The sequence below is a fragment of the Cupressus sempervirens genome, chromosome 7, assembly GCF_028749045.1.
Source record: "Cupressus sempervirens isolate cs-2001-9-10 chromosome 7, ASM2874904v1, whole genome shotgun sequence".
In the NCBI taxonomy this organism is placed as follows: domain Eukaryota; kingdom Viridiplantae; phylum Streptophyta; class Pinopsida; order Cupressales; family Cupressaceae; genus Cupressus; species Cupressus sempervirens.
Genome location: NC_143124.1, coordinates 465607521 through 465751699, shown reverse-complemented (window position 1 = coordinate 465751699; position 144179 = coordinate 465607521). Strand labels below are relative to the sequence as shown.

The following is a 144179-nucleotide window of genomic DNA, read 5'->3' as shown; positions in this document are numbered from 1 at the left end:
CGAGATCTTTACTCAATCACCAAGAGATAATATAATTTGTAAGTACAAATTTCTACATACTTAGTTTGGTATGAATAATTTCAATTAAATGCAAGGATAATTGCTTGTGTGAATTCAAGACATGAATGATTAATTTAATTTACTACAAGTACTATGCAAGTGTGTGTGTGTATGCATATAAAGCAATTCACATAGTGAACAGATATACAGACATACATGCACATATGCATACAATCATCATAATCAGTTATCCTTTAATCTAACCAAAGCTATTATATATGAATAAGATATACATGTTTAGAAGGGGGAAAAAAAGAACATTTACATAGGTACCTCTTCTCCCCTTGAACAAAATCGCAGAGCAAGGGCATGAAGATCACAAGAGCACAACACAACAACAAAATGAAGCAATCACAAGGGAATGACAACACAATCCTAGATCTTCACTGATCTCCACCAACATTTAGAGCTCTCCACCCTCTTTCACGTGCAGCTCTCCATAATTAATCAAAAAAATGGGGAATGATTAATGTCATGATTTCTTTTATCTTTTGTTTATAATCCATAATCCAAATTCCACAAGATCTCTCTGTATATATACATACATACATGTATATCTATACGTACATACATATATACATACATACATACATGAAAACAATAATACATTTTCTAAGAGTTTATAATTGTTCAATAAAATTAATGTTTTACAAGAAAATGTACCTAAAGAACTATTAGCTCAGAAGAAAGAACATGGTGTTGAAACAATACAAAAAGTGCTTGACATGAGAGGTCCACAAGTGAGGGTGTTGACCAATCTTGAAAACTTGAATGCTAAAATGAAAGCTATCGATGATCAAACACCTATGCCAGAGTTACAACACAATGTGAAGTTGATTTTAGATAAGGTAGAGGCAGATATCCAAATGTTTTATAATCAAAATTTAAGGCATGAGAGCGAAGGAGAAAGAGAGGCTTTAGAAAGAGAAGGAGAAGAGTAGCTTTAGAAAGAGACTGCATGGCAAAAAAAATAGCTAGACAACATAGAGGATATTATGGGAGCTACTGGATAGAATCTAGGAAAGTGTTGTGCTAGGTACTGACAGTGGAATCACTTGCAAGTCTCTTTGAGAATTTAAAGTCCAAATATCAAATGCTTGTAAGAGTGTTTCAAGTATTGGCACAGTCTCCCTACGATGATCCCAAGTATTAAGTGCTTATAAGAGTGTTTCAAGGTTGGGAACCACTTCAACATCCTATGCATGGTTTAGAGGTAATGTCATTGTGACAGAGGTTTCTGCAAGGGAACGAGCTTCATGATTATGGCATTTACACAGAAGCAAAACTTGCTTCTTCAACTCCTTACACTCAAATCTTCACTGAAGTTATTCTTCAAGTCCTTGCATATGCAATTTTATCACCTTGGAAAATTGTATTTGATCCTACTAGCTGGGAACAGCCGATTGTTCATTGTACCTAATCTGATGACAGCTCTACAAGAATTTGTAATCAACCCAGCTAATTAGCAACTAGACCCATTTAACTAGGTTATGGCTAGTTTCTTTCTAAAAATGTCTGCTATGATATGTTTTTATAAAATTTCTTATGAACTCTACCCATTTTTTGTGGTCTGCATTATTTTTGTGGAGGAACTTGAGGTAAGTCACTTAGCACGGGTTGAGTGAGTTTTATTGTTTTATTATTTGGATTCTAGAATATGTGTGTAGTTGGATCAATTTTTTGTTGTGCTAAGATGTAATAAGCACCTTTTAAAAGATCTCTAAATATACATATTTAGAAGGAAATAATAAGAGATACTTGTTTAGAAGGAAAAGAAATGAACATTTACATAGTTCCCTTGAAGAAATTGCAAAGCTAGGGCATGACACAGCAACAAAATCGCATCACAAGGGCACAACATGGCAAAAAAATTGTAAAAAAGGGCACGACAATGAAATCGCAAAGCACAAGCACGAAAATAAAATGCCAAAATCACAAGGGCACAACAACCAAATCATAGAGCAAGGGCACAACAACTAAATGTAGAGATACACAACAATAAAATCGTAGAGCAAGGATGCAAAAATGACATGCAGAGATCATAGCAATGAAATGCACCAATGACAAGGGCATGAAAATGTTCATGATGCTCCACCCTCTTTTGCACATAGCTCTCCACAATCAAAACAAATGGGGAATGATTTATGTTGTGTTTTCCTTTTTTTGTTTATACTCACGCGGGCATCATAATTATGATATTGATATCGATATTGGTATGAAATTGGGGACAACTGCAAAAAAAATATGAAAATCACAACAAATTACACCATCGTCGCAAATTGCCCTCACAATTCAACCCCAAATGTTGTAGTGACATGGATCTTGCACGCCTAGGGCATCAAAATTCTCCTTTCACCCTACACATACAAACTTGAGATCAAATGCATCTTAAAGTACATAATCAGCACTTGGATTTCACTAGATGTCATTCAATTCCCATGGTGAAATCCCCAGATATGACAAATTCTTATTGAAACCCTAGGTATGACAACTTTTTAGAGCAACTTCTACAAAAACTTCAATATCTTGAGTTAGGAGATTGATCAGGACCTCAACCAAAATGCATTGGAAAGGTAATTCATCAACCTATCTAGAAATGTAGATTGATCACCCTGGTACATCTATACATGCTCCTACATGTTGCTACAACATGAAAATGACAAGAAATCTAAGTTGTTTTATTGATTTGAATGCAAAAGTACATCATGTTCTCCTACCACTCGCCTAAATGGGATTATGTAGGCATCCCCAATGGTTACAAAAACTTTTTAAACCATTTCTAGCTGGTGGAAATCAAATTACAAGATTATGCAACTTTTTACTACAAGTTGCTTGAGAACTTTTTAGCAATTTTTGCATTTTGTGCAGCTTTTGTAAATTGTGACTAAAACATGATCAAACCTATTCTAAATGACCCAACTAGGATCAAAACATGCTAAAATCATGAAAACATGAAATATCCTAAGATTTTAATTCATTTGACCACCTTTGAGTAGAGTTGACCAAGGGCTTATAATTATGTCAATCTTGGAATTAGGCCTTACAAATAGGTCCAAATGCTTAGATGTTATTCCTAACCTATCCTTTAGGTTCTTAGGATGTAGAATATGTATTTGAATGAATCAAGACTCTTCATCTGTTGTGGGTGCCCCTACACCAAATACCTCTAACCGAGGGGCCAAGCTAGGTAGATCTGAGGATATAATAGAGAGCATTTGCTGCTATCAAAAATAGGGTAGGAGCAATGGTACAACCTTGTCTTATAGACCTCTAGAGAAAAATACTATTAGTCAATTCGCCATTAATGTCTAAGATAGTGGAGGGGTCTTTTAGAAGGATACTTATCCACTTACAAAAATTGTGAGACTAACCAAAATCACAAAGCATGCCCAAGACAAGGGACCATTCAATTCTGTCATAAGCCTTCTCAAAATCAATCATCACCATAGCAGCATTCTACCCTTCACACTTTGCCCAATGCATTACCTCGCAACTAGTAATAAGGTTTTCTAAAATGAATCTACCTTTAATGAAACCAGTTTGGGTAGGGGAAATAAAATCACCTAGCAAACCTCCAATTCTCCTAGCAAGCATTTTGGCAATGATCTTATAAGACAAATTGAGTAAAGTAATAGGTCTCTAATTTCCCACTTGGGATTTATCACCCACTTTGGGTAGAAGTGTAATAATACCCTAATTAATCTTTGCTCCAAGGGATCTCATATAATTCCAAAAGTTCAGAGCCAACCCAATCCAAATTATGCTTATAGAATTCAGTAGGAATACCATCTGGGCCTCGGGACTTATCATTAGCTAGAGATTTGATGGCACTTTAAATTTCCTCTCGCTTGATAGGGTTATCTAACCAACTTGTTGTACTGGTTGAAATTTTCCTAGGAATGAGCTTAAGACAAGTATCTAGTGTTCAGATGTTCTTATCATTGAATTTTGAAGAAAAGAGGTCTTGGTATAAATTTTTAAAAATGTCTTTGATGAAGATAGGGCCTTCACAAACCTACCCATCAATTTGAATTCCATCAATCCTTTCCCTTTTCTGCTTAGCTCTTATAATATTAAAGAAATATTTGGAGCCTTTATCCCCTTCCTTCATCCAGTTCATTTTAGCCCTAGTCTTCTACCCATTAATTTTAAATTGTTGAAACCTTCTTAATCCCCTTTTGTAAGAATTAATTGCTCCTCCAGAAACGGATCACAACCTTTTCTTTTCAATTATTTTTCAATTTGATTTAACTTATTGTGCAAAAACATTTCCTCTGCAACCTTCATAGAGGCTTGACTCTTACCTATAATTTGACAGGTACTCTTCTAGGTAGAAACCAAAAGGGCCCATCTTTCCTTGGGTTTCCTATCTTGGTTACAGAACTTTCTCAAAGTGGAGACCATTCTAATTGCTTCAACTGTCATCATCTTTCAATAGGGAAACATTTAATTTGAATGGGTTTTCCTTCTTGCCACAACTACTAGAACCATCACCCTCTTCAAAGTACATACCAGTCGAAATAGGATATTGGTTAGACATGGAAATCAGGGAGACACTAATATAAGCATGCCAAACATTGGAAGAACAATTAGAAGTGTGGTTCTCCACATAATTCCTATCCAACCAACAATAAATTCTTTGTTTTCCTTTCTGATTGTTACACCAAGTGTACCAAATATCATTATATGTCTTTTTCTGCCCAGCAAGAGGATCAATGCTATTAAAATTCCTCTTAAAGTTGGCCCAAAATAATTTTTCATTACCCTTCCATGTGTGTCCAATACCTCCACTTTTATCCTCCTTATTCTCTATCATGTTAAAATCACCCACAAAAATCCAATGAGCCTTGGGGACCCCATAGATAAGCCAATTCCACAAACTAACTCTATCCATATAATCAATAGGAGCATAAATATTACAAATACCAAAAACCTCATCCTTGTGCTTGAGGGTGATCCAAAGAGCCCTCTAACAAGGGAAGGCACCATTAGTAGTGATCTTGTCAACCCACTAGGGACCAATGAGAATATATATGCTCCATTTACCTCTAACATGATTGGAATAAAAACTAGTCGATTGATTCCACCAAAACTTTACAATGGTACAAGCTTGGAAGCCAACAACCTTAATTTCTTGAAGATAAAAAAAATCCTTGGATTTAATGTTGTTACACCACCTTCTAACCAAATGCGTCCTATCTGCCATCTCCAAACCTCTCACATTCCAACTATGTATGTACATCATTTATGTAGTTGGGTTTTAGAGTTATTATATAGCCTATTAAAACAAGCTAGGATATCTTTACCATTTTTCTTACTTCCATTCGAGAGAAACTATCTCTCAACAATATTTCTTTTCTTCTTAGTGGACTTGTTAACTACCTCAATAAATGGAGGTTCTATAACTTGATCAGCACTAGTTTAATAACAATCTCATTATTAGATGAACCACTAGGAGCTTTATCATCAATAATCTAGTCATCAAAGGCTACCCTAACACACTCTGCTCTTTCTTTAATAGAGATAAGAGCAAGTTGTTGAGCATTCAATCTCTGAGGAGGTAGGGGCATTTCACCACTATTATTCTCATAACTATGAGTTACTTGTCAATCAGTTGAGGACCTGACAACCCCTTTTCCTAATGCACAAACCATGTCATGAAAATCCTCCTCAAACAAAGGATTATGCAGACTAACAAATTCATTATTGTCCATGGTATCTATGATAGGATCAACACTACCAGCTGCATCCAATTTAGAATCAAGACCATTATTAGCAAAGTCGTCTTTAGTGTTAGATGGCTTACCCTTATCTATTTTCTACATATTAGTGTCAAACTTAGGGTTTTGATTATTCTTTAAAGTTAGGCAATAGTTTTTAGTATGAGCATTCTCCTTACAATGAAAACAAGACCCTAGGTTACCTAGAAGAGAAACTTCCCACAAAAAGCTCTCTTCTTCTAAAACCATTGAGATGGCTTTAGGAAAGTCGATATTTAGAGCAAGAGCAACCATACCCTAACATTAAGATGAGGAAGAGTATGTTTAAACTCTTCAACTTGCAGGATAGAGCCCAAAGGCTACACCATCTGAGGTATGAAGGACCAAAATCCAGGCTACAATCTCTATCCAATGAGGAGAAGAATGCAAAACCACTTGTTTAAAATTTCCACTTGTTGACCATTGAAAAGCCCTAAACAGGTAACGACCCACATTTCAATAGCCTTTCTTAAGACCCTATCTTGCATACCATGATATTTGAAGAAAACAACAAATAAACCTTTTTTGAATCATCCTGCAAAAACTAATTTGAATGCCAAGTTTCCTCCCCCATATGTTAGCAATCCAATTATCAAAAAAGAAAAATCGAGAGGGAAGAGAATCTTTTTCTACACAAACAAAGAAAATGGCAACATCTCTTAACCTTGGTTGTTCCTTATGGATAGCGTTAACCATATCCTCATTAGGAGAAAGAGAAAGAGTTCTAGGTTCATGGGGAGGGGACTTACCATCTCCACCTCCATCGGTTGTTGTTCTCTCCAACCATCTCCACCTTGTCTATGTCCATTGGTTATGGGTCTATCATTGCCCTTCTCTCTACAAAAGACTCCATTAAATTTTGTTGAAGGGGGACAATCTAGCACAGAGTGCTCAGAAACTACAACTTTATACGAGGGTTTACAAGGGTTTACCACCTACAAACCCACTGTTATTGCCAACTTTGGTTTCACCACCCTCACCACCACCCAGTTTCGAGACTTTATCAACCTCCATTTCTTGTAAGGCATCATCATTACTAAGCATGGTTTCTTCCTGCACATGTGAGCCAGGCTAGGATCGAGTCGAGCAAGCCCAGCGCTGAAGACATAATAACAAAGACCCTCAGCCCACCCTAAAGAAAAAATGATGAACACTCGAGGGAAAATAATCAAAAAATAAAAAGGCAATCAACTAAACTCAAAAAGAAGGAGAAAAAGCAAAAAGACACGTTGAGGTCACCGTCAGTCTCTGGTTGTACGAAGGGCTCGAGGGCCACCACGTTACTCCGATTCTTACAGTTGCAAAACCTTTTTCTTTAATGTGTCTCCACTAATAACATATTTGTAAATTTCTATGCAAAATTAGAAAAATGCATAGCTTAGTGTCAACCATGGTCAACACACACACACATATCATTTAAATATAAATTATTTCATTGCAACTTATACTTTCTAATATTTTTTATTTCATTACTTTTTAGTTTTTTCAATCTCATCAATATGTTTAAACTCAACATAAATGTATAAATAATCAAAACATAGATTTTCCATACAAACAATATTTAAATAGAGGTATGCATACTAAAGTTTGTGCTAAAAAGGAATATCATATTTTTTAAAGAAAACTTTTGAGTTCAAACTGAAAATTAGTAAGTTGATTTATGTAGAAAAATTAATAATTTTATTTGAGTAGTTATATGCCTTATCAAAACTTTTTAATATAGTGACATTTAATAAATTTGTAGGAAAACATATAATAATAAGTCCCCATAGAACTTTCATTCATGTTATAAATTACATTTCTTAAAGTTTTTCACATTGAATCAATAAAATATTTATTGATAATTTCTTTGAATTTATGAATACAAAAAATAATAAAACTCCCACCAAAATTATGAAGAACCAATCATAAAAAAGCAATAGTTTTCAAATAAATCAAAATGAAAATAGAACATTAGCCAAACATAAGAAATCATGTAAAAATATTTTACAATCACTATTTCCAAGGGAAACTAATGTCAAAGCTATTCAATTGAAAACTATAGTCTCCGCCTAGAAAGGTCAAACTAAAAATTAAGGAGCAGAAAAACAATTTAAATCTCTCATTCCCTAATAAACTAAAATTTGCATGATTTATACAATGAAATCACCAATGAATAACCACCATTTGAAATAGAAAATTATGTTGAATATAATAATGCAAAGACACTAAGGGCCCATTTGGTTGTGGGGATAGGAATTAAGAAATGAGAATTGTTATTCTCGAATTATTTTTCTTGAATAGGAATTTGTTTTCTCTGTTTGGATAGACAAAATAGAAATTAGAATTTGAAAATAACAACAGCCACCAGTACGACTCAATAGACATTTCCAATGGCATTCAACACTGATATTCATGTACTGTGTTTATCGCTAGAGGAATTTGATATCTACATAATAAATAACAAACAGAAGCTAAAGTTTAAACCAAAATCGCTTGGAACACCTCTGGAGAAAATTCCTTTCAGCCTTGCTAATTGCTGTACAATTATTCTTTGCATAATTGTATCCTACAATTTTCTTCCCCTTGTTAGCTCTTATAAAGAAAAGAGGAAACAATAGACATACAGGGAATATTGCACCTGGGTCGAAATTAGTCTAATATTTTTTGACACTTCTTCTGAAAATGAAGCAATGTGAGATGGAGACGGTAGATCTACTTGTATAGAAGCCAACTTGGCCTTACTAGTTTGTTTCCCCCACAAGCGAAACCTCATCATCAATTTGAAAATGGCCATGATTTTTCATTTTAGGGAGCTCCAACAGAAAGTCATAATGAAACGGATCTGAAAACATTTTTAAATAAGAAAAATTCAAAATGGGAATGGGAATAGCAATTCCAATTACAAGTATTTTGGAGAATATACAAATGCTCATTTTGGAGCAAAATGGGAATTCGTATTCCTATTCCCAATTCTGATTTGGCGTACCAAACAGAGAATTAAAAATGAATTCTAAATTTCTATTCCTATTCTGATTATATTCCAACAACCAAATGAGCCCTAAAGAGTTAACATCAAATCTTGCTCAGCTAGAGTAAATGCATGACTCCGTTCATATTCATTTCTATACTAAAATCAAACACAAACTCTCATCAGTAAATGACGGATTAGATGGAGGTAGATGACTGAATTTAACTGGACTCGTATTGAAATTAACAAGATTGGGAAGTCTCGAGCCAATGCAAGTTCGCATATTACCAACGTCTTCTTTGGCTATGTTAAAAATGAGATATTTGAACCAGCATATATATAAACATCCTTCAACGCGCCAATGATACAAGAAATATGTAAAATGTGATAGTTGCAAGTATACTGATAGAAATGTATGCAAAACATGGTAGCATACTTATGGCGGACACATAAGCAAACCTCTATATTTGATGTGAAAAATATCTCCAATTCATGAAGAAGTTATAGATGCCCTCTCCATTGCAACGGTAAAAGAGGGTGTCAGAGTTATGTTAGATACACATGATGAAAATGCAAACACAATATCATGGATTAAAGATGATTTGTATCAGTTGAAGTATACATTCAATGGAGAAATACAGAGTTATAATTTGAAGGTTAATGATGTTGTGCCTGTGATTCCTCATCGTGATGACTACGATGATTGTCATTTTGGATGTAATAGGAATGCAATAATTCAAAGGTGCAAGTGTGAAAAAATTATGGTTGTCCTTACAAATGGATCATGCATCGATAAATTTTTATTGAGCTTATATTCGAACTTGAAATGCAGTGATACAAATTCCATTGAGATTATATTCTTACTTGCAACTCACAGTGCTTGCGACAAAAAAAACAAGATAGATGCTTCAATATGTGAGGATAGTCTCTAGTGCAAACAAAGAGCCCCAAGATTATCAACTCATTTAATTAATTATGAGATAGTTGATGAAGATCGATAAGAAACTCAATCAGATCATAACTCAAAGTTCAAAATTACCTTAATTACCTTTCTCGAATAGTACCTTATTAGTACTTGTCATAGGCATAGTACTATTGTAATCATTATTTCATAACTAGTGATTAACAATTTCCATTTCTACCAATCAAAATAAATTGTTTCTTAATTTTATTATACAATTAATTTTTTCTATAGTATAGATGCAAATTTCTTATATTTGTAATTGTGAAAAATAATTTAGAGCAATGTTATTGGCTAAAATAATTGACGCCTTATACATGGATGAACCGGTATTTCTTTTCTTTCCAAATTTTTAGAAAATTTTAAGGGTGGGTTGAAGGACATTTATGCATAGTAATATTTTTTTCCACTATATAGAAATGAAATTAAATGTTAGATTATGTTTAAGTTAAAAAATTGTAATTTTTATATAAAAAAAAATTTAAGTCTGTGTATTTATGACTATGTAGATTAAAATTTGGAACTATCATTAGAATTAAATTATATTTTTTAATTTAAAAAATTATATTTATAATTGTACACATTCTAAATAATAATATAACATATATATGGTATCATTTAACATATATCGTTAAAAATGAAACATTGATAATTTATATTGTTCAAGTTTTATTTTTCATTATAATTAACTCATCAATATAATTCTATATTATAACTATTAATTATAAAACTAAAATATGAATATTTGTATTAAATATAATTACATCAAATTTGTATACAAAATTATAATTATAATCAACCATTACTTAAGGCAAGTACTAAGCTACTATGTGACACTTGTTTTACATATTGTGTCTAAATATAGAATTTAAGATTTTTTTTTTAGTTTGATAACTTTTAAATTGTTCTCAAAAATAGTGAGCTAATTTCTTTATGTAATTATTATAATTGATTATTCTAAGTGGCTATTTTAGGTGACTATCTTAGGTAGCTATTCTAAGTAATTATTTAGGTGCTTATGCAAATGGATATAGGTTAGTTATCAAAGAGAGACTATAAATACACTCATTTATAAAGGGATTAATAGAAAGGAATCTCGAGGGAATTTTTCAAGGAAATTTGTTTGGAGAACTTTTATGTTCACACTTTGTATAAAATAGTTGATGAACTTTATATTTTCATAAAGTTAAAAAGTTCATATTTGAATCGTATATGTTGGATGTCCTATATTATCATTACTAATCTCTAATATGTTAAATTAGTAATCCCATTTTCTCATTATGTAAATCATAATGTATCCATTAAAATGGTTATAGTTTGTGAAATTGATGTAATGATACACAACCAGGTCTTGATATATTACTTTGACTATGTGTTTTGGTATATTGCTATGAATATGTTGAAGAAGTATATCTCTTTGTATGTTGAGATTTATCATCCATTCTTCATTGTCATTGCACTTCTAAACATGTTTGTTGATAAACCCTTTTGAAATTGTTGTTCTTTGTGAAATTTTGATTGATCTCAATATGTCTATAGTGAAGGATCTTGTTATCTCTTCTCTTTAGTTTTGTATTTCTTCATACTTTCAAGTCAAAGGTACTTAAAAACCTACAAGTACACATATCATATAAGGGAGTTGATCCTCTCAAATGCAGAGAGAAATCACAAACATCATAGTGGTCTTTCCAACTATTGGCATGGTTGTGACTACTCAAATAAACGAGGCTACTTTTAAAGATGAATTTATGATAACAATTTTTTTTACCAACACATAGGAAAGCTCCAAATAAATGTAAAATACTTGAACTTTAACCCCAAATGCGAAGTTTATGTGTAATGCTATATACATATTTATAATTTTGTGAGAATTGATTGTTGAGTTGAAACTTTTACTATGGGATGGATGTCTTCAACAAATTTTAGGATATCAAATGATGAATGCCCAAGTATAAAGGATGAAGCATGTATGTAAATTACAAGGGATAACCTAGTATGTTCTTTAAATTTAGGTTTATGTGATAAGTTGTAATTTTTGAGGAGAGCCTTTAAACATGATTACTATCTCACTTGCCACATTTGCAACCATAATTGTAGTTAAACTAGATTATTGTATTACAATTATCTGAAAGCTATATAAATTTCTTTGTAATTTTTTTTCATATTACACGTTGAGTAGCGTTCATTTGTAATGAATAATTAAGTATGTTCATATGCGAGTTTCCTCATTCTTTAAATTTATAAATAATCAATCATTATTTTATAGTTAATTTGCAACTAATAATATTGTCCTCCTTGCATGTTACAACATGTTGACCATAGAAATAGGCACCTATCCAATTGGTGAAGACTTTCATTTTCATTTTCAACCTCTCACTTGTTTTTAAATTATATGGGTAAAACAAATTTCAAAGGAGTCCTAAAATTCTTAACAACATGAAGCGTCCAACACCAAACCAAAAAAATAAACAAAAGCAACCAAAATCAATAAAATACCACAAAAAAAAAAACCAAATTGTCACACACCAAAAGAAATGAAAAATATTTGCAACCAAGCAATAAAGCAATCAATCATAGTGAACGACACTACCCTTTGGTGCAGGAGCACCTAGGCTAACTCCTCTCTACATTTTGGGTTTTTAGCTTGTACTAATCTTAGCCAAGTCACTTAGGTGTGTGTGTGTTTGGACCTTAGAAGGTCATGGTTGGGTTTGTTCCTAGGTGGATTTGACTAGGTTCAATCCACTCTAGGTGGTTTGGTTTTACTTGCTTTATGTTGTCTGTGTTTAGTGGTTTAGCTAGAAAGATAGGGTAATGGATCATATGCCCTAAGATTATCAAGGAGGTAAGGATTTGAGGTTACTATGTCCTCCATGATGTTTTAACATCATTTTGCATAGGGTGAAGATCATCACTTATCATTTGGCTCAATATTGCCAAAGTTGTCAATTTAATGCAAAAGTTGTCAACTAGGTTTTGAATGGTAAAAAGTTGTAAATTTATTCTCTGGAGGTTACATCATTACCAGACATCATAAATGGGTCATATTGGACCTACTTGGAAGGTTTCAAGTGATGAATGTCAAAGATGTTCAAAAATGCAAAAGTTGCATGACAACATTTTGAGCAAGACCATGACATGTCATAAATCTGAGGTTGATGGTTAGACTAACTACCTAAAACCTATTGGAGAACCTATAAGACCATGAAGTAAACCCATTCCAAGGATTGGAAGTTGTAAAAAGTGAAATTTTGCAAGTGGATCCACAGAATAAAGCTTAGAACAGTCTTTTGAATTCTTGATTGCATGTACAGATCAATGGATTGAAGGGTTCATTTTTTTGTTTGATTCTTAGTGTTCATGCTATTACAGTACTTTTTGTTTTAGACTTCAAGTGGATTACAATTCACTTGTGCATAGTTAGAAATCTTTTCTTATTACTCTGTTCGTTGGTTCAGTTTTGACAACTTTTGGAAGAATGCCCCCCCATAAATCCTCGCCGTGGAGTCATCATGGTTTTTGTGGATATGGAAGAAGAGCCCTTGTATAGTGTACATAGCAAGGGAGAGGCCTGGAAAAGCATGGTTGTTTTTTTTTAATGTGATCCCTTAGGCGAGCCTTTGGTTCATGGCTAAGTGATCATAGTGCTAGCAAGTTAATTTGGATGGATTGAATGTACTGGGTAATTCAATCTGAGTGTTGGAGAAGGAGGAGGGATATGTAAGGAAGCCACATGTGAGAGGAGAAGTTCCTATGATAGGATTTGCTAGGGTATTCACCAAACCCTTGATGATGCTAACAAGAAGGATTCAAAACACTTGTTTTCAAGCATCTGTATAGGAAGGAGGTGTACTGACAAGTTGGAGACCTAAGACCAAAAAAATCTTCAAGATTTTCCAAAATGTTATTCAGATTGGTGGTTAGTTTTCCAACTTATTAAGGAGAATTAGGAGCAATCATCCAAAAACCTAGTTAGGAGGCCTAATTAGGCCAGTTTGGGCTAGTTTGAAGAAATCGGTAAGAAGACCTTTGGATTTCAAGACCAGGAGCATGGATAATGCCTAGAAACCCTAAAATGAAATTCTCAATCCTTGGAGAAGGAAGGAAGGCTAGGGTTGGTGGAAAAGTGAATTTGGTGAGCAAGTTGTAGAGCCTCAAAAGTGGAAGCAAGCAGGAAACACATTGGTGTAACTAGATAGGGAGGTGTAGGGGATGAGTTAGCAATCCTCTGATATTAGGGTGATAAAGAGGAAACCTATTAGGAAAAGAGTGAAGCCTAGGTAGTCCTTTGGTGAAGATGGGCTAGTAAGCAATCCAACTTATGTCAGATTGGTATGAGAGCCACCAAAGATTTGGGGCTAGTGGCATGTATTTGTACACTAAAGAGTCAATAGGGAAAGAAGACATAATGACTAATGCAGAACTTGCCAAGAAGTTGAAGGAGCAAAAGGAAAGGAATAGGCTCCTCGAGGAAGCATTAGAGGAGATGAAGATCAAATTGGAGGAAGTTGTTGAGGCAACCAAGAAGATAGACCAAGAGGGAGAAACTAGTAGTAGAGGTAAGGAAAAGGTTGATGAGGAAGATATCATACCTGAGCCAAACCCTCCATTGTCTAAAGAACCCTTCCTAAAAGCCATCAAGGCATTGAGTGGAAAGGCCCTAGAAGGAGTTCCTTTACTTAGTGGGAAGATGGATCCTAAACTTGTGATGGAATGGGTTGAAGGAATGGGAAACCACTTTGAGTGTGAGGGGGTCAATGAAGCACAAAAGGTCAAGGTAGCCAAATCTAAGCTAAGAGAATCAACACTAACCTGGTGGAAGTATCTCCAAGAAGAAAGGGAGAAGATAGGAAATAAACCAATTGCAAATTGGAAAGCCATGGTGATTAAGGTAAAGGATCAATACCTACTTGAAGACTAGAAAATTCAAATACACAAGAAGAGGCAAAGCTTAAAGAAAAAATATATGGATGTGGCAACATATACTAAGAAATTTCAGAAGTTATCTTTGAGATCAGGAACTCAAGAAGAAGAACCTATTAAGGTGGATAGGTACCTAGGTGGGTTGAAGTTTAACAAACAAGAAGAGATCAACCTATGAACACCTACAATAGTCCATAGATATTTAATTGGCATTGAAAGTGGAATAAAAGGACAAGAAGAAATCTAACACCAACTTTAGAGGCAGAGGCAAAGGCAGAGATGGTAGGAACCAAAGAGGTTATGGTGGTAGAGGTTCGAGCTCAAGAAGCCAAGGGGAAACTAATTAGACTAAAAAACAAGAAGGGAATTCCAATAGAGGAAGTCTCAGTAGGGGAAGAAGCTCCAACAATGGTGGAAGAGGAAGGAGCAGCAACCAAGATAGAGGATCCTACTTTACAACCATAAAGTGCTATAATTGCAACCAGAAGAGACACCTTGCATATAGATGCCCTAAGAAAGGCTCTACTTCCCAAGGGAGTGTAGAAAGAATCAAACTATGTGCAAGAAGAATCTAGTAGTAGTAACAAACCATCTAAAGTACCCTTAGAATCAAAAGAAAGGGAAAATCTAATGATAAGAAGGACATTGATTAAAGAACCTATCAAGGAAGAACCAAGCCAAAGAAGAGCTCTATTTAGGGTGAAGTGCAAGATGATGGGAAAAGTGGGTAAATTCATCATAGATTTAGGTTCCACAAATAACATTGTATCAAAGGAGGCAAGTAACAAACTAAACATGAAAAGAATTCCACATAATGATCCCTACAAAGTTACATGGCTCAACAAAGGACAATATGTTCTTGTAAGTGAACAAACATGGGTTGAATTCTCAATAGGAAGGTATAAGGACAAGGTGTTATGTGACATTCTACCTACATGCCACCGTCTACTAGGAAGGCCATGGCAATTTGATGGGCAAGCAATGCATTATGGAACGAAACATGCATAATCATTCAAGAAAGATGGTGTGACATTCAAGATTTAGTCCTTAATAGAAGAGGGAGAGGTGAAATCTCCAAGTCATAATGTACTCATGGTGGGTGAGAAGGAGTTCCTAAAGACCTTGGAAGAAGGAGAAGGGGTAGGATTTGTCCTAGTGTTGAAGCTTAAACAATAAGTTGTTGATAAGGCAGGAAAGAAAACAAAGCTACCTAAAGAAATGCAAGAAATGTTTGAAGAGTACAAGGATATTGTTAATGATGTGAAACCTGCTACCCTGCCTCCCAACAGACCCATTAGCCATCAAATTGACTTCATTCTAGGAGCCACCCTTCCTAATAAAGCTGCTTATAAAATGAGCCCTCAACAAAATGAGGAAATTGCCAAGCAAATCCAAGAACTCTTAGACCAAGGCCTAATTAGGAAAATCATAAGCCCTTGTGTTGTACCTACTGTTTTAGCACCCAAAAGGGGGGGATGCAAGGGGGATTTTGCATTGATTCAAGAGTTATCAATAGGATCACCATTAGGTATAGGTTCCCAATATCTAGGATCGAAGACCTAATGGATTCTTTAGCAGAAGAAAAGTACTTTACCAAGATTGACTTTAAAAGTGGATTTCACCAAATTAGAATAAGGGAAGGAGATGAATGGAATGGCTTGTAATTCCTTTTGGCTTGTCAAATGCTCCATCTACCTTTATGAGGCTTATGAATGAGGTATTGAAGGTTTACATTGGTAAGTTTTTTGTTGTCTATTTAGATGACATATTGATTCTCAGTAGAACTAAAGAGGAGCATATTAAACATTTGCAAATTATTTTCAAGAAATTGCATGAGGAAAAGCTAATGATAAATTTGGAGAAGTGTGACTTCATGAAGCAAGAGCTAGCCTACCTTGGGTTTGTTTTGTCTCAAGAATCTCAAGATGGATAAAAGTGAGGTGGATTCCATTCTAAACTGGCCTACCCCAAAGTTGCAACAGAGGTGAGAAGTTTGCATGGTTTGGCGCAATATTATAGGAAATTTATCAAACATTTCAGTGTTATTTGTGCTCATAAGTTAGACATTATCAAAGATGGCATGAAGACAAAGTTTCATTGGACTCCTCAAGAAAATGATGGATTTAAGACACTCAAGAAGAGGATAGCAACTCAACCCATTCTTGTTCTACCTAGTTTTGGCAAGCTCTTCAAAGTGGAGTGTGATGCTAGCAATGTGGCAATTAGGGAGGTCTAAAGCCAAGAAGTGAGCTCAGTGGCTTTTCATAGTGAGAAGTTAAATGATGCAAAGAGGAACTACTCTTCCTATGACCTAGAGTTGTATTCTATAGTCCAAGCTTTAAGGAAGTGGAGGCATTACTTCCTTCCAAAGGAGTTTGTGGTGTATTTTGATAATCGAGCCCTCAACTTCCTCAACTCCCAAGAAAAACTCAACAGCAAGCACATGAAATGGCTAGGATATCTGCAAGCCTAAACTTTTAACATCAAGCACAAGAAATGAGTGCAGAATATGGTAGTCGATGCCCGAGGTAGGAGACTCCTACTAGTGCAAGAGGTATAGTTGTAGAGCATTGGGATTGATAGCTTCAAGGACCTATATGTTGATAATGAAGATTTTGCAGACATTTACAAGGCATGCAAGGAGTATAAGAACAATTTCCATGGTGATTTTTTTGAATACACTTCGCAAAATGATTTGTTGTTTAAGGGCAGTCAACTATGTGTTCCTAGGGGATCAATGAGGAAGAATTTGATTCAAGAAAAGCACAATGGGGCACTTAGTGGTCACTTTGGAGTCAATAAGACACAAGAATTAGTTACTAGGTTCTACTTTTGGCCTAAAATGAATATGGATATCAAACAATATGTGGAGTGTTGTGTGGTATGTCAAAATGCAAAGGGCACATCTTCTAATGCAGGTCTTTATCAGCCCCTTCCAATTCCTACCAGGCCATGGGAATGCTTAAGTATGGACATTTGGGTAGGATAGCCAAGGACTAAGAAAGGGTTTGATAGTATTTATGTTGTAGAGGATAGATTTAGCAAAATGGCACATTTTATCCATTGTAAAACAGTCCATGACACTTGTCAGATTGCTCACTTGTTCTTCAAGGAGGTGGTAAGGATTGGCTTACCCTTAAGTATTGCTTCAGACAGGGAGACTAAGTTCATCAGCAATTGTTGGAAAACCCTGTGGCACAAACTAGGTACAAAGTTGTCTTTTGGATCTGCCTATCATCCTCTAACAGATGGTCAAATTGAGGTCATTAATAGGAGTCTTGGAAACTTGTTGAGGTGTCTTACTAAGGAATATGGATAGGTTTGGGATCAACTCATTGGGCAGGCTAAATATGCATATAATGATACAATCAACATATCAACTGGTAAGAGCCATTTTGAAATTTTTTATGGGTTGCATCCTAGAGGGGTGTTTGAACTAAGAGAGTTGAAGGAAGGTGCCAAAGTAAGTGGCTATGCTAAGGACTTTTCCCACTCCATGAGGGAAGTCCATGAATCAATAAGGAAAACCTTAACTGGCAATGCTGAGAAAATCAAGCAAAAGGTGGATGACTATAAAAGGGATGTGCAATTCCAAGTTGGGGATCGTATGATGGTCCATCTAAAAAAAGCAAGGTTGTAGAAGGGAGTTACTCATAAGCTTCAGATGAGAAGGTTGGGATCTGGCCAAATATAGGCCAAGTATGGTAACAATACCTACAAGGTGGAACTTCCTGCAGACATTGGGTTGTCACCCATTTTCAATGTTCTTGATATGGTTAGGTACAAAGGCCCTACTCTAGATGTTGATTAGATACTTAAGGAGGTCACTCAAAATGTGGAAGACCTGAATTTGACTCCTACACCACCTAAGATAGCTAAAAAGGTACTTGACTCAAAGATCTACTAGAAGACTAGGAATACAACTTATTGGGACTTGAAAAGGTACTTGGGTCAAGGAAGTAGAATTCAAGAAGTTGGACATAGACTCCAGCTTGCTCAATCCAAGGGTGGAATGAACTTTTTGTTTTCAGGGGAGAATGGTGCAGGAGCGCCTAGGCTAACTCCTAGTCCTAGCTCTACATTTTGGGTTTCTGGCTTGTACCAACCCTAGCCAAGTCAATTAGGTGTGTGTGTGGACCTTAAAAGGTCATGGTTGGGTTTGTTCCTAGGTGGATTTGACTAGGTTTAATCCACTCTAGGTGGTTTGGTTTTACTTGCTTTATGTTGTCTACGTTTATTGGTTTAGGTGGCAAGATAGGGTAATGGATCATATACCCTAGGAGTGTCAAGGAGGTAAGGATTTGAGGTTACTATGTCCTCAATGATGTTTTTACATCATTTTGGATAGGGTGAAGGTCATAGTTTATCATTTGGCTCAATACTACCAACGTTGTCAATTTAATGCAAAAGCTATCAACTAGGTTTTGAATGGTAAAAAGTTGTAAACTGATGCTTTGTAGGCTACATCATGCACATACATCATAAATGGGTCATATTGGACCTACAAGGTTCCAAGTGATGAATGTCAAAGATGCTCAAAAATGCAAAAGTTGTCAGCAACTTTGAAAAGTTGCATGACAACGTTTTGAGCAAGATCTTGACATGTCGTAAATCTGAGGTTGATGGTTAGATTAACTGCCTGAAACCTCTTGGAGAACCTATAAAACCACGAAGCAAACCCATTCCAAGGGTTGGAAGTTGTAAGAAGTGAAGTTTTGCAAGTGGATCCATGAAATATAGTGTAGAAGTTGACAATCTTTTGAATTTTCGAATACATGCATGGATCAGTGGATTGAAGGGTTCTCTTTTGTGTTTGATTCTTATTGTTCATGTTGTTACAAATTTTTGTTTTAGACTTCAAGTGGATTAGAGTTCATTTGTGCATAGTTAGAAAACCTTTTGTTATTAGTCTATTTGTTGGTTCAATTTTGACAACTTTTGGAAGAATGGCTCCCCCATGAATCGTCGTCGTGGAATCATCATTAGTTTTGGGGATATGGAAGAGAAGCCCTTGTACAGTCTACATAGCAAGGGAGGGGGCTGGAAAAGCAAGGCTGCTATTTTTAATGTGATGCCTTAGGTGAGCCTTTGGTGGATGGCTAAGTGATCACAGTTCTAGCAAGTTAATTTGGATGGATAGAATGTACTGGGTAGTTCAATCTGAGTGTTGGAGGAGGAGGGATATGTAAGGAAGCCACATGTGAGAGGAGAAGTTCCCATGACAGGATTTGCTAGGGTATTCACCATACCCTTGATGATGTTGACAAGAAGGATTCAAAACCTTTGTTTTTAGGCACCTATACAGGAAGGAGGTGTGCTCACAAGTTGGGGACCTGAGACCAAAAAAATCTTCAAGCTTTTCCAGAAGGGTGTTCAGATTGGTGGTTAGTTTTCTAACTTATTAAGGAGAATTAGGAGCAATCATCAAAAAATCTAGATAGGAGGCCTAATTCAACTAGGCCTAATTAGGCCAATTCGAGCTAGTTTGAAGAAATTGGTAAGAAGGCATTTGAATTTCAAGACCAGGAGCATGGATGAGGCCTAGAAACCCTAAAATGAAACTCTCACTCCTTGTAGAATGCAGAAAGGCCAAGGTTGGTGGAAAAGTGAACATGGTGAGCAAGTTGTAGAGCCTCAAAAGTGGAAGCGAGTAGGAAACCCATTGGTGTAACTGGATAGGGAGGTGTAGGGGATGAGTTAGCAATCCTCTGAGATTGGGGTGACAAAGAGGAACCTGAGTAGGAAAAGAGTGAAGCCTAGGTAGTCCTTTGGTGAAGACAAGGGCTAGTAAGCAATCCAGCTTACATCACCCTTGGTCCCTTCCTAATGCTCTGAGTACCCTTGATCTATATTTTAGATGCACAAGCATGTTTAGAAAGATTGATCTTTATTTCAACAATCTTCCATGAGATATCATCCTCCAAAGTCTCAAAGAAAGGAGAGAGTGGAGGTTATGCCTCCACTACCCCCCAAAGAGATTGAAATAGAGGTTGTATATTTTTTTATACTTCTAATAAAACATGACTTGTAGATTCAACCTTTGGCCTCAAAGGCTCTAAAGATGGATTGGTTGAAACAAAACCCAAAGAAGACAACCCAGACAACACAAAAAGAATAATTGAAGTCATTATAGACCCTGAGGCCAAGCCCTCCAACAATTCATCCTCATAATCAATAAATCAGTAATTGTTAAATGCTTATATTCCACCAAATTATCTCATCTTTCTTGAAATGAGAACTACAAATTTTTTAAGTCAAGTATCCAATAGAAAAACATCTTACAAAAGAAAAGCTCCTACTCAAGTGTTCAAGTCCAAGATCTATTCGAATAAGTAGGACAACATCCAGACAAATACTTAGAGTTATCAATGTGCAAAAGAGTACAAGCATTAGTACTATGAGCATAGTTTAAGTTACACTATGCTTAAATGATCTGATATTGCAAACTAAGGCATATGTGATGCAAAAGGACTAAATTAGAAATAATTGGACACTTCACAACAATGAATCATTGCTTTCAATCCTAGACAAGTCCTAGTTCATCATGGACCAAATCTACCAATCCTTGTGGAATATGCTTTATCAAAATCTAATCAAGAGATCCTTCATTCAAATGGTTGAGTCCTCCAACATTTCCACTTCCAATATGTCCTGATGGTTTACATACATTCATTTCAAAGGGTAGCACAAAAATTGCTCTAACTCTAGGTCTCCATGAAAATTACTAAAAACAAATGTAAAAAAAAACTGAGACCATGTACTTTCTCAATAAATGTGTGCAGGGCCATAGCTAGTACATACAAGTCGCACAAACCAAAAATTTCAGCAACAAAAAGAAAACTAATAAAATCATAATAGCAAAAAGGGCATAACTCATTCAAATCTTAATGAGATTGGACCAAACCAAAAGCATTAGAAAGGTGAGACTTGCTACTTTCATTTCCAACAGGTTTCAAGCCCATTCTACAACATACAAGACCATACCATTCACTTTTGCATAAAAATCCACAAAACAAGTTTCTTCTTTAATTTCTTCCCTTTCCATTCCATCTCCAATTCTTGGTGTGAATGTGTTTTGATTACATCATAATCATTTTCTCCATTCCCAATACATGTCTTTTTATAAACACAAAAGCTCCTATGATATCTAAAAGCACCTAGGCTATAATCCTGACAAAATTTGAAAACAAAAACAACAAAAAACAAAGAGAGACCTAACTAGGTCCAATATGTCTAATAAGACCTTATACAAATCAACATGCTAAACTAAGCCACGACGCTCTAGAAATTCAAATTATCCTTTTGGCAGGAAAACCACTAGTTGAATTCCTAGACTTCCAAACCTATCATAAATTATCAAAATGGATCTCATGGATCCTCCAAGGCCTACACAACTCAAAAACCTAACATCCCACATGAAACATAAAACAGCCTAAAAGTGACGTTCTTGAATCAATATCATGTGTTGCCTTGAAACCACAATATAAGTAGAGGGTCATGCTAGTATGTTGGCCTTCTTGTTCATGTCTATGCAATGTTAGGGGGATCCATCTATTGGGGAGCAATACCCCCAATGCCTTTTGATAAATGGTAAGGGTGAACTTAAAAATCTTTAGGTTAATAGCATTTTGGTCATGGTTGCTTAAGGCCCTTGATTCGAGTTATTTATTTCTCCTTAATTGTCCTAGCATAGAGACATCAAAAAATGTCCCCTTGGTTGTGCATATCCAAACAATGAAGATGAATTTATCCACACACACACACACACTATTCCATTCATGCCATTATTTGAACATAAGTTACACCCATCACCTATCTTGACGCCCCCTGCCCTTGAGGTGTTGGTGCAGGTCTTTAAAATTTGTGGGGTTACATATCTAAGCACCAACATATCCCACAAGAGCATCCTTAATCTAGTCAGCATGGTTCTCAACTTCCTCAAAAAAGATTGATACTGAATTAACATCTCAAGAAGATTAACGTTGCCACCAATTTCAAGGACAAGGGCAATATTAATTTTGACCAACTTATTGATCCTTCGATGCTCATTCTGAGTGATGCCAACATGGAAAGGGGGCTAGATGTTTTGTTAACTACTAGAAATGGTGTGCTTGATTTCAACAGGGCCATCAAGTGGCCTTTCCATGAACTTAAGGATATAAATCTTAATATCAAAGCTATAGAAAGCGAGTTGGGTATCCTTGATGCTGCAGTTGTTGGAAGAGATTTGGTTCATGGGGTCAATTTGCATGTGGGGGACAATGTGGACATAATAGGGAAAGAGAAGGATCCATCTTACTTCAAGGGATTTGATGACAAGATCACCTTGCTAAAAAATATGTTGACGTAGAGAATGCATTGAAGAATATAGCTGACCAAAGCTACAAGATACTCAAGGCCTCAACTGAACATCTTAAGATCCTCTTAGAAAAGTTGGAAAGATCCACTAATGACAAGGCTATCATATAGGGTGTGGATGATAAAGATTCTCCTAGGTATATTCAGTCTGGTCCCAATAAATGGACCAGAACCAATACCAAAATGACGGATACCACTGATGCTAAGGAGGTCCAAGACATCAATAGGACGTCGGATGAAATGGATAGGTTGGGGCTTGAAACTATTGAGCTTTTGAAAGTAGTTGATCTTTGTTTTGTCCTTTGTTTTGTTATGTTGTCTTTTGGTTTGGTTGGCTTTTGTTTCATGTCCATCCTCTCTCTTCTAGTTGTTGGTTTGTTTTGTGGAGCGTTAATGTTTAATCTTTCTGGTGACATGTTGTAAAGGGTTTCAGGGTCCCTCCAAAATATGTTGTCACTTAATGAAAAACATCTCAAGAAAAAGAAACACAAAAAAGTTGAATCAGACAATTTGTTGAAGCATAAAATTCAGCAAACACATGTTAAATGAATAAGCATCAGACCTATAAAAATGTTCCAGACTACACTAGAGGTTTTCTTCCCCGTTCTTTTTCCTCTAGTACCTGTAATTTAAAGGGGATTGCCCCTTTGTAAAAAAAATGTGAATATAATATATAGGGTGCTTTGCCTTTTACCGATCAAAGAAGAGGAGTAAACATCACACCTAGTCTGCATGCTTCTCAACTCGAGAAGATTAATTGAAGCAGAATTATCATCTGAAGGGAACAAAAAAAGAAGAATCGGACTATTTGTTGAAGGAGAAATTCTTCTCCAACGCCTATTTAAAATTTTGCAATACACATGGGAAATGAATAAGCGTCAACAAGTCCTCCGGCAATGCTAATCCCATTTTTTCTGACCATTTTTAATTATCTATTCTACAATTTTAGTTTAAAGTTTCAAACCGTGGATATGCAAAGGAGTGAAATATTTATTATACTTGAATAAGAAATCCACAAATTATCAACTTTAAAAATTAAAATTGTTCTCTGCTTCACAATGTAAATATGAAGCACTGTGTTGGTTTCGTCGCCATTGAAAGACTCTTATCTTTATAAAGAGAGAAATTGGGCAGTTCAGACATTCGAGAGTTGCCATGGTCACCATCTTCCTAATAGATTGAATATGTACGGAAGCTTGATGATAACCAATTGTAGCATCTAAAATGTTACGTATAGACAACACATTGTATTCTAGTTTCCTATATTCTCTAGATAACATGTTTGTTTCAATTAGTACATACCACACAATCACAAAACAATCATGCATGAAATTTGCTTCAAAGTGCTCTCCCTGCCATGATATGCACTCCTTTGTGGAAAATTTGGTTGCTACATAATCCTTGTGCAACTGTGTACATGATCCAATGGATAGTATGTATGACAGAACTTCATATGCCTTCATATGGAATTGCTTGGTATAGATCTTCACTGGCTATCTTGCAGTTACATTCACTGTAAAGTTGTATACCACAAAATCAGTATGTTATCAAAGATTGATAAGGAGATAACGACAATCACAACCCTCAACAGATCTTTAGCAATATAACTACATTGCATTTATCTCAATCACCTTGACAAGATCAAAACGGGATACAATGTGCATCTCCAAAATGAGAAAAGACCTATGCCAAAAGCCTATTCAATGAAGAACTATGTATCTTTGTCTTTCCATCAATTTCATTTTGAAACAAGAGTATTCTCAGATAGAGGCGAGCACAAGTTAAGCATGAGAGGATATACAGGGCTATATTCTTTGTCTCCTCTGGCACTAATCTTCGAACCATAATCATCCAATGTAGCTTTAATTCCTTTCCAAATTTGTTCCTCTCCTTGAGAATCCAACCACAAGGAATACTGATTGGGTGTTAATTTTGTCCTTTGCATGGGAGATTCTAACTCTTCTGGAGCCCGTGAATATAGGTGATGAAGCACAACACTGCGAGGAAGATCTTGCAAGAGAGGACAGCTCTCAATTTTAGATGTTTCCTGAAAGAAAAGGGTTTTTAAAGCTCTAAGAGCTCGATAAGGTGCTCCCAGCTGTTCCACCTGAAACAAATTTTGTCCAACCACCAACTCCAACTCTGCCATATCTTTAGTCAATTGCAGTTTCCTCGGCTCTGAAAGAGGCCTTACTAGAGCAGCATGTCGAACAAAGAAAGTCAGTACACGTGCAGCCATTTTTCTAGTAAGCCTTGCACATATACTCTCTCCAACAACGGAGGTAGAGTGGGATGTGGCAGGATGATGTAACTTAGACAGAAATTCTTTATGGAAGTGAATAATAGAATTTTTAATTTCCTCCATGTATCCAGAACCATTTTCATCCATGCTGGCATTGCTCTCTCCCCCAAATTTCTGATCATGGATCTGTAAAATACAACTTTCAAGTCGATCAAGCATGGCCTGGAAAAGAGGAGTTATTGAATCACATGCAACGCTATATATGGCACCTAGAGATGGTGACATGACTTCCATAGCTACAGTTGGTAAGCTAGAAACCATGGCAGTAATACGTGTGTGAACCTCTTGAAGATGGAGATAAATGGTAAAATTTCTGATTTGTAAGGGTGTCACAGGACCCGTAACTTGACGTGATTCAGGACCTGTCGATATCTGTCACAAAAAAGGCAACTCATCGGTCAACATAAGCCAGGCCAAAATACTATGCATTGTACTCTGTCAATTTCATATATAATAATGCAACTCATATTTATGATAGTAAAATAGTAAGTGCTATTATAAAACTACTTACCGTAAAATGAAACTTGATGTAAGACAAAATTTAAAACTAAAATTATATGAAGCTACATTCTCTCAAGATTACCTAGGCATTCGGAAACAGTGTGGCAAAACCATGAAACAATACTCTTCAGTAACACAGTAAACCATATATGTGCATGCAGTACCTTTAGAGGCTAAGCAGGCTTGATCGGCAAGAATTGCTAGATTGTGCTTAATCTGAAGTGGATATATATCAGCTTCTGTGCCAACAGGGAAAGTTGTTTCATTTCTTCCATTGCTGAACTTTAATTTTTGAGAAATCTATAATGACATTACCCGTGGACTTAATTTTTCATCAACTATAGCACGTTTTCTGCTTTCATCCTTGTGGCAACGTGATATGCAGTCTTCATTTGGCAGAGTAAATATCTAACATTATTTATTAAACTAGTATACCTATATTTTAAAAGGAATCTATTTAGATATAAATTTTAAAATATTTAAATTCAACTTTTCATGTACGATTGAAATATGTCTGTATGTAACTTTGATATTCTAAATTTAGAAACATATTTTTCTTCTGTTTAATATTAGAAACATGAATTTTTGCTCTCATCTTTTTCCATTGAAAATTGAATATTATATATAATCTTAAAATATTTGTATATGCGTGTTTTTGACTTTCTGAATTTATAAACATTACATTGAAAATTGAATATTATATATAATCTTAAAATATTTGTATATGCGTGTTTTTGACTTTCTGAATTTATAAACATTATATTTAAAATTTTAAAACATATAAGATCTTTTTGATCGTTCTACATTGAAAATTAAGATTTTCTTTTTTATTGAGTCTTCCTTTTATTTTAATTATTTTTCTAAATTTCCTCTAAGATTTATATCTTAATTACAATAAATGATATTACCGAGATGAAAAAAACTAAGACAGAATAAACAGGTTACATATTATTTTATTTATATTTACTTACTTTTCTCAAACAATCATTGTTGTTAAGGTTTTCCATAAGTTCGCACAAAACAAATGAATAATTTATTCATAGACAATGTTTTATTTTCTCTTTGTTGACTAAGTCTTACTTTTTGGGTTGTACACATTCATTTTTTTGGTCATCCCATTTTTGGTTACTTATTTTTTGGACACAGATTGGTTGGATGGATAAGATTGAAACTATTTTATAATTAGCAAAAATAGGATGAACAAACTTATAATTTAAATTGAAAATATATATAAAGAGCATAAATTTTCGTATAACCTTTTCTTTTTATCATTTACAAAAGAGATCTATATATTAATACTAATAATTACATAATGGAAAATAAATACAGCCTATCCTCAAAAAGGGGACAGAATTCCATGTCCCAAAGCCACACATATTAGATAGATACCAAGAATCAATGTATAAAGCAGCCCGAAAATGAAAACACAGCTGCTATAAACTTGTCCATAAAAAGGAAAAAGCCAATCACGGAATCATAAAGCATTAATTACACAACATTATATCAAAAAGGACTAAGCAGCTAAGGCTAAAAGTCTGAATTTGGAGGAGGATTCTTATCATCCGACATTAAGTATCATTCTATTTTGGCAAAATGCCATAATCCATGCACAAAATGTTAAAAGTTTGTAGCTGTGATAAATCTTTATCTCTGGGCATTAATTCCATCGTAGTCACCTGAAAAGGACCTTTATGATAATTGTAATATTAAATATAAAGACGTGTCATTCATCATGCATTAAGGCATGGAAATACGAAAAGTTGTGTGTAATAAAGAGTTCTATTGTTCAGAATTTCAAGAGACCTTTTGTTGTAATGTGAAGTGCTCTCTTGTGTTATATATATCACATCTAGCGAAAGGCATTGTAACACTTGAACATTTTATGATCAATAAAATGATGTTTTCTGTTGTGTGGCTCGAAGGGTTTTTCCAAAATAATTTCTAGTGTTTATTGTATGTGTTTTGGCTTTCCCTATTGCTATTTATCATTCATTTCCTTAATTGCCAATTCGCAATCCAATTCGAGCACGTTAATTGGATTTGTGGATTTGTAGTTTTTTTTTTTTCTCAATTATGATTCGTGAAGGATTCATGTATATTTATATATATAAATATCTAAGTTACCACATTTGGTCACCAAGGGTGGAAGTCGGGGTTCGATTCATCAAAATTCTGGTTCGATTCAAATTCGCCTGCAGACTGAGAAATTCTGTCCAAATTCATCATGTAGGACCATAGTCGACTTCCGTGTGAATTTGGTTGATTTGTTTCTTGGCCTATGTGAGCCCTGAATGAATTTCCAGTGACTGCGCAACGACTTGACCAATTTGGACTTCCAAATAACATATTTTATAGTTTTTTTAACCTTTTTCAATTTCAATTTTTGGTTTGAAATACACAAACGGCATTTTAAAACCCAAATATTTACACCCGCAACGCAGCTAAACTCGCACTTACAACAACGATGTGGATAAACACACAAATGGCATTTTTAAAAACACAGTTTTACTGCAGAACGGTGTCGTCGGCCAGCAACACCAGTGACGCATTTTCCAAATCAGCACTACGACTCTACTTGGCTTTGGCTTTGTATTCTGTAAAAAATATACAGTGCAATCAAAGGTTTTCTTTGTTATATTATGTTTTATTTATTAAAAAATAAACAATTCAAAGTTTTAAAATAAACTTTAAATTAATATTTTTAACTTATGCTTTTCTAGATTATATTATTTGAAACAAAATTTGAAGTCATTAACAAAATAAAAGCATTTTTATTTTATTAATAATATTATTAAATTATGTATATATATATATATAGACGAACCCAAAATGAATCTGAACCCAACCTTAAAAAAATTTGGCCGAATTTCAAACCCAAATCTCCAACCCACATCCGTACCAAAATCCGAACCGGCAACTTAGATAAATATATATAGATATATATGCATTATATGTACTAAAAAATGAGAGAAATATACATAATTCTAAAACTAAATCATTTCAAAGTATGAATCTATGATTCTAAATCATTTCATAGTATGAATCTATGATTCTGTTATGAATCTTTGGATCAAATCCATCATGAATGAATAAAGGATTTTAATGACATCCACGAGACCATCGAGCTAAGGGACCACAAATCAAAAGCATCAATCTTGATTCCTTTCTGCATCCAACCTCCTGCTATGAATCTTGACAATCAAACCAGCAATTTGTCGTATCTTATCATCATTGAACAAACTATGTAAGCTTATGCCATCCCCTAAGATGACCCTAGATTGAGCCCGAATATCCTCATATGCCTTGCAATCAGTAAGAAAGTGACATTCCATCTCAACGACCCCTTTTCCACGAAATTTGCAAATCCTCTCCTCCCACTCCTCTTTAGGCTTCTCCCATCTACCAATCTCACATCTGAGATGATGTGATCCAATCCTCAATTGAGCAATTAACATCCTAGCCTAACTATTAATAGCTGGCCCCAAATATGCTTGATGTGAAAACTTTGATAGAATGTGTCTTTTTCCAACCCATGTTAAGAGACCACATGGCAGTTTGAAATTTTCCCCTCATGAACTTCTTTATTTCTGTGTTAGTGATAGGACACTCTTACAACTTGATATTCCATGTGCTCAGCCACTTTATGTTTTGTTTCATCTAAGTCTTCTTTCTACGAGCCAAGTCCTCTTGCATTGCAATTTTGGGCCAACGTTGGCTATCCATGTTGTCAAGTTTCCTTAAATAACTTATTAACCGAGTTCTGGCAGCCACTCCAGCAGGTACATACCAGTTTCTGCTAACAAGATTTCATAAGATACAGATGCCTTGACCTTGATGTTAGTAGTGATTAGATGTTTCAGGATTCTCTCTAGTTGTCTCCACCCACACTTTGTCATGCTGCCCCCCCAAACGTCGCAACCATAAAGAACAACTGGAGTGACCAGCAAACCAATTAGAGTTTTCTTGGGTTTCTAGTCCCATAGCTTGGCGTTCCTACATCTATTTCGAAGCAGATATAGTGCTTTTCATCCCCCCTATATCCTTTTAACTCTACAAGTCTCCCAACTGAGCCTGTGGCTGAAGTCAATCCCTAAATATTTGTGTTCTTTCACCTTTTCTAATGGGTTGCCTTCAAAAAGAAAATCCAAATGATTGTCCTTTCTTTTCAAAGAAAAAATCATGATTTTCATCCCAGATTTGTTCACCTGCATCCCCACTTCTTGACAGAAGTGTTCTAATGCCTTTAAGTGATTATGATTTTTGTCTTGGATTATGATTATAAGAAAATAATCGGAAAAAAAAATCTGGAAGAATCCGGACGAATCCAGCTACAGATCTAGATCCAAATCCAGCCTCCAGGGCATGAATCCAGTAACTAAGTTCATTTTTGGGTTAAAATCCTAACATGGTATCAAAACCTAGTTGATAACAGTAGTTGAGGGTTCAAAATATATTCAATGTTGAGATCTTTTTCGGTGTATCAACTATTCATCTTGTAGTATTGGTTGAAAGTCAATTGATATATCATTCTGCTTTAATATGTTACCTCCCAAAATTTTGACCTAGTTAAAATAAGTTTATAGCCGTTGTGATGATTAGTCAAAACTATCAATGTCACGATCATGTGAAAAGGAAATTATAATTAACCATTTATTTCATGCGAATATGGTTTTTTATAATTATGTATATTAGAAATCGATTAATTGTTTGTCATGTTTACTTGTTTATTGATAATGGTAGTTAGCCGCTGTTACATTTACTAGTTAATGTATCCTAATGTTTGATTTAAATGAACTTGTTATTATTGTGAAATGTTGCATTGGTGGTTGCAGGAGCAGACGAAGGGGAGAAAGCATTGCTAAATGGATTCAAGGAATGGGGCACTATCCTAGTCCATCATTCAATCGTCAAGTATGACCTCTATCTACCTTGATAAGGATTTAGCGACTTCACAATAGAGTACACCATTGGACAGTCATGAGCTACTTGGTCAAATATTTAAAATCAGTAAACATCTAAGTTTCTTGTTTAGAACTATTACTTCTCTGTTGTTCTGAGAAATATTTAAAATCGTTATTCTAGTTATTTTAGTTGATCATTGATACAGTTATTTGAGTTAATTCCAGTTGATCGTTGAAACAATTATTTCAGTTAATCATTATTCTAGTTATTTCAGTTGATCATTGATACAGTTATTTCCAGCTAGTCATTATTATAGTTATTACAGTTGATCATTGTTTCAATTGATATAGTTATCTCAGTTGAACATGGTTATTTCAATAAATCATTGGTAGTTGAAAACATTTAATGTCCTATGAAAAGGAATTCAATTAATTGTTCAATAAATTGTTAGGAAAAACTCTTATAGATCGTCTTTGTTTTGTTATGAAAAACCGTTATTACAGTCTACTCCCTCTGAATCAATATCATTGGATGTCCACAGATATAGATCCTTAGGTTGCTACCTCTGTCACGGAGGCATATGTTATTCATATTCTCCAATCATGGAAAATATCTTGTTCTAAGGGACTCGTCGTTTGTTACATGATTTATTATTTTAATAAGAGCAATTTCCCAAAACACACATGTACTTCTCTGATTCCATAGTAATATGAGTGAATGTAATAAACTATGGATCTATCCTTAGATTTGGCTGCATCAAGCATTCATGCTAATTTGGCTTGCTTCTGAAGCTCCAAGTACATTTGTCAACTTCTTGACCTCCTCATCCAAGGTTGATTCTAATGTAATGCTATTTTCCTCTTCTTTGAAGATGTTTCAACCATCAAATTGGTCCCATGACTATAAGCATTTAAGTATTTGTCTATCCTCAAAGATCAATTGAATTAGATCCTCTAGTTGCTCCCTCTCGTTATAGAATGATAATTTTCTATAATAGACTCACATCTTCTAGTATGATCAACATATGACTAAGATCCAAAACCACCATAGAGTCCTCTACAAACCTCAGTGGATACTTAATGCAACATTCTTCTTTTCATGTAAGAACATCCTTGGAGACAAAGGAAAAGATCAAGGCAAATTACATATAGAAATACAAAAGAGAGACTACAATGATTAAATAAACATAATATTCAAGGATAATAAATACTTATTTGCACATCAATATCTTTAATACAAGTTGCTCCAAGGAAGGTCCTGTTGATGTCAGTTTTGTACCACTACATAACATATAGGAATTGAATACTTAATACGAAATATCAAACACTCAACCCTCTCTTGAAAAGTAAATACTCATGAAGACATGAAAAAAACTCCAGTGTTCCTTACACCTATGGATACTAACTCAATTATATTAATGTGATTTGTTGGTTAATCACGTAGGCAGCCTTACACTGTTCATTCAAAGATTGTCAAACTCTTGTTGTGATGGTGATGATGTCTGGCTTTGTAAAGTATATGAGCGCCAAATAATGTTGATGGTGATGATGGAGGGGGTGTGTTCAAATGACTTATGCCTTCCTAACTTTCTTCTCAATTAAACTCCAACTACTACACTACTCGTTGCCTTACTCCTACTCCTATGAATGGAAAGTTAGCAAATGGGCAGGGATCAAATCTGATGAAAGCTTGCCAACGGCACTACATCCATAGATGCAATGATTCAAGGAAAAAAAAGACTGAATTGCCACGCAAGGCTTCCTAACAAGCTGCTAGGATGCTAGTGGCCTAGTTTATGGGTCCCTATCAAACATCCACTAATATCACCATGCAACTATCCATCTACTCTTACTTACTCTTAACAACTTCCTTGAAATAAAATCTACTTTAACAACTTCAATGGAATTCAACTCTAACTATTGGAAGTAGAAACCATGCAATAACACCAGGTGTTCTTATCACCATACAAGTCACAACAATGATAAGAGAAGCAATTTTGGTATTATCTTAAGCAACAATTTTCTTCAACCCTTTACAGATGAGAGCAAATGGCCTTATATATAAGGCCAAAAATTACAACCAACGATAGAGATTAAGAGGCAAAATCAATGATCCAGATTGAATCCTAGAAACCCTAATTAGGGTTGCCAACCCATCAACCAATGAGAAAATGCCACCTCGTCAATGGACCAATGAAAAAAGGAAAAGTGGCAACCAATGAGAAGGCACCAAAATGGTAGCCAATCAAAATCAAACACCTATTTACCTAAGACGAAAGGAGAATTTTCCACTTGGGCTTATATCAAATGATCCTCTAATATAATTCTAAACTTTTCTTTCATCTTTTTAGCCAAGGCAATGAACTTGGCTAGCCTGTTGTTCACTTCCTTCATGGGAGGGCAAGGTGTGTGCTTCATCTTGAGCTCAACTGAATTTATCATGTTGATTGCCGCTTGAAGTGTCTTTTCATGATCCTTCTTGTACTCTTTTGCATACCCGATAAAGGCACTGAGGTAGGCAAGGGTGCCCAAATGTTTCTTCTTGATGGCAACCTTTCCCAACTCATCCAATCTCGACCCAAACTCTGTTTCATTGACGTTCTCCTCTTTGATATCTTCAAAATCAAGTGCAGCCCCAACATCACTCATCATGGTTGAAATAGAAGTGTCAACGCCCAGGGTGTGTTGTGCAATCTCATTTAGTATCCTCACTCTAATGGTCAAGGCAACAAACCAAGACTCACCGTACTCATTCCTCCATCCACCAACTTGGCTCTCTCCAAATATCTCTCTGGTAGCTCAATAAATGCTTTTAACCTAGGAATGGCTAAGTCCTTGACTAGAAGGAAATCCTTCCACTCACCTTCAAATGTTCTAAATTCGTCTCTAATAGCCACCAATGACCTGAATGTCGAGATAAAGGAAGGCAAGAAATTTCACCCATCTTGAATTATAGCATTGATCCAATCCTTAACTTCGTGCAGCTAAGCTGATATCTCTTCTATATTGCTCCCCTTGTCTTGTAGAAGGGCTGCCTGATGCAATTGTTGATAGGCTGGCAATCTCTCCAATACTTGTTTTTGGCCTCCAACTTTACAATCCTCTTGTTCACCTTCCTTAACTATTCTCTAACTGAAACCATGCCTTCCTGGATCTCCTTACATTCCATGTCATCTGTGATTCTTCCCAAGTTATTCTCAACTATCTCATACTCCTGAGCTATAATCTCATCCACTGCCTTGCTAACCTTTGGTATAGCAATCTGAACTTTTCGGTGACCATCATCATCGCTCCTGATTACCTTTGCCACCGTTTTTGCAATTTTCCTTTGTTTCTCGCTATCTTCCTTTTCCACTAACCCTTTGAATATCTTCAACTATTTGGATAGTCACCACCTCGCCTCTTGGCATAAGCATTTTCCTTAACCATAGTGGTGCAGTGCATCTCCCCAATCTGGATTCGATTCGACTAGCAAAGCATCACAAACGGCCTCATGCATCTGGCTTATTTCCTCAATATCAGTTGGCCTATCCTCTTATTTACTAGTGACTGTCATATCATCTCCATGTTGGTTCTCTAAGAGAGGAGAGTATTTGGTACTGTTACTGTAACCACTTGATTCTAAATCAAAACTCACCTCTACAGAGACCCTTTGTCCGCTTGTATTAACCTCTCGACTCCTAGCCTCAATTATGCTCCCCCCTGATGGTGTTGTATTATGTCTCTTTGCTGGAGGCTCCTGATGTTCTTTACTTTTCTCAACCTCCAAATTTCTCTTCTTGCTCTTAAATGCTCTTTGTTGCTGGCTACTGCCCCCACCTTTCTATCCAACTGACTTCTCTGGACCCACTTCCTTCGGTTTCATCTTCTCATAAGTAAGGCATATCTTCCAACTTTGTAATTGCCTTAACTTCTCATTGTACCATGACTCAGTGTGTAGATCAACTGTCCTTGTAACTACCTCTAAGGAAGGATCCTGATGATCATCCCAATCCACTGGACCCAATTCTGTTCCATCCATTGTATCATAATCTTCTCTTAGTACATTTTCATCATCTTCCAGTTGATTGGGAATATCAAGGCCTCTCCATCTGATTGCCCTCATCATGCCCACTGACGATCTTGAGAAAGCTAGCTTCCTCACATGAAAATCATCCTGTGGATTGGCCTAAAAATCTTCTATAGTAGGAATATGTTTGAATGTGTTTTCATGAGATGCCTTGATAAGACCATTTGGATCGAATCCATATCTTGCTTTATACCATCCTAGATGATTCCACTCTAACTCCTCCGTAGCTACAAAGGTGACAGGATTGGGGCAAGTACCATTTCCTATTGCAAATGAGAAAGTAATCCCTGTCTCACCTTTAAGTTTCATCATTTTGTCATAATGCTGGAGTTGCCTAGGCAACTCCATCAAAAGTATCTTGTCGAGTGGGTACCTTGGAAGCCTCTTGGGACAAACTGTACTTCCTGCTACTCTAATATATGTGAATTGCGAAAATTGAATGAACCAACTACCATATTTCTTAACTTTTGCTTCCGCCTCCGATGAGAGCCTCCTAAAAGGTATCCCTTGTAATATCCTTTACCATCTTCATGGCAAAGGCATCATAAAACTTTTTATAGTCTTTGGTGTTGTGCAAATGAAGCTATGGATAGCACTCATGCACCAAACATTGCCCTAGCCCATTACCAATCACTCCTAAGGCCTGAGTCTAGGATTTTCATATAGTCTCGCAATCAAATAGAAAAGATAGGACCCCATGTAGAATTGCTTTTGATTTTTCACTATCCTAAGTTACAACTCTAAATTTTCACTTATATTTCTAGCCCAATCGAATTTTCTCTTTCCATTTTCAATTTCATCAATAAATTAGTACATCCAGTTCTCGAATTGCATACCTTGAGCCACGCCCATGATCCGACTGAGAAGCACAATTAGATCACTGTATTCCGGTTTGAAATCTGACTTAGTGAGCTTTAACGACTTGGTAACTCCCTTCTTGCCTTCGTGTAACCAATTCTACTTTAGATGAATGAAGTAGGCCTCTCGGTTACCCTGAAAGAACTTGGTTGTTTGATCTATCGTTACCACTGTCATGACTCTATGCTGGGGAATATTGAATGCTTCTTCGACCAGTTGTCTACTAATGTTAGCCAACACTCTCTTCCCTTCATCAAAAATGGACTTGGTCACAATATCAAACCGGGATGCACACTTCATACCAATTCTAGACAAAGCAAGATAGGAGGGAAAGCCGCCGCATGTACAATTCCGCTCTTGTAGATCTTCTTTGCCATGGGGGATCGTCCTTCCTTCAATTTATCCTTCAACTGCACCATGTTCCCCATGTTGATATTGGTTTCACTTATTCGCCTCACTTTTGAGAAGGTGGTCTAAGACATCATGTCTTCTTTATCTTTTTTGGTATTCGTTCCCTTTGGGCTCTTACTTGCACTAACATCCACCATCTTAAACACTTATTTCTGCCCCTTCGTTCTAAATGATATGGACTACACTTATCAATCTCCAACCTTCTTTCTATTGATGGAATCTAGCTTATTTCTATCTCTCCAAATCCTATATCTACACTTAACAATCTTCAAACTTCAATCCTAGGGCGGTCTAGCTTGTTTCTACCTCTCCAAATGTCCTATCATGAAATCTACACTAATATCTCCCAACTTCAACCTATCAATCAAAATGATGAAGTGGTGGATGAGTAGTGCAAGAAGAAGATAAGGGAAACAAATCAAACAAGAACGAGGAATAGAATCTGTCTTTAAACCAATCTTCACCTTTACAAATGAATAGAATTTTACCTTAAATTTGCCTTTACCAATAACCAGGCCTCTTTACATTCAAATCAGATCTTGGAAATTTCAATCTCTCTCCAAAATGTGATGCCCTAGCAAATGAAATGCTTGCAAAAATCTGCTCATGCCACTGAATTTTGACCTCCTTGCCAAAATCGCCCAATTTGGAGAAAATCGCTGCCCTACGGCAGAAAATCTGCTATAAAATTGAAATTTCGGTTCTCCAAGTTCACCCAAAAGTGCCAAAATTCAGACCTGAAATGACATTGCCTCTTCAACAAATAAAATCACCAAAGCCAAAGACAAAAATTGCAGCCCTTGGAGGAAAAATCAGACTTCAAAATTGTTGCCCATCTCGCAAAAATTAGGCCTCTTCACAAATTCGTCCTAGGCCAGAAATCGCTCAACTAAAGAGAAAGCAATTGCTGCCAAAGAAGGAAAAATCAGGCCCCAAAAAATCGCCTTAGCTAGAAATTCGCTCCCTAGAAGAAAATTGCACATCCAAGGAGGAGGAAAAAAGGAATGAGGAAATAAGAGGAGGGGAAGCCCATCTTATACCAAACTTTTTGCCTCTAGAGTGGACCGACCTGCCTGGAGGGAAACAAAATTATGTCGCTCGCTCAATTAATGGCCCAAATTTAAATGCAACTTTAAAATTTCTTAGCCTTATAGTGAAAGTGGCCCACTTAATTGCCAGTTTGATCCAAAATTGCAATATAGAAACAAGGTAAGCCTAGGAGATGTCAAAATTTTCATTTAACAATGCTTTGACAATTACAGTATCATTAAAATCAAATCTAGGAAGCCAAATCGATTTTCGTAGCCAAATTACCAATTTCCTTTAACATTTCTAAAATCCTCTAGGCTAAATTTCGACCAATTTAATGAGATTTTGCAATTCAATCCAATTTCAATCTTGCAATACAATTTCAATTTTTTAAACAAAATAAATCCTTTTCCTAGCAACCGAAATTCAAACTCCATTTCAATTTTACTATCAAAAGAGAATTTCCTTTTCAGCAAAAAAATTCAAGATTTTCCAAAATGACTAAATCAAAAAATTCCATTCTAAAAATGCTCAAGCTTATACAATTATATAAAATTTATAATTTTATCCTGCCAAATATTATTTTAAAAATCAAAAAAATGTTGTTATTGAATTCTGTTTGGCCTAAGGATAAAATTTCATATTCCAGAAAATCAAGTTTCACACCAAGTGAAAACAAACCAAACCCTTTACTGGCCCGAAGGCATCCAATATGTAAAATTACCAATTCAAAAACCTCTGGACAACTCCAAATTCGCTAAGGCAACCGAAAAAAGGTGGGTCCCCAAAAATTTTAGGGTGATGGTGTGAAAACCTCACAACAGGTCCATGTGCATCAAATCAGAAAATTGCCTCCATATCAGCATTTGTCAAACAATGGGAATGCAACATTGGTTAATATTCCCCCCACAATGTGATATTCCCATTCATATATCTTTGAACAATTTTGCATCATAGCAATTAAGGAAGACTTCTTTATGTTCTTTTTCTTCTTTGCAAAGAATCGTCCTTATCTCAAGATGCCCATCAACGTCCTTGATGCAATTTGCTTCTTTCTTCCTTCCCAAAAGTTTGCAACTGAAATAACTGCAACATCAATAAAATTCACCAGCCGCAATTAGATTCACAACAAGCCTTGATGCAAAACAAATCATGTTGTTCTAGAGACCACTACAGATCGAGAATCACCTTCCAACTCTTAAATAATATTTGTATTGTGAAAGATGTTGAGAGATTACCAAATCCAGGAGAATAATCTTGACATTACATAATAACCGTCACTGACCCTGGCAGATGAAGGAGGGTCTAATGCGCTTCAAAAAAATCAACACAATTGCAGCCCCAAACACAAAGAGTAGACACAACCCACCAACTGCCTTCTTCAATTCAATGTTGATGGCTTTTTATTAATGCTAGCATTCTCACATGCCTCTATTACTCGAAAGAATCTTTAACCCATATTATATTATCTTGCTATAAACAAAACCTTTATACGGTAGAACATTAGAAGGATATTGTCATAAGAACAAATAGTTTTCACGATGATCTCTTAAGCATCAAGTAGTCACACCAATATAGAAATTCCATGATAGAAATTATGTAAGCGGTGTATGCTATTATTTGGAAGACCCGATGCCTCAATTATTTCACATTTATGCATTTGAATAATATGTCATCTAGAATTATTTTAAGTATCCATCTCCTTTATTGATTTAGAATCTAAGTTCCCCAATGATAAAGAAAATGCTTATGCAAATTCAACATTTAATTTTAAAGCCTCCTTTCTATTATGGTGAACAAACATTAAAGTCTCTTATTCACTAGTGTGATGTTCCACATCCAACCACATGGCTGGGGACCCGCAGCTTTGCGGATGCCCTTTCTAAACTTATTTAATAATGTGATGTCACCAAATCCCTTGTGTGGTGGTTATAACTTTATTCAACATGTATCCATCTTCCTACAGAGCAACCGATCAACTGAATAGTTTGTGACTTCTCATGACAGGTAGTTGTGCTAGTGAAGGACCCAACTCTTATATGCTCAAGGACAATTGTATATCTTTCCATCAACAAACCAATACTCAGCTTGAATATTCGCATTTCCATCTTCTCTGCTTTGACAAAGAGTTCCGTATTTTGGGAATAATAATCAGTGGTCATTGCACCCACAACATCAAGGATAACTCACCATAGAATGGTTTACAATCAATGATGGCACAATTTTATATATTTTCCTTCGATGGTTTCTATTGCACGGGTATGTCATTCATATGTAACCACGGTCATTTCATGCACTGCAGCAATTGGTATATGCAGCAGCACACTTCGATAACTGCTATCAGTTCATGTTTATGGCAGATTTTCAAATTCACCTTCAGATCATACTCTCCTTACGTCTTGTCCATAGTGGTGAGACCTGAGTTAATGTTGCAGGGCTCTATCAACACTTGCTTCCAAAGATAATGCTCGCAATCCAGGGCTAGATTGCCGATTGCAGACCATGGCATCTTCTTATTTGATCACAGTATTATGGGTATCCATAGCAATAACCATCTCATGGCAGTGATAGATGCACTCTCACTTCACATGGTGAGCAACAATACTATTGGCATCATCGTCTGACTTACAAATATGAGAGTTGCAACAACATATTTCTGAGATGCTACCTCCAGATCGCAGCATGTGCGACTACCATAGCATTTCTGTCACTGAATCCTTGATCAACTCATTTTCATTTAATATTCTCTCCACTATAGTTTGCGAACAAATATCTGAAATATTTCTCTGTAGTTTGCAAGAAAATATTTGTTCCCAAATATTACCGTTTGAAACATGAATATCTTTGAATATTACTTCACAGATATCACACTAATCATTATTGCCCAATGTTAATGAAGGCAATAATCAGACCCTACAATGAATGATTCGAGTTTATTTTTGTATCTTTCCATTTCTATCAGTCTACAATTTATCGCCAAAAAATAGTGAAATGGCTTGCTACGATTTGTTGTTTTAGGAAGCCACATAACCAGCATAACTAGTATTTAGTTTCAAGCTTCCACAACTAGAGAAAATGAATAATTCTCCATTGCGTACATATACTCTGACACAAGGCATTGATGCAACATTCCAAAGATCTTATATAAGACTACACCTCTTGACCATATCTCTGCTTCAGAAGCTGTCTGTTATCCTTGTATTCACGTCTTTAGGATCTTCCTTAAGCGGTAAAGCTTTCTTCAAAGGAACCAGGCTCTGATACCGTGTAAATGATTGTTCAACTTATATCAGACTGCAATTTTATAAATTTCCAGAATACTAATTTGATTATCTTAAATGCAGGTGATAACAATCACAACGTATATGTGCTAATTTGAATGTTCAGATTTGAGTTATGAATCCTGAAGATTATATCACTGATTTTGTTCTGGAGTTTGTATTGCAGAGATAGAACTAATTTTGTGTTTCAATGGTTTGTATCTCTTGATTTGATCACATATAAATATGCTAACCATAGTCAATCAGGAGCGGATGTGTCTATTCGATCTGAAGAGACACTATGATAAGTTTAGTTTATAGTCTAATGATCTGGATCCTAATCTGGTGTTATAGATTAAACTAACAAACTACTACAAACATACATCTTAATCTGGATTTGTTAGTTAATCAAAAAACCATAGACGCCGATCTGAATATTGCATGGATCATAATCACGATCTTAATTCATGATCGATTTATGGCAAGTTATAAAGTATGAGTCAAAAGACAAGGTTCAGACTTCAACTTAGTATGATATAGATAGAAGGTAATTACAAGGATGATAATGCTGATGGTAATAATACTGGTTATGTCTGTGTGTATATCAGTTCACCATGTGAACCATGCATACACATACAATTGCCATGTCTATCCTTGAACCCTGACCGACACTACCATACGTTAACAGATATATTTTAACATTTTTGACTTTTATAGTGGTGTATTTTAGGGTTGGGAGTTGGCGGGTTGAATTGACCAAAATAGACAAATAAAACTTTTAAAATGTCAAAAAGTGACTGAAAATCATCGAATTCCTCCCAAGTTCAGCTGCTAATGCACAAATTCACTCAAAATTCTTGTAAATTCTTCCCAGGTCCTTCACTACGAACCCACAACTAGTCTGCTGTTCCTGGGCAAATTTGGGAGGACCACATCAGGACCAGCAATTTTGCATCAGAATCCATGGGACAGGACATGTAGAAATCGTGGGTCATATCAAAGCCATGATTTAGAGCAGATTCATCAGCTGCTTCAACACTCTCACGTGCCCCCCGCAATCTAGGATGATTGAGGCCCTTGCAAATTCAGTTGATGGGAGCCATTGCTTGTTTGGATCCTCTACTTAGGGTTCTCCAGAGGTTGGAAAGGAAACTAAGGGACAAAATAACAAAGTGTTTCCATGCCAATTCTGCGCTATTGTTGACTCCATCCTGGAACGACCCTATTTCTGAGTGATTAGGTAGTTCTGCAAGTTTTTCTAGGGTTCACAAATTTTTGCAATGATTTTTTACCTTATTTTGCAATATTTTAGGGATTTTAACTGGAATTTATTGCATTTTAAAACAAAATGAAAAAGTCCTTGAAAAATTGGGTCAACAATTGGTCAAAGGTTTTTCACAATTTCAAGAAAAATGTAGGCCAGCTCCAAGCTTCGCAATTAATTGGGTATAATTACAATTTTTTGCAGATTATTGTATCTCTTCACTATATAGAGATTCAACTTTAGATAGCAACTGCACTCACTGAGTCATTGAATAGGACCATAAACCATGTTTTTGTACTGTTTCTGGAATTTGGATGCTCTACTTTATTGATTCTTGATAAACCATGAGAACCCTTGGAATGCTACGATTTATTAATTTTAAACAAGGAACAAGATACAAATTTATCTTAAACTCATTGATTTGGGAAGAAACTTTGTGAACACAAGTTACAGAAAAGAAATTAATTTTCATTACAACTGTCTTACAGGAATACATACTGTTAATGCGAAATTTTAATGGACTTCCCATTACAAAACTGATCCTCAATAGTCCAATTGATAACAACTAGCCAAAAAACATAAGCTAGATTTCACAAACGTTCACAATCTTCAACCAGCACATCCAAAACTCTAGCCTTGAACTCCCAACATACAAACAAGCACTTCTCCCACCTTCAAATTGCTTTAAAAAACATATGGAAAGCTAATCAAAACTCATTCTCCTCTCATCTTTGTATAATATCTTTCTCTTGTCCCTATGGAAATCATCTGGTCTAAATATTCCTTTAAAGTTATCATTCCTCTAGGCATCTTGTAGCTGTTCAACAGCATCATCTGGTCTCCATAGGAACCCTCAATCTTGAGAGTCAGTTCTTCAGCAAATTCATCTGGGTGTTTTTTTTTTTTATTGGTGGTAGTAATTTTATTATATTAATAAATAGGATTACAATGTCACTCCAAGATGGTAGATTTAAACTTTACATCCCCAGACCACTGGACTCAAAACAGATTTCCATACAACCCTACACAAAACCAATCAAACGCCCTGCATACATTCAGAACCTTCATAGAACACAGACACCATCACCACCCGGAAACACAATAACCCTTACTACCAGAAATGGGCATGCTGAAAGACTGAAACCAAGGAACTTCATCAAACAAACCATCCTGCCACCTCCTCCCTTGAAAAGTTGGTGTTACACCCCCTATTTTGTTGATTTTGAAAATTTATTTAGCCGTTGATATTTCAAGCTAATCCAAAATGATTGGTCAACTTAGTTACTCATTTTGAGTTCATACGAATGAAAATATTGGTTATTCGTTATGTTTCATGTGGAATGAAAGATGTTGGTTAATAATATGCTATTACATGAATTAGAAATGGTTAGTTAATATGGTTAGTTAATAATATAGATGAATTAGAAATGGTTAGTTAATAATATAGATGTATGCTTTCACCATGTTAATTCTTCTTCCAGGAGCACGGTGATGGGGGGAAGCATTGGCAGACAGAGGCTAGGGCACAAGGGCACCAACCTCCACTGAGTTAATAGGTATGAGTATAAACTACCATGGTCAAGGAAAAGTAGGCTGGACAAACAAGATTATGCCAAGTGTCCACCATGAGCTAACTAGGTCGTCTAATCAGAAAGGATACATAAATATATATTCACATGAACATTAAGCAAAATAAAAACAATTGTTAGCTTTGATTTTGGAATCTGGATGCTCTACATTCTTCTTGTATATGTATATGTATGCATGCATATATTCAAATATAACGTATGTGTAAATATATGTATATTTGAAATATAATGTATATTTATATGTGTATAAATAATGCATACAAACATGCATAAATCATATGAGTATTATTGATATAATAAATTATAGGAAGATTCTATTTTGTCTTCTTTTCTTGCGTCACATTAATTTAATGCATGAAGTCTATCAGCCTCTTATAATTTCCTTATTATTTTGGCCCCTTTGCATTTTTCAAGTTCTATCAAGATTGTAACTCGTGCTCGCCACCTTGCATATCTTTCATGCACATAACTACTTCTTGATTGGGCATTATTCCCTTGCAGTCGAGCATTGCTCTATAAGATGGAAGATTGCAGCCAATCAAGGACTTGCTCTCAAAATACGCTTGCAAATCTACACTTCTGTACGCAATCTTTCATATTAGTAATTTTTCATCTTATTAGTTGTGTTGGTAGAGGCCAGTAAGTCCGACATTGGAGCTCGTAGCCTGGATTCTCTGGATACACATTGTTTGCACCACAATCCCATCAGGTTGTATTCTAAAAATGCTTTTGTTATTCCTAATCGAATCTCAAATTGTCTAGTATTGTATCCAAGCGTACAAGTCATACATTTGATGATAAAGTTTATATTTATATCTTGAAATCTATGTCAATCATTAATCAACCATTGTGTCAAATATTTTACTATTTTCAATTTTTCATGGACCAATCGACATGATAATTCCTACTAGCCAAGCACGAATGAATGAGAAATGATCACATCGGCCTTGCACAGAGTCGTGACATATACTATAGCTTGTCATTTTGAAACAAATGAGGTTCTCGTACTATATTAAAGCTTATAACCTGTACAAGTTGTACGCCCTTATATAGGGGCATTAAAATTCACGTCTCTGAGACAAGGAGGTGTACCCCTTTGCAGTGTAATAATGAATTATCTTGAAAGCCATGCTTTACTCTTGATATCATTTATAAAATCCCTTATAAGGCAAGGAACTTATTGTTGTATAACCATTCTGCAAATTCCATGAAGGATGAACAGTTCCACCAAGGATCATCGAGGCTGGTCGAGGATGGTCAAGATGATCTCAATATATCTTGCAAATTCATTCATGACTTAGTTAATAATATAGTGTCTATACTCATACTTGGGTGGGTGTAAAATATGTACATATGTATACACACACACACATACATATATGTATGCAAACCTCTAATTTAACATATAGATATTGTATATATATATATATGTACATATATATACATATATATGTATATAATACACACACACACACACACACACACACACATATATATGTTAAGACTACTCAAACAAGCATGAATATAAAGGGGCGACACAATTATATTAACGTGTGAATGAAGACATTTGTTGCTACCCTTATTTTTTATTTTGTACCTTGGCAATAGTTTATTTATTGTGCCATGAGCGGTCATCTTTTTCATATCTCTTTTATGTCATCAAGCTATATGTTTTATCCCATTGTATTCAAATTTGATTAGAAGGCTCGTGTGAACACTTTGCCACCTCAGTAATTCTTGTGTATTTGAGCATGCACGTGAGTGTCTCTTTGCATATCTTTGCTCACCTCAACAAGGATACATTAATATATTGCCTCTCACCTTAACGAGCGGTTCTTCCAAAGATCATTGCCTTTCTTCGTAATTAATTTTGCTCGCTCTATTTTCTGCTTTTTCAAGCTAAAGTCTAAGAATCCGAGCTTGTCTAAGATTGCTCAGCGTCCCTTTATACTGGGCGTGAAAATAAGATTTGATTGCACAAGTGGGTGGTCTATTTGATGCCAATTTATTTTTGTTTTCCAAATCGTGCAATACCAATCTCAGGGCATGCATTTTAATCTGGTTACAATCTTATTTTTACAAAAGTCATGCATTTGAAATTGTCAACTTGTCTCTTAAGAAAGGCTTCAATGTTTCTTTTCTTGAAATCAAAATCGGAATGATTTCACCCTGTGTATATTTTCTTCTTGTTAAATTGATATGAGAAAAGAGATCTCACAATCGAAAGAGTGCTAACTCATACAGAGACATGGTCAATATATATATCTTTGAGATGGGAGTTGCACCTTATGATAAAGAATTAATTAGAATGAAAGCATATCTCATTTATGATGACATAGGATAGTTTGGGCATGAAAGATGGCAATGCTATATTCTACAAACCAAATATCAAATGAGAAACCACCCCAGAATTCATCCATGAGGACCAATATGGTCGAGATGAAGGAAGTGAATCAAAATAACCCTTCAATGAAAAGTGAACATAATCAATAACAATACTCAAATCTCAATAATAAGTTAGCTCAAGGAAATCCTTTGTATAATTTCTTGTTGTCAAGTTGAGCAGTGGGTGATCGGGCATCTACATTGCCCATCTGAAATTCTTAGCCAAGGTAGGTTTGGCATGATTGACATTGTGATTACTAGAGGTCAAAGCGCTAGCAGTTAGTAGATAGATTGTTTGTAAAGTGTTCAAAACTTTGTCAGTTGACTAGCCAACACTCTAACACCAGGATGCTCAATGGCAAGACAGTGGTGTCTGAAGCCTACTCCCAAGGTGTGAGGGCCTTTCTCGATAGAGATTGTGTGGGGATACTTAAAGGTCCGCAGTTGGGAGCTTACGCCCATGGCAATGCTTCTCCTCTCTTTCAGATGCCAAAACTCGCACAACACAAGGACATCGTCTACTTTCTCTCAAGTATCTATTTCATCTTTTGTATTTCATTTGATGTACATATTATCATGTATTTTTAATTTTGTTATTTCATGTTTCTAGTTGTCAAGAAATCAGATATATGAACTGCAATGCAATGGTAGTTTTTAACTGAATTTCATGTGAACCTAGTAGTCGAAATGATTGTTAGTTTCTAGTTACTGGAAATATAAGTTATGGTTAACTCGCATTTTTCCCTTTCATGTGAAAGAGTAGAATAACTAATATAACTATCACTCCTTTCATTCGGTTAAGATTGTGATGTTATTTCATTTATTTATTCGTTAAATAGATGTCAGAAATTTAGCATGTTACAATGGTTGAGATGAATGGTGTAGTCTGTGAACAATGGATTGTGGGAATACCCCTACAAATTAAGGGATTGAATCAGCAATAAATTAAATAAAAGAAAGGGAACTAAAGTTTGGAACTGTAAACCAAGTCAGTCCGTGGTGGGCAGTTGGGTGTAGTCTTGTTTGTCAAGTCAAGCAATGGGTGATCGAGCACATAATGTCCATGTAAATCCTTAGGAAGGGTAGGTTTAGAGGCAAATGATGTTGTTGTGGTCACTAGAGGTCAAGATAACTTGCAGTAAGATGGATTGATTGATAGGAGGGTTCCACGGTCTCGGTGGCTGTGTGGTTGTGTAATTGAATTAAACTTCTATTAGACTGTATATCTTTTATTTTATCAGTATATATATAATGATCTGATATGTACCTTTTATTCTGTAGGTATTGATTCAACAATACCTGATCTCCTTCTACAAATGTTTGATCTCTTCTTATAAAGATTCTGATCTGATGTATGATCTTCTATATATTAATTGTCACTGCAAATGTCTTGCTTGATATGATTCGTCTATCTGCAGTTATGAAGAACGATCTAGTATGCAAGTAATATATCTGCTGTAGCAAAAGTATTGTAAGTTTATTCAATCTGAAGGAGAAGTAATTCATTTATTGATTTCGATAATTTATCATTGATCTTGTATATATAATATCTTCAAGGGTTGCATTGTGATCAGTTAAGATCTTTCAACTCCAAGAGGCATGATTTGTAAAAGTTTGTATTCACTAACTATTTCGGTCCTTATGAACTTGATTAGTTAGTGAATACTAACCATCTTTGTCATCAGCGATTAAGATGAATATAAACGTTTAAGATGCCTGACCTGAATATATATATATGCAAGGAATTCACCTCAGTTAGATGTTTGTACTGGTTCAAGATCAGCAAAATGCTTTTCAGGTTTGCTATGATATGCACGTATATGTGAATGTATGGAACATACATTCACATACATGTACAGTTGCAGTCTACAGTGATCTGACCGATGCTACTCATCAATAGGTTGACACTCTAACACCAAGATGCTCAGGTGGCAAGAAAGGATGGTGTTCATGTGTCTTGTCTCGTATATGGTAGGGCCATTCTAAGCTAAGAAACTAGGTCCATGGTTGGGTGGTCAAGCCTCTGACAATGCTCGTCCTCTTCGCCAAAGCCAAGACTTGTACAAGACAGAACGGGTCTGCATCCTCAACCTGATATGATTTATCAGGTATTTATATTTCCATTCATGTTTTGTTTCAAGTTCAGCTAGAAGGTATTTATGTTTGCAGTTACATTTATTTTCTTTCAGTTATATGAAGTGATATTTAAATGTATCAGTTAGTTGACAATCTCTCTTTTGTGCAATTTAATCTTTATTGTAATTAAACAAAGGAAATAAATCTCCAATTGTTAGTGAAGGCATTTCATGAGAAACAATTAATCTATTAGTTACCGATTTGTGAAACAAATCCAATTCGGGCATGTGAATCGGATCCGTAAATTCGTGATTTTTTCCCCCAATTTTGATTCGTGGAGGATTTGTGTATATATATGTGTGTGTATATATATAGATATATGCATTATATATACTCAAAAATGAGAGAAATATACATAATTCTAAAACTATATTATTTCATAGTATGAATTTGTGATTCTGGTATGAATCTAAGTTGCCAATTTGGGTTCGGGGACGCGTTCGGGTTAAGGGTTCAGTTCGTGGGTTCGGGCAATTTTTTTTTTCTCCATTTGGGTTCGTAAGTATATATATATATAGACACACACACAAAAGAGAAACATGCATAGTTGCAAAACAAAATCATTTCACAATATGAACAATTGTTACTTGATCATTGATCAATGCCAAATGCCAAAGGGTTTTGGGTCCTTTCAAAACATGATTTTACCTGAATCTAAAAACATTAAATACTCGCTCATTAATCTATCTTCATGATTGTAAGAAAGTTATACATTGAATTACTAAATTGCAAAACATAGACTAGTTCATCAAATTATACATTGAATTACTAAATTGCAAAACAAAAACTAGTTCATCAAATAATAAAGTTTGAAAGTTTGAAACATGATGATATATGACAAGTGTTTAGTAGATTATCAATAATCATAGTATCAAATGCCCTTCAAGGGGCAATTGGATCATCATAAAATGAGAGATCAATGGCTCCATCCCCAACTGCAACTATATCTAGAGCTTCATCATTGGAACCCAAACTGGTTCCACTAGTCCCATATGCTGCTATATCATCGTCCTCCTCCTTGACATAAGGGATTAGATGAGTGAAATGTTTTTTATTTTCTTTGAGAGTTACAAAAGAAAACAATTTAAAAAACACATTCCTTAAAGTTGTTTTTAGCCCCGGGTTCATTGTGGGTTCGTTTGGGTTCACTCCAGCAAGGACCCGGACGAATCCACAGTCAAAACTAAGGACCCTGCCCGGACCCGTAGCGAACCCGAGGGCGAATCCGGACCCGTGCAGAATTGGACCCGAATCCGGGCAGCAAGGGACGAATCTGGCAACTTAGGTATGAATCTATGGATCAAAGCCATTATGATTATAAGAAAATAATTGGAAAATAAAAATTAAAAAATTGGAAGAATCTGAACGAATCCAAGCATGGATCCAGATCAGATCCGGCCTCTAGGGCATGAATCTGGTAACTAAGGTTAATCAGTTATAACTATTAATCCCATGCATGTGAATATGTAGATAGCTTATTTTGATTGTTAAAATATATGGAAACTAAGGATTAGTAAACATGGTTGTTATAGTTGGGGAATGAAGAATCCCCCACCCTCACCCCTACCATAGCCCTCATCTCCACCATCACTGCCACCAACATTTCCCCAACCATCTCTTTTTGGAAAGATTTGACTTCAAGGAGCCGCAATTTCACTAGCATGTGTTTGACCTTCCTCCTCTTCCCTGCCACTATGATGATTGAGAATTTCCGTGATGTGGTGGAGAGGAATTTTTCTAAGATGTCTGCTCGGTTTGAAGCTAATTTGGTTGATCGAACTAAGAAGGTAATGGCTTAGTTTGAAACTAGTTCGGATGATCGAGATAAGGATAGGATGAGGAAGACATTCCATAGATATTTGTGGAGTTGGAGTACACCAATCCGGAAGAGAGTTATCTACCGGTTAGAAGACTTGTTCGTGAGAGAAGATGGCATGACAAGGTCGAGGTGGATGAATTTGGTTTTGTTTACCAATTTGTGGAGCCTGATGCAGAACCTGTAGAGCAACTGGAGGTTGTTGGTGAGGATATTTCTAACCTTGTTGATATTGGGATGGAGATTGATTTTCATGATCAATTGGTTGAGTCTGACATGGGGACTACAGAGCACTCAGTCGTGGATGATCTGGTTTCTATTGGTGGTGACTTGTATGTTGCAGAGCATCTTGTTGTGAGCAATGAGATGGTGGTGTTGAGAGTTTGGCATGTGTTGATGGAGATCTACATATTTCTGCTGATGTGGAGTTTGTTGCTATTGATGAGGGGTTTGTTGTTGTTGGTGTGGATTCACTAGTTGCTGATGTGGATGAGGGTTTGCTAATGAAGCAATATGTTTAGTTTGTTCCTAGGAGTAAGCATGTTGAATGGATGGTTGATATTTTGGTATTTGACAGAGTGATACAGATGTGGATGATGTGCAGATTGGTTTTCTTATCCTTGTTAAGGTAGAAACCTTTGGTGAAGATGAAGATGGTTGTAGATCTTTCTTTTGGCGTCAAAGTGTGGGGCACACTTTTTTATCTACCTAGGGAGTTTTATGCAAGAGCATCTTGCATGGGAAAATTTATAATAATAAAAAATTGTGCAGGAGAGAGAAGTGACGAAAATAGAAGGAAAAAAAATTTAAATTTTTTTTTTTAAAAAGGAGGAAAGAGGAATTTTTATTTCAAGGTGCATAGGTGTCATAAGTAGAAAAATAAGAAAAATAGTTGTCATTCCATTAATCGAGGTGTGTAGGTGGCATCTTAGAAGTTTGTAGAAAGTTCCTTAAATCATGCATTTAATATTTGTTGTGATCCACGAAAGAAATGTAATTTTCTAATTGGGCCACATGGTGGTGCTTAGTTGTATTTGGGTGAAAATTTAATATTTGTTTTAAGGTAGTTGTATTTATCTTTTATCCCACATTGGTTGTGTTTGTAATGACTTGGGTTGGAAGTGCCTATTTAAGCAAGGCTTATTATCATTTGTAATCAAGTTTGGGAAGTAGAAGTCTTCAAGTGTAATTTCTTGTAGAAGCTCTTGGTGTACAAGCTAGTTGGAAGCTCTTAGTTTGGAAGCTCTCTCATATTGTAAGAATTTGGAGTTCTCTCATTTGGAGAATATTGTAAGGATTTTTAAGTATAATAAAATTGCTTGGGAAGCATTTTATCTCTCTTTGTCTTCATTTTGTTGCATTCTTGGTTATGAGTTGGTAGGGTGGTGTGGCCCTTCATCAAGTGGTATCAGAGTGAAGGTTGTTCCTGAGCATGTAGACAAATCCCTGAAGTTGTGGCAGTTTGCACCAGGACCTTGGGAAGACATACAAATTGATCGATGGATGTGAAGATGGAAGATTGATCTTGTTGAGGCATAATCTTAGAGAGTTTGTGGATTGTAGATCTGTGTTCCTAGACTTGTGATTTGGTTCCTGACTGTTCATGCAAGGTGGCAGGTTGCGATCTGGCTTGCAAACAATTTGGTTTTATCACAAGGAGCATAGGAAGGATTTGTTGCAGAGGGTTTACAAAGATCTTGGGAGATGGCTTCGAGAGGATTGGACCCTAAGATGATTGAGAAACTCCGTAATGTGGTGGAGAGGAATTTTTCTAAGATGTCTGCTCGGTTTGAAGCTAGTTTGGCTGATCGAACTAAGAAGGTGGTGGCTCAGTTTGAAACTAGTTCGAATGATTGAGATAAGGATAGGATGAGGAAGGCATTCCGTAGATGGTTGTAGAGTTGAAGTATACCAATCTGGAAGAGAGTTGTCTAGCCGGTTAGAAGACTTATTCGTGAGAGAAGATGGCATGGCAAGGTCGAGGTGGATGAGTTTGGTTTTGTTGACCAGTTTGTGGAGCCTGATATAGAACCTATAGAGCAACTGGAGGTTGTTGCTGAGGATATTTCTAACCTAGTTGATATTGGGATGGAGATTGGTTTTCATGATTAGTTAGTTGAGTCTGACATGGGGACTACAGAGCACTCAATCATGGATGATCTAATTTCTATTGGTGGTGACTTGTATGTTGCAGAGCATCTTGTTGTGAGCAATGAGATAGTTGGTGTTGAGAGTTTGGCATGTGTTGATGGAGATCTACAAATTGCTGCTGATGTGGAGTTTGTTGCTATTGATGAGGGGTTTGTTGTTGTTGGTGTGGATTCACTAGTTGTTGATGTGGATGAGGGTTTGCTAATGAAGCATTATGTTTAGTTTGTTCCTGGGAGTGAGCATGTTGAATGGATGGTTGATATCTCGGTATTTGACAGAGTGATGCAGATGTGGATGATGTGCAGATTGGTTTTCTTGTCCTTGTTAAGGTGGAAACCTTAGGTGAAGATGAAGATGGTTGTAGATCTTTCTTTTGGCATCAAAGTGTGGGGCACACTTTTCTATCTACCTGGGGAGTTTGATGTAAGAGCATCTTGCATGGGAAAATTTATAATAATAAAAAATTGTGGAGAGAAAAAGTGACGAAAATAGAAAGAAAAAAAAAAATTTAATTTAAAAAAAATTAAAAAAAAGAGAAAAGAGGAATTTTTATTTTCTAGGTGCATAGGTGTCATAAATAGAAAAATAAGAAAAATAGTTGTCATTCAATTAATCGGGGTGTGTAGGTGGCATCTTAGAAGTTTGTGGAAAGTTCCTTAAATCATGCATTTAATATTTGTTGTGATCCACAAAGGAAATGTAATTTTCTAATTGGGCCACATGGTGGTGCTTAGTTGTATTTGGGTGGGAATTTAATATTTGTTTTAAGGTAGTTGTATTTATCTTTTATCCCACATTGGTTGTGTTTGTAATGTCTTGGGTTGGAAGTGCCTATTTAAGCAAGGCTTATTATCATTTGTAATCAAGTTTGGAAAGTAGAAGTCTCCAAGTGCAATTTCTTGTAGAAGCTCTTGGTGTACAAGCTAGTTGGAAACTCTTAGTTTGGAAGCTCTCTCATATTGTAAGAATTTGGAGTTCTCTCATTTGGTGAATATTGTAAGGATTTTCAAGTATAATAAAATTGCTTGGGAAGCATTTTATCTCTCTTTGTCTCCATATTGTTGCATTCTTGGTTATGAGTTGGTAAGGTGGTGCGGCCCTTCATCACGCTAGTATCCTCTTCTCCACTTTTGATTTTTGCAAAACACCTACAAATCCTTCCAACCCTTCCGGATGTCCATCATTTGAACCAGCATTGATCTAGTCGAAGTCCAAATAACTAGACGTTGAATGTTCTCATCACCTCTGTCGATGAGCTCCTACCTTACTTCAATCTCCACAAACCCATACTTAGTTCCTCCCTTACCACAATCTTCGCCGATCCTTGAGTCCACTTGGGCTCCAAACACGACCGAGTAACCCTCAACACCTCATCCTTTGGAGAACCCACCATCAGTGCCAAGGCCAAGAACAATGAGGAAATCTCCATATTGGTCTAGGGCCTCAAATCTATGTTCAAAAAATCCTCCCTGAACAACAGACACGACCTCCCAAAACTCCACATGGTCAAATTTGAAAACATTCTTCATTCACTAGACTGAAATTGTCCCCCTGAATCTAGGCAATTGGCTTGGCAACTCCAGTGAAAACTTCACCTCCATGAAAAATCCTTCACAAAAAGACACGACCTCCCAAAACTCCACATGGTCAAATTTGAAAACATTCTTCATTCACTAGACTGAAATTGTCCGCATGAATCTGGGCAATTGGCTCAGCAACTCCAGTGAAAAGTTCACCTCCATGAAAAATCCTTCACAAACAGAGAAACTTCACGGATAAGCAAGAACACTAGCATGTAACGTTTGGGGCAGGAATGAAGTAATCATTTCCTATCACAGGTGTTACATCCCAAATTTTGACCTAATTTTAAATTTATTTATCATTGTTAGATTGAATGGATTTTCTTTCATAACGATGTAAAGAGACTGGTTAAATATATTTGTTGTATTCATTATGTTAACTGTTTAATGATGATGGTCATTATCCATTGATTGTCATGTGATGATTAGTAGTTGCTTGATTTCGAAATTATGGTTAATAATTACATTCCTTATCTACATTAAATGTTATCATGGATTTATCATGGAACTTGTCATTATCATGGAAATGTTGCACAAGTGATTGCAAGAGAAGATGAAGGGGAGAAGCATTGCTAAACAAGATCAACGGAATGAGATACTAGCTTAGTCCAATTATTGGGTTGATATGTATGACCTTTAATTGTCTTGGTAAGAACCTAGCGACTTGAACATCAAGGTACAATCGATGAACCTGCATGAGCTATTAAATTAACATTTAAAACATTAATTATTTTAATTAAAAATAATGCGTACCTCAAATGGTTTTTCGTTGACCTTTCCACCATATCATTATAACGTATATTTATGTACATGCACATAGATATAGGAACAAAGATGACACCATAATATTAATTTTTTAATAAATAATATGATGCCACCTCAAAAGTACATCTACGTGCAAGTAGATAAATATATTATAATTATCCTTGATTTATAACCTTCAAATCTTTTTCCATATTTATTCAATTTCTTGCTAGAAACCGAAATGCACATTTGGCATATTTTATTAGCGATCAAGAAGCCAAGTCTCTTCTTTATGAGTTATAGCTTCTTGGAAGCCAAAGAGATATCGAATACTTCTTTATATTATGAAGCCGTGAGAGACCATGGGCATTATTACTCACAACTTATCTCAGCATTATTACCACCCGATACCCCTTTGCATATTTTCTTGCCACAATTTACCATTTCATATGTATTTTCGTTGCTGAAGCACATAATTAGAACCGCACTAAGTCTGCAACCAGAGTTCTTCTACGAAGGGGGCTGATTGATAGCATCTAGCCAAGACTCAATTATATTTCAAGATTTTACCAGGTTATGTGGTTCCCCCCATATCTCAGTGATTGTAATATGTTTTTATTTTCAAATACTACTGCATACTGAAATTACAGCAGTAAGATACAATTACAGAATATGTTGTAAATCATCTTTGTTTAAATATCATTGGTTAGTGCCTCTTTAGTACAGAACTACTTATGATGAGTCAAAATCAAGCATCCATGACATGATATCATATCTTTATTATGCCGTTGAATGTCAAAATCAAATGGTATTTATTCTACAAGTTTTAAAGTTATATTTCTCAGATCACATAAATATGATAAGCTGGAATCATATAATATTCTTATATCAGTTGAGGATCAACAGAAAGAGCTGGCTGCTCTGAGATGCAAACACCTGGATCTCACCGGCTATCTAGCCAAGGAAAAGGTGAAGAGGTGAGATAGAAATCTGCAATAACATGGAAATCAGAATCAGACATGACATAACAATGCTAAATTAGTTTAAATCATTTAATAGCTCACGCATGTTCATACTTATTATTCCTTTTGTTATCAAGTCAAGCGGTGGTGATCGGGTCATTGAACCCATCCGAAAACCTTGACCAAAATCGTTAAAGGCATGTTTGTCATCTATGATCACTTGATGTCAGTAGTGCCAATTATTTAGACATGTTCGTCCATAACTGTGCGGACATTCTAAACACCAAAATGCTCAAGTGGCTGGACTAAAAGTATCTCAAGCGTGATCTCGGGGTAGAGAGGGCATTTCTATTCAATAGATTGTGTGGGGATGAACATGATCCGAGGTTGGGAGGTTAAGCTTAAGTCAATGCTTCTCCTCTTATCGAAAGCTGAGGCTTGTGTTGATGCGAGTTTTGTATCACTTACATAACATATTAGGATTTGAATATTCAATATGGGATATCAAACATGCAACTCCTCTCTTGAAAAGTTATTACTTATGAAGACATAAGCAATAGCTCCAATGTTCCTTACACCATTGGATACTCGCTCAGTTTTATCGATGTGATTTGCTGGTAATCACGTAGGCGGCCTTACGCTATTCATTCGAGGATGACTTGGACTTTGGTGGAATGATGGAGATGACGACTCGATTTGTGAAATGTGCAAAGGCAGATAATGTTGATGGTAGTGATGATGGAGGGTGTGTCTACCGATGATGATGTTGATGGGAAAGTGATGGTGGTGGAAGGTGATTGAATGTATTCTAATACTTGACCTACTCCTCTAACTTGCTTCTCTAAGCTTTGACTACCCAGCTACTTATTATTCTACTCCTACTCCTATGAATGGAAGGTTAGCAAATGGACGGGGATCGAACCTAATGAGAGCTGACCAGCGGCCTCACTTCCACAGGTGCAATGATTCAAAGGAATAATAAACTAGCTTACCACACAAAGCTTCCCAACCAGCCGCTAGGATGCTAGTGGTCTAGTATTGACCCCTATCAAACATTTACCAAAGCTACCATGCAATTATCCATCTACTTTACTCCTACTTAAACAACTTGAAATGAAATCAACTTTAACAACTTGAAAAGAAATCTAATTAAGTGGAAGTAGAAAACATGCAATAACACCCAATGTTCTTGATCAACATGCCAATTGCAACAATGAAAAAGAGAGCATTTTGGTATTATCTTCGCAACAATTTCTCCAACACTTTACAAATGAGAGCAAATGGCCTTTTATAGGGGCCAAAAATACAATGGACGGTGGAGATCAAAACAAGATCAACGATCCAGATTGGATCCTCAAAACCCTAATTAGGGTTGCCACCCCATCAACCAATGAGAAGCTGCCACCTCATCAATGGACCAATGAAAAAAGTGCAAAAAGTGGCAACCAATGAGAAGGCACCAAAATGGTGGCCAATCAGAAATAGACACTTGTCCTATTCTAGAAGAAAGGGAAATTGCCACTTGGGCTTACATCAAATGATCTTCTAATATAAATCTTCCATTTTCTTTCATTTTCTTAGCTAAGGCAATGAACTTAGCTAGCCTTTCATTAACTTCTCCCATAGGAGGACAGGGTGTGTGCTTTGCCCTGAGTTCCACTGACTTCGCCACGCCACTTGCTGCTTGTAGTATCCTTTCGTGATCCTTCTCATATTCTTGCTCAAATCCAATAAAAGCATTGAGAGAGGAAAGGGTGCCCAAATGCTTTTTCTTGATAGCAACCTTTCCCAACTCATCCAACTTCGATCCAAAATCTGTCTCATTGACATCTTCTTTGCCAAGGGGGATTGTCCTTCCTTCAGTCTGTCCCTCATCCGTATCATGTCCGCTGTACAGAGATTGGTGTCAGTTATTCACTTCATTTTCGAGAAGAAGGAAGTTTTGAGCGTTATATCCTCTTTGTCTTACTTAGTGTTCGCCCGCTTGGAATTCTTACTTGCACTATCATCCTCCATGCTCGTCACCCTATTACGGGATGGTAGAGTGGTGGACCAAAAGGCAAGAAGAACCAAGCAGAGCAATCCTTAGACTAGAATGAAAGATGGATGTCAGCTTAAGCACTACTTGCAACTCTAGATGATGAAAATTCACCTTAACCAGTAAACTTATAGCGACTTTTCGGAACCTAGGATATGACTTTCAAGAAGTTCAAATCCCTTTGCAAATTAGAAATTTATCATACAATTCACCTCCAAATAAAATTTCCCAACCTAGGGCAAAAATCGCAGCCACTTGCAAAAATCAGAATTTTATCTCTCACAAATTTTGGCTCCCACAAATTTCGGCTCCCACAAAATTCGGCCTCCACAAATTTCGGCTCCCACAAAATTCGCCCTCCACAAAATTCGCCAAGCAAGAAAAGTGTAGATCTACTCTTGCAAAATCACCAACGCCTTGAGAAAGAGAAGTGAGAAGTGAGGAAGAAATGGGAGAGAGGCCTCCTCTTATACCCAACTTTCTTCTTGGACCCTAGGAGAAAGAAAAACAAATAATTAATGCAAAATTATGGCCCACAATTAAATACTTAACGAAAATTAATTTTGCCATGATGAAAATTAACTTTTAAAATTGCCAATTAGTTCTAAATTGCAAAAAGAAATTAAATGGTGCCTTGGAGATGTTAAATATTTCCATTTAATGAGGATTTAGTAATTAATAAGTCATTAAAATAGGATTTTGGCTAACCAAAAGCCATTTTTCAATATTAAATTACCAATTTCATTAAAGGCAAAAAGTTTTCAAGACAATTTTAATCTATTAAAATCATTTTTTTGCAATTTCTTACCCAAATCGATTTTGCTATGCCAATAATTTTTTTTTTTTTTTTTTTTTTGACAAAAATAAAATAAAATTTCTTCTAAAGCCAAAAATCAATTTTTGCAATTTTATTTCACCATCCCAAAAATTAATCTTTTTCACCAAAAATAATCAAGATTTTCCAAAAGACCAAATTTAACAAAATTTTCATTTTTTAAAATTATCCAAATTTACACAATTATATCCAAATTTTCAAAAGAAAAATGTCTAAGTACAAAATTTACAATTTTATCCTACCAAGTGTTGCTCTTTAAAATTTGTTCGGCTAAAGGATGAAATTGGTGGCTCTAGAAAATCAAGTTGAAACCGAGTGAAAATAAATCTAACCTTCTCCCCACTGGCCCTAAAGGTGTCCAAGGCTCAAAATTTTCAAAACTCAAAATTGTTGGACAATCCAAAAATTTGCCAAGGCGATTAGAAAAAAGGGGGTCCCCAAAAATTTTGGGGCGATGGTGTGAAAACTTCACAACAGCTTGCACAACCAATTAAAGACTCACTAGATACTTCTCGTATGTTCTTTCCATTTCATGTTATGCATTTACTTTACTTGTATGCAAGGAAAGATAGTAAATCATTATTTCAATTATATCAGTTGATCGTTATTACAGTTATTTCAATTAATCGTTATTACAGTTATTTAAGTTGATCATTGTTATAGTTATTTCAGTTGTTCGTTATTATAGTTATTTCAGTTAATCATTATTACAGTTATTTTAGTTGGATTTTGTTATCTCGATAGTAGTTAAAATCAGTTAATGTCTCATGAAAAGGAATTCAAGATATTTTATTTCAATAAATAGTTGTGGAAAACTCTTTCTAGAGCACCTTTATTTTGTTATGAAAATCCGTTTGTTACAACAGGCCTGTCATCAATCCCCAAAAACCTATGATCTTCAAACTATTTGAATTTTTCCTCCAATGACCCATTTACCCTACATTACATAGCTTGTCTGCCAAGGAATTGGCCTCTCGAAGTACATGGGATACAAAAAAATCAACTAAATCTCCCAAAAGGTCTCGAATCTTACAAATGCGTTTGTTGAGGTAACATATATCCATCCCCCCTTTAACTATGCCATTCACTACGAGTAGCAAATCACCTTCCAAATGAAGCCTCTGCACCCCCAATTTTTTGGCCATCAAATTTGCCCCAATTGCTACCAGACATTCTCCTTCATTGTTAGTCCTATTAGCCAACCTTTTTGCACCCACAAGGATACTCCCTTTCTCATCGCTCGCCACAAGACCGAGATCTAAAGGTCCAGGGTTGCCTTTGGAAGCGCCATCAAAATTAATTTCTGTTAAGGTTGTAGCTTCTGTCAGATTGATTTTAACATCAGATACCTTAATGATGGTGATGGGGAGCTTCTTCTTTTTAGAGTTTTCTTGCTCTACCGAGGCTATCCCTTAGCCTTCTTAAGGTCTCTTCTCTAACCCTAACCTAGAGGATTATCTCCTGATCCCCTTCCACCAAGAAACTCACCAATCAATTCAAATTTCACTCCTCTAACTCTCAAAACCCCAACTCTGCACCTTTTGGGCAAACATCAAGTTTAGGCCTTCCTTTTGAGGTTCTTGGCATATTTCAAGTCATTCTGCACCATCTTGTCGGGTCTCACACACCTAAAACCCATTCTTTCTCTATTTGGCCTTGTAGCCCAAAGATTCTTCTAGAAACAAGGATTCTTCCATAACTTGTAAAATCTCTTAACAAGACCTATAGATGTCTACTAGACATTGTCTCATATTGACCTGGACTTAAGGATTTTCTAGGTCTCAAGTCCTCAAAGTGTTTGTACAGTACCCTTTCAGAAAACCCTACTTTTAAGGGTTTCTAGGGCAATGACAGCAACTTCACTTCTAAGGCAAGTAAAACTTCACTCCAGACTCTCACCTCTAGTTCAAGGACACTAGACACACCCTTCCATCATTGCCCTATTACAAGGTAATTGGTAAATACTTGCTTATTAATAACAGAGACCGAAAGGTCAATTTATACAAAAGGAAGAGACGATGTTTCCTTAGGAAACGATCGTAAAGAATAGAAACATTCTATTCCAAAGAAAGCAAAAAACGAAAGCAAACTAAAGCTAAAGATATTTACAAGATAACCATTAACTAATAATAGACGTCTTATCTATTATTGTAATACCCTCCCTTAATGGTTAATCTATCTAACACACCAAGCTGTCCTCTGAATTTGACAAACTTATCAGGACCAAGAGGCTTGGTGAGAATGTCTGCAATCTGATCTGAGGTAGGAACATACTGCAGATCTATAGTCCCGTCTTCAACCAGCTGTCGTATGTAATGACAATGAACATCCACATGCTTGGTTCGTTCATGGAAGACTGGATTCCGTGCTAACTTGATAACGCCTTCGTTATCAACAAACAGAGTAGTCGGTCCTGCTAGTGACATCTGCATATCCCCAAGCATCCGACGAAGCCAGACAGCTTCACATCCTGCCTTAACAGTCCCTCTATATTCAGCCTCTGTAGAAGAGAGAGAAACTGCCTGCTGCTTCTTGCTAGTCCATGTGACTGCACCGGATCCCAAACTGAACACATATCCAGAGGTTGACTTTTTATCATCAACAGAGCCTGCCCAATCTGAATCTGTGAACCCACTGAGTTTAGGATTAGAACTCCGAGAATACAGAAGTCCATAATCAGAAGTGCCCTTCACATAACGAAGCACACGCTTTGCTGCCATCCAATGATCAGCCTTAGGAGCTGTCATAAAGCGTGAAATATAGCTGACTGCGAAGCTGATATCAAGCCTAGTAGCAGATAGGTAGATGAGGCTGCCTACTAGTTGCCTATACGTAGTATCATCAACGGAAGGAGAATCAGACTTGGCTGATAACTTGAGACCTTTCTCCATAGGTGTAGATGCAGGTTTGCAATCCTGCATTCGGAATTTGTCTAACAAGGCTCTGGCATATTTGGACTGAGAGATGAATATACCAGAAGACTGTTGCCAAACTTCAACACCTAAGCAATAATGCATGAGCCCAAGGTCAGTCATATCAAAAGACTGGCATAAGTGTTGTTTGATTCCCTGAATCAAAGATGTCGAACTGCCAGTGATGATCAGATCATCCACATAGATAACCAGAAGGATGATGTCACTGTCAGTAGTCTTCATGTACAGATTTGAGTCTGAAGAACTCCTCTTGAAGCCTTGATCACTGAGATACGTATCAATCTTGATGTACCATGCCCAAGGGGCCTGCTTCAAACCATAGAGAGCTTTTACCAATCTGAGAACCTGATGGTCTTTACCAGCAACCTTGAAACCAGGAGACTGCGTCATGTAGACCTCTTCATGGAGATCACCATTCAGGAAAGCACTCTTTACGTCCATCTGATGGACCTTCCAGCCAAACTGTGCTGCATGGCTAAGACTAATCTGATGGTGCTCATCTTTGCAGTAGGAGCAAAGGTCTCCTCATAATCAATGCCCTGACGCTGAGAAAAACCCTTTGCCACTAAACGAGCTTTGCACTTATCCAAAGTACCATCTGATTTGTATTTGATTTTGTAGACCCATTTGCAGCTAATGGGTTTCTTCCCTAGGGGAAGATCAGAAAGGACCCAAGTGTTGTTCTTCAGCAGGCTCTGGTGTTCAAATTGCATGGCCTGTTCCCACTCTGGAATTCCTTTAGCCTCGGAATATGTTTGAGGTTCAAACACACTGTGAATGTTGGCCATAAGAGCAAAATTAACAGAATCTATAGTTTTGCTCTTTTTCCGAGTAGTTCTCCCATCAATGAGCTCATCATCATGAAGATCAGCAAGTGTCTTAGCCCACCACTTAGGCCGAAGAGGAGAATGACCAACAGTAGTACTAGGAGATGCTTGATCAGCAGGATCCTGATCAGAAGAATCTGGATCAAACTCAGGTGAAGCATCTTCAAAACGAGGTGATCCTGCAGGAGAAGCCGGAGGTGGCTGTACAGGTATCACTGGCAGGACTGGAGCTGTAGGAGCTACTGGAGCCCTCCCATCAGGTGGACCTAATGGAAGCCGAACTCCCAAATCATGAACCTGCATAGGCTGGTCTGCTGGATCAGGAACAGGAGAAACAGGCATGAATGGTCCTCGCTGCTCATCAAAGACTACATCGCGGTTGTATATGAGACGAGATGTTTCAACATCAATAAGGCGGTAGGCTTTGTGAAGACTGCTATATCCAGCAAGCATCAGTTTCTGACTCTTGGCATCCAACTTGGTGCGTGAAGCATCAGGGATCCAAACAAAAGCAAGAGAGCCAAAAACCTTCAGGTGACTGATTCTGGGCTTGCGACCTGACCAAGCCTCTTCCGGAGTTTTACCTTTGACCGCCACTGTGGGTGACCGGTTCAACAGATAAACTGCAGTGTTAACTGCTTCTGCCCAAAAACGCTTCGGAACATGTCTGTGTTCGAGCATGGAACGAGCCATCTCGGTGATTGTCCTGTTCCGACGTTCAACTACACTGTTCTGTTGTGGCGTGTGGGGTGTGGTGAACTGGCGTTGGATGCCATGTGTATCCAAGAAGCTGGAGAAAACATTAGAACGAAATTCCCCCCCATTGTCTGATCTAAGAGTAATAATAGATTTCCCAGACTCTTTCTCAACTAAGGGTTTAAACTTCTGAAATACAATAAATGCATCGGATTTCTTTTTAAGGAAATACACCCACATTTTTCTACTGAAATCATCTACAAACAACAGAAAATACTTGTACCCAAGAACAAAAGGAGTGGCCATAGGGCCGCAGATATCAGCATGAACAAGCTGAAGTACTTGAGAAGCTCGCCAAGAATCGCCACTGGGGAAAGGTGTGCGATGTTGCTTCCCAGCCTGACATGCGTCACAAACTCCAAGGTGTTGGGTTTGAATCTCTGGCAAACCAAGAACAAGCTCATCCCGAGCAAGTTGTGAGAGATAATGCACATTTAAGTGCCCATATCGCTGATGCCAAAGTGTGCTGATGGAAGATCGCCGAGCAGCCATAGCTAAGTCCTGAGAATCACCAGAATCAGTAAGTCTAAAAAGACCATGATCCTCAAGACCAACTGCAATAGTAGACTTAGTCGCCCGATCAGTGATGGTGCACTGATGTGAACTGAAGGTGACTGCCAAGTGTGGAGAATGTCGCAGCAACTGACTGACCGAGAGTAGATTTAGTTCCATCCCTGGAACGTAGTACACATCAAGGAATATGAGCTTCCTCCCAACAGACTGAATTTGAATGTTGCCTTTACCAACAACCGTGTACTCTTCTCCACCACCAAAGATAACAGAATCTGAATAAGGCTGGTAGTCAGTAAACCAGTCTCTGCGGTGAGTGAAATGTCGAGAGGCACCTGAATCAATGTACCAGGCAGATGACTATACATGATCTGCAGGTCTTTTAGCCATGAAGGCATAAAAGGCAGATTCCACCTGCTCAGTGTGCTCTGCACTGTTCGCTTTGGGTTGCGAACCTGATTGCTTAGACTGGGCAGCTAAGCGTTTCCGACATGCAACCTTCATGTGACCATACTTGTGGCAATAGTTGCATTGAATGTTCTTCTTTTTGGTACCATCGGATGCTGGAGCAGAAGACTTCTGCTGAGATGGTTGCTGAAACTTGCCCTTATCCTTCTGAAAGGATTTCTCAGCAAAGGCTTGCTCAGTGGAGGTGGAACTGGAGCTGCTACCGAACTGTTGTTTCCACCGATCTTGCTAAAGTAGCAGGGTGCAGAGATCAGTGAACTTTAGATCAACACCAGTAGATGTGATGTTGAGAGTCTCGATAAAATGCTCATAGGAATTTGGTAAACTCCGAAGATTGATTACCACAATATCCTCTTCCTCCATCTTGCGACTGATGGCAAGTAACTGATCACGGATTTCTTGAATCCGATTCAGGTGTGCCTGGAGCGAGGTGCGCTCATCCATGACAATAGAAAACAAAGTGTTTTTCAGAAAGAAGGCTCTGCTCTTGTCGGAAGTCTCATGAAGACCTTTTAGATGTGTCCAGATTTCAGCCACTGTCTTGCCGGATGGAATCTGAGAAAGCTGGTCATCAGCTACGGAGAGTTTGAGAAGCATTACTGCCTCTCGATTGTTCAGATCCCATGTATCTTGATCAGGACCCGGAAAAGTTGGACACTGCTTAACACCTAGAACAAGTTGATCGGTGTTTCGATATTAGAAGATTGCGATGATGCGCTGCTTCCAGGTTCCATAATTGCGACCATTGAATTTGGAATTATGCTCGAGCAGAATATTTGTCAGAGATGCCATGGCACGTTTTTCAATGAAAAACTGTGAAAATCTGTGAAGGCACGTTCTTCGAGGCAAAAATACGGAAGACCCAAAAAAATCAGAGAATGACCCAAAAGAGAGCTCGAAAAACCCAGAAGGAATCTGCTGTCGTTTTCTGAATCCGCTGGCTCGAAAATCAAGTCACAAAAATCGAGGCACCCAGAAAAAACGGACGACAACCCAGTTGAGCTCTCGAAAAACCCACCAAGAATCTGCAAACAAAAAAAAATTTCGACCCCAAAAATTAGGGTTTCGAAAAAAAAACGGCCCTCACTGAAAAAAGCTTGAAAAAACTTCAGATTTCTTGATGAAAAATGGTCGAATCTGCTTCCCAGAGCACAATGACAGACTGAGACGGCTAAGAGCATGAAGATTTGATACAGAAACATGCAGATTTTCACCCCAAAAACGCGAGTCTTCAAAAAATGGCCACGATTTTCACGCGATTTGCAGACCCGTAATTCGGGAATTTCTCCAAGCAGAAAAACCCTAGGTGGGTTTTGGAGAAATTAGCTGAAATAATTTTGGAAAAATTTAAACAAATAATTTCAAGAAGAAATTATAAATTTTTCCGAAAAAATTTAAGTATTTAGCTCTGATACCATATTACAAGGTAATTGGTAAATACTTGCTTATTAATAACAGAGACCGAAAGGTCAATTTATACAAAAGGAAGAGACGATGTTTCCTTAGGAAACGATCATAAAGAATAGAAACATTCTATTCCAGAGAAAGCAAAAAACAAAAGCAAACTAAAGCTAAAGATATTTACAAGATAACCATTAACTAATAATAGACGTCTTATCTATTATTGTAATATGCCCAACCAAGATTGGCACACACCAATCCAGTTCTCCATTCTTTTCTCTCCTACAAGCATATTTGTGCCTTGCCAAGCTCTTCTACTAGCTTGCCTAGGGCTTGCTTGCAAAAACAGAAAACAACCTTCTTCAACCTCCAAAATTGATATTTACATTGTATACACAGCCTGTTACTTGATTCCCAAAGGCCATAGGATTTCAACCGTGGGAACTCAAGTTCTAGCCATTTTGGTGTGACCTTGCCAAACCCGACCAACAAGAAAAATGAAACTAAATAATTTTGAAAACCTAATAAAGTGAATGCTAATGATCAAAACAAAATTGCACAGAGTTATCACATGACCACAAGCATCTAATCCATCAAAAACAGTAAGCAAATCAATCAAATTCTTCAAGCAATCCTTCAAAAACCACGTTTTTTGTCAGCAATTGCTTCTCCTTTCATCAACTGTCCGTACAATGGCATAACCAACCCCTTCTAAGGAGTTATCTTCTATTTAAATAGCTTTCCCTAACTACACTGACCCTTAGGTCGAATGCTAGGTTCCCATTATGTGTTTTTCATCAAAATGCAAAGTTATCAATGAGCAACTTTGACAATTTTTGCCAAATTAGCATTTTAGCCCTCCAAACTTGTCCAGTTTGGTTTCAACCCTTATAAAATGATCCTAAAACATCTAAGAACCCTTCTTAAACACTCCTTGCCCCTTCTAAGGCATTTTGCCATGTTTTTCCCTTTCGAAGCAATTTTTACAATTCATCAAATGGTTGGCTAGACCATTTACAAGCCAAAACTGGTTTAGGGATTTGTCCTTCCCCAAGGTGCTCTTACATTAGATGGTAAATCATCTTTAAGATAAGCCTTCCCTAAATATCTTTAAGAGAAATATATATCATATATATTATAAATTATACATTATTATATTATTATATAATAATATATTATATATATGGTTAACATATTAATATTACATATATGCTTAAGATGAGTTACATATATTGTTATTTATATTACTATTACTATTAATATGTTAACTAGTGATGTTTAACCATAGAGACATGTCTCTTCATGAGACACGTCTCCTCCTCTCATATTTATAAGCCTTCATTTGCATTTGGAACACAATCAATACAATGGCATTATTAGTACATTTGCAGCGATCCTAGAAACTCAACAATCTTGATCTAACCTTTCCTCGGCGAGGACTACACCAGCCCACTCCCACCCACACACTGAGGTTTAACCCTCAAAGGCCCATTAACATGCCTAAACTAAACCAAGGGCCAATTAGACTAAACCATTGAGTCAAACAGGTTGAAAGGGCTCTTTTGAACATTAATCTGAGATGCAGCATTCGACACCAACTCTAACATCGCCTTCTCCAATCTCGGCAAAAAAATCATTCCACGAGTTCTGCCTTGTGTTAAAAGATTCTCTAGTTACGTTCCTTCCAAATTTACCATAGAGTAGTCGATGGGAGAACATTCCAAATTGAAGAAAAGGAAGAAAAAACCTTTTGAATAAAACCAAGATTCCAGCCCACTCTTCAAGCTATTGGGAAGAGGAATATGCCAATTCAGTTTTTGCAATCCAAACTGCCACACTTCCTGAGCAAAATCACAGGTCATGAAAATATGATTCAAGGATTACTCCACCTTGTTACACAGTACACCTCTAAATGGGCCAGCGAACCCCAATCTCATGAGTATGTCTCCTGTCAAAATTCTTGCATTCCTAGCAAGCCATGGAAATGTGCCTTGGGCAAGAAAGATTTGTTCCAGCAAATCCATTTTTCCCATTCCACCTTCCTGCTCACATTTGCTAGCAACGTATAGCCAATTTTGACCAAATACTAACCGCTCTTTGCCCCACACCATTTGGCATCATCCTGACCCCTTGAACCAATTACCCTCCTTTTATCCAAATGCTTGCAAAAATACCAAGCTCCTCCTCTGTCAGACCAAGGGTGTTCAGATGCTTCCACTTAACCTCCTGTCCTTCCTCAAAATTGTCCCAATTGAAGAAATCACAAACCTTCTCTCCCCAAAGCCAAGTAAAAGCATTAACAATATTCTGAGGGATTCCATCTTGTCCCAGAGTAGGGTGCCTGTCCCAAAGGTCACCCCAACCCTTTTGCACATTGCCTAGTTACCATGTCAAATGATTTGTGATCAGCTCTCTGCAACTCTTTCCTTGTGTTAACTATTGCTATGTTTTCCACTTTTTCTGCCCATCAACTCTGTACTGCCTGGAATCATCTGGATTTACTCTGAAAATATTAAAACAAACTCTTGTTCGATATTTCTATCAATAGCCAATTCAGGTAAAACTTCACAGGTTTCCTCAATGTCTTCTGACAAAACCTCAGATTTATTATAGGCTCAAAGTGGAGAACTCATGATGCTAAAGCAAAAGACTTTGCATGCCACATTCATTGCCTTCAATAAAGCCAGATTTATTTCAGGCATTTTGTCAAACAGTTCACAGTACCTTGTCTATGCTTCACCTGCTGCCTACATTTTTGTAAGTCCTTTCTACCAGAGCAGTTGCAACAACATCTGAGAGATTCCATAATCCTGAATGCTTTGATTGAAGTCCAAAGTCTTCATTTTGGCATAGTAAAGATGAGAATGTGATAGTGCTTTGTTGAACTCATTCTCTCTCCATATAATGCTGTAACAGGCTGAGTAACAACTGGTAAGTTGCATTCTTGTGAAGATTTATAACACATTTCAGCGTATCCATTTTGTGCCTATCCTGCAATCACTGCATAACTCTTCAATTATAGTTCAATGGGTAGCAATGCCATGTTTAAACACTCCCATTGTTGGTGCAAACATGGGAGAATGCTATCAACAGTGCACACTTACCTGAAAGTTTTTAAAACCTTATCAAAAGTTCCAATCTGAATATATCCTGCAATCATGGTATCCCATGAGATCACTTTTCATTCTTAAGCATCGATTTTATTTTTTGAGTATGCAAGGTTCATAAGGATATTTCGACATTTCCTGCATCTACATATAGAGTGAAAATCTACGCAATTCCTTTTGCTTTTCATTTGTTCTCTTCTAATACTATTTTTGTGGGAGAGATGTGCTGTAACAAACCCAAGGAAAATCTGCAATTTTTGTCGAGTCCAGCAGGGTTCCACAATTCTGTCCTGCTAGGGCTTTAAACTTATTAAACTCCCCAATTTCTTTCATTATCTTCCAGGATTCCAGAGCTTGAGTAGATCATGGATAGGACAACATTCTGCACTGCTAAGTCTGCCCTTCTTCTTTTATAAAGCAAAATTTGCAATCTTTATATGTGAATGTGAATTGTGAACCTGCTTCTCATTTCTGCACTTCATATAAAAAAATTACTTTTGTGTTGATCATGTGGAAATTAAAAGAACATGCATTTTAAACTTCAATTGTCTGGAAACCATGTAAACTAACTTCTGACCATTCAATAAGACTTTATACAAACTCTTTAAAACATTGTTATAAATGCAAAGCAAACATTTTTGCCAACTTAATCTGAACACTTTGAAAACTTTGCTGCAAATGCAAACTAAAATCATGACTCCATATTCTTGCCAGATAGCCAATTTAATTAATTGTACAATCAAATTGACAAATTTAATGAAGTCATACTATAGAATTGACTCCCATCCACTTGCAAATTTCAAAATAATTGTGAATTTGCAATTGTCAAACTATAACCGCACTCTTAAGTGCGCGAATTTGCAGTGCCCTCAATGCTTTTGGTTTTGGAGACAGATTTTTCCAGCTTGTTCTTCAGCTAATAAGTATATCTTCTGTTTTGGTTATTGTTAATCGGTCCTCCTCTAGACTCTTAAAACCTAAAAGAGGCCTTCCTCAAGGGGATCTCATATTGCCAATCCTTTTTACCATAATGATGGAAAGTCTTGGTAGATTTATCCACAAGAATGCTTCTGATGTATTCATCCAGGGCCTTAAGCATTCACTGACTGCTCCTTGCCGCTCTCATGGATAGTTTGTTGATGCTACCATTCTTGTGGGTCAACCATTTAGGAAGCCAAGATGTTTAGGAAGGCTTTGGACACTTATTCTTCCACTACTGTTCAATTGATCAATTGGGATAAAAGTTCCCTTTTATTTATTAATATTCCTGTGGTGAGGCAGCAGGGGATTTCGAGAATTATATGATGTGCTATCAGAGGTTTCCCTTCTTCCTATCTTGGGCTGCCTCTTGGGTTGAAACCCCCTGACTCCTTTTGGTCATCCCCTATGGAGAGATTAAATAGGAAGCTTGCTGGGTGGAAAGGGTTTTTGCTCAGCCAAGTTAGTAAACTCCAACTCCTCAAGGCTACTCTCCAAAATCTGCCCATTTATGCTTTGAGTTTTTTCAATATATCCTCTAAGTTTGCGGAGGCTATTGAAAGAATCCAAAAGCATTTTCTCTGGCCGGGGGTTGAGGATAGAAATAAACTAGCTCTAGGGCTAGTTTATAAGAGAGTGTTGAATATTTATGTACAGGCATCAAAGATCTTTCACCTGAGCTGCTTATTGTGAACTCTTTTTCTCGAGTCTCCTCTATCTGTGGTGCTTCAGTTCTGCTCCTTATCTTCTAGCATTCCAATTCCACCATTATCCTGCGACCATGACTCTCGCAACCTAATACCCTGATTCAACCCGCAATTTTTCCTCCCACGACTTCTGTGTTCATGGTCGTCGCTAGCTTTCTTGCTGCATCTCTATTGGTGTTCGAATGCTCCTTGTTTGCAATCGTGCGCCCTTTTCTTCTGTGGGTGTTTGTCATCGCTAGCTTTCTTGTTGCGTCTCTGTTGGTGTTCCAACTGCTACGGATTTTACAAGGTCTTCTCTCCTTCCTTTCCTTCCTTCTCGTGGCTCTATTTTGGTTCGTTTTGTGCAGGCTTCTTCATGCCTGTGGGTTTCGGTTTGTGTGGCCCTCCATATCTACAAGTATTGCGTGGACTCCTTACTCACGAAACAACTATTGTTTATTTATTAGGAGTTTTCTCTTGCTACGATTTTCCTCCATTTGCAACTTGTGGCTTTCGGCTTCTCTTTGTGCAACTCTTCAAGAGCCCCCAGTTATTGTTTCTGCATGTGATCTTATCAAGCCCCCAACTATTTACTGGTGTCTGCTGGATATCAACAATGTCTGACATTGGTGATTCATGTTCATCACAAGGTCAACAACCTCTAACCTATCAGCGTCTCTTCGATAGGATTTCCAAGTTGGAAATGGATAACCAACTGCTAAAAGAGCAAGTTATCTCTTTAACGGATACTATTTCAGAAATCTAAGCTATCACAAGTGCCAATTCATCTTAGATCCAATGTTTCTCTAATACTTTCACCTCTGAGACTACGGGTTTACAAACACATATTCCGTCCATTGTTGAGCAACTTAATGGGCTAGCCACCATCAAAGAGCAACAATCGGAAATTGCAGCGAAGCATTCCTCTCTGATTTCTAAAACCAAACAGAGAGTGAAATCATGGGCCTCTCTCTGCAATAACACAACTGTGACTACACCTCTAGCTAGTTTTGATAAGATGGTTCAGGGGAAGACTGAGGACGAGCGGGTGAGGCGTGCTCATGAGCTCAATCTACGAGTCCATGGTCTCCCTCCCACTTCTAACCCTCTCTCTGCTACATGCTCTTTCCTTTGTGATCGGCTTGGTATCTCCGACATCATACTAGATAAATGTTGGTTTGGCCATGGTGATATCTTGTTCATTCGATTTCTCACACTTTCAGACAGGCTCTATGCTCTCAGAGCTAAGAGGAAGTTGTTCTCTCTCCCTTCTAAGATTTTCCTAGATGATCTCACAAGGACTCAAGTTGCAGAGCTGAAACATGCTCGTGGTATTGTGGCAGAGGCTAGATGGGCTGGTAAATGGGCAATTATTAGGAATCTTAAATCAGTTATTCGAGATTCCCCCCCAGTGGTTGGGAAGTAAGACAGGCCTCCAAGACCAAATGATAGTTTTGCTCACAGTCTAACAAGGGGGAGACCCCCACTTGCTCTCTCCTTGTTAACTGTTGGAATGGTAATGGTTTTTTGTGGTCATTACCTTGTCTTTTACACGATGCAGTAGGGTTCGTTGATATACTTGTCATCACTGATACCCACGAGAGTCCTGTGCGTCCTCTTCCAGCGTTTACAATTTACCAGTGGTTATTCATTTGTAGAGAAGAGGTTCGTGCTTCTGGTGGGGTCCGTGGATTTGGTGGCGTTGCCTGTTTGATTAGAGATTATATTTTCAGCTATACTTCTATTATCCACTCCGATACATTTCCAGGCTCATGTGGGTCTATATTGACCGTGTCACCAACAGAGAGATTTCTTTATTCTTGTTTTCTATTTCCCGCCAACTTCCTCCCATTATGCTATTCATGGTACTGAGGACAGAGACACCCTTATGTTGACCTTTGCGAGAGTGTCTCACAGTTTGTTGCTTTAGGTGACATCATCATTCTCAGCAATTTCAATGTGAGGACTAGAGAACTCTAGACTCCGTTTTATGACCGATGCTCTGATTCCATTTGCTCTACTGAGATTGATCCGACTACTTTGGGACTTCAGCATATTTTTGAGGATGTTCTTGGACCGATCTCCTGCTATGGTCATCATCTTTTGCAGCTATGTGAGTCCTCTAAACTTGTGAGTTCAGAGCTCTTTACTTGTTGGCCTCATTGTGGGGGTGCTAGTGTGGTTGATTATGCCCTCACCTCTCCCTCCTTCATCTACTTCATCCACAGCTTCACCATCTTATGCCTTCCTCGTGCGAATTGTGTTCTCCTTAGTATCCATTTTCATCTTTCTCTGCATTCATCGCCTCCTCTTCAGTCACCTCATCTCGTCCCTTCCACTACACGTTCCCCTGCTCACTTTCGTTTTCTTGATGGTGACAATGAGCTCTTTTCCTTTCATCTTACGAGACTCCTTAATCCTGCGTCTTTTGTTGATTCTTGTGAGGCCTCCTCCATGCTTGATTTGCTTGCAACGGCCATTTGGAAGTCTGTCATCCTTTCCATACCTCACCATCCTTCACTCTCCCTCAATAGCAAACGTCATGAGTAATACATGCCCTATGAAACAATGGTTCGATGTTGACTGCAAAGCTTTCCATCGCTTTGTACATTCTACTTTCGAGGCTAACTCCCTAGATTATGTTCACCTTTGGTTGTCTTACCTTCATTTTCTTCGCCGCAAGAAACAATCCTTTACCACTTCCTAGTGTAAATCTCTTTGCTCCACGTTGATCCATAATCCCGAGCTTTTTTGGCGCACTCTTTTCCCCCGTTGTACCCCTCCATCTTCCATCGTTGTTTTTCGCTCCCTAACCACTCACATCATGGCTCTTTATGACATTCCTAAACAGCTTTCTATTCATCTCATTCTGCCTTCTTTTTGTCACATGTTCACCCCCTCTTACATTTACAAGGCCATCAGATCCATGAGATGCAATAGAGCGGCGGATGAAGAGGGGTTCCAGGCTGAACTCTTCAAGTTTGGTGCCTCCATTCTGGGCCCCTATCTCTCTATACTATTTACTAGGGTGGTTTGTACTGGGTTTCCAATTCTAGGCATCTAATTTATCCAATCCATAAGACCGGTCCTGCATCTGATCCTGGGAATTATAGGACTAGTATGATCGGCACACATTTGCCAAACTATATGCTACAACACTCAATGTTTTGTTATCTAGAGAGCTTGACAAGAAAGGTTGCAGAGCTAGAGGACAGGCTGGTTTCCAGACAGACTACTAGACTATGGATCACATTTTCACTTTACGAGCTATTATTGAGGAGGCTAGACACAGATGGGAGAAAGTTTACTGTTACTTTGTTGATTTTTGCAAGGCTTTTGATTTTGTTCGCAGGATGGTTTTATGTCAAAGGCTTCAAGAGATTGGGATTTCAAAGATGTTACTAACGGCTATAATGAGATTATATGAAACTGTTGTTGGTAGATTCAGGCCTCCTAATGGTTTCTCAGTCCCAATCCATAGCACCATTGGGGTTAAACAAGGCTACCATCTCTCTCCCACTTTGTTTGGTTTGTATATTGATGAGCTTGAGGACTTCCTTTTGAAGTCTTTGCTCCTAGGTGATGGTTGCTACTTACACCAGGTTTTGATCTCCATTCTTCTTTTCGTGGATGATGTGGTTCTTCTTGCTTCTTTTCCAGAGAGTTTACAAAGGCTTCTGGATGGTTTGGCTTCCTTTTGTGTTCAGAGACAACTAACGGTTAACCTGGGTAAGACTCGGGTTATGCTCTTTAATTGCCTAAAAACTTCTCATCTTCATTTCTTTTTTCAGGGACAGAGATTGAGATCACTTCTTATATGTATCTGGGAGTTAAATTTTTTGGGCCTCGCTTTAGTATGAGACTGGCGATACAATTCAGAAGCACTAAGTGTATGGGTTCTCTTGCTATGCTTGAGAAACAATGCTTCAGACACCATTTCCAGGATACCCCGTCCAAGTTATCCCTCTTGGATTCCCTTGTTCGGCTGACTGTTCTTTATGGCTCAGTGATTTGGGGGCCTTCTCTCCTTAGTTCTAACTGGGCCTCGATCGAGCATGTTCAGACATTGCCCTTATGGCACATCATTAGATGTCACAAATTCACTCCTCACAGTATCATTCTTGCCGAGTTTGGTGCTCAACCCTTCAGTCTTGCGGCTATATTTGATTTGATTTGGTTCCTCCATCGTCTGCGTGGTTTTGCGGATTTAATTGGTGAGCATGATAGATATTCCTACCTAGCATATTGTTCTTCTGTTGCTATTGCACATTCCGATACTAGGTCTCGTGCTTGTTGCTGGTATACACAAGCCTCTTCTCTGTTGAGCTCGATTGCGATTGATATTAATTGTCTCCCTCCTTATCAATTCTCATTGAATGCCCCTGCTCATCTCCGATCTAGACATGAGTTAAATGAGCATGTCAGACCCAATATTTACAAACAGTATTGTTGTGAAGTTTTCACACCATCGCCCGAAAATTTTTGGGGACCCCGTTTTTTCTAATCGCCTTGGCAAATTTTGGGATTGCCCAAAATTTTTGAGTTTTGAAAATTTTGAGCCTTGGACACCTTCAGGGCCAGTGGGGAGAAGGTTAGGTTTATTTTCACCCGGTTTCAACTTGATTTTCCAGAGCTATCAATTTTGTCCTTAGGCCGAATAATTTTCTAATTTTGCAGGATAAAGTTGTGAATTTTGTACTTAGACGTTTTCTTTTGAAAATTTGGTTTTAACTCTGTAAATTTGGATAATTTTCAAAAGAGAAATTTTTTAGACTTAAGTTTTTGGAAAATCTCAAATTTTTCTTTGGTGAAATTTTTTAAATTTTGTTGAAATGAGGAAAATTGCAAAAAATCGATTTTTTGGTTCTAAATGCAATTTTAGTTTTATTTTTTTTAATTTTTAGCTTGGCAAAATCGATTTGGTAGAATATTGCAAAAATTGACTTTAATTGGATTAATTTGCCTTGAAAACTTTTAAGTTTTTAATGAATTTAGTAATTTAATATTGAAAAAATGGCTTTTGGTTAGCCAAAATCCAAATTTAATGATGTATTAATTACTAAACCCTCATTAAATGAAAATATTTAACACCCTCAAGGCCATTTAATTTCGTTTTGCAATTGAAGCTAATTGGTAAATTTAAAAGTGCAATTTTCTTTTGGCAAAATTAATTTTTTTGAGCTAAGTATTTAATTGTGGGCCTTAACTTGAATTTAATTTTTGTTTTTTGTTTTCTCCTAGACCATGTAGGCCAGCTTTATGGAGAAAGAAAATTGGCTATAAAGGGAGTCTCCTTCCCATTTCATTTTCACAAATCATTTCTTCCTCTCCATGTGGGCGAATTTTGTGGAGGAGCAGATTTTTTCCAGACTTGGGCGAATTCTGTCGAGGCGAATTTAGTGGAGGGCAGTTTTTTGCATGCTTGGGCAATTTTTGCTTGCATTTCTCCATTTTCAGACCTTGGCGATTTTTCTTGTGGACAGATTCTTGCATATTTTGGTGGTTTTCTCCTCCATTTGTGGGCTGCGATTTGTGCCCTAGGTAGCATTTTGGGCAGATTTCAGACTTCATGCTTGGGCGGATTTGAGACAAAGGCAAAATCTTCCATTCTTGGCATTTTATTGAGACAAATTTGATTCTGATTTTTGAGCAATTCATGGTGAAAGTCTGATTTTTTCCTACTTAGGACTGCATTTATATACCAGATTTTGGCAATTTTGTTGGGAGAAGAGATACATATGAAAGTTTGATTTTTGCATAGAAGGCAAGTGTTGGATAGTTTTAGGAGTGTAAATTTCTAATTTGCAAAAGGATTTGAACTTCTTGAAAGTCATATCCTAGGTTCCGAACAGTCGCTATAAGTTTATCGGTTAAGGTGAATTTTCAACATCTAGAGTTGCAAGGAGTGCTTAAGCTAACATCCATCTTGGTTCTTCTTGCCATTTGGTCCACCACTCTACCATCCCGTAATAGGGCGACGAGCATGGACGATGATAGTGCAAGTAAGAATCCCAAGCGGGCGAACACTAAGAAAGACAAAGAGAATATGATGCCCAATACTTCCTTCTTCTTGAAAATGAAAAGAATAACCGACACCAATATCTGTACAGTGGACATGATACAGATGAGGGACAGACTGAAGGAAGGACAATCCTCCTTGGCAAAAAGGATTTACAAGAGTGGAATTGTACATGCAACGGCCTTTCCTCCCACATTACCTTGTCCAGAATTGATTATGGAATGTGCATCGAGATTTGATCTAAACAGTAATTCCATCATTTTTGATTAAGGGAAGAGAGTGTTGGCCAGCATTGGCGAACAAACAATCAAAGAAACATTCAACATTCCCCAACACAAGGGCATGACAATTGTAATGATGGATCAAGTAACTAAGTCATTTCAAGATAACCAAGAGGCCTATTACACGCATCTAAAGCAAAATTGGATTTGCAAAGGAATATGAGAAGGATCACGAAAGGATACTACAAGCAGCGAGCAGCGTGGCGAAGTCAGCGGAACTCAAGGCGAAGCACACACCTTGTCCTCCTATGGAAGAAGTTAACGAAAGGCTAGCTAAGTTCATTTCCTTAGCTAAGAAGATGAAAGAAAAGGGAAGAGTTATATTAGAAGATCATTTGATGTAAACCCAAGAGGCAAATTTCCCTTTCTTCTAGAATAGGACACGTGTCTATTTCTAATTGGCCACCATTTTGGTACCTTCTCATTGGTTGCCACTTTTTGCACTTTTTTCATTGGTCCATTGATGAGGTGGCGTCTTCTCATTGGCCGATGGGGTGGCAACCCTAATTAGGGTTTTGAGGATCCAATCTGGATCATTGATCTTATTTTGATCTCCACCGTCTGTTGTATTTTTGGCCCCTATAAAAGGCCATTTGCTCTCATTTGTAAAGTGTCGGAGAAATTGTTGCGAAGATAATACCAAAATGCTCTCTTTTTCATTGTTGCGATTGGCATGTTGATCAAGAACATTGGGTGTTATTGCATGTTTTCTACTTCCACTTAGTTAGATTTCATTTCAAGTTGTTTAAGTTGTTCAAGTGAAAGTAAAGTAGGTGGATAGTTGTGTGGTAGCATTGGTAAATGTTTGATAGGGATCAATACTAGGCCACTAGCATCCTAGTGGCTGGTTGGGAAGCCTGGTGTGGTAAACTAGTCTATTATTCCTTTGAATCATTGCACCTATGGAAGTGAGGCCGCTGGTCAGCTCTCATTAGGTTCGATCCCCGTCCATTTGCTAACCTTCCATTCATAGGAGTAGGAGTAGAATAGTGAGTAGTTGGGTAGTCGAAATTTAGAGAGAGGGAAGTTAGAAGGAGTAGGTCAAGCATTAGAATACATCCATTCACCTTCCACCACCATCGCTTTCCCATCAACATCACCACTGGCAGACACATTCTACATCACCACCACCATCAACATTATCTGCCTCCGCACATTTCAAAAACTGAGTCACCATCACCTTCATCCCACCAAAGTCCAAGTCATCCTTGAATGAATAGCGTAAGGCCGCCTACATATTACCAGCAAATCACATCGATAAAACTAAGCAAGTATCCAACAGTGTAAGGAACATTGGAGCTATTGCTTATGTCTTCATAGGTAATAACTTTTCAAGAAAGGAGTTGCATGTTTGATATCCCATATTGAATATTCAAATCCTAATATGTTATGTAAGTGATACAAAACTCGCATCAACAAGTATATTATTACTACCCGGACTAACCCTCATGGTGGCTTACGTTAGAGGATGGTCTTCTACACGGAGCACTTTCTGGAGATCAGTGATGGGATTATTGTCCGTCCTAGTTACCTTTCTCAACGGTAGAGTTATGCCCTTCGTATCTCTCTGGGGTCTTTCAGATTTGGTTCTTACCGTCTTCATGCTCAAACAGGCCATCATACTAACAAAGAAGAACGGATCTGTAACTTGTGTACTTTAACTAAGGTTGAGACGAAGACTCACTTTATTTTTCGATGCCCTATCTGTTATGAGATCAGAGGGAGATTTTATTGTCTGTTCCGGGACTGCTTTTCTCTTTCAACTTTCTTCAATTATTGTGACCAGTAGTGTCTAGCGCTCAATCTTCAGGAGGCTACTTTGCTCCATGATAGTACTCTAAAGTCACTACTTCCTCACCGACATAGTTCTGATCAGCCTATTACTGCCCTTTTTGCACCCTTATCTCCTTTACGAGGTGTGAAAAGGCTGGTTAGTTCTACCAGTTATGCTGGTCATTCCAGATCTGTCAGACCTCGCAGTGGTTTCTTGCGTCAATGACACTCCACAATTTCACAGAGAGTTCAGGGCTCCTGATCACTCACAGTCTTATCCTTTTGTGATTGATTTCTTTTTGCCAAGGAAAGACTCTTAGTCTTTACCTTGTCCTCTCTCTTCTTGTTTCTTGTTGCTTCTTGTTGTCCGCTTTTCTCAGACACCGTTTGGTGCTCCTGCTGTTGTCAGTTGTCTAGTCGTAAACTCTGAGTCCCATAGAATTTTTGTGGTCTTTTGTTGGACATTAATAATTTTATCCAATCTTATCTTATCTAGTTGCTTGGGCGAAAGTTTGTAAACCCAAAAATTGCAGAGGGCTAGGTATTAGACCCATAAGAATCATAAATAAGGCCCTGCTAGCTGAATAGGTTTGGAAAATTTATGGGGAGGAGACGAAAGGAATCAGATTTTAAGAACTATCTTTTCTCCTTTCCTTTGCTAGCTGACTTCCTAGGGTCGGATCTCAAAACAAATATTTCTTTTATCTGGAATATCATTGAAAATGTGCAGGCTACGGCCTCACTAGGATCGAGATGGGGCCTCGGAGATTGTCAAAAAAATAATGTTTTGGGAAGACTGTCAGATTAGGGACAGCCCTCTCTATTCTGACCTGTCCTTATTACCAATTATGGAGATTTGCATTCAAATATATGGTCCTATTGTGAGGAATTATTGAAATAATCAATCCTGGATTAATCTTTCTGAGCTAGATATTTCTCTAAAACCCACTATGAAGGCTTTCAATGCTTGGCAAGCGAAGGACAATGCGAAGGATGCTTTGATCTAGGCAGCTAGTTCTTCAGGCACTTTTTTTGTTTCCTGTGCTACGGTTATGTTGTATAACCAAACTGGTTTACCCCCCTTTTCAGCCAAAGTGTTGGACAAGTACCTCATTCCGAAAATCAACATCTTTAATTGGATGGCTCTTCAAAATTAGATCCTCACTGTGGATAATCTTCATAAAATACACATGATCATTTCTAACAAATGTTATTTATGTGAGAAGAATCTCCTGATTTCATCTCCTAGTCCCTTGTACCTATACATGGGAGGCTTGGTCCCTGGATTTACAAAGCTAGAATCTATGTTGGATTTTCCCTAGGTCTATACAAGACTTTTTAATCCAGTGAAAGTCGACAGTTGTTCATGTGGAGAAAACCCTATGGAATTTGGTTGCTCCTCATGTGGAAAGAAAGATATAATAGTCTTTAGAGATGTCCCTTTGCCCCCCTTATAATTTCAAAAAATAGAAAGTATTAAAGGTAATTACCGGATTAATGTCAGTCCAATACCAAATTTGGACACTAGTAGGGGTAAAGGCAATTCTAAGTTGGATGCTTGTAAAAATAAAGAGAAGCGGGAAAATGTTGTCTGGATGGCTCCTCCTCCTGGATGGATTAAAATAAATTTTGACAATGCAGCAAAGGGAAACCCAAGGATTGTTGGTTGTAGTGGAATTGTTAGGGATGATAAAGGAAATGGCATCTTGATCTCTGGAAATATGGACATTATTACTGTTATTGTCATCTTCAGCTGAAAAGGTCACTTAAATTTAATTTGTAATATTAAATATAAATAACATGTGTCATTCATGTGCATTGAGGCATGAATATCCAAAGAGTTATAATTAATTATAGGAGTTATGGGAATCTCAAGAGACCTTCGGTTATAATGTGAAGAGTCTCTCCTGTTGTTATATATTTGCATCAAGCAAAGGATATTGTACACTTGAACATTTCATTATCAATAGAGATATATTTCAGTTGTGTGGCTGGGTTTTTCCCTTCATTCTCGAAGGGTTTTCCCAGGATATTTCTGGTGTTTATTGGTTCAATTTTTGCTCCTTCTTATTGCTGTTTATCACAATTGATTTCTAGGCTAAATCTTGTTGTGAGGTTCTCACACCATCGCCCCAAATTCTTTGGGGACCCCTTTTTTTTTATCGCCTCAGCAAATTTTTGGATTGTCCAACAATTTTGATTTTTCGAGAATTTTGAACCTTGGACGCTTTCAAGCCAATGGGAGAGACTTAGCTTATTTTCACCCAGTTCCAACTTGATTTTCCAAAACAACCAATTTCATCCTTAGGCCGAACCAAATTTTAAAGAGCAATATTTGGCAAGATAAAATTGTAAATTTGTACTTAGACGTTTTCCTTTGAAAATTCGGATATAATTGTGTAAATTTGAATAATCTTTCAAAAGAAAAAAAAATTGTTAGACTTAAGTTTTGGAAAATCTCAAATTTTTCTTTGGTGAAAATTTCAATTTTGTTAAAATGAGGCTAAATTGCAAAAATCGATTTTTGGCTCTAGAAGAAATTTTATTTTATTTTTGTCAAAAAAAAAATTATTGGCATAGCAAAATCAATTTGGGTAAAAATTGCAAAAAATTGGCTTTAATAGATTAAAATTGCCTTGAAAACTTTTTGCCTTTAATGAAATTACTAATTTAATATTGAAAAATGGCTTTTGGCTAGCCAAAATCTAATTTTAATGACGTATTAATTACTAAATCTTCATTAAATGGAAATGTTTAACACCTCTAAGGCATTATTTATTTTCTTTTGCAATTTTGGTCCAATTGGCAATTTAAAAAGTTAATTTTCATCATGGCAAAATTAATTTTAGCTAAGTATTTAATTGTGGGCCATAATTTTTGCATTAATTATTGTTTTTCTTGCTCCTAGGGTCCAAGTCGTCTAGCTTGAGGGGAGTAAGAAAGTTGGGTATAAGAGGAAGCCTCTCTCCCATTTCTTCCTCACTTCTCACTTCTCTTTCTCAAGGCGTTGGCAATTTTGCAAGAGCAGATTTGCACTCTTCTTGCTTGGTGAAATTAGTGAAAGGTGAACTTTGTGGGAGCCGAATTTTGTGGAGGGCAAAATTTGTGGAAGATAAAATTCTGATTTTTGCAAGAGGCTGCAATTTTTGCGCTAGGTTGGGAAATTTTATTTGGAGGTGAATTGCATGATAAATTTCTGATTTGCAAGGGATTTGAAGTTCTTAAGGTCAAGTCCTAATTCCGAAAAGTCGCTATAAGATTATTGGTTAAGGTGAATTTTCATCATCTAGAGTTGTAAGGGGTCCTCTTAAGCTGACATCCTTCTTTCGTTCTAGTCTTAGGATTGCTTCCCTTAGTTCTGCTTGCCTTCTGGTCCACCACTCTACCATCCCGTAATAGGGCGACGAGCATGGAGGATGTTAGTGCAAGTAAGAATCCCAAGCGGACAAGACTAAGAAAGACAGAGGATATGATGCCCAAAACACCCTTCTTCTCGAAAATGAAGAGAATAACCGACACCAATATCACTACAGTGGACATGATACGGATGAAGGACAGACTAAAGGAAGGACAATCCCCCTTGGCAAAGAGGATCTCAACGAGACAGATTTTGGATCGAAGTTGGATGAGTTGGGAAAGGTTGCTATCAAGAAAATGCATTTGGGCACCCTTTCCTCTCTCAGTGTTTTTATTGGATTTGTGAAGGAATATGAGAAGGATCACAAAAGGATACTACAAGCAGAGAGCAGCATGGTGAAGTCAGTGGAACTCAGAGCGAAGCACACACCTTGTCCTCCTATGGAAGAAGCTAATGAAAGGCTAACTAAGTTCATTGCCTTAGCTAAGAAAATGAAAGAAAAAAGAAGATTTATATTAGATCATTTGATGTAAGCCCAAGTGGCAATTTCCCTTTCTTCTAGAATAGGACAAGTGTCTATTTATGATTGGCCACCATTTTGGTGCCTTCTCATTAGTTGCCACTTTTTGCACTTTTTCATTGGTCCATTGATGAGGTGGCGTCTTCTCATTGACTGATGGGGTGGCAACACTAATTAGGGTTTTGAGGATCCAATCTGGATCGTTGATCTTGTTTTGATCTCCACCATCCGTTGTATTTTTGGCCCCTACAAAAGGCCATTTGCTCTCATTTGTAAAAGGTTAGAGAAATTGTTGCGAAGATAATACCAAAATTGCTCTCTTTTTCATTGTTGTGATTTGCATGTTGATTAAGAACATTGGGTGTTATTGCATGTTTTCTACTTCCACTTAGTTAGATTTCTTTTCAAGTTGTTAAAGTTGGTTTCATTTCAAGTTGTTTAAGTGAGGTTAAAGTAGATGAATAGTTGTATGGTAGCATTGGTAAATGTTTGATAGGGATCAATACTAGACCACTAGCATCCTAGCGGCTAGTTGGGAAGCCTTGTGTGGTAAAATAGTCTATTATTCCTTTGAATCATTGCACCTGTGGAAGTGAGGCCGCTGGTCAGCTCTCATTAGGTTCGATCCCCGTCCATTTGCTAGCCTTCCATTCATAAGAGTAGGAGTAGAATAGTGAGTAGCTAGGTAGTCGAAGCTTAGAGAAGCAAGTTAAAGGAGTAAGTTAAGTATCAGAGCACACCCATTCACTTTCCACAACCATCGCTTTCCCATCAACATCATCATTGGCAGACACACCCTCTATCATCACTACCATCAACATTATCTGCCACCCGCACATTTCACAAACCGAGCCACCATCACCTTCATCCCACCAAAGTCCAAGTCATCCTCGAAAGAATAGCGTAAGGCCGCCTACGTGATTATCAGCAAATCACATCGATAAAACTGAGCGAGTATCCAACAGTGTAAGGAACATTGGAGTTATATTCATGTCCCATGAGCGATAACTTATCAAGAGAGGAGTTGCATGTTTGATATCCCATATCGAATAGTCAAATCCTAATATGTTATGTAAGTGATACAAAACTCGCATCAACAAATCTTAACATGGTATCAGAGCCTAGTTAGATAACAACTTATAAGAAGGTTTGCTTGATCTGATGTTGCTTATATTCACTGATTTTTCTATGGTTTCATATAGTTATGGAAAATGAAGTGGTTAATGTCTCAGTTGTGAGTTGATTTATTTCAGTATCTTCAGAGCTTGTTTATGGCTCAAGACTTTTTCTAACGTGTTAATTTTGTACCTCTGTATCTTGCTATTTCTCGGTGTCTCTCGATTTGGGTATTATTTATTATTGATCAATGTTTATGTGTAACTGTATCATATTGATGCTATGTCGAGGATCATCTGTTTTCTTGGTCTCTTTGTGTTTCTGTGGAAGTGTCGTTTCTCAAGCCATGTATGTATTGTATATTCAATGGTGATCTTTGCTATAATCATTCTGCCAGTCAAAGAGTGAAGGCCTCTATTTTTTCGTGGTCTCTTGGTTGCATGGTCGAATTCTGCGATAATGATCACTGGAGTCTTTTTATGTTTATCTTCGTCTGTATCAAAGTTCTATTGCTTGGACATATTGTGCCCGACATCGGATGTGTATGCCTCATAACCAAAATCTTCATCCTTCTCTGTCGTGAGCGGTGGACGCTTCCAGTCAAAGAGCCTTATGATAACTTTTTGTTATCCACCATACAATATTCAACGACATGGTTGGTTTTTTATCTATTTATTTTTAATGGAGATTTATGATTTATTGTAATGTCACATCTTGTCAGTGATCATTTGTGAGCTTGTTTGGCTATGATCTCCTTCATTTCTTTTTTCATTTCAAGGCACATTGTAAGTGTGGCGATTTAGCAAATATTTTGGGTAATGATGACAAGGCAAAGAATTAGTAAGATCAATTTATTTATGTGCACCGAAGGTTTCATCTTTTCCAAGGGCACTTTTATCAAAAATGCTTCAAATACCTTTATTCTTAATATATGGGTCGTCATTTTCATTAGAGGTTCTTTGTGTAAGTGCTCTGAGTTTTGTTATTGCAGCATTGTGAACTATAGAAAGGGTGGGGATTTGAAAAGGAGAGAACCTCTTAATTGTGACAAATGGAGGAAGGAGGCCGAAGTCTGGGAGAAGCTGAGCAAAGGAAGCCTTACTCATTTCATGGAAAAGCTTCATGGCTTTGATGAGCATGTAACAAGTAAGTTAGTTGATGGGTGGAACAAGGGCTTTATGATGATGTACAGGAAGAAGATTAGGGTTATTGCCGAGCTCGTTGCAAAGATTTCTGGCCTCAAATTGAAAGGTATGAACTTTTTTCATAATAGAACAATCTCTAAGAGGGTTGTCAATATGTTCCCTAAAGGTGTTAAGGAGGTTGAGAAAATTGTTAAAGATTCTTGGGGGTTTTATGACATTGAGTTGATTAAGTTAATCTGGAGTAGGGTCATGGTGGCCATAATAGAATACATTACTCTGAATGGTAGATATAAGAGGGCTCATTCTTACCATTTCATTTTTCTTAATCACTTCAAACATAAGAAAAGGGTTTCCTTTCCCTTTTACTTGATGAACTCTGTACGTCAGAGCATTAAAGATCATAAGAAAAAGCCTAACAAATATACGTAGCATGAAAGTTTGATTCTTCTGATTGGGAGATATATTAGAGATAGGGTTCCTAGTCTAGGGTAAGGTTGATAAGGATTCCACCCCTTGTTCCAACAAGGGTAAAGGAAAAAGAAGCAAGGAAGGCGAGGAGAGTTCCACACCATCCTCTGCTAAGAAACAAAAACATGTCATGAAAACTAAAATGGAAACTAATTCTGAGGGTGAAAGTGAGGAGGAGAATGTCACTGTGAAGGGTAATGTTGACAATAAGGTAGGTGGTGATGTGATGGAGATCAAGGATGAAGATACCAACGATGATGAGTGGATTCCTGGTGAGGGTGAGAAAACCCCTATAATTCTCCCTAGACTATGTCTCCTACTTCTCAAGAGCCTCCTAATCTGTCTGGTGAGGAAGTTGCTTCTCCTCACGACAGTGAGAATAAAGACCAAAATATGGATACTAGTAGTGGTATGGTGGAGAGTGACGGGGTTCCAATCCTTGTGGACTATGAGTGCTCTATAGATCATGACGTGTCGATAACTTCAAGGAATGAAGAGGAAATAGAGGAAATCAAAATTATGCAAGGTGAGAAAAACAGTCCTAGGATGGAGGAGGTGAAGCAGGAAACTAATACCAAGAATATCCCTCTCAAGAAGACCGTGAACTCTAAGGAGCATAATGTCAAGCTACTGCTGGAAGATCTGCAAGATAAGGCTGAACCGATGCTGGGTGTGTTGCAAACAGCTAAGGCTATCTCCGTGTATTCCTTCCATCTATAGAAATGGACCTTCCAGGAGATCAAGTCTACATTTGATATATGGGGCCCTCTCGGCCAATTTCAATTATTTTAGAAATTTCATATTGGTAAAATGATGGAGGAGAATAAAGATGAGGGTGGTCTCAAGAAGAAGGTGGATGGTTTGCTAGAGAGAGTGGGAAACATGGAAAGTAATATGAAAAACCTCATTCATAAGGGTCATGAGAGTTCGGGCTCCTCTATTGACAGTTTCAACAAAATTATTGACAAGTTGGAGGTAGGCTCTAGTTCTCCTCCAATCCTAGATGTGGGCTTTGGTGATGTGGTTGGGCAAGGTTTTGGCCTAGGGAAAAAGACTCGGGCTATGACAAAGAAAATGGTTGTTGACGTTTCTTTGGACCTCCACGACATCAAGCCTCTACACGTAACCCATCGGTATCAAGGAGGATACAGCGGCTTGTATTAAGGAGTTGCTTTGATTTCTCTAGTTTTTTTGTTGAATATTGGTTCCTAGGTCAGGGTGTCGATTTTTGGCTGGTTGTTTTTTCTGATTTTGGCTCTAGGTTTTGCTGGTTTTCAGCATAGTCTCATTATGGGTTTCCTATTGAATATCTCTATGTAACTTTTTGTAATGGGGTTTCGGGTTCCCTCAAAACCTGTATTTTCTATTAATCGAAAACTATAGCCACTCTTATTTATAATGTCAGACCAATATGTTTGAACCTTGTGGAAGGTCCCTCAAAACCCATTGCCAATTTTTCTAGAACATTTTGCAACTTCATGAAGTTGCTTTCTGTCATAGAAATAAATATGCTGAAGGGTGCCCTAAGGTGATATACCTATAACACTGCATTGGACTGCGGAAATCATTTAACCATATAATTGGCTTCATATAAACAGTTAAACCAAATTAACAAAAAATAAAATCACTTCAAAGTATCTTGCAATTCTTCCAGGACATCAAACTTGGTTGCAAACCACATGCAACTATGACCACAAATAGACAAGTTTGACTTAATAAGACAATTTGACAATTCAAAATGATTATGAATGTTCGCAGCCAAGACTAATCGACATAGACAATGAGGAAACCTCACATGCAACTCGAAAAAACAACACACTGTTCAAGAAATCAACTTGGTGATACATTTATTTTAATGAGAGAAAAGTTTTTTTTCAAATCAATTTCAAAAATGAAGATAACATACTCAGAAACTAATTACTTAATTTCTCCAGTTCCAGTGTTTTCTGCCTTTGGCCTTCTCCATGCATGAGATTTTTAATTTCCACAAAAGAATGAATTCAAAGCTAAATTTGCATTAGAAAACCAGACCATAAATTGAAAAATAACAAAAACAACATTGCTCCCTATTTCTTTGGGTGTTTTGGCATTGTTTAATATGCCTGTATTTTGTTGGTGCTATCCTTAGTGAAGAAATCCCATTGATACTTTTAGTTTGCCAAGTCATCCCAAGTTTTAGTAATTCTTCTACGGTTGATGATAAAGAATTAAACCCAAAAGGGAAAAATGATAGATACATAACAAAATGCATTAACTGAGCATTAGCTTTTAGATCTTTCCTGAAATATTTAACAAATGATAGACAGAATGAATTCAAAGCTAAACTTTCATTAGAGAACCAGACCATAAATTGAAAGTTAACAAAAACAACATTGCTCCCTATTTCTTTGGATGTTTTGGCATTGTTTAATATGCCTGTATTTTGTTGTTGCAATCCTTAGTGAAGAAATCCCATTGATACTTTTAGTTTGCCAAGTCATCCCAAGTTTTAGTAATTCTTCTACGGTTCATGACAAAGAATTAAACCCAAAAGGGAAAAATGATAGATACATAACACAATGCGTTAACTGAGCATTAGCTTTTAGATCTTTCCTGAAATATTAAACAAATGATAGACAGAATTGGTACCTGATACTCAGCTTTCTCAGCTAGAAGCTGCAAGACATTACTAATTACCCGCAGAACTAGAAGTGTTAGATGTGCATCCAATTTAACCGCTTCAATTTCATCTTGAATACGAGAAATAAACCTTGAGATTTGCTCCTGAGATGGAATACTTCCTCTGCTGGACAATGGGAACAAATTGTGGTTCACAAGATCTGAAAGGCTGCTCAGACAATGAGCCAAATAAGCTGTCTGGAAAGATTCTATGGCAACTAGCATTTGATCCTTCCCTTCTGTCTTAATTGCAGGAAGGACGCCTTTGACATTGGTGTCTCGCAAAATCCTCTCAATTAAATTCTCAACCATGGACAATAGTTTTGGATATCCCAAAACAAATGTTTCTTTGATGAAACTCGATGCTGTGAAAGCAGATTTGATCTGACTTGCAAAAGACTTGACAAGTGCATCCCAAACACGATCTGTCAGCATAAGATCCCCTTCCTGTATGCAGCAATCAATTAAATATTAAATAGATTGACCGAAGCAAATCTTTTGGGAGATGCAAAAACTCATATGAACACCCAAAAGAATAAATCATAAAGCTTCTTATGCTTTATTTATTTTCAATGTGCACAATAATTAAATATTTATACATTGACCAAAGCAAAGCTTTTGGGAGATGCAAAAACTCATATGAACACCCAAAAGAATAAATCATGAAGCTCAATGTGTAAGAGATATCATATAGCTTCTTATGCTTTATTTATTTTCAATGTGCAAAACAATGAAGAGACAATGTATCAGTCTATGGGATATAGAAGCAGCAGTGAATGGGATTAATGTAAAAGAGATTAAAAGTTTTGGAAGTAAGAAGGCATATCTTCTCCCCATAGTTATGAATATGAATATTAAATTAGTACACATCAGGCAAAAAGATAATATTATTTTCTCCAGCTGAAGAAAGATGCAGTTGAATAAAGGTGATGATCTCTCTAAAAGAGGTAATTGATTCTTCTTATTGTATTTTTAAGCAGGAATGCTTCAGTGACAAAATATGGATCATGTGAGTTATGAGACAAAATACAAATAAGAAAATAGATGACAGGATCAGTAATGAGTAGTCAAGGAATGGTTGTAACATAAATGTAAGCTTGGAAAATAAAGGACTATTGTTTCAGAACCACTAAAGATGCATGCAATGAATCAGATGTTCAGAAAAAGCTTCCAATGAGTTACCAAAGGCTTTTACTTTGGTGGAGACAAAATACAATTTTAAGCAGTTCAAAAACTACAGGAATGCAATTGAGAAATTTTTATGCAACATGGTGCGATATTGAATCATATTGAGAGGCAAATGGCATTGTTTTAACAATTCAGTTCAAGCCACAATTATATTCCAAGTATCATTAGCATTCAGATATAGTATCATTGATCTTCAGATCATGGCATATTCCTCGTAGTAATTGCATAGAGAATTCATTGAAACTACTTGCAAATCGCAATCCTAGTCATCCTTGTATTGTGAGAACATGGAAGGTGGGCTGCACTTCCATCCCTCAGTCCACCATGGATTCTGGTTGTAGTCCTTGACCAAGCCCATGAGCATGGAAAGTTGGTCATCCACTCCACTTCCTAGCCCATGAGCATGGAAAGCCGGTCGTTCATTCCACCTCCCAGCCCACAAGCATTAAAGGCCAGTTGATGTACCTAATGAAAGCACAAAAGCTGGTCCTCTTTTCACCTCTGGTGAGCTCAGAAGATTGACCTTCCTATTTGCAAGACACTTCTATAAATTCAAAATTGACTGCTTAAGAAATTTGCTATATCATTGCTAACAAAATAGCTCTTGGTGGGTTTACAATCAATAGCTTGGACAATCTTATTTAATTATTTTGAGCAACTTGCTAGAATTAACAATCCCCTTTATTAATCCTTATAAATGATCTAAATAGCTGATATCTTCTTTTGATCTATGGATTGAATTGATATTTTTCTATCCAATTCTCTCTTGATGTCCTCCTACAAAATCAACTTCTCTTTTATATATCTTCATAGAAGAGGTCACACTTTTCTTTACCATCTATTTGCAAAGAGTCACACTCCATAATGGAGTGCTACCTTGCCTCTTTATTTATTACTAATTTATTGTTTTGTTTTAATCCTAGTCAGCTCCCCATTCAACTGCTGACACTTTTGATTTCAGTAATTCTTGATCGGACTTCACATTCATTCAATTGCCTGAGATTTATTATTAAAGTTCTGTTCTGTCTTTATAAATGTTGTAATCTAAACTTGTATTTGTTTGGGCATGACAGTCCGCCATTCCCAAGATTGCTTGTCCTCAAGTTATATTGCATTGGGATGATCATAGGACAGTGTAAAAGATGATTCTCTAAAGGAAATGGCTTGGTCTTTTAAACTTCTAACTTTCCTAGGAACTATTCTATTTCACAGTTCAACTTCTATCATGTTCCTTGTGATTATCACAGCTTGCAAATTTTGACCAAGATATATATTTTTTCCATTGATTCCAAAGCCAAATGTCCCACAACATAACCAAGAATTAGAAATGCCCAAGGTTGCTGATTTTACAAGAAGAATTCTCTCATCCTCCAAGAGAAGGAACAAGGTCATTTTGTAATGGCATGGCATCAATTGTATTCGCATGAAAGTGATTGTTTGGCTCTATGTTTGCACAATGCCATGGATATTTATTCGAGTGAGCTTTCCACATGTTAAGATGGAGATTAGAAGCATGAGAGTTTTCTGTTAGAAAGGTTTAGAAATTGTTTGGGAATTGTCTTCTTTTTTAATAACTTGTTTTTTGCAGTAGGGATTGTGTTGAGTAACTAAATTGGATTGAAAATGGGTACCATTATTAATGACTTGCATTCAGGACCTCCAAGTCACCTGAACCTTCCTTCTCTGCAACCCATCCCAAAAAAGATTGTTTTTTACACTGAGCATTTCTTACAAGTGAAATACAGTAAATTATTTCATCCTCACTATCCAACTTCATTAGGGACATGACTTGAGTTTTCCCCTTGGCCAATTAAGGCCGACTTCCCAAAAGCAAGATCCAACATACCATCATATTCCTCACCTTGACCAAATATGACATCATTGCTCCCTCCAAAACATGGAGATCAAATAGATTTTTATCTTAAGATGTCCCATTTACTATGAGATCAAAGGCAGATGCTACCTCTACACAAACGTAGCCAACTATCTTTCCATTTATTTAGACATTTAGACCAATGAAGATTGGCACTTTAGCTTTGAGATGCTGTCACCCTCTAACACAAATCTTACATGGGGTCTGTAGGGATTCTAGAGCCCCAAAGTTAATCACATCTTTCTTCCATCAAATCCAAGAGTTCAAGAGCTTTCAATGGCCTTCAGATGTTGCTACTTCTCTAATAGGCACAGCTTGACCTATGAGACAACATCTCTCACAGCTTATGCCTCAAAATCATTATCCTAATTCTTCCTGACGGTACAACTCCTTGCTTGCATAGATCTGCTCTTCTTTGGCCACCACCCATGCACAAAGGCAGAAGCAGGTTATAGATTTATCACTGGTACATGGTTTACTTTGACCTTGGCGGTTAGATGTGATCCTAGGGGGAGAAGTTTTATCAACCCTCCAAACTTGGACACTACCAATGAGCATTGTCAAATCTTGTATTGTCCCTTCTCAGTGGTCTATGGTAGCATCAGAAAATTTACCATTTCTAGCCCAAAAAATGATAATGATCTCCAGTTTTACTCAACTTAAATGCAGTTTGTGACTTTGTGATGGGAATTTATCACCATTTTGGACATGGTTCGGGTAGATGTGATTAAAGCAATCAGCCTCATGTTTCCTTCACATTTATTTTAATTTGTTTAGTCAACCTACCAATTCTCTTTCAACTAGAACTTTGGGGTTATCTTTCCATGCTTTTTAAGTATACATTGCTAGTAATATGCTTATCTCAATTGTCAGTCACCTGTTTCTATATTTGAACTCAATGCTCATCTCAAGCATCTACTTTACTGAGAATAAAGATTGCCTCTATTATTTGCCTGCTATTTCCTTGTTTAGATGACATTCATTTGGTGGTGGTTAAGTGGTATGCTTTTGGGAGTCATATACATAGTTCTTTATGATGGTGTATGTGGTGGTATGAAAATCTTTAGCATAACCCTTGAAGATTGCACCAATTCATGCGTAGTTGTAGTATAACTTGGCGAAGCGAAGCTCAGTAAATTAAAGAGTTTGTCCACTAGAGTATTATTTGTTGTCATCACTACCCTTAGGATTAGAATAGAATTCTTAAACCCTATCCTATTTCATTTCTGCATATTTCGTGAAAACTCAAAAAGTACTTTATTGCAAAACCTTTAGATAACTCCCACATCCAGTATACCTTGAAATGAATCTGAGTAAACACGTAAGGCCCCTTGTGATCATCAGCAAATCGCATCAACCACCGAGCTTATCCACAATCAAGACCTGGCATTAAAGAAACCTTGAAGTCATCATATGATCTTCTAGCAATCTTAGCATACACAAGACTTTATTCAAGAGAGGATAAGATATTTTGGTATTTTGTTCTGCTGTTTGGTGGGTCATAAAACACACATCAAAAGGACTTCATTCTTAGCATGTTTGAGATATGATGACAGGAAGAGGAGCTGTACTAGGCTTAAAGGGTAGAGAGCTCCAAAAAGGCTTGTGGGGTTATTTTGACCTTTAAGATAGCCAGTCATGTCTTCATGCTTGATTCTTGTGATGTGAAATGACTCCAATGAAAGTTTTTTTAAGATTTATTTAATTGTGCATCGTATAATTGACTATATTTACCCCGTTAAGCATTTGGTTGTAGTGAGGCAGTTATTCACTGTGCTATCAAAACATGAAGATAACTTGTCATATTAAATATTGTCATTGTCTCCAATCACTGAGGACCCTGCCTTTTCTTAAACATCACCTCCTGCCACCGACTTTCTTTTGAGAAAAAAGCTCTAGTTTGCCTTTGTATTGGAACTATCATGATTAGAATCATAGAGATAAGTTCCTTCATAGCCCTCTTATACAACCTTCTACAGCCCTTTAAAATTCTTATTAAATGGTTGTTGTGCATTGATGAGCAAGATATAACATCATTCCTTACTCCTCACAGACTTGCCACTCTAACCCTACTATCCCACTCTTGCTCTGGAACCATCTATTCACCATAGCTTAATATGAAACACAGGCCATCTAGAAGACAGCGAGTATCCTATGACCTTATGAGCTGATTCCTCCTGCATTTAACATCTAAAAAATGCAAATTAAATGGTGCACATAGGGTATTTGACTGTCTTTTATCATGCAAGTACATTCACTGGCACAATGAATTGCCTCATGTCTTCATGCTCCGAAACTTGTAACCCATTGCGAACTGCCCTTTAGACTGTTATAATGAGAGTTCAAAAAACAACACATTAAAACACAAACATGGGATAAATGTGTATAATATTTATTACTATAAATCTCTACCCTCTACTGCATTACAATCATCACAATCTTTCCATGTCATTAATTAGTAGGTCCAAATCTATTTATTCTCTACATCTACACCATGAATTCTTAAGGAGAGAGACTACTCCTTGTCAAGACTTGAGATTGAAGATTCTTCATGTTTATAACTGTATACCTTGCTTACTGCTATTATGTATTTGTCCTTAAGATCTACCTTTTTAATATTGTTTCAACTAACACATCAAATTCCTACCACACTGTCTACTCATGGAATAGCTTTTGCATTTGTTCGTGCTATGAAATTTGATAGAGAGAAACCATTCCTTCCCTTACTTTTCAAAGTCTATCCCTTTGCCTGTCTCTATATGCTAGCCAAAGATGTTTGAACTTCACGTGGTAGACCTACATGTTAACCTCCTATAGTTCACCAACAGTTCTCTCTGAATTCCATGGTACAGATCTTTCAAGGAGCAATCACGTTATTTTAAGAGTTTATCATGATTAGTTGCTAAAAAATCCCAAAAAAAATTATTGACCAAAGTCAACCAAAAGACTGATTTTTGGGGGAATAAATCAGCTGAAGGTGCGATCAAGGATTAATTGTGATTAATTGCAATTTATTACAGATTTCTGCTTCTGTGCTTCAAATGATTGTTTAAGGATCAAAAATGGTATTATCAATTGTCTCAAGAATCTGAGTTTGTGAAGTCTAAAAACTGTGTAAGATATGTCAATAATTGAAGCTAATAATGCTCGTGTAAAATCCAACCTATAGCCTTGAGATGAGCTGCATTACCCTAAAGATATTGTAGTTGTCAGATACTTCACTTTGTTATATTATATAATTTCTTAAAACTTGTATGGGCTTCTTGGAAGATTTGTGAGTATATTTGATTCTGTATGGCGATTATATGGTGTCTTGTCATTTATTCGTGAAACCACTTAATAACCTTGATATCATTACTATATATTCTTGTTTAGAATAACCTATAAGGTACTGTAATGTCCCCTTTCTTAAGTATTTAATAATAAAAATTAAAATATAAATGTAAAAAGATAAATAATAATAAAATATAATTGATAATTTAAATACAGTCACATACATCAGATGAAGAATGCCAATCAGCAATTAAGCATGATACTCAGAACAGAGATGAAGTCAGACAACCAGCGAACAAAGCACACTAACAATCTAATAATAGCAATTGATATAATTATCATGGATGAAGATCACTAGGTATCATTCATAGCCAGAATTTCAAGGATTTTGATATATATCACTTTGATATATTAATAGGTGATCTACAAGATTTAATTTAAATCTTGCATAAGAAATGGTGTATGAGCAAGTAACAACAGCAATACGGAAGGGTCGACCCCATGGAGAGCGTGATGAATGGATGCAGACTGCAGCGATTGCAAAAACCTAGAAGTGTTAACAGAAAGATTGATAGCCAAGCAACAAGCAACCAGTGATCATAGACGAAGCCAATAATGGTCAAAGACTAATAGAGAAAGAATTCAAAGTTATGATATGCAGATCTGTAGATCAACCAAGACATCGATAAGTGTTCGATATTCCCTTAATCGCTGTCTAAAGACGCTTATCAATGAGCATATTTAGACAGCAACTAAGGGGAAGTTGATATTACAAAGCAATAACAATTCAAGTGAATACTGTCAAGAATGTTATAATCAATGAATGATAAATAGCATGGGATCAAACCAAGACTATGATATTCCCTTAATCGCTGTCCAACGACACTTATCGATGAGCATCTTTAGACAAAAACTAAGGGAAAATCGATATTACAAAGCAATAACAATTCAAGCGAATACTGTCAAGAATCTTATAATGAATGAATTATAAATAGCATGGGATCAAACCAAGACTATCGAGTAAAAGGAGGAATTGACTAATAAACAGATTAGTCATCGATATTATTAGTTAGAACTTATGCACTTAAACTAATTGCCAAGCACCCATGATGTTAGTTTACACGGCAATCATAACCACCATGTATACAAAGGAACGACAATAATAATATGATAGCAACTAAGTCCCAGAGAAGATGATTAACTAAGCTTTAATAAATATCGAACACAGAAGCGATGATTAGAAAATGACAAATAACAGTTGTTATTACGATCAACAGGTGTGGTTGAGAAGGCACAACAATAATTAAGCTACCACAAGGTGTAATCTTTATTAAGGAAATTAGTTAATATAAGACAAGGCTCCTTGGATGAACATCTCCCTCCATTAAGTCACCATTCTCCAAATATATTGTGGTATACAAGAGATTAGGAGGGGTGGTTGAAGGATGGAAGATAGGAGAGGGAAAGGTATATAAAATACATTATGATAAAAAGGACCAGAAAATTATTATTTATTTTTGATGGAATCAAAGATTATAAAATACATTTGATACTGATCACATTCCAGAAAGGAAGGAGAGAATATATAATATATCTGAGGAAGGGTTAAAAAAAGTGTGTGTATGTGTGTGTGTACATCCTAGGAAATAACAATATTATTATCAGAAAGATCACATCATATCTGAAATATCCTGAACCGAATATTTACTAAATTTCCTTTCAACAATATATTCAAAAATAAAACATTGTAGATAGTTTCCAGCACAATCGAAAACTAGTAGAAATCCCAATAGAGATTTAGTCAACTTCTTCGTAGATATAACATTCAAACTTAGATATAAGCAATGGAATACAATACTATAATAAAACCAGAAAATTTCCACAAGAATATAACCCATTATTTCACAATAACATTCAAGATGTCGGGCATATAACCATGAGTTACAAACCAGTAAGATAAAGCCAGCAAACTCTTACACTACATTGTTACATTATACAACAGCAATACAATAACCAGCACTACAAATTCAATCCTTAATATAGATTTAACAGTCAGATTGGAATACTAGAATAAAAACCTATAAGCGCACGTGAAAAACCCTAAACTAATGTCTCTCCGAACAATGGGTTTGCATCCATTGTCTACCAGCACAAGGGGCTACGTCCTCCAACTAGCTGAAAGCTGAAGCTTTTTGAAAACTCTCACAAGAGAGAAAATTGAATTGAATCATAAATCAAGCATGACCAGCAATGAGCCTCTTTCCCCTTTTAATACCCAAACTAAGACTCTTCGACTCCCCTCTAGCTTCCGTCCTATTCTCTTGTGGCTCTTCGACTTCCTTATGGCATTTCGTCTTATTCCTCCTTGACCTTTTGCCCTCTTTATAATTTTAAATTGACCTTTTAATAATTTGAGTCTTTGTCTCATAGTCAATTTTAACATTATATAAAATAAGTCTTCAATATTTATAATGTCCCAAAAAGGGGACATTACAAATCTCCCCTCATTAAAATTGCTTGTCCTCAAGCAATCAGTACCAGGATCCCATACAAGTCTACAGGTAGCCCAGTAGTCCAAGCTGAAAACAATTCCAGCCACACTGCGACACAAGATGTCACTCTAAAATTTATCTATCAACCGGATCCCTAGATCCCATATAACTCTCTGAAAAAACTCTGCACCTGTAAACTGAATAACTCTGATCATCACTAATACTACTGAATCCAACCTCAAACTAAATAGAATCACAAGTCCTCAACAAGCCAAAAATACATATGATCAACACTTTGATCCCAAACCCTGTGGTCATAACCAGATGACAAACCTTGTGGTCATGATCAGTGAACTATGCATAACCTAGTAGATGTTGACAACCCGACCAAATAGATGATGTAATAAACAAGTCACTCAAAAATTGAGTGTAATACCCTAGGCGCAACAAATACCAAACTATCATCTTCAGTCTGCAGAATCTCTGAGTACATAAGTACCATGAATAATAATGAAGCTGAAAAAGCATTCTCTATGATCAACACATAACTCTCCTCAAAACTACACCACTAACTATCCAAAGGCTAATGTAAATAATCCAACCAACTCCGGTATGGTGTGAAATCAAGAACCCAATGTGGACTGATCCTATGATGCATAATCGTAGTCAATTCACCACTTCCATCCTGTGGCCCATGTTCATTGCTAAGAATCGTACCAAGATTCCATATCCTGAAATTAGAATCATCTTCATCATGATAATCAAAAGAAGAGTCTTTGTTTATCTCAAAAAGAGGATTATCGGAAATCCAATCAGCATCTACTTTAAACATTGGGTTATCGATAAGCTGAATTTGATCTAAAACTTTGGTACTTGGCCTTTTAGGACAACTATCCAAGTCATAAGTTTGTTGAATGCTATCAAGCTCAAGACTTCTTTGAAAAACTCATGCCTTTCTTTATCCTCCTACTCCTGAGAGTGATTTGTGATCCTAATCTGATTTTTTGCTTCTTGAAGGTAAATCCGGGCATCATTCAATGCCTCCTGTGTTTCCTTAAGCTCTCTATTGAGCTCATGAATCTCATTCCTTTCTTTATTTAGCTGACCAACATGTGTTTCAGCAACCTTAAGAATGTTATCCCTGTTGGAAAGCAAATATGAATATTCTAATTTCATAGTTTCAAGGTCCGTTTTGATCATTTGCAAATCAGAAACAAGCCATTCTTCTTCCACTCCCTTATGAACCTTCCTGTAGAGATCCTCAACCACTTTGTGAGTGTTGTCATAACGTATCAAGGATGCCACAACCATTTCTTCGTTAACCTTTACCTGGTTTCTAAATACGTGCATTTCATTATCATGTTGATACAACTCATTGTCTTGTAGTGTCATCTTGGATTGTTCCTCTGAATTTTCGTCATGGGCATAGGTAATATATGGTTCACCACACAAAATTTCCAATCTGTTACTACCTTGTGTGCAACCGTCCTCACCCGCCTGTTTGTCAACATTAACCTCCAATTCACCAACATAAAAACTTGTACCCTGGGTAACATCTTCTACATGGTCGCTGGAAAACTATAAATCAATGGTAGTTGATTGCTCTTCTTCGAAAACCTCAATTTGATGACCTTAATCTGTTGGATATTCATCATACATAGTTTTGCACTGGTTTTTTGCCAAGAGATCCTGTGCTAATTCAAAATACTTCCTTTTAGTCGTGTTAGTCCTATTTTGGTGCTCTAAATGAAAATCCAAGTAATCATTGAATGATAACTCATTCTGAATTCTGGTAGGAAGTTTTTCATACTCTCTAAAAATGTCAAGGATTTCTGTAACAACTGGTTTTCCCAGGTCAAATTTTAAGATCTATCACAAGCATAGAATACAGTTTTAACTTCAACTTCATAAGAAGGCAGTTACATCATTCATGTTCATGTGAAGAGGATTACCGTTAAAGTCAGTTAAACAAAATTGCTTAACTAAATACTTGAAATACTTTTTAATGAAATTACTTTAGAAATTGAAATCACATACCTGGGAAAAATTGAGACTGAAATTCATCTAAGTATGCTTCTGCAACCACCCGGGTTAGTCCACAAATATACTATAACAATTTCTCAAATCGACTACTATCTCAAAAATCATTTGATGAATACCACTAAATACCATTATAACTTAAATTAGGGCATTACATATCATCTTACCAATTAGGGCATCAATTACCATCGGTTTATTTATGGCTTTTGGTTCTGCTTTACCAGTTAGGGGCTTCCGCGACCACGGATTCAATTTAGGGCTTCCGCGACAACGGATTTATCTAGGGTTTCCGCGACGACGGATTCAATTTAGGGCTTCCGCAACCACGGATTCAACTAGGGTTTCCAATATCGCGGATTCAATTAGGGCTTCCAATACCACCATATCAATTAAGGTTCCAGCTGTCACACAATCAATTAGGGCTTCGGATTTCTTTTCCTTCCAATTGCTTATCTGTGACAATTTCTCAAAATTAGATAATTACTTATATTCAATATTCATTTATATGAAGTAAAATGATGATAAAAATGAAATACCTTAATTTAATCTTACCTTCTCATAAACAAAAATGATAATACCTGTTTCCGATAGACAATTGATTTCATGGCTTATCTCTGTTTGACGCATATCTGATATCTTGAGAGAGGTGAAACATTGCCAGGGGCTTTACCACCCAACCTCAGACCACAATATATATCCCCACACGATCTCTTAACGAGAAAGGCCCTCCCTACCCGGAATTGACAGAGAACATCTTACCATTCACTGGGCATCATGATATATAACATGCCATACGACTTGGCAGCAGGAGATCATCATAACAGGAATATGCATGAGCTATTTTTAATGATATGTATTAAAATGTCATAACTGATATTACTAATTCTTATTGTTGATGAATCTTTCCTCATGCCCCCTCAACCTCATCAGGCCTCCAAGCCCGTGATTTCCAGGTGCTTGTTTAATATTAATAAATTCACTCTTGTAGGGTATGAATGTTTGTAATACATTCTGAACTGAATTAGTTAATCACAGTTTTTCATTGCATATCCTTATCTTTTATACATGTTTAATACTCTCAATACACACAGATACAACAAATGAACTCATATTATATTCAACTTGCAAACTAGAAAAGAACAACTCATTGCACTCACTAACCATCAACAGGTCTTTAGATCGGTGTCTCCTCGGTGCCTTAACCGTTACATCTTATACCCATTCATAAAATTAATGGCTCTACATTCTCAGAATTTCCTTGGTATTCAGAGTTGATCATTATTACTGTTTGTTTGTTTGAGAACATAGCTTTTCATGACAAAATCTACAGATTTAAGACATACGTGGTTTGATAAAGATATAGTCTGTATTCAAAAGTATTTTTGAATTAAGTGATGGCAATCGGTAATATCAAACAATGAATAAGATGAGAACATAAAGTTTTATTGCCTCCTTTATCGACTTCTATCATAAGCATCAACTACTTTATTAGTAATCATGTAAACAAGCTCTGATGGCATTTCTAATATTCTTAGCACAAGGTAAACATCAGGACTCTATTCTGTGCACGCAACTCTTACATCTTGTATCAACCCGACCCAGAAAAGACAAGAAAACGTAAGTGAAAGAAGAACTATGAAATACAACCGCAAATAATGCATTCAAATAGATTTATTAAATCATGGTTATCATTGTATTTCCATCCTATATCTATATGGGTGATACACAATTATAATTTAAGAACATCAGTGATAAAATAAAGAGAGACTTTGTGAACTAAAAATCTATTTTAAGTCTACCTGATTCGGTCTGTATTAGACTGGCATCAGTATTAATTCTCATGCAATCAAGACTTCTTGAATCTTGACAACAGTGTGTAATGGCATTAGTAGTGTTGGAGTGCGTTCTTCTAAGGGCCATGGTTGGCAAGTCAAGACTACATGATGCATGAATTCCATATTTAAATAGTCTCCTGCATTACCTCCTGGAATGACTTCAAATAACAATGAGCCCCCAAGCTCTAACTTGAAAAAGAGCGGCGGGCAATGTTCCACAATGAACCTACGTTCTCTACATATCCTGGTATCTGAACAGAGCTCAACAGACGTTTCTCCCCAAAAGGATTGTTTCAGATGACGTTAGATTGTCTCTCCTAATTCTTCGTAACCAACCTCTCTCTCCCTCACGACTTCCGCCAGTTTAACTAGGTACAGCAAACTAATTACAAGATATCGATTAGGTATAAATCCGCCAAAATGCAAGGAATGTTTTTAAGGAAAATCGAATATGAGAGTTCTTGTTTTTCCCCTAACCCGACTCACAGGGTATTTAGAAGATGAGAAATTGGAAAGAAAGAGAAAAGCGTAGTCCAGAAAAATAATAATCGGGGTGCCTGAAAATATATCCCATGACTTCCATATAAGGGACCAATTGTGGCTATCCGGCTCCCCATCAATTACAAGAATCTTTTCGACTGCCCAAACAAATTATAAGGAAAAAAAATAAGAAGTTGAAAAGAGTAATTGTAACATTACAATTTGAAAATAATAATTCAATTATTATAATTCCAACATTATTATTATAATGTACAACTAAACATCATTCTATTAATTTATTTAGGTATAATGATGCCAAATCATTATAATATTTAAATGCACAAATTTAAATATTTACAATAATAATTATGATGAAAGATAAATTAAAATCCTCTAAAATAATTTAATTATTTATTAAATAAGTCAATTATTTTAATTTAAACCATTTATTAAAATAACTCATGCGATTCCACAGATGTATTTTGTTCCAAGTCGCTAGGTCCTCTATCTGTCTTCTCAGTGATGGTGACGCCCTGCCTAATTCTTTTCTAACAATGCTTCCACCCCTTCAACATGCTTCCTGCAAGGAATTTCTCGGTAATTAAATTATTTATTTATAAATAACTATAACAGTTAACCTTTCATCTTAATTCCATGAATTCGCGATTAACAATCAACTAACATGTCATCATCACTTGAAATCATAACAACTAAATATCAAATTAAATTGACAACTGACCTCATCTGAACCTCAATGACTATATTTCAAGCTAGGTCAAAAATTGGGATGTAACAATTTCTGCTCTCATGTCGGCTTCAAACTTCTGGGCTAGCTGCTCTTGTAGTTTCATAGTGTCTTTTAAGATTTTAGCCCAAAATCCTTTATTTGCCAATTATCAAGATGGATGCCCCTTGGGACTAAAGGAAACCGGTGTACAAAGATTTTTAACAATGTTGTTGCAGCACTTTGGAAAATGTTATAACAAGGAACGTCTCGAGTGTTTTGGGCTGAGATTGCTTGCTGCCTTGAGGTATTGATAATTGACTTTTCAAACCATGAACTCTGTGGCACCCTAGATGTGATTGTAATTGTAAATTTATCCGTGTAATGTTATTGCCAACAATGTTATCACTGTTTGCCTTCCGCTTATCCTGAGATGAATGCAATCAATTCCCTTTCTTAAACACACTTCCAATCCTCAAGTGAGGGCACGATACTTAGCAAAATTGTTTGTGATAATACCAACACCTTCCTTTGTCCACCTGTAAACCCTGAATAGAAATATTTGGTCCCTGTCTCTGTACATTGTCTAAGATCTGATGCCCAACATTTTGTTCATAGTTCTTATTAGGATAAGAAATTCTTCAACCCTGTCTGCGGTTGTGTATTTCTGAGGATGTTGAATCACTTTGATGCATATGATGCAACCTTCTTTCTTTGCTACATATGATATAATATCTGGAGCATGTCTGTTATCCATCTTTTGCTATTATAACTGTGAATGATTAACACAATTACCCTGTAAATTCTAACTCCTCGATAATAACAAGTGTCTTTGGTATGGAGATGCCTGTTTCAAGCCTTACACTTCATATGGATTGATGATACTCGACATATGCTATAAATCTTTTATCTCCATGAAGCTTTCCATGTTGTACGGTTTTCTCATCCTTGCTAACTGTACATCTTCCCGTGCATTTATCGGCAGTAGTTTCTTTCCTGTTTTTTATTGGTAGTGACCGATAGCATCATTTATTACAAGTTGAAATTCCGCATTAAGGTCCTTAATCTGCAGAGTTACAATCATTTTCCAACTTCCTTGTTACCTGAACACTGAAATATGCCACCTGTTGTCATTCCTGATACTACTCGACAATGGTTACTGTCAAAGTTTAATTTTTTTGGTTTATCCTCTGGTATACAAATCTGACCCCTTCAGGAATACGTGGCATCTTGCCTATTGGTTTTATTGGCAAAATCCAAAGGAATTATGCAACCACGATTGGTCTCATTTTTGCACACGACTGATTGACTTCTACTCCAAAGTTAATTCATTCTAGAAGAGTAACGATAGAGGGAACTCGGAGTGGGTGTCATAATGCTCCAGCCTTGTATGATATCAGGCGTCCATACAGGTATATAAGACACTGAAGTGTTTAGAAAGTAGCGCTCCTTTTCTTGGAAGGTTGAGTATGTTACACCACGGCAATGACTCACCAAGGAGACCCTTCAATTCCAATTTTGGTGTTCACTTACTCGCTTGGGAATGGAAACTTCCTGACTGCACAACTCAAGTTTTATTTTAATAATTATTGGCGGTCAATATACTATTACAAGAATGTAAAGAGACTAATACCCCTTCTTTCAGATTGACCATTTGTTTTGATAGTCTCTAATGTATTGATGCTTTGTTCTACACAAACCATATTCATATTCCAAACTTCATATCTTCGTTTTGTCGCCTAAGACCATCAGTGTCGAGTGCAATTTTAGTATATCTGATGAAGGATTCTTTCATATTGTTTTGCCTCTATTTGTCATGGAGTATGCCTAAACCATTTAATACTTCATATTCACTATTGTATTTGTATTTACATGCCCCAAGCTTCACCTTCGCACACCACACTTACACACGCCAAGAAGAATTTATAGAAATGCAAGCCGGTGATAACCGGAATACAGTTCCTCACAAAATTATTATGCCTGGTAAAAAAATTGCCGATCAAGTATCTGGTTAGAAACCAAGTTATCTAAAGCTTTTGAAAGCGGTCAGGAGACTCCTCAAAAAAAAGAACCAAATGCTCGTCAACACCCGAACAATCAAAAATTCTTTCACGTGGCTAGCATGATCGAAAGATTGAGGTTGCGTGTCTCTCCTACTTTATGGTTACAACCTTTGGAAAGTCGTTTAGTCTTCTGTACTTAACCGGACTTTGGCACTCGATGTCTTTGCACCCTCTCGTTTGTCCGATATTCGCTAGGAAGTGATGACAGTCACGAGGTCTGCCGTTTGGAATGGATTTCGTAACCAAAGAGGCAAACTTTGATATGGTTATACTATCGTCAAAGACTCTCATGGCTCACTGGCCAATGGATGGCCTGCTTGCAATGTTGGACATCCGACTCCAAATCACCACGTCTACTGCTGCTACACCTAAAATGTTACACTTGTTGGAAAAGTACAATCTATAGGAATCCTGATAGCTTGCTCTCCTGTTTAACTAACGAATCCAAGGAGATTTATACAAATTCTAATGTGCTATTCCTTATTACCCCCATGAGTAAGACTCGGTTTAGGAAACCATTTCCTACAACTGCTTATGCTCTGCTATCAACCATACGTCTTCAAAGGATACCATATTGCCTTCCGATTATTTCATAGAAAATCTTGCACAACTACTGCCAATCAACTGAATCTAATGCAACCCCACAAGGAATACTGGCTCTATAAATTTGGGAAAACCCTGTATATAGAACATCCCTATATGAACACTAAATGTGTAACTATCTATATGCCAAATCTATTCCAGCACCGTCACCTTCTTTTACTCCTCTCAATGACTAAAGTAATATTCAGAATACAAAACCTTAGACATACACAAAATCGAATTCTTTACAAATTTGTTTGTTTGATGAAATTCAACCAAACTCAGAGCTTCTGTATTTAATTCTTAACCTCATAGGTTGGCAAGTTCGGAGCTCTGATACCACTGAAATATCCCGAACAAGATATTTACTAAATTTCTTTTCAATAATATATTCAGAAATAAAAGATTGTAGATAGTTTCCAGCACAATCGAAAACCAGTAGAAATCCTGATAGAGATTCAGTCAACTTCTTCATAGATATAACATTCAAACTTAGATATAAGCAATAGAATACATTAATAAAACTAGAAAATTCTCCAGAAGAATATAACCCGTTATTTCACAATAGCATTCAAGATGTTGACCATATAACCATGAGTTACAAACCAGTAAAATAAAACCAGCAAACTCTTATAACTCCTTACACTACGTTATTGCATTATACAACAGCAATACAACAACCAGCACTACGAATCCAATCCTTAATACAGATTTAACAATCAGATTGGAATACTAGAATAAAAACCTGTAAGCGCACGTGAAACACTTGAACTGATGTCTCCCCAGACAATGGGTTTGCGACTATTGTCTGCCAACACAAGGGGCTACGTCCTCCAACTAGCTAAAAGCCGAAGCTTTATGAAAACTCTCACAACAGAGAAAACTGAACTGAATCATAAATCAAGCATGACCAGCAATGAGCCTCTTTCCCCTTTTAATACCCAAACTAAGACTCTTTGACTCCCCTCTGGCTTCCGTCCTATTCCCTTGTGGCTCTTCGACTTCCTTATGGAATTTCGTCTTATTCCTCAATGACCTTTTGCCCTCTTTATAATATTAAATTGACCTTTTAATAATTTGAGTCTTCGTCTCATAGTCAATTTTAACATTATATAAAATAATGTCTTCAATATTTCTAATGTCCCAAAAAGGGGACATTAAATATTCACTGAGTTAAATCCAACATAAAGTCACTCGTTTGCATTGTAAACCTTGGGGTTGCTTCGTTTGATCACACGTTTGTTACATTGTTAAGAATTTGAAATTCCCTTGTTTGAAAGAGGATAGGACACATAGTATTTTATTCTACATATTGGAGTGGTCACTAAATTCACATCAACAAGGCCCTTTAAATATATTGTGTACCGTCAAGGAAAGTAGTATGATCTAGTCAAATCAACTCAAATCCCTAGCTGACCATCTCCGAACTTCTTCTATATCATGCATGAATAAAGACATTGTTCCTGTATCTAGTATGCATTGTCATCTTTAATATTAACTTGTGTATTTAATGTATCAGATGTAGCAGTAAACAGACCTTCTCGGAATACAGTCATCTTTTCATTGTGATGTTTTCATTAAGTACTGATTATCTTGACAAGTGCCAACTGAAAGGGTGTTACAGTGCCCCTTACACTTTCTAGCTCTACATTTTGTTGGCTGCTTCATATTGTTGAAGTATAGCATCAGTCGAAGTGATATACTCATTACATTGAGTATTTGTATTCATGATTTATATGAACATTGTTTTATGTCTTATATTATTGATAAGAATAATATATTTATTTATTTATTTATTTATAAATGACTTAACCAATCGGGCTCTTATAATCAGAAGAGACTATTATGTTATCAGGGTCCTAAATGTAATTGTTTTACCACCACATGATTGTCGATTGAGAAGCAAACTAATTGTATTTGCTTATACACTGACACCGATCTGTTATGTCCACATAGCGACATGACCAGAGTCATGTCTCTACGGGGACATAACTTTGTTGTTAAGGTTGTAGCTTCTATTAGATAGATTTTATCATGAGATACCTTGTTGATGGTAAGTTATCTTTAAGATAAATATCTTATATATATTATATACATTATGCATTATATATTATATATTATTATATAATAATATAATAATATATTACATATATGGTTAATATATTAATATTACATATATGCTTAAAGATGAGTTATACATATGGTTATTTATTAAAATAATGATGATTAATTATAGAGACATGTCTCTTCATGAAACATGTCTCCTCTCATATTTAGGAGTCTTCAAATCTGCATTTGGAAGATATCAATTACATTGGCAATATCAATACATTTGCCGAGAACGATCTTAGAAATTAACATGGTATCAGAGCGCCAGGCCGCAATTGTAGAAAAATAAAAAGAAGAAAGATAAAATCAGCACTAGACTATAGGCAACGGGAATGAGAAATGAAAATATGATAGAGAAAGGAATTATCATATCAGGATTCATTATAGAGTGAGAAAATAAAAGGACCAATCCTATGGGAAGTGCAGAATCGAGAAAATTATGGATTCTTCAGAACAAGTTTTATTATTAAGACTGGTTGCTGGACAAATAAATTTAATATTGGTTCAGAAGTATGAAAAGTTTTTGTGCAAATTGAAATATTCGATGGGTGTGTAATGTTACACCTTATATAGTCAATGGCTTTATAAAATGAATTAACGAGAGAATCATCAAAAATAGCTTTTAGATATGATACATACATTATGGACTTCTCATTTGATCATTCCAATACAAAGAATCGAAGATCAATTCTTATGGAAGATTTAGCATATAAAAATCAAAGATAACAACCACCTCAGTCATGTGGCATAAGGATACACCGTAGAGGATTCCATCCAGAAATACGGAGCAGCAACCCAAATTATAAGGAAACTGATTGTTAGCATCAAGGGGATAATAGGGAATACGAGTTAATAAATTTGCAGAATAGTCATTAAGGTAGAGACACGCAGAATCACCTCCATTACAATTCTCGTCAACAGTAGCAATAGTATCATATATCATATGGATCACTTTCTAATGGCCATATTATTAATATTGAATGTCTTGTTGGAGGCTGGTAGCAATTTGTGGCACTGAAAATGTACACCCAATAATATTTAGTATGTCCAAAAATAAGGTATTCATCAGACATGTGCACACCCACACATGTTTGACGATAACAATAATAGACCAGATAATTGCATATCCTTACTACAATAGGTATGGACTGGCTACCATGATGAGAATATCCACACAGTTGGTTTCCTCAACTCCCCACGGAAATTCTTGTTGTGGTTTGGCGAATCACATTGCAGTCTGTGAAAGATTTGGTCAATCATATCTGCTGTAAATGATACACTTGAATCACTTACCTATATCCTAGAAAATAGATCATTGAAGAATTGATTATCAAACATATCTCTCATTGTGGAATCCACGCAATATGAGCATAGACAGTTGCTAGCAAAATATATCTCAGTGCAAGTATTATAATTGCAGATCAGAGACAGCTCTGGTCAAATAGTATATAATAATATTGATATATCAAAAAGAGCTCCTGACAGAGTATTTGCATTATTCATATCAGAACTTCTGAGAAGGCATACCTCTGCCTAGTATTTATCCTGCAACTCGAAGCACCTTCCAGATTGCAAATCAAAGACGACGGACATGGAATGGAGGGAGAAAGGACAGAGTAATAAATCGATATTCGTTACTCACAAAGGACAAACATCATTGAGATAGGGTAAATGGACATATCAAACATCTAAGATGCATTGACTGTGAATGAGGATTGACCTGATAATGGTCCGCAATTCAAGATCTTAATTAGATATTGGAACAATTCCAACCTCATGGAAATGACATCCCACAGACGCCACAAAACGGGCCCCACCACCAAGGTAATTGGAGGTAAGAGTATGAGATATATTAATATATTATTATTATTTATATATATGAAAATTCATGAGAATAATATATTTTCAAGGAATGTTATTTACTTGATGTTGTGAATCATAGTATAAGTATGTTTAAATATTGAATAGTAGAATGAATTGCCTAAAACTCAAGAAAATCTACATATGTCTAGAATAGTATTAGGCATTTTGTTTTATGATTTGACACATATGAGATATGTAATTATTATCATTGAGTATTAAAATTGTCTACTCTTTATTTAAATGAGAATTTATAAGGAGAATAACTTAATGATATTTAATAACTTATATTATGTTTTGTTACATTTAAATACGTTAAACAATATAAGTTATTAGCATTAGTGTGAGGTAACTAATATTGTTATTGAAATATAAATTAAATTAAATTTAAATATAATTGAATTTATAGGAGAACATGTTATCTAAGGGAAAGTCATATATATAGAAATTAAGTATTGTGTTATCTTAATTCTATTATCAAAATAAAAGATATTATAATCATGTTAGTAATGGACATGAGTTAAATTACTAACATTCATGTTGACATTCTTATTTATACAACCAAGAGCTATCTACCTTGATCTTTTTCTCTAAGTATGTTCTTGCAAGAAAAAGAGGGAGATTAAGAATCATGGATGAGTTTAAGAGAATGGAAGGACATGTTTGCTTCTACTATTAAGCTTAATGAATGTTTGGAACTTCTATGAATGAAAAGAGCAAGTTGTAACTTAGAAAGAAGTCGCCAAATTTGATGTAATGCAAAAGTGTTCAAAGATATAAGACTGGGAATTTTACATTGTGGGGGGAAATAATAACCAATGTTTCATTCCCACTTGAACCATCTTTAGTAAAGAGATGTTCCATGACCCTCATGGGCAGATAAGTACTCATCTAAGGATGTTCTTGCGGGAAAAGAAGGTTGGTACCTTACACATGCTATCAAATATTGTGTAGACGAGAATTCATTAGTCATTTGACGATCAAGATAAAGTGAGGATCTTAAAGTGAATATCTTTAATGATTGAGATTATGAGTATCTTTCTACATTAAGAGGGAGTATGACACTTTTTCGAAGGCAATGTAGAAGCCTAGAAGATTATTACTCAAAGGGAGTCTAAAAAAAAACATGTGTGTGACTACATGATGTTGATGGGCCTACTCCTATGTATATCATGAGGAAGTGATGACTTATCACCAGAAGATCAAAAAATTGATATCACATTCAAAGTGAGTCTGACAAGAATCCTTGGGTGAAGAGAGCCTCTAAGGGAGTAACTAGACTTCCCAGGATCATTGTTCAAAGGGAGAATTTTGAGGTGCAATCCTTTGTGAATGATATCTTCTCTATCAGGAGAAGTTATATGTAAAATTTATTTTAATGTATTCTTCTCTATGAGATAGAATTGAGATGAAAACCTTTGTACAACCCTCTGACTGGGTTCATGGTGGGTATTATTTCACATATGATATAGTAATGAAAGGTGATGATCTTTCATTGACATATATAAACAGAAGGTAACCATTATAAGATGACGATCTTATAAATAGTAGATCTGTTATCATGATAGACTTCATTAAATTGTTGTCCCAGAGTGTTGGAAATCATGATGACAAACAGACAGAAGGTAATCTTTGTAAGGTGACGATCTTGCGAATGATAGGCCTATTATTATGACAGTTTTGTTCTGGATATGCCGGAAGTCATTGATAACGAAAGCATTATGATTACTCTAGATATTGTTTTGGACAATTAGAGATCATAATATATGTTATGATAGTGTTCATAACATTGTGATTCTAGTTAATTATTTGACAAGTCACTATTTCAGAGCGGTAAAGTCAGATAATATGTTGTGTATCGATATCCTTGATACTAATATCTCACAAAAAAATTGTCACTTCTCCCTTGCTAAGAGGCAATTTTGAAGTATAGCATCAGTCTAAGTGATATACTCATTACATTGAGTATTTGTATTCATGATTTATACGAATATTGTTTTATGTCTTGTATTATTGATAAGAATTTTATATATATATATTTATAAATGACTTAACTAATTGACCTCTTATAATCAAAAGAGACTATTATGTTATCAGGTTCCTGAATGTAATTGTTCTACCACCACATGATTGTCGATTGAGAAGCAAACTAATTGTATTTGCTTATACACCGACAATGATCAGTTATGTCCACATAGGGACATAACCCTACGTGGCCTTTAGCCACGTAGTCATGTCTCTACAGGGACATAACTTTGTTGTTAAGGTTGTAGTTTTTGTCGGATCGATCTTATCATGAGATACCTTGTTAATGGTAAATTATCTTTAAGATAAATATCTTAAATAAGTAATATAATATATATTATATACATTATACATTATATACTATTATATAATAATATAATAATATATTACATATATGGTTAATATATTAATATTACATATATGCTTATAGATGAGTTATACATATGGTTATTTATTAAACTAATGATGATTAACTACAGAGACATGTCTCTTCATGAGACATGTCTCTTCATGGAACATGTCTCCTCCTCTCATATTTAGGAGTCTTCAAATCTGCATTTGGAAGATATCAATTACATTGGCAATATCAATACATTTGTAGAAAACGATCTCAAAAATTAACACATATGGAATAATACTAGTAGCATAGTTATACTGACCTGGGGGTCGGGGGGACAAGTTTCAAGGATGGGGGGATAGAGGGACCATAATTTGGGGACAATGGGGTGACATAGAGGCCATAATTTGGGGACGGCGGCGGGGGACAAGGGGGTTGTATATACTATACATATGATGCTTAAAATGCTAGTTATGAAAAGATGTATTGTAATATAAGATATAAGGATGTAAAAGAGTAAATACTTGAACATTGCATTGAATTGGAACATCGAACATTGAACATAAATAGTCAAATCAGAAAATAGTCAACACCGGGATGTCCCCTCATCCTCGACGAGAGTGGTGGAATCTGGTGGCGCTGCTGGGGACAGGGGACCCAAGTCCCCAGTGTGTCTCCGTCTCCAAGAAGTGGGGAAAAAGCGGGGGGACATGTCTCCGTGTTACTATGACTAGTAGCCCGTACTGGTTGCTTCACTTGAAATTTGATATCCATACATTTGACCAGTAATATTTCATTTAAAACATCAATTATCTATTTTGAGATTATCATGAAGATGAATGATGCTGGGTGGTTTAGAGATTTTGTGCTTTAAGGCATCTTCAGATGATATCAGCTAATAAGGATGACATAAAGAAAGATGCAAAAAATACTTGCCCGTGTGTCCTAGGACTGCTAATATGAAAGTTTTCTCACATTATCCATGAGTACAGCAAATTTTGACATTTTTCAGTGAGAGTAAGATTATAAAAAAAGATTAGAAAAATGGATTACAAGATGACTATTCCCAGGACTATTAAGAGAGCACATAGCATAGAGATATGCCAGATTATCAAACAAAATTGAGGTCTAAACTAAAAGGACAGAGTTAGAACTGGTCTGCAGAAAGAATCAGAATAGAGCTTGAAATATGCAACAGGCAGGTTTGATGGCAGGTTTAAACTACACTGATAGAGAAAGAACTGGTCTGCAGAAAGAATCAGAACAGAGCTCAAAATATTTAACATCCAGGCTTGGTGGCAATCATTTTGGAAGCCTCTCTTTGGCTTGTCTTGAATCTGTTGATTTGTTTTTTGAAGCTTTTTAAATTCCAACTGTTAACCTATTATTATAGACAAAGTCTGTACACTGTATACCTAAAAGGCTAAAACTCGTTGAGCTTGTTTAGGAAGACAACCATAACTTGGAAGCAGTTCTGTAAACCTTCAATGTCTGCATTTATGGATTTTCAAACCGTGTCAGCAATCTAATAATGAGCCCACAGTCCAATTAAGGATATGCAAGTGCTAACATTAGAGCAGTGAACAAAATTCTGAATCAGATTTTTAACCCTTTGAAATCTGTATAGCTAGTTCACTTTTCACAATTATACAACATGTTCTTCATTCTGAAAAGAAAGTTTACGGAACAATTAAAAAAAGGTGTATTGCAGATCATAAGAAACTGAAATATCTACATTTATATGCATACCTGTATTACTTCATCAAGAAACAGAGCATGTGTAAAAGGATCTCTCTTCTTTGATAGCACCCTCTGTAAATGCCACACTGCAACCATGATTGAATGCAACTGATCCATACAAGCCCCCATCCTTTGCCACAATCCCTCCTTTGCTTTCAAACTGCCCCCCAGCTGAGGAGTCCCACTCCTTTGAATCCCACCTGGACCAAAACCTGAACCCACACTAGCTGATATCGCCTTCATATCCAATGCAGAACTCACACTCTTCACGCCCTGTGCCTTGTACTTCCCAATCATACCTTCCACAGTGGACTTCAGCTCCCCCATATTATAATACACCTACAGAATACTCGAAGAGTTCAAACATTTTACTGGCAAAGAATGGTTCGCAATCATTCTGCTCCAAGAAATTAAAAATATATAAACTACTCTTTACTTGCAAGGAAAGAGCTGTGTTTACCATAAAATGTATCCATATAATAGGAAGTCTACTAAAATTATACAGGGTTTAATCCAAAATTGGCAAATGTTTTCTTTTGAAAGCTTTTCAACAGGTAATATATTGGTAGATATACTAAATGGGAAATCAATTTTTAGAAGATTTGGTGAAAAGTTAACAAATTGGAGAAAGATGCCCTACCTGCAATGCACTTCCCACTTCAGCCTGGTTCAGTGCCTCCATGCCACTCTCGAAGACCTTCATTGCCTCAGATCGTAACCGTCCTCCTGCATCCACAAGCCAAGGAATCTCCTCATCGACAACTTCAATGCCAACCAGATCACCTTCCCTTCTCAGACTCTCGATTTCATTATACAATTGAGCAGCCTTACTCAAATCCTGCTTAAGGGCACCACCGCCATCCATCAACTCTCTCAGTCTCTTCACCTGTCTCAAAACCCTAACAATGCTTTGCAGAAGCTCTACAGTCTCATGAAGGTTCTTAAGCTGCTGTGACTTCACCTTGATGTGCTTGTACGGCTCGGCAATCTCAGATCTAACCCTAGTTACACTCGCCTGTAGACCGCTCACCCCGGATTTAACTACAGACAAGGCCCCCTCTGCATCCTTCAAGCTGGACAGTTGTTGAAGCAGCTCATCATGACGTAAATACACTTCATTTCTTAACTGTTTTTCAAGGAGGCGTATACCTTCTTCGAGTTTATCCGCGCAAGAGGCAGCCGATCCGCTGCTGAGAGCTTCACTGGCGAATTTAGTGGAGTTAAAATTGTCTGATAAGAATTTGGACAGAATGGGATCTTGCTTGAATTCTTCTTCCAGAGAAGGAGGTGCATCATTCGGCTCCCACCCACCTGAACTGTTTTCGCGTGGAGTCGACGAGGGTTTCATGCTTGAAATGCGGTGCATAGGGGAGGAAGGAGTAACATTATTATTGTTTAAGGCTAATACCCCTCCTCTGTGAAATGTGTTGATGGATCTTGCCATTCTCTTTACTTCTTATATTTAACTTCACTGGAATTTCATCCTCCTTCTTCTCAACTGAAAATTTAACATAGAATTACAGAGACAAGCAAGCATACCTCATTGAAATGCAAGATTGATGGCATTTGTAAAGCAGATCTGCAAGCTATGTTTTAATTTCTTGTAATTGTCACAGCTCCGATTTATTCAAACTGCAATGGCGGCCATCTATTTCGAAAAATTAAAGGCATTTGAATCATATATGATTGTTGCGAAGCGAATTGATATAATAACGCAGATTAAATTTGCCAGATCGTTGCTCCTCTGCCTCAGAACAGAGTATTCTGTTTCGAAAATTCTCATCCTGTTTATAAAACCATTCGCAAACTTTGTATTTAATTGAACTGCCAAAATGTCCAGAAATAAAATTTCAACTCACCTGACTAGGTGAACTTTAAGGTCCCGCGACTATGATTTTGAAAAAAAATGTATAATTAGTATGAATAATTTTTTTACATATGAATATATGAAAGAGATATTAGTTTCACGATGTTTTGCTTATGGATTAGATTTTTAAAACTAGTAATTGCATACTGAGTTATGGAAGACTCAATTAAAAATATTATATTTGTACATTTCATGAGGTCAATTAGTAGGTCATTTATCAAATGATATTAGTTGTATAATAAAGATCTTAATAAAGAAGTGATAGATTTTAATCAATAATACATCAACTTATAAGGATCTAACCACGATTGAAATACATCTATAAATCAAGAAGATAACTCCATCAACACAGAGAGAGAGAGGGAGGGAGAGAGATGAAGAGAGAGGGAGAGATGGAAGAAGAAATATGGAGGGAGAGATAGAGATATAGAGGTCTAGGAAGAGGGAGAGAGGATTGTTGGAGGAAGATGGACATAGAGATAGATTGGGAGAGATGATATATATACATATAGAGAGAGGGAGAGATGAAAAAAATAGAACATAAGAAGATATAAAGAGAGGGTTGTAGGGAAATATAGACAAATAGAGATCAATAGAGGGAGAGGGAGAGAGGAGACAAAAATAGGCGAAAAGTGATGCAGGAGCATCCTCAGTGTAAGAGCAATCTTGCATCACCAAAAAAATATTTAATTTTTGTCTCTTGAATAAGGTTTGTTCCAATGCAAAGTTTCTATTTATGGAGGTTTTCTACTTAGTAAGTCAGCCTTTCGAGCTCAGAATGTTCTAATTTCAGATGTGAAGATTTATCTTGGATATATCAGCCTACCAGTTGAGTTTCATTATGATATCATGAGTATTTGTAAAGTTATTGCAGATTTTTGGTGCAAAATTTTGGTACAATAATTTAGGCTCAGTTTTGAAGGCCTTAGAGACTCCAGATGGGCTCTAAAACATGGTCAACTAATGCTTGTGAAAGTAAAGCATTGTAGATTAGAAAGTTGAGGATTTTGGAATGGAGTCATAATAGTTAATCAACTCAACGGTTCACAAGTTATGGTCTTCTAATGTTGGGCCACCAAAAAAATCCCAAAATTAAATTCATAAGTGTTTTTCGCTGACTTTATATCTAATTTTAGTGTCGGTCGTGTTAGCCCTATTTTATAGGCTAATAAAATTTTGCTAAATCCTTGAAGTAATGGCCTTTTTTACAGTACAATAGGGTTTTGTTTTGTTTTATTTGTTGTCTTTTGCCTTAAAGTTTCAAACCCCTAGATCTAAGATGTCATTTACCTTTCAATTCAAATATTATTTGTATCTCGACTTATGTTTTCAAAAGTTTCTTAGATGTTTGTAGCTTCGCAACAAAAAATTAAACCTTTTAAAATCTAAGTCATGAAATGGCAATGCCATGTACGTCTCAGCATCTCCATCTTTTGCCTAAGTAGTGGAATTATGGTTGCGATCTAGCGGAATGAATGAATTGTGCGGCTTCACTATGTTTGTTTGTGACTAAAGGTTTCATGTTGCAAAGTGGTAGTAACCATAAAGCATGACATCTATGGTCATTCTTTAAGGACATTATTCCAAGTTGTGGGGTTGTGATCCCAAAGATTCAAACCATAGCCATGTCGCTCCAGTTTGCTTGACGGTTGTGAATAAGTCTACAAAGTTGCGAAATGGGTAAAATATGTCGTTAAGCGCAACATCTCTAATGATAATGTTTTAATGAAACTACAAGTTGTGATGTTCTGAAGGTCATAAGATAAACTCTAAATGCAATATCTTTGTAGTTTGACTTATGAAGTAATTTGAAGTTGCGAGATAGCAATGATAGTCTAAAAGGTTAACCACTACTTCTTTGGTGTATGTTCATGGTAAAGGTCTTAAGTTGTGAAGTGGAGACAAAAGGAAAATCAGTCTAATCGCAACATCACATGTTGAGGAATGTCCTTAGTTTTTTTTTAAGCCACAAAGTTGTGATAAGGGTTAAAAATATGTCAAAATGCAACATCTCCAGTTAAATTTGCCTTAGTCTCTTGACTGTTGCGATGTTACGAAGGATCAAATAAAGTGTTAAGCGCTACCTCATAGGAGAGAAGTCTAAGCATTAAGATAAGGATGTGATGGTGTGATGAAGGTTGAGTGTGACTTCTCAAAGCATTCTTAATAGTAAAAACATAAAGTTATGATGTTACAAAGTTAGAGACAAAATGGTAATTGCAGCATCTTTGTTTTATTAGACCATTTGTAGCTGACAATAGCAAAGTGGAGATTAACTAGGAGCACAGTTTCACTGGGTTTTGAGAAACGTTAATGTTTAGGGTTGCAAAGTTCTAGGCTAATAGAGATAGGAAGTTAGCAATTTAGTGTGGCATCACAATAGCTAGTAGACAGTGTCAAGACATTATTGCAATGTGGAGATGAGTATGAAACACAATCTTACAAAGGTTAAGGGCATGCTAAGACTGACAATCGCGAGAGAGTGACTAGGGTTAAGAAGAATTCAATTGTAGCATCACAATTTCCCAGCCAAAGTGTCGTGTATTAAGACCAAATAATTTTTAATATAATATAAAGGGTTGTTATAGTGGTTGACAGAGGAAAAATTGATGACAATGGAGTATGACTAGCGCAAAATATGAATGAAAGTGCTTTCTAGAAATTTAAAAGATTTCATGCATGTGGCCTTGAATACCATTAATGCCACATTTAACTCTCAGAAGCTTTTAAGAAGTTGATGTAATGAGAATTTCTGCCATAATTCTAAGTTGGTCGACATTGTAGAAAAGGGAATTTTTGAAAAGAATCTAGTAATTTGTCAGAATTGTAGAAATGGCAGAAGAAGGAAAGTTGATTGCTAAGGTAGAGATTGAAGAGGTTTCTACCAGGTCAAGTCAAACTAAAGCCAAGAATCCTAGTCCTTTTGTAGATGAATGGGTGTACTTTCTACCAAGTTCTTCAAATGCACAATCTGTGAATTCCCATGCTCTAAGAGATCCATACAGCTTTTACAAAGATGCAATTGTGCCTGGGACAAATAGAAATGAGCTTTTTTGGTTCTTCTATGAGAATAGATTGAGAAAACCTCCAACTTCGAATCCTTGGACTAGGAATTTGGGTAAACATGTAATGCCAAAAGTTTGCATTGATGTGTACTTGGTGAAAGCATTGATTAAAGCATATAATCCAGTTAGCCATTCATTTCACAAAAAAGATCGAAGTGTCCTATGCACTCTAGACATGGAGACTTTCATAGAGGCTTTTGATCTAGGAGGACCCTTGACTATTGAAATTGATTTTGAGAAACTTGAAAGGACTTTTCAAACACAGAAAAGTTTCTTCACTGGGCAAATCATGAAAAAACATATTCCTTTGTCTTTGAAAGAAAAAGGTGAAATTCCATAGAAAGTAACGGATTTCATGCCTTTTAAATATTTCAGAACATACCTCTAGAATACCATCTTTGGCCTAAATAAAGTATTGGGAATTGATGCAACTATGAATGCTACTAGTGTCATGTATGTAATGGCCATCAATATACATGATCGGTTCACTAGGGTATGATTACTTCACACATATAATAACTACTATTCACAATTAGATTGTTGTGGCACAACATGGAGAGTTGAAGAATTTTAATTTTCGCTAGTACTCATTGTTGATGCATTTGATCCTATATAAAAATGTTGGTTGTATCAACCCCAACTTCATTGAACAAATAGAAGATATGGAAGGGACTTTACCAGTAAACGATGGACAAGGGGATGGAATAGATTTTACCCTTATGCAAATTTTCTCTCTTTCTACAATGATTTTGTTTATCCCATTTTAAACATGTTAGGTATTGTTTCTGAAGGGTTTTGAGAATTGTTGGACAATTGATTAAATCATCTAGATGTTATGATGAGACTACAAATTGGGACATGATTGGGGAAGTATTTTTCTTTTTTATAATTGTATTGTAATGAGGGTTTATGGATACCCATAGCCACCCCATTTTTTACCTAGATATGTCCCTGAGAGATTGGGAATATGGAATTCTTCTGGCAATTGATTCTAATGAATACATAGTATCTAGGGCCCATTGTTCGAAAGGGGACTTTTCTTTGTAGAAATTTCAAGATTGGTGATTTTAATATAGGAAAAGAGGCAATTGAGGAAGTTGAATAATTTATCAAAGATTTTAAATTGCCAACTGCACCTGCAAGAACATATGATCCTAATAATGTTGTTAGGAATGCCCTAAGAAAAATGTGGGGATACAATTTTCCCCCAAGCAAACCCATGTGGAAAGAAGACATCATAACTAATTTTTTAGAGGAAGATAAATGCAAGGATTGAACCTTGAAATGGAGAGAATTTATGGTGATCGAGTAGGAAATAAAGAGAATTTATCCTTCATTTAAAGGTTTTTACCATAAAGAGAAATATTTAGACAGGTTCAATAAATGAATTTAGAATTATCAAGATATTATGTTTGAACTACCTGCAGAGTTGAGAGACACAATGGAACCTAAGTGTCTTGAATGAGACATTGTGCTAGAAGTGGATGAGGATGAGGAACAACCTGAGAGGTAGCTGTAGACACCTAAATTTGACTACACAAATAGGTAATCATATTTAGTCATCTCCTAAGACATTATTGATTAAATATTTATTATTTTAATCATCATCCCCTATTTAATTAATCAATTAAATTAACTATAGTCCAATTGATAAAATCAAATGATAACCCAAAATTAATTTATCAGCTACATCCCTATTCCTCTATTAAATTAAATAAAACATCAAACTCATTTAATTTAATCCCACATCCCCAATTTTATTATATAAATTATTTAATACATTTTCCAAACCCCTAAAACATCCCTAAACCCTATCCTAACCCCTAATCCAACCCATTCACCCATACTAGCCTCACTTAGCCACCTAACTAACCCATCCCATCAAAGCTAAGCCACTTGCCCCCTAACCCCCTTACTAAGCTAAGTCTAATCCCCCTCCTAAACATGTGGACAACTTTAAGCAAGGGTTAAGACTTGCTAACCCAAGCCAAAGTCAACAAGTCTCCCTTATTCTCTTCCATCCCTATCCAAGACCATTAATGGCTCTTACATACCATTAATTCCTCTTACATCCCTCTTTAAGTTTCTTACACCCCTCTTACACACTCATCCTTCCTCGTTACTCCCTTTAACCGACCCTTATCCCATCCTCTCACACTCATCCTCCTTGTGACAATTGTCACTCCCCTATTGGCTCTAAACAAGCACAATCCATGTGCTTCCCTTTCAAAACATCTTAGCCCTCCCTCACCATTCTTCCATCTTTGTGTCCTGACCCTCCATTTCTCTACCCCTTAGCCTATAAATAAAGCCCTTCCCTCTCACAATCTATCATCCACTTTTATGCAAACTTATAATGCTATTTTGAGAGCCTAAAAACTACCAAAATATGATTATAATGTTGAAATCCATCGATACCTTCGTTGTTGAAACCCTCACCCATATACACACTTGGTAAAAGCCCCCACCTATTGGAAGCTTGAGCACATTGTAAGCATACATCCCCATCCATTAGGGACATATCTACGTCATCGTAGGTTATACCATAAGGAGCCTACCATTCTTGGATTACCTTCCTTCTTGGTGATAACCTTGGTCCTATCATAAGTGTTTGTTTATTTAGTTTTGTGAATGCTTTTATTAGTTAGTATTCCTTTATTACACTACTAGATTAGGTGATACATTTTGGCACACGTAGTGGGACCTCACATCCGAGTCACTATAATCACACTTTTGCTTGTTGATGTTTAAACTAACCAAACTGATGTTTTGTGCTCGTTTGTGCACATAGGTGGTTTTCTGACTTTTTTTGCAGGCACCAAGGTCTCTTATCAGAAATCGTGCTCCCAGTCGTGAAAAAAAATTCCAATTTAAGCAACATTTTAGGAGTGTTTTTTCATGATCCCACAGCCCCAAAATAGTGAACCTGTGGTTGCAAAATCGCGAACCTTCACAGGTAGGAACACAAACCCGTGAAGACAGGATCACTCTCTATCCCAAACCCCACCACCACATGTCATTAAAAACACCCCCTCATTCCCACTGATCCTATTCCTACGAGAATGCCAATTTTTACCAACGAGATCGCTATTAAAAACTTGCAGAAATGCTTGAGCTATTTAGTCAACTATCATACCTAACTTTTTCCCTCCTCTATCGAACCTGCAGATAAATATGATGGTAGGAACGCATCCACATAAACCTGTGAGATCGCACTGTTACCTTTTTCTAATGGCTAATTTTTTTGTAGTTTCACCAATTCTCTACACTTCAATCCCACCACCTTTTAGTTGCATTCCCATGCGACGAGATCACTGTTTAAACCTGCGGGTTCGCTGGATTGATCGACCAATGACAAACCTTTAATATTTTTTTTTTTTGCAAGTATCTGTTGGAGCAAAATGCTAATAGGTTTTTATAGGTTTTCTTAAATGTTTGCTAGAGAATCCATCTTTAAACACTTTAAAATGAACACTTTTTGCTTTTTCATGGAATGTATGTCTAAATCTTAGCACACTTTTTATTAGAATGTTTGAATAGTTTAATTTAAAAAAATCCACTCTTGAATGTCAAGTATTAAAAATTGAACCAATGCGATGAACACTCCATTTAATGGTGCAAACAAATATTATGTGCAAACACCTCAATTTTAGTGCTTAAAATGAATTCATAAAATCTTGAATGCTCTAAGGATAAACTCGTTCTTATTCCCTCCTTTTCAAAGCTTTCACGTGTGATTTACATTTCTTGACTCGATTTCCTTTTGTTGGCCATCGTTGTGAAGTTGGAAATGAACAATTAAATGCTAAAATCATGTGTGTCTTCAAAAACTAGCTTGTTAGGATACACTAAAGCATCCAAATAGAAATGAATCAAGTGTCATGCATGTTTTGAGATTGTGCCCTTTAGCACATCTTGGTCTTCTCTCTTTTTTGCAACTTAAGACCTTAAAGTACACGACACATGTACCAAAAGTTGTTAGCAAGATCATCCGCAACAACCTAGGAGTGCTTCTAGCAAGTTCATCCACCTCTGAGAAGCGCATTCCCTTTGGTGAGAAGCTCAAACCAATAAAAATTTGGCTAGTATATTAATGAGGGGAAAGGTAAACTTTCTCACTCTATCACCCAAGTTCGGGTGGTGTGTTTCTGGGGGTAGCATGAGGTGGGAAAACTTTCCCATGATTTCAACATGTCTGAAATAGATTCTTAAGTGGATCACATATGTAACAACTGGTTGGCGAGACTCCACAAACTTATTTACAACCTTATTTTAGTCCTTCTCAATTTTATCCATGGTATGCTCATTCATGGTGCAAGGGAAACAACATCCCTCAAGATTACTCACCATTGTGCTCCCCTGGTAGAGGCATACAACCACTTGGGTTTCATCTCCAAGGGTCATTATTCCCACAAAAGGGGAACTTCTATTTGCCATGCCTTGAAGATTCTTTGATGTGTATCATTTGTCAATCGACTCTTGTATTGACTCACCTCTTCGATTAGAGGGACATATTGCACTAGAATCAGGAGACATCAAGTTGTGGGCCATTGAATAGAATATTGCAACCAAAATTTGACCTTAGGGATAAAGAGTGTGTTTGAATTGCCTTATTTGTGCTCAAGACCCATGAAAAACATTTGTAAATACATACACTGATTCTATGGTTACTATCAAATCCTTTTGCTAAAGAGATCACTTGTTTGTCTTTCTCAAGGTTGCTTTGTCCTTTGAGAAATTGTTTGCTCATAATCCATCACGTCAGAAAGATCCCACCCTTGTTATTTCAAAAGCAGTTGTTAGCAAGTCCATTCGCAACAACTTTTTGTCTCATTGTTTCAACTTTACCTTTTTCAAAACTATCCTTGTTATCTCAAAAACAACTATTAGCAAAATTCGGTTACAAACAAAACTTTTTCTCCTTAGTCCAAATTTGTCTCTTTTAAAATATCCTTGTTACCTATCCTACTTGACCGAAAATAACACATTTGTCTTCAAAAGATCCCATCCTTGTTATTTCAAAACTAGTTGTTAGCAAGTCCATTCACACCAACTTTTGTCTCATTGGTTCAACTTTACCTTTTTCAAAACTATCCTTGTTATCTCAAAAACAACTATTAGCAAAATCTAGTTACAAAAGGCTCGACTAAAAAACAACACATTGGTCTTCAAAACAGGTGCTCTTTACCTTTGTTCAAAAGGATTGTTAGCAAGTTTATTTGCAACAAATCCTAAGCCTAGTTTGCCCCACTCTACTACTTTACCATTTCTAGAAACTTAGCAATTTCTCAACTGATTTATGTTTTCAACCCAAGGTTAAAAGGCATACTTAGCATAGTCACTACCTATAAAATCCCACAGTTGTGAGCACATCTCTTAGAGCTATCTCATGTCGAGCCAAACTAAGACCAAGTTCAAAAAGGCTAAACTTCCACAAATACTAGTTTACAAAGAAATAGAAGCAGAACACAAGAAGTATACCCCCAACCCAAGGATCGCCAAATTAGGCCAAGTTGAGAAAGACGGTGCAGACATAACATTACAATTGAGTGGGATTACAAAATTCAAAACCTAACTCTTCAATAGGGTGTCAACCATAGCCTTATTAACAACTCTACTATTACTTACTCTGATTAGGTCCTTCTTTTCCCACACACACTTATGCACTTATCTCCTCACAGGTTTAGTCTTTCACATAAAACCACCACCCCGTTCAAGCATTTAAAATAGAATCATCTCCTTCCATTTTGGCATCAACCTTAGGTTTTTAGGAATCCTCCAAATATATCATTCAACCCTAGCACCCTCCACTATTTACTCATCATTAGAAACATTTAGCCTCACTTCATTAAGCTTTGTTTCCCTAAAGAAGTTTCCATCCATCTCACCATCATAGTTATCCTTGAAACTAAGCATTATCTAGGATAGGTTGTCACTTGTGTTCCACATCACATTGATCAAAAGGTTGGGTTACACACTTGATCCCGCTTTGTTTTCCAAAAAAAGGGGACATCAGGCTACCTTAGGGTTTTGATATCACCATCACATTTTCAAGATCACACTTAAGGGAAACACAATCTCCTTCACTTAGTACCATATCATTTAGGTTCCTAAGGTATCATTAAACACACTTTCATACACTCTTCTTTACATTTTAGGAAATCCCTCCACCCTAGTCAGACATAGGCAAATCATTTTTTCACACACACTTATCATCATCATTTTCACTTTTCACCCTTAGGGAAGTTATCCTTCCATGCCACCCACCACACATTTCAGTAAGAACACATGAAAAAAGAAAGACATGGATCCTAGTCATAGTAGTAGTATAGCTTGGGCTCAGCCATACCCCATATTTTCCATGACACCACTAGATCCACCACCACAAACCCTTGAAGAAACAAGTTCTTCCATAGATATTGATGCTTTCACGAACCAACCTGGCCATGTAACCATTGTTAATGCCATCATAGATCGAAATAAGGAAACCATCATGGCAAAGTTCTTAAGGGACAATATTGGTGTCTTTGAGTTTGGATGCCCACCGCCTACCAACATTACAGATCTTACACATCCTCTGTTTGGATGGCAACCACCATCCGCAGGGTCATCTGCCCCTCCTAATCCTTTGTTTTCACCTAACAGTGGGTACCAACCAATACAAATAGAACCAGCAGACCTGAATATCCCCTTAACCCAAGTCACTGCTCCCATTCCATAAAACACCAATCCCATCCTCACTCAACCCTTAGTACATACCACATCCCAACCAACCACAAGTGTATCATCTGCATCTACTTCCACCACCCATCTCCTTGCTTCACAATATGAGGTAGGCAAGGGATGAATAGCTAGGGCCAAAGGCTCACCCATCTATCCAAACCACCCTACAAGAGTTAACACAATGGAAATAAACACAAGGAACAACAACCAAAGGAGGAAGAAGAGTGAAATCCTTTTATTGATTCTTCAAATATTCAACATACATGGCCAGCTGTAAGGCCTTCTGGGTTACGACCAATTACAAATACATTCACATTTAAAGGTCCAACTGCAAATTCACACTTTTAGTTCTTTGTGCCATCTACTCCCAAAAACTTTCCTAAATCTAACCATAAACACTCTATATATAATTGCCAAAATGGCTTACAGATTATTCTAGAACATTATATAAGAGGAGGGCCGACCCAACAATGGTCTGGACACATCCCAAGAATCTTAACATAAATGTTGTGATCGAAAATAAATCCTAAAAGTCAACTTGCAGAAATCATGTCCAAATGCTGACACTCGACATGCACTGGGTAACTCGACACATGAAGAACACTCGGCATACACTAGGTAACTCGACACATGAAGAGTCACTCGACATACACTGGGTAACTCAACACATGAAGGAATTGCTACAGTAACTCGATACATGAAGGACTGCTAGGCACATGAAGGAGCTGCTAGGCACATGAAGGACTGCTAGGCATATGAAGGACTACTAGGCACATGAAGGACTTGCTAGGCACATGAAGGACTTGCTAGGCACATGAAGGAATTTCTAGGCACCAACTTGCACAATAAACAAAAATGAGTAGGATAACAAGGCAACCCAGGTTGCTCCTGCATCACAATATACCCCTTTTACACTTAGCAACACTGCATTTCCTTTCCATCTCAGAACACATCCAATCCACTCATTACCGAAAATGCCTCCATTAGGGGCAAATACTTCATCTTCCATTCCACCCAATATCACTATCACTCCATTTGTTACTAGCCAAAGTACTTCGGCCTCATTTCCTTTAAGGCCTTGGAGTTTTGGTATGGCGCAAGGACTTGCCACTAGCCTCCCCTTTAGCACTGCATCCATGTCCATACCCCAGTTGCTTTCATCCCTCACTCCTCAAGTCTATTCATTACCACCCATTACCAACTATTTCTTTATGTCGCCCTTAGGCAATAGCCAAACCAACCCTCCACCACAATACCCAATTGTGAATACTCTTCCTCACGTCAATTACCTAGCACCTGCTAATACTCAGTTGCTCTCTCAAGTAGGAGCACAACCAACCTATATTGGGCAAGGTATACATTCCCAAAGCATGGCCCAAGTATTGCTGACGCTACCATCTTTTTAGCCGTAATCATCACACCAGCAATACGCCCAGGCATCCCTGCAGAATTATCTAGTAGGGCAACAACCTCATACTTACACTCCCCATCAATAGTCTACCCAACAGATGTAATAGTATGCAAAGACTACATTCCAACAACCCATAACATCCATCCCACCAGTAGTGCAACCTATTTTTTAGCCTCCACCTTATGGCAGTCAAGGTTTCCCATATCAGCCTTCAACATCTGCTACGTATCCCGTACTGAGGGCACCTCGACTAGGGGCACCTGTTACCATGCCTGTAAAATCTGAATGGGATTAGATGAAAAATGCTCTCAAAGCCCTCAAAGATGGGACAAACTCCAAAACTTTTAAATTTGAAAATTATTGTCCATATCCGTTTGATAAAACCATCATGATGACACCCTTTCCTAAACATTTTGGGATCCCCAAGTTTGATAAATTTAGAGGGAAAAGTGATCCAGCCACACATGTCAAGGAATTCTATATGCATTTCCAAGAAGTGACATATAATGATGTCTTCCTCATGTGACTTTTTCCAAAAAGCTTATGGGGTCCTGCCCTCGAATGGTTTTGTCATATAACCTAGGGTACCATTAAGGCCTTCAATGATCTTTCTGAAGCCTTTGTGGCTCAATATGCTCATCTAGTCGAGACTATCTATAGTAGACCTAGTTCATACCAAGCAAGAGGGAGGAGAAAACCTTGTAGAATACTTACAACGTTGGCAAACCCTCACAACTAGAATCTCATGTACAATCCTAGAATATCACCTTGTCAAAATTTTCATAAACAACACACGTCCTAGTCTTGCTCATCACATGGTTATGAACTATTCACAAACATACAAAGACATTAAGGAAAAAGGGATGGGACTCGAGCAGGGGCTCATCAAGGATAGTGTCATAAAAATTTACAAGGAAAACACCCAGGACCTAGGCCCAAGCAATGACAAAACACAGTATTGGAATAAGAATAAGAACATAGTTATGGATGGCATCATCGACACCTGACATGTTCATATCATTGGGGCAGCAACCAACATACCTACCACATTTTGTCAACAAAAACCTTGCTAACAACAACCACCAATCTATCAGTAGCCTCCTATGCAAAACAACTCACACAATGTTCAAATACCCAGCTATCAAAATTAGACTAATGCTATCAAACTTTCAGCTGGACCTAAACCACATGTTCAGAGACAACCCCATGTATACACCCCATTGGGGGAGCCTCTTGATGCAATCTTTGAGAGACTAGGTAAGGATAATCTTGTTAGACATCCACAAACACAACCCTTGGAACCCAATCAGTCTAGGGCATCCTAGTATAAGGATAATGAGTTTTGCAAATTCCATTGTGTCAAAGGGCATGCCGCCCTCAAATGCATGCAACTCAAGGACTATGTCCAAGACCTTATCGATCAGAAAGAGATCACAATGGGGGCACAAGAATCACCCAATGTAGGACTACTGATATACCAAAATGCCTTCCCTCCCCATAACACAAACATAGGAAAAGCACCTACAAACACTCCTACCAACAAACCCAACAATGCTAAAAACAAACAAGGTGATAATTGAGATAAGTCTCAAAACTATACCTTAGCATACCTAGACTATGAAAACCTTATTGGCTTCATATCACAAGTTGAGCCGGCTATCAATGTTATAAACATCAAAGGCCTAGATGCCTAATGTGCAGTTATTACTCGATGAGCTCAACTCAATATAGCTGGCCCATTTGTATCTACACCATCAAGGCCACCTCCATTGAGAGCACCTTCATCAAGATCATCCCCATTAGGACCACAACATAATATCTTGGAACACCTTAGAAACACGCCAACTCAAATTTCCATTCTAGATCTCTTACAAACAAGCCCACTTTATCAAGAGATCCTTGACAATACTCTCCATGAGTCACATGTCCCCACTAACATAAATGCCATCGAGTTTCACAACTTGGTTAGCCACATCTCCACATCATGTGCTTTGTCCTTCAAAACCTCTGACATACCAGCAGTTGAACCTGATCATATACTTCCACTTTGCATAGCTGTCATGGTTTCTAATTTTGGTTATGATAGATAATGGATCAACTTTAAATATATGTACTTTAAAATTCATCAAACAAGCATGATACACTAAGGTAGATATCCTTAACAAGGTAATTACCATCAAAGCATGTGACAAGTTAGAGTGCACTACTAAAGGAACCATCTTGCTACCTCTTTGAGTCAGCCTAGCCACTCAAGAAACAATTTTTCACATAGTTGATCTTAACCTTCCATACAACATCCTCCTTGGCTGACCATGGATTAATGCCATGAAGGTCATCCCATCCACATACCATTAGTGTGTCAAATTTCCACATAATGGCACTGAGGTAACCATCCACATAAATCCTAAATCCTTTATTTATTGCAATGTGGTCGAAGCCTCATACACTGACCATTGGCTTGGCATCAAAATTGGCCACACCACGACCAGTTCCTCTGGCACCTGCCATGATTCAAATACCATTTTAGCCTCCAACCTTTCCACATTTAAGATCAACTATCAAGGTTGTGGTGAATATAGTCTCACAGATGCTTTTGTTGTCTTCACTCTACCACTTGATCCACATACTCAAGGGCACCCAACACATCAAGGGCCAAGGCTAGATACCACCTCCCAACTTAGACATTTGGGGCCCCTCAATAGAGAGAAAATTGCTCTAGACATTAGTACATGGCTATACAAAGAGCCACCTCTAGAAAGTGAAGAACTTCTTGATCACTTTAAACAAAAATATTCATGGTCACATTGCCTTACCACTAAGCAATGGGATTATCAAGGAGATGGTCTAGGCTATTTGGAGTCAGGCATTAGGCAGCCTATAGAAGCATACCAAGAAAAGAAAAAGAAAGGCTTAGGCTATGGACTCCTCATAATTGGGGGCACCATGAAAGAAGGCCATGCTTTCAAAAACATCCAAAATAGTCTCGTTGAGGTCGAAGACATCCTTGAGGAGGTAGAAAAGAAATCCTACGATGATATCTTCCTTAAGAAAATTATCCTAGTGGCTTCTATGCTCTACCAATTATCCCTAAATCTCATAGACCTACTACTCATTCACCCCAAACTCATCGATTGGGACCAACCAAGTGTTGTCCATGTTGAAGAATTCTCTATAGAGCACGTGCTCTTTAGATTCATGTGGGCATAAACACCACATAAATGGATACCACCACCACTAGCATATGTCTACAAACTGCATCCAATAGGTTACTTTGGAGAGGAGGAAATCTCCAATCGCAAAATTGAACCAAAAAATCAAATAAAAAAACAAAAAAGCAAAACAAAACCATCCTCTGGTGAAAACTCATCTGGAGCATCATTGAATGATTCAAAAAAGAAAAAGAAAATAAAGGATGTATTTGATAGTGAAAACCTCTTAGAGGCATGCAAGGATGGAGATTTCATGCTTCCTCCATAGGATCATAGGCCTGCCATATCATCAGTCTTGACAGAGGAAACTAGACTGGTCAATATCAGTCTAATCGAGGTACCATAGATCACATATATTGTGACATCTCTACCACCCGAGTAGGCAGAAGTTCTCATCGAAGTCCTCTGTGAAAATATTGGTCACTTTGCATGGTCCTATCAAGACATGCTAGGGTTGGACCCCAAGTTAGTAGTACAACATTTGGTCATGGATCCAAAGGCCAAACCTGTCAAGAAAAAGCTTCGTAAGATGCACCCTAGAGTTGCTTTACTGGTTAAAGAAGAGTTAGAAAAATTGCTAGAGGCAAAGATCATTCACCCAATTGACTATTTAGAATGGATCTCCAGCATGGTATCTATCACAAAGCCTTTTGGTGATATTAGAATTTGCATCGACTTCAGAGATCTCAACAAGGTTTGCTCGAAGGATGATTTCTCGTTACCAAACATAGACATGATTGTTAAACTCACCGCAAACCATGAGCTCTTATCACTCATGGATGGTTTCTCTGGATACAATCAAATTCAAATAGTAAAGGCAGACCAGCATAAGACAACATTTACCACCCCTTGGGGGGACATTCTGTTATAAAATGATGTCATCTGGGTTAAAGAACACTGAGGCAACATATCAGTGTGCCATGATAATCATCTTCCATGATCTCATCAATAAAACTCTTGAGGATTGCGTGGATGATATTTTAGTGAATTCTCTTAATGCCCTTGATCACTTATCTCATCTTGAGGAAGTGTTTGATCGACTGGCTAAATATCATCTCATGCTCAACCCTAAGAAGTGTGTCTTCGGTGTTACCTCAGGAAAGCTCTTGGGATTCATTGTATCATGATGTGGTATTGAGATTAATCCTAAGAAGGTCAAGACCATCATAGATATGACTCCTCCTAAGACACTCAGATAGCTTTGCTCTCTTCAAGGAAAGCTACAATCAATTAGACAATTCATCTCCCAGCTCGCTAACAAGTGCCACCCATTTACACATTTACTCAAAAAGGATCATAATTTCAGGTGGGATTGCATTTGCCAAGGAAACTTTGAACTAATCAAGCAATACTTGGCTAATCCACCTATCTTGGTTCCTCCAATTATGGGTTGTCCACTCATACTATACATCACAACAACCCCAATAGTACTAGGTGGTCTTCTAGCACAACTTGATGATGCAGGCAAGAAAAGGGCTATTTACTACACCAGTCATACTCTAGTGGGATATGAGCTCAATTATACACCAATGGAAAAGACTTTCTTAGTTGTGGTATTTGCCACTTAGAAGTTATGTCATTACATGTTAAGCCACACTGTGCAACTCATATCCAAAATTGATCCTTTAACATATATGTTGTCATGCACAGTGCTCACAGGGCATTTGGCTAAATGGGTCATGCTTCTCAGCAAATTCAACATCTAATATGTCAACCGAAAGGCTATTAAAGGCCAAGCTATACCAGATCACTTGACCAATGCACCTTTGGTTGCAGATCACCCCCTCATTATGGAATTTCTAGACGAGCACCTTTGCTTAATAAATGAACAACCCTCCTAGAAATTATACTTTGATGGATCTTACACATCCCATGGCTCTGATGTTGGCATATTCTTGGTCACACCTCAGGGTGATTACATTCCTAAATCCTTTAAACTATAGTTCTAGTGTACCAACAACATCTCAAAGTATGAGGCCCTTATTACAGGGCTCAAAGTAGTAGTCGAATGGAATATCACAGAGCTACAGGTCTACAAAGATTCACAGCTTATTATCAGAAAAGGTCTAGATGAATGTCAGACCAAGGATGATAAGCTGCTACCTTACAAGGAGTTCGTCGACTAGTTGAAGGAACATTTTACTCAAATTTGGTTCATACAAATACCTATATTACAAAACAAGGTAGCAGATGCCATGACTACTATTGGTTCACTTTTGGACATGCCGCGAGAGGCTACATAGTATATTTTCTTAGTCGAGCAACTACATGAGCCTGCATACGAGAATGCTAAGTCAACATGGGTATGCATCTTGGTTGGTCCCCAATCCCCATGGTACCACAAAATTCATGTTTACCTACAAAATGGTATCATATCTGCCCATCTCACATGAACCCAATGCTAGAACCTTATTTGTAGAGCCTCCTATTATACTATCATCACTCAAACCCTATACCCCTGTGGTTATCATGATACTCTATCTTGATATTTAGACCAAAATGAGGTTGTAATGGCTCTCAAGGAGGTATACGTTGAAATTTGTGGTGCTCACATGAGTAGGATAGTTCTAGCTAAGCAAATCCTTCAAGTTGGGTATTATTGGCCTACTCTAGAGCATGATGCATGCAACTTTGTGAAATGGTGTCTACCCTATCAACAACATGATAATCTAATCTAAGCCCCAACTCAAGATCTGGAACCTATTGTGCCACCATGGCTGTTTACCTATTGGGGGTTTGGCCTTGTTGGTATTATCACACCTCTCTCTTTAGAAGGAGACAAGTGGATAATCATCGCCACCGATTATTTCACTAAGTGGGTAGAAGTAATCCCCCTCTTCACTACCATGGGAGTTCAAGTGTCCAAATTTATCCTATATCATGTCATATGTCATTTCGACATCCCAACTATCATTTTTACTGACTATGGAGGCAATTTTGAAAATCTCAATATGGAGGAATTGTGCACTTCCCTTCATATCCATCACCATTTTTCTAGCCCATACTTCCGACAAGGTAATGATCAGGTGGAGGCAACTAATAAAACCCTACTAAAAATCCTAAAGAAAGTTGTCAATGATTTTGATTGTGATTGGCATTTGTAGATCAACCCTACCCTATGGGCCTACCGCACCTCATTTCGTACATCCACAAGCACAACCCCATACTCCTTGGTTTATGGCATTGAAGCAATATTACCCATTGAGGTTGAACTCCCATTCCTGCACATTTCTTTGTAGGGCCAAATATCCGACGAGGATTATAGAGTGGCTAGACTTACCTGTCTTGATTTACTTGATGAAAAAGGCAACAAGCCTATGACCACCTCATGGTCTACCAAAATTGCCTCAAGTGCAACTTCAATAGGAAGGTCCATGCACCACTTTCAAGAAGGAGACATGGTCCTCAAAGAAAACCTGAAGGTCCAAGCTGACCGAGAAAAGAAAGGCAAGTTTGAGCCCACATGGCTTGGTCCTTATGTGGTCACAACATCTTTTGGCTTAGGGGCCTATCAACTATCCATACTTGAGGGTGAAGTCCTAAATGATCCCACCAACATCATTCACCTCAAGAAATTCTATGCCTAAGAAAGTGTATCTTGCCCCCTTTAAGAGAAAAATAAATGATGAGAAAAAGAAAGAAAAAATCAGGTAAAGCAAAATAAGTGTTCAATGGTGAAAACTTGGCAATTCAAGTGCCTTGGATAGGTAGCCTAGTGAAAACGTAGCAATTAGGCACCAGGTGTACTTAGCCTTTTTGTTATCTATTGATGACATAGGTCTCCCCCATCACCCCTTCATACTCCATTGCTCATCTTCCCATTTTCCAAGGTGTTCCCCATAGTTTCACCTTCACACACCCAGACAACTCACGAAATCTCCTTTCAACATCCATCGGTTTGAATACCCTACCTAGATACTGTATAATATTTGTAGTTCATATATCTATCCTATCCTTATACTCTACCACATGTATCATTCTAGGTGTATTTTATCCTTTTACTCTACCACATGTATCATACTAAGTGTATTGTATCCTTGTACTCTACCACATGTATCATACCAAGTGTACTCTACCAAATGCATCATATCAGGCATATCTTATCCTTTGTACCATTTCTACGTATCATATCCTTGTAACAACAATAGTATCATATCCTTGTAACGATAGTAGTACTTTATCTTACATACCCATGTAACAATAATTGTATTACACCAATGCTATCTCCTCATCCTGAGCTTCTCCCCATCATACACACACTCGCTATTGTATTCTATCATACATCCTTGAGTCCTCCACCCATTGTATTGCCATGCTTGTGCATTTTTGAGTCTTATAGAGAAACTCTGCATTACTAGCCAATCGTCTGTGGGAAAGTATCCTTGCCAATTTTGTTACCATCCTAAGCATCCTGTCGCTAGCTCCTTACAGGCTACTTCCTTCCTCGTACCTAACATTGGCCTGTTAGTGTCCAATTATGCTAATCTCTTTGGAAAAAGGTTACTTTATCATGGGTTTTTTCTTTCTTCTAATTTTTGTTTTTTCTTGTATATTTTATTCGAATGGATCATTTCCATGAGATTTAGTTGTTCCCTCCCCATGGTCGCCATGGTCTTCTATATCATGGTGTTTTGTGACTGGGACAACTTGAAAGCATGGTTTTGACCAAGGTCTTTTTTTTCTTGTGAGTCAGTTGGATAACACCCTTGTATATTCCAAACATGTTTTCATTTATGATCACACGATGCAATTGGGCAATATCATTTTCTTGTGGATCACCCAACATCATTTCCATGCTGATTTCTTTGGGACTCATGTGTGATGCTAGGGCAATCCTTGGGTGCTTGTTTGAGTCAGTCCTATGTAATATTGGGGAAAATGTCTTGACATTCCTTGTAACCTTGGCATATCCTTAATATTCCTATATCAAATAAAATGCTCACACTACATGGTGGTACTTCTTCACAAAGTTCCTTGCTCTCAAGCTTCTAGTGTATTCCCTCACTCTTGCCCTTTTGTCTCTATTACTAGAATTTTGCACATGTGTAAAATTTTAAGTATACATGTAATGAAAGTACAAAAGTTCTATTCATTTCATTCAAAAAATAGAAATGTCTTTGTATTTATTTACTTTCAAATATACATTGATGTTTTCAAACAATGAAATGAATTAATATGCTGGAAAGAAATGATCTCACACAAGCCGTGAGTGTAGCTCACTGTACTAAATTTCTTTCATAAGGAAATACATAAATAGATATATATGAAAGAAAGAAATAAAGAGTAGAGATAACCAGTCATTGCCTGTTGCTTTGACTGGTTATAAACTCTTTCCTTGGCGCAACAAAATTGAGCTACAGGATTACAACAAACAAATAATGATTGACATTACAGATGGAAAATTTGTATTTACCATAAGAAAACATGAAAGTTTCTTATAGAAAATTCATGCAACATCAGTAGGAGACCTGGTATAACATCAATATATTCTATGAGTTTACGTTTTGAAGGTATTGAGCGTTGTTTCAAAATGCAAAGGTCAAGGAGCACGATACAAATTTTACTAGAAAACTTTGAGTTGGGAGCCTATCTAACTTAAACAACATTCATATATTTATGGTTGTTACAAATGTATCCGAACAACATGGTGTAGTAATGTTAGAGCAAAGCACATCATGGAGGGTAGAAAAGCTTGGATTTGAGGAGAAGCAATAAAAATATAACAACATCAACATGTACCCAAAGAAACCTGGATGCAGCAAGAGCAGATGGAACTAGACTATGATTAATAAAATATTGGATGTTCACTTATATATTATTGGAACATTTTTTACTGCAACAATAATTGTTGACTTCCAGTATTTTGATCATAATGTGATTTCAATGCTGACCAGCAGATGGAATTTAACTTCAGAAAACTATCAGCTTACCACTATAATTTATTTCTGTTGGACATCATGGTTTTAACATATGAATTGGTTGGAATACCTCCATCAAGTATAAAGCAGTCGTAGGGAAAAAACTCACTAACTGCAACTTGAATTCAAAATCAACTTCAACAAGTAATAGCAAATGGGAAGACTTTAGCATATGCATTGCTAATTGCTCAAATATTTTCAACATGCGGTGTGCAACATCTTCAAGCTCTAGTTGTACTTCCTACTGATAATCAAATCCAGGTACAAAGAGGTTCACTTCAGAATATCTTTGCTATTTGGTGGTTGATGAAACATGAAACTCACAGGCTACTTAAGGAAACATATTAAAATCGGCTTCCTAATGTACTTAGTACAGTAAAGTCAAATGGTCGTGGAGACATTCATACAAACCTTCTTCCATAATAACCCATAGAAGAAGTGGTATAGAGAGAGAATTCAAGGATAAAACCTATCCTAGAGTTATGAAAACAATGTCATTTGCTACAAAGATCCTAGCAAACTTGCTCAGCTTGCTCTCCATTAGTCGTTGCAGTAACAGAGATTAATTTGAAGAAATGGCTTCATTTTTATAACCCATAGCAAGTGAATCATCTCAAGAAATCCCAAAAAACATATAAAAAAACCCAACAAAGGATCAGGGTGACAAGATCACTAACTAGATCATTTCCTTCCAACAACGAGCATGGCATTTTTATGTAATGTTTCACAGTGGGTAGTGTTAGTTCCAGCAAAAAACCATCAAATACAAGCAAGAAAACCCGTGTGCAATAGAAAATTCGTTCAAAAAATGCAACTGGAATGACAATATAACTAAAAATGTTCAACAACAGCTACAGACTTCATTTTATGGCAACATCAGATTCAACAAATCTAAATTCTTACCTCTACAGCTACAATAGAAGGTGCACAGTCACGACAAAGTAAAAATGATTCAAAGACCAAGCAATACCCAACAAAGAATCTAGATATGATGACCTCTTCAGACTTGAAACCCTCATCCTCTAACTTCCAGAACTCCAAACAAGAAAAGTAAAATGATGAAATGAACTCATTTTAGGGTATTTGAAATATTCATACCCTTTTCCACATTGTATTTCTATTTGGAGTCAGTGGCTTTTAATGGGATTTTACATTTTTTTTTTTTAAAGGAGTGAGGTTGATTTAATTGTTAATGTCTAGAGGCTTTGTAAAGTTTAAAATAATGTTACTTTGTGTTTTTTGCATAACTATAATAAAGAAATGATGTTAAAATGATTAATATTAATCATTTAATATTATTTTCTTATTCCAAAATGCAAAATAACAAGAAGATTATTTGGATTATTTCTTTTGCATAAGTATTACTATAAAAGAGAAATATTTAAATGACATAATTATAAGTCATTGGATATTTCTTTCTATTATTAATGCAAAAGAAAAGTGAGTCATCCTATTTCCCTTATCATGGTCTTTAAATCTAAAAGCAGTTGGGAAACATATGGAGAGAATATAGGGGGTCGATTTTGACTTTGCCAAGTCATTTTGAGGGTCTTTATGAGTAGTTTGAGCATTTTGTTGGCAGTGGAAGATGAGTCATTGGGTTCTTTATGAGATAATGGAGTTTTCCCAGGGGTAGGACTTCATTATGTGAGTTATTAAGTCCTCTTTTTGGGGCTTTTTCTCTACATACGACCCAAGGAGTTGGGTATTGTACTTATTGAGTTTGTTAACTCATTTTTCAGGCAGTTCTAATTTTATTATAGAGTTTTGAGACATCTTTATGAGTCCCAAGCTTTGTTACAGGGTCTGTAATTCAACATTTTGAAGAGATAATACCAATGACAGCAGTGTGATCATGCTTTATGGAGTTAATTGTTAAGCCTTTTTCCTTTTTGCAAATTCTGTGTGCATCTTTGAATCATTTTATGGGTTAACTTGTGAATGTTTCATTATTCCTTGTTTTCTGTCTCATTCCAGCACATTTTTGTAGAAAAGTAAGTTTGCTTGTAGGTTACGATATGTGTTTATAGGTGAAATTAATCAAAGTGAGGTATTAGTTTATCCTCCTTTTGTAGTTTTAGTATTGAAACCTTATCATAAATCACTTGTGCAAGCCTTTATAGGAAGTTGTGCTTTATGTGTATTTCATAGAGCTATATAATCCTCTCTATTACATGTGTGTTACATTTTCATGATAACTTCTGGTGTATCACCTTCTTAGTTTAAACTTTAGGTTTTAGGTTTGTTTTGAGTAATTTCTTACCTTTTCCTTGCAAGTTTTCATTGAGTTTTAGAGATTATCACTGAAGGATCCAATAGGAGCCAACCTAGAATCCGAAGGTTTCATTTCATTATCCAGTCTCACATAGTGAAATGACTCCCATGTTAAGTAAGGGTTGCTAAACATTTTCAGCTCAGCAAAGGGTGCAAATCCTAAAACTTAACAGTCTCATACAAAACAGATTACTTGTTCATATCACCCTCACGCACATCCATACTCACCCCCTCCTACATGTTCTCTTCCTACATTACACTTAGCCTCCTGTTCTCTCTACCTCCACTCCCTCAAAAATCTTATCCCCCATGTTCTAACCTTTCTTTGTCATCTCGATCTCCTACTCAATCCCATCTCCTTGAGTCTCTCACACATGTTCTATTTAAAGTTGTGCATATTGTTCCTACCCCCTCAACTAAGGCCATGATCGATCAATGATATGCTGCACCATTCTTCTACACCGCACATCTATTTTCCTATCACTCTAGTTAGCTTTCATATCATGATCACTCATCATCCCTACACCCCCCTTTCTCCCTTCTCCTATTTTTGTTCTTCTTTATCCCTTGCCTTGGCTGCATTCTTTCTTTACCTCACATATCTTTCTCACACTTCGAATCCTTCCATTATCAGAATCTTTCAATTCAAATTTCTTATCCTCGAACATTGGGTTATATTCCTTATCATACTCTTACAAATTCTTAATCCTTAGACTAAGGTTTCACCATCATCAATTACGTTCTTTATGATAAGCTCACTATCCTTCCTAGCCATATGTTCATTTATCCTATTTTCTATCATCTTGACTAAGAGTTCATGGGTAAATCATTTTCCCACATCATACTCTTAAAAGTTAGTATCTCATATTTTTTGAGTTCATTCTTTATCATAGATCATTATCCTAGATTGAGTTTTGTTAATCATATCTCACCATCATAACTTTTCCTGCATCATCATAGATTATGTTTATTTGTTATCTCTAGGCATCCTAGTGTTCAATTTATTTACCATGTTGTATCATCATAGATTATGTTCATTTATCCTTATCATAGCTTAAATTTATCTTATCCTATTTCCCTATCATAGATTTGATTCATTCATCACATATTAGGTGCATTAATCATATTTTATCCACCCAATTTTTTTGTTCATTTCTAATTTCTTCTCATCATGAGCATTGAGTTCATTTACCTCATTTTTTGTGTTCATATTTAAATTGCTTTTGTGATTTTAATCATAGTTTATGTTCATTTTATCATCTTTTATCAGAGTTTAAAGTTCCATTTTAGCATAATCATAATCCTAAGTTTGAATTCATATTTGTCCCATTTTTTATCATACTTTTATATTTCACCTCTTAGGTCATGTTTTATTATTATTATTATTATATGCATTCATTTCCATTTAGCTATTCCAAATGTCCAAACACATTGCATACCTCCATTTCTCTTTTAAGTTTGTTCTAAATCATTTTTAGTTATCATAAACATAATTTTTCAAAAACTCATCATACAACACATCACATCAGCTCTATCCAAACATCATATCATAAATTGTATATCCTGCATCACAAACATATCAGCTCTATCCAAACATCATATCATAAATCGCCTATCCTGCATCACAAACATATCAGCTCTATCCAAACATCATCTCATCAATCACACATCTTGCATCACAAACATATCAGCTCTATCCAAACATCATATCATAAATAGCATCTCCTATATCACAAATTGTCAGTAACATCATGTCTCTCATAAACATCACATCCTACATACAATCATGTCAGTCTCTCATCTACATCTAATCATATGTAAACATCTACATCGTGAACAAAATCATGACGTCATAAGTCCATACATCCATATCCCACCTCAAAGAATGATCCAATATATATATCTCAGCCACAAAGAATAAAAGAATAAATCACCCCCTCTACAAAAATAACAATGTCCATCATAGTCTAGATATCCAATATCCATATCATACAAAAAAACTGCAACCAATACATCAGGTTTTGTGCTCGCAAAAATGCATCCAACGATAGATCCACCAATGATATATCAAAAACTTGCATATCACTAATCTCCCTCCTTTGCTACCTCCTCATCATGGGACTCATAGGTGTCCCTCTCTACCCCTAGCACTACTAGTGCTAGAGGTGGTGGCCTCATCCATCCTCCTCTTGTATTTGAGCTCTTTGCCTTGTCCCTCCTCCCACTCATCCCCCTTTCATGCCTCTAGCTTTGCCCTGTCCTATGGATCTACTCTATGCATTGTGACCCACCTGTCCTCTATGAACCCCCTATGCTTCATCCACTCTCTCCCCCTCCTCTCTGCATGCCTATGTGGGTGCCAACTATCCCCGACCATGTCGATCATCTATAATACTCAATCTACTCTTCTGGGACCATTGCATGGTACCTCCCCTGGTAGAATCCTACGCTCTCCCTTAAGTCCTCTACATGTCCTTATAACCTCCTCAACTCATCCATCCCTCCCCCTACTACCATCTGCGCCCTCAAGGTCACCACCTCCACCACCTACCTATCTCTCTCCTCCTGAATGATGTCCATCTGCGCTTGTAATGCCTATCTCTCCTGAGTCACCACATCTAACCCCCCCTCCAATCGTCCACCCTCCACCCACAATGTCCCCACCTCTATCCCTACTCTGTCTACCTATCCTTGAGCCACATCACACTCATGACGTAGCTGATTGTGCTCTATCCTAAGTTGATCTCTCTCTTACTAGGTGTCTCGCAGCAACTGGCTAGTAGCCTCATGTATATGTTGGAGGGACGTGTATCGGCCTGCCAGTACATCATCTCATCCCCCTAATGATGAGCCCCTATCACCATTCCCATCTCCTCCACCTACTAACCCCCATGGCCTTTGCTCCTCCACCTATAGTCTCCTCTCCATCATTGGCCTCTCCTCTCCTCTCTACAACTATGCCTCTCTCCCCTCTCCCTCTACCTCACTGGCTCCTCCTCCTCTACCACAGCCTCTGCCCACTGTTGCAGTCCTCTAGCTACATACCTACCATGTTTGGCTACCTAGGCTATCTCTCTTGCCACCACTACAACCCTCATCCCTTATGCTCAGCCTATTGGCCTTGGCCGCTAAAACTAATCAGGGTACTCCTGTGTGGAGCCTGCATCTGCTGCTCTGCCAAACCAATCCCACTATTGTTGCACTAACTTTCGCCAGGCCTGAAGTAAACCCTCTCTCTGAAGCGTTGGCCCATACATCGACATTGGCTCATGTGTGACATGTTGATACTAGTTTGGCTCCCCTAGAGCCACCTATACCCATCCAAACTATCGCAAGGCCTTATCTTGCCGGTACTGCTCAGCTATGTACTCCCAATGCCCAAAAATGAAACATGGTGATATGGTAGATATTGTCCCTCCTTCACCCATGGCCCCAAACCCATATAGTATCTCCATATCATCGCCCTGATCTCATCTATCTAGACTCACCAATATTCCACATCTTTCATGTGATGATATGTCAAAGGCTCCCCCCAGCTGTAAGCTAATGGTTCCTTTACTCGCCTATCCCTTCATTCGATTGGCTTGAATGGCGCAATATGCTCCCTGCCCAAACCTGTAATAATGTAGGGATCCCTATGCTCCTCCCCTACTGTCCAACTTCCTAATAGACTATTTGATGTAGATCCTGGTACATCTCTGCCAACATCCAAGACCCCCAAGCTGCTAGGACTCCCACATCCATTATTTGCATGATAGTCGGTATTAATGCCAAGGTAACTCTTGTCCCACTTGTATCTGGACCAATGTACCTCGATAGTAGTCTACATACATAAAAATATATCTACCTCTCAATAACTACCCAATCCAAGTGCTTATCCAATGAGAACTGCCCCCTCTAAATCTGGTATGATACTCCTGGCCCCACCAACCCCTGCACTGCCACCTCTCCAATCATCTCTCTCATCACCATCACTAGGATCCATCACACTAGTAATTTGAATATCATGTACACGTCCTCTAGTGTCATGATCATCTCTTTTTTCTGCAGGTGGAATGTGCCTGTCTTGTTGTGCCACAACTCGCACAAGGCAGTCACCATTGCCATATAAGTATGTGTGTGGGGTAATCTTTCCAGGTACCTTAGGCTAATGGCATTAATCCTCACCCAGTTTGTTGGTGTAAGTTGCTCTTCGATGCGTAGTACAATTGCCCATTGCCCATGTGCCACCAATTCATCTAGAGACCACTACACGCAAACCAGTCACACATCAGTTTTCCTTTTCATATTTAGCTCATCTAAACTTCTAATCACCCCCCCATCCCTCTACCCAATCCCTCCTTTTCCTACACACCTTTCCCTTTTTCCCTCATTCTTGCTCTTGTGTTCTCACAATCCCTCTAAACTTACGATCCCGCTAACACCAGTTCACATGGGATCGTTGTTTGACCCTTTGACCCCACTGGACCCTAACTGCGTTCTTGCAGGTGCATTCCCATGCGACTTAACCCTAGCAATCCTGCTGATGTTTCTTACCATAGGATCATGTTTGGCCTTCTCATGCCAGTCAACCCCTAACCTGTTCTCATGTTGACCCATCCCTTGCAGTGATCTTGCATCCTCGTCATGTAAAGTGCATTTTTTCTAGTGAGATCAGTTTCTTGCTACTCTATCCTCATTCCCACAAAAAATTCTTGGCCAAATTGCCAATCTCGTGAAAGTTGTTTTCTAAGCCTATTTTCCCTTTCCCCTAGCCATTTTTCACAGGATCATGATCTCGCCGATCTTGCTAGCGATCCCGTCAGAGTTGTGTCTACGAGATCAATTTTTCTACATTGTGGGAATGCTAAAAATGCTATAATAAAAAATTAAAGGTTGGTTTTTCAATCCTACTAATTGATCTAGTGTCCACCACACCTGTACTTGCCGTACCATGTCTGTTTGATGCTCTAGTCATCCAAGTGCAGCCATCGTATCCTCCATCTTAGAGCTCCCAGCAGAAATATCTCATCATCCATATGAAAACAAATAGCCCTTTCTAGCCCCCCACAAGCCCCTTGTAGATCCCCTAGGGTGCCCTATCTTTCTCTCTAACTCCTCTAGCATCCTCCTTTTCCCCCAACCTTCTTTATTTTTTCCCTTTATTCCCCTTTCCACCCCCTTTTTAATTCTTCTATGTCCTCCTACTCGCCCTAACTACCTACATCTTTTCAAGAAGTCACTAGGCCTCGTGTTCTTTCTTTGCCACCTTCTTGAGGGGGCATCACATAGTCCATTCTCTCCTCTTCTATTCAAAATTGGGGCAACCATGTTGCTTCAAAAAGTCTTCTTCACGTCGTGTATATTTGAACTTCTTTGAAATAGTGTTGTTTCAACATTATGTCGAAGAGGGGCAAAATGTAGACACCTAAATCTGATTACACAAATAGGTAATTGTATTTAGTGATCCCCTAGGGAATTATTGATTAAATATTTATTATTTAACTAATTAATTGTCACCCCCTAGTTAATTAATTAATTAAAGTAACTATAGTCCAATTGATAAAATCAAATGATAACCCAAAATTAATTTATCAATTAAATCCCTATTTCTCTATTAAATTAAATAAAACCTCAAACCTATTTAATTTAATCCCACATCCCTAATTTTATTAAATAAATCATTAAATAAATTATCCAAACCCCTAAAATGCCCCTAAACCCTATCCTGACCCCTAATCCAACCCATTCACCCATACTAACCTCACTTAGCCACCTAACTAACCCATCCCATCAAAGTTATGACACTTGCCCTCTAACCCCCTTCCTAAGCTAATTCTAATCCCCCTCCTAAACATGTGCACAACTTTAAGCAAGGGTTAAGACTTGCTAACCTAAGCCAAAGTCAACAAGTCTCCCTTATCCTCTTCCATCCCTATCCAAGAGCATTAATGGCTTACATACCATTAATTCCTCCTACATCCCTCTTTATGTCTCTTACATCCCTCTTACACACTCATCCTCCCTTATTACTCCCTTTGAACAACCCTTATCCCATCCCCTCACACTCATCCTCCTTGTGATAAGTGTCACTCCCCTATTGGCTCTAAACAAGCACAATCCATGTGGTTCCCTTTCAAAGCGTCTTAGCCCTCCCTCACCATTTTTCCATCCTTATATCCTGACCCTCCATTTTTCTACCCCTTAGCCTATAAATAAAGCCTTTCCCTCTCACAATATATCATCCACTTTTATGCAAACTTATAATGCTATTTTGAGAGCCTAAAAATGACCAAAATACCATCATAATGCTGAAATCCATCCATACCTACGTCGTTGAAACCCTCACCCATATACACACTTGGTAAAAACCCCCACCTATTGGAAGCTTAAGCACACCGTGAACATACATCCCCATCCATCAAGGACATATCTATGTCATTGTAGGTTATACCATAAGGAGCCTACCCTTCTTGGTTTGCCTTCCTTCTTGGTGATAACCTTGGTCCTATAATAAGTGTTTTCTTATTTAGTTTTGTGAATGCTTTTATTAGTTAGTATTCCTTTATTACACTACTAGATTAGGTGATACATTTTGGCACACGCGGTGGGACCTTGCATTCAGGTCACTATAATCACACTTTTGCTTGTTGATGTTTAAACTAACCAAACTAATGTTTTGTGCTCGTTTGTGCACACAAGTGGTTTTCTGACATTTTTTGCAAGCACCAAGGTCTCTTACTATAAAGTCAATTTAATATTATAAGGTGTGCTAAAGGTGACAAGGAGGGACAAGACAAAAAGATAAGAAGGGAGTCAAAGAGTCATAGCTTTGGGGATTAAAAAGAAGAGAAACACATTCATTCAGAGGTGCTTGGTTTGTGATTCTGATTATAGTTTCTCTCTCATGAGAGTTATTTTGAAAGCTTCAACTTTCATCTAGGAGGATGAAAACCCTCATGCCAAGACAACCAATGCAAATGCATTGTCTGTGGAGATGTCACTTTAGGTGTCTCGCATGTTCTTACAGGCTCTTTTCTTAGTATTCCAATCTGACTATACAATTGTGTTTAAGATTGGACTTTGAATAATAGTTATTGTATTGTTGTTGTATAATGCAATAACACGTTTTAAGATATTTTATGAGAATCTTCCTGTTTTATATCATTGACTTATAATGCAATTTTGTATGTTTAAGTTCTGAATAATATTTTGAGGAAGAAACTAGGTAAATGTCTATTGGGGATATTCCAGTGGTATAAAAGCTAAAAATCCTACCACCCTACGGAGTTATCAAATATATATATATAGAAGGGTTTTCTTTAGAGACAATTTGTAGAAAATATTTTGATGAAATATATTAATTCTTATATGGAGGTAAGCCTTCACGACGACCTAAGCTTTGCAGAATTTATACTTGCAATAATATAATTTTGGCATGAGAAGGCTAACGATAAAATTTATTATCAAACAAGATCATAGTTTTGGCATACGTTATTTAATTTATCATTTGGGGTGACCCTGATTTTGAGCCAACAATTAAGTTTATTGTTTAGAAGCCATGAACTTTATAAACTATATAATTGCGGATGCTATTAGATATTATCAGGTAGTAGAGTAAAGGTTTAATGTGGATCTGATGACTATATAATGGAATATTGTGTCATGAGCTCATTTTTCTAAGTTCAGCTAATTAAGGATGTGATATTTTCTAATGTTTTGTGGTAATATAACCAATGTTTGTTTAAAGGGATTTCAATATAGTTATGGTCATAATATTGAAAGCCCAACATTCGTATTGGCCAAGAAATTAGGAGGAAAATATTAATGAGGAAACATCTGAAAATCCATCTATCATGGGAGAAGATAGATATTTTGATACTCTATAGTTTCTGCAAAGTCATCCTAGAATGGTTCATCTTCTCATATGTGTAGTATTCTCATATGTGCGGTCATAATCATTAGTGCTTGAATAATTTATGCATAGGGAGTCCATTCATCTATGTGTATCAAAAATAAGTTGTTTAGGTAGACTTGAGCAAACCAGAGACAATTTAAGTAACATGTGTTGGAAATTCCATACAATACTCACTCTATATTAGGTGATTGGACAAACCTTCTGTACTTGTCAAGTCTGATTGTATTGATTATACAATGGGTCAAGTGTGTCCCAACTTGGGCATTGATTTGGATTTGATATTGAAGTGTTACTACAACTTCTGCTTCGATATAAGTCCATTCATTTGTGTGAATTGCAACAATTGTA

The 144179-nt window shown here is 36.9% G+C and overlaps 1 protein-coding gene across 2 annotated transcripts; it reads right to left on the bottom strand.

Annotated features, from left to right (window-relative positions):
* Positions 1-23981: 23981 nt before the first annotated feature.
* Positions 23982-113257, bottom strand: LOC149547556 (Golgi transport complex protein-like protein). 2 transcript variants are annotated; one of them, XR_016353896.1, is made up of 5 exons: positions 112108-113257; positions 111477-111806; positions 86817-87293; positions 24643-25685; positions 23982-24524 (listed from the first exon to the last, which is right to left on the bottom strand). XR_016353896.1 is itself a non-coding variant. In XM_089791704.1 (4 exons), exons 1-4 carry the CDS (start codon positions 112909-112911, stop codon positions 24750-24752), a joined length of 2547 nt encoding a protein of 848 aa, XP_089647830.1. In that variant the 5' UTR covers positions 112912-113257; the 3' UTR covers positions 23982-24749. The 2 variants fall into 2 exon arrangements, 1 of the variants encoding a protein (XP_089647830.1); XM_089791704.1 differs by having other exon boundaries at positions 23982-25685.
* Positions 113258-144179: the final 30922 nt, after the last annotated feature.

Excerpts from the sequence above, each read along its gene's own strand:
- LOC149547556 (XM_089791704.1), bottom strand. The coding sequence starts at position 112,911 with ATGGCAAGATCCATCAACACATTTCACAGAGGAGGGGTATTAGCCTTA. Across the intron at positions 87,294-111,476 it reads TTCTTGATGAAGTAATACAG|GAAGGGGATCTTATGCTGAC; the intron begins GTATGCATATAA and ends TGCTGCATACAG. Across the intron at positions 25,686-86,816 it reads CTGAGAAAGCTGAGTATCAG|ATATCGACAGGTCCTGAATC; the intron begins GTACCAATTCTG and ends TTTTTGTGACAG.